Source organism: Nesoenas mayeri, assembly GCF_963082525.1.
Source record: "Nesoenas mayeri genome assembly, chromosome: Z".
In the NCBI taxonomy this organism is placed as follows: domain Eukaryota; kingdom Metazoa; phylum Chordata; class Aves; order Columbiformes; family Columbidae; genus Nesoenas; species Nesoenas mayeri.
In genome coordinates this window covers 38,915,537-39,059,715 of record NC_137542.1, presented here as the reverse complement: position 1 = coordinate 39,059,715, position 144,179 = coordinate 38,915,537, and the positions used below count along the sequence as shown (strand labels likewise).

Here is a 144,179-nt window from a genome sequence, read left to right as displayed (position 1 = left end):
GTCTTTTAATAGATAAATCTCTGATTACTGGGTATTTTTAACTCCTCGGAGAACATCCTCTGGCCTAAATCTTGGCACACAGACAGCATTCCCAAAGTCAATTATCCCAAAAAAAAGAAACCCAACAAATGTTTTGCTAATGAAAATATGTTGTACTCACATTGTCAATACTCTTCAAGGCGTTGCCCCCTGCTCTGAATTCGTATCTGATAGAATGAGAATTTCAGACTCTTATGGTCAAAGATGTATTGATAGCACCAGCAAATTCTATGAAATTGTACCTCGTTGATAACAATAACACATTTTCAGACAATCTTGCAACTGAACATCTCCTTTGAGCACCCACCTTTTGCAGATAATAAGCAGACACTTTAGCACAGATTAGCCTCCAACAGCAAAGCCCCTCAGTGAGGGGCACAAATAGCACAAAAGGTTAGTAGGCTCCAAGATATGGAAAAGAAAGAATTCTCAAGGGCCCTTGTAAGCTGACAGAGACTGAAGGTGCCCCTAAGAGCATTCTCAGCAATCTTTGTCTAAACCACAATTTATGTAAAGCCGTTTGAGCAAGGAAATCCAATCAATTCTTTAAATTGCTAAAATATGCAAGCACCTAAGCTTGTAAAGTTAGGTCACAAAAATTGTTTTAACAAGTGTTTTGAGATAGCTGGTTCCATTACTAGTCCTCAACAAAAAATTAGTTTAATTTCTGTTAGAGGGCAAATTTTGCTTGATTTAATTCACCATTTCTGAGGCTGCTTTGCTCATTGCTCCCTCTAGAAGCTACATTAGGAGGCGAAGGGCAAGAACACTGCCTTCCTGCTCCATACTGTGTAGGAGTATTAAAAAATATCTACAGACTGGATTAATTTTAACCTATGTTTTCACATTCTTCATGTAATATTTTAGGTTCTGATATCCTGACTATGGTGGTGGGATCAGATATCAGCCGTTACCCTAACACCCCCAGACCTACCTGCCGAGGATATTTGCACAAACGAACACAGTCAGCAATATTGAAGGGCTGGAGAAAGAGGTGGTTTGTGCTGAAACATAATGGCTACCTACACTATTACAAACACAAGAAGGTAAGGAAAGAGGGTGGTGAGGAAGTGAGCTATGTTCTGAACTACAAAGTGCAGCAGTATTTTGCTCAGATTTACAGATCGTTATCTTGCTGTGTAGTATTTACATAACAGCACCAGCACTAAAGATGTTTTTATATGTGGTGTATAGAGGACACTTGTTGAGCAGTTACAGAATCACAGAATCACAGAATCACGGAATCACAGAATGTTAGGGATTGGAAGGGACCTCGAAAGATCAATCCCCCTATAGGAGCAGAAACACCTAGATGAGTTTACACAAGAAGGCGTCCAGGCAGGTCTTGAATGCCTCCAGAGTAGGAGACTCCACAACCTCTCTGGGCAGCCTGTTCCAGTGTTCTGTCACCCCCACTGAGAAGAAGTTTCTTCTCAAATTTAAGTGGAACCTTTTGTGTTCCAGTTTGTACCCATTACCCCTTGTCCTATCATTGATTGTCACCGAGAAGATCCTGGCTCCATCCTCGTGACACTCACCCTTTATATATCTGTAAACATTTATAAGGTCACTCCTCAGCCTCCTCTTCTCCAAGCTAAAGAGACCCAGCTCCCTCAGCCTTTCTTCATAAGGGAGATGCTCCACTCCCTTAATCATCTTTGTTGTCCTACGCTGGACTCTCTCCACCAGTTCCCTGTCTTTCTTGAACTGAGGGGCCCAGAACTGGACACAATATTCCAGATGCAGTCTCACCAGGGTGGAGTAGAGGGGAAGGAGAACCTCTCTGGACCTACTAACCACCTCCCTTCTAATACACCCCTGGAGGCCATTGACCTTCTTGGCCACAAGGGCACAGTGCTGGCTCATGGTCATCCTGCTGTCCACCAGGACCCCCAGGTCCCTTTCCCCTGCACTGCTCTCTAATAGGTCATTCCCCAACTTATACTGGAACCTTGGGTTGTTTCTACCCAGACGCAAGACTCTACACTTTCCCTTGTTATATTTCATTAAATTTTCCCTTGCCCAACTCTCCAGCCTGTCCAGGTCACACTGGATGGCAGCACAGCCTTCTGGCATATCAGCCACTCCTCCCAGCTTCATGTCATCAGCAAACTTGATGATAGTACACTCTATTCCCTCATCATATAGGCCCCAGTACTGACTCCTGAGGCACTCCACTAGATACTGGCCTCCAACTGGACTCCACCCCATTGACCACTACTCTCTGGCTTCTTCCCTTCAGCCAGTCCACAGTCCACCTTACTATCCGGTCATCCAGACCACACTCCCTCAGTTTAGCTTTGGGGATGCTGTGGGAGACTGTGTCAAATGCCTTACTCAAGTCAAGGTAGACCACATCCACCACTCTGCCATCATCCACCCATCTTGTTATGTCCTCATAAAAGTCAATGAGGTTGGTCAAGCATGCCTTCCCTTTGGTGAAGCCATGTTGACTGCCCCTAATGACCCTCTTATCCCTGCTATGCCTTGAGATGGCTCCAAGGATAAGTTGTTCCATCAGTTTCCCAGAGATGGAGGTGAAGCTGCCTGGTCTATAGTTAACTGGGTCCTCCTTCTTGCCCTTTTTGAAGACTGGAGTGACATTTGCTTTCCTCCAGTCCTCAGGCACCTCTCCCGTTTCCCAAGACTTGGCAAAGATGATGGAGAGTGGTCCAGCAATGACCTCAGCCAGCTCCCTCAGCACCGACAGGTGCATCCCATCCGGCCCCATGGATTTATGATGTCCAGATTGCCTAACTGCTCCCTAACCCAGTCCTCATCAACTGAGGCAAACTCCTCCATTGTCCTGCCTTCTTCTGGGGCCTCAGTAGTACGGGGGTACTTTGTGAAGAGAAATATTTTACTTGGCTTTAAACTGATGGTTCCATTTCAATATGGCATAATTTACAACCTTTATGTTCTATAGTGAGTCTTACTGGCCCATAATCAATAAAGACATCGCATGTATAAAGAAAAGGGAAAAACAACAACAACAACACACAAACAAACACCAAAAACAAAAAACAGAGTTTCTCCTTGAAGCAGCTGCCTGTGGGACTGACTGTCCACCAGGTTCAGGTACAGCTCTGGGAGGTAGAAGCACGTGCTGGCCATCCCCACTCCACACCCAGTGTGGGGAATCCGCAGGCAGCAGTCAGTGAGTGGTGGGCATGGCTCACTGTCCTGGCCATTGCAGAGCTGGTGAACTCAACTGCCCTACAGTATCATTTTACTATAGTCTGTGAGGCAGTTCAGGGAGTGCTACATGTTTTTACAAGTTACTAATCCCTCCCCCTGTGTGGCTTAGTGATTAAGTTATGTCTGTAAAACTAAATGGATTTCAAAGCCTGTGATGTGTTCAGGGCTTTTTTTGTGGTAAAACATTTTACAGCTTGTAAAAAAGATTCAAGCTTATCCACTTAGCATTCATTTTAACCTGATATCAAGAAAACTTAGTGAACCCGATTTATCATTAGATGAAGTCCATGTAACTTCCAGGGAATCTCCTAGGTAGCCTAAGATGACACCAAGCTGGGAGGAGTGGCTGACACGCCAGAAGGTTGTGCGGTCATCCAGTGTGACCTGGACAGGCTGGAGAGTTGGGCAGGGGAAAATTTAATGAACTATAAAAGGGGTAAGTGTAGAGTCTTGCATCTGGGCAGGAACAACCTCGGGTTCCAGTATAAGTTGGGAAACAACCTGTTAGAGAGCAGCATAGGGGAAAGGGACCTGGGGGTCCTGGTGAACAGCAGGATGACCATGGGCCAGCACTGTGCCCTTGTGGCCAAGAAGGCCGATGGCATCCTGCGGTGTATTAGAAGGGGGGTGGTTAGTAGGTCCAGAGATGTTCTCCTTCCCCTCTACTCTGCCCTGATGAGACTGCATCTGGAATATTGTGTCCAGTTCTGGGCCCCTCAGTTCAAGAAGGACAGGGAACTGGTGGAGAGAGTCCAGCGTAGGACAACAAAGATGATTAAGGGAGTGGAGCATCTCCCTTATGAAGAAAGGCTGAGGGAGCTGGGTCTCTTTAGCTTGGAGAAGAGGAGACTGATGTTTAATGTTTATAAATATGTAAAGGGTGAGTGTCATGAGGATGAAGCCAGGCTCTTCTTGGTGACAACCGACAAGGGGCAATGGGTATAAACTGGAACACAGAAGGTTCCATTTAAAGTTGAGAAGAGAGGGTGAGAGAACACTGGAACAGGCTGCCCAGGGAGGCTGTGGAGTCTACTTCTCTGGAGACATTCAGACCCTGCCTGCACTCATTCCTGTTTAACCTCACCTAAGTGTTCCTGCTCTGGCAGGGGGATTGGACTAGATGATCTTTCAAGGTCCCTTCCAACCCCTAACATTCTGTGATTCTGTGATTCTATGAAGGGTATCTGTGAAAATATGAGCTGGTTAGAAACAGGTAGAAATGGGTTTGTCTACAACACACAATTGGAACACATACCAATGAAATACACCCATGTCCACCCTTAATCAAAACTACATGATAACCTGACCATGACACCAAATCCTTGCCCTGTAAATAGTTCTTATCTTTGCTAACATAGTCACACAGCTGCTGGTCAACTCAGCCTATGAAGGACGTAGACACACATGTACACACATACATACGTAGACATACCAGCACAATTTTGTCATATAATCTAGACAACAAGATACTGTAAAGGAAGTTCAACCAACAGAAGATAATATGGAAGTTAACACTACAGAGTTCACTCCTGATCATGAATCTAACTTTATATTGTTTTTTTGAAACTATGTAATCTCTCTTATTTCATACAGCAATCTACCATCTACGTATTTCAATTTTGATGCTCACACATATTAGCCTGTATGGTCATTTTTTTTTCAATAAATAGTAGAGCCACTCCAGTAAAATCCTCAGTTGAAAATTTCCCTTTTTAGTAAAAACTAGAAAACAAATTATTTTTACATCAGAGATGCTGATGCTATGATTACCAAGGACTGTAATTTGAAGATTGAAAGGGTTCATCTTTCTCTATAGTTCAAGATCTCTGATACCCCCCACAGTGCATTCTGGTCTCTCCTGATGATTCTAAGGACAGTTTTTCAGGGAAAATACTGTAAAGATGAAGAAAATAATTTGCATGAGGCACTGAAGCTTCACATCCACACTGAAATTAATCAAGCTTTCAATGTTTAGGTTTCTTGTTCAATACCAAAAACCTCTGTGGGAAAAATAATTTTTTAAGAATTAGAATTCTAGAAAAAGCTCTCTTTTCCACAGTTCTCTGTCAACCGGACATTTCCAGCAGAAAATGTGATGGGCTTATTTCTATGCATATGCCATGACAGACACACTACCCATCTAATCAGGATTATGCTGTAAAACCATTCAGTATACAACACAGCAGTCTGACTTTTGACCATAATCATTTAAACACTACTTATTCTGGACTCAAAACAAAAACAGATAAACAAACAAATCACACACTAAAAAGAATACAAACATATAGGCACATTTGCTTGGAGACAATTTATCCTTGTCAGGCCCTTCATCAAACTCCTGAAATGTAAAAAAAAACCCTGTAGTTATGTCTTTTAAACACTCTCCACTTTCCAATCAATTAAGTACCTCTGAAGACAAAGAGCGTTAGATAAATAGGATTGAGGATTAGAAGGTTCTCCATAATCTTACATTCAATATTTAAATAAATATTATTTCTTTCAACTAGCAGGTTTCCTTTTAACTATATCTTTTCTTCCTCAGCCTTATTTACTGCACTGAAAAAATAACTATTTCAATCATAACAACCTTTTGTTTTGAAAGTAGTTCTTTAGTCACTGAAAGCATGTGTTTGGTTTTGCTTAAAAAGAGAAAATAAATTTAAAGCACCGCACAAACATCTTATAGCAATAACTACTGCTAATTTTCTTGCATTATCCAAGACTAGTCCCATTCAACCACTTTTCGAATTATTTCATGCAATTTTTTGCCAGTTTCTCTCTGCTTCTGAACTCCAAATAATGCACTGAAATGTTGCAATACTATTTTAACAACTGAAAGCACAGGGACCTTCTTTACTGCCTCATGTCCTTACAGAGTAGTATGAAGAGTCGTTTAGTAAGACGTAAGACAGACGCTTATATACAAATACATTTCTTCAATACTGAGAGATCCGATGCCCAAATGAAGTCAGAGGGAGCTCAACTGGACTTGTTGGCACTTCTCTCAGTATAGTTTCTATCAGGGCATAAGAAGAACAATGCACACAGATGCTGCTCATCCCACTTTATTTTCTAAGAGAATTACCAATAATGTGCTTAGTTTAACACAGCATTAATGTAACAATTCAACTGCATGATTAAGTTGGAAACATTATGTTCCAGACCTTGCTTCACTCAGGAGAAAGAATTTTTCCACTTAGTGGATATAAGATGGTCTTTGAAACAGTTCATTGAAGGCAAGAATAATTCAGGGAGACAAAAATATTTCAGGATAATCTCATGCCAGTATCCAACAAACTAACCAGAGTCATCAATTTTCAGGTCTTGATTTTGGTGTTAAGAACAGCAACTTACATTGCTGTAATTCCAATTACTCCAGCAAGGTCATGCCCGATTTTCCTGTGTAAGAGACAACCAGGTGTTTTATTTATGCCTGAAGGCGTGCATATAATGTTTTGTTATGGAGAAAGGAAAAGGTATTTCATCTTCTGATTTAGCCCATATTAACAAACACAGAGAGCTACATTTCCTCATCATTGCTATTTACATGCAGAAATTATCCATCCTGAGCTTTCCTTTTCTAACCTACCTTAAGAGAGATTGATGTTTTTAGAGCTTTTTACATATTGACTGGCCCACGTAATTGCTACTTGTTTTAGACTCATCTCTGTTCAATCACATGCTGATGAACTGATAGCTGTTGCAACAGATTCAGTCAGTTTACATACAATGTCATTTTGTTTTCCCTCAAAGAGATGCTGCTACTGACTTCGACACTACAATCCATATAAGTAAATAGAACATGTTTTTCATCTCAGTGGACATAGCTAGATTTGCAACCTCATAGCAGAAATATTGGATACATTGGGTGAGAACCTTGTTTTTTTGTAAATTAGTGAGATCTGTGGAAATATAATGATTTCTCATATTTTTGCCGACACTTAGCAGCAGTGGAGTTCCACTAGACACTCTACAGTTCTGACTTCCCATTGTCCAGATCACTGTATCTTCTCAAACATTGCTATTTCCTTATTTGCCAATGTGCCCAGTTTTTCTGCCAAAGGAAAGATATCTGTACATTGTGAGGAGATAGACAATGACGTACACTTAGGTCCTACCCTGAAGAGAGTATAAGCAACCGAGTTTCTTGCGCCTGAACTTACACATATTTTTTTTCAGGGAAAGCTGAAAGTATGTCAGCATAGTCAAGCATTGATCCTTTCTTTACAGATAGCAGTGCCTGCTGCTCTAAAACTAGCATTTGCTGCTCAGCACAGTAAACATAAAATCACCACAAAAAAAGCCTGTGGTCAAAACTTCAGTGTTGGACAGAGAAATGTTATTCAGTTTTACATGAGATCAGTTAGATAACAAAGTCAATTTAGCTGCAGCAGTAGAGCAGCACCTCAACAAGTCAAGTAAGTTCACACAGATCTCTGAGCTGCCATCATCAAGTAGCTTTGAGAACCTGTCGGCTAACTTGGAAACTTTACACCATGCTGCAGCCTTCAGGGTAAAAAAAATAATGATCTTGCAAAACCATTGAAAAGAAGGAACATAATTCCTGGGACCCAGGAACAAATGAGCCAGCAATGGGTTTAAAATCCGTGGAGCATGCATTCTTCTATCATGAAGACATGCCTGCTAGAGAGCTAACAGTGTTCTAGGCTCATTAGGAAAGCACCAGGATAAAGCAAACGTTATAGCCAAAAACATGTTTCCCAAAATTCCTCATTAAAAATACCCATCATGGAAGGAGCTCAGCTAATTAAATGCTGAGATTTATACAAATCCACTAAAAATGTCAGTCAATTCATTGTTACTTTCTTGCTATGTAAGACTGGATTAAAATATGTATAATAAGTGATTTGTGGAGGTCAAAAATAAAAAAAAAAAACAACTTTAAAAAACGAGAGAAAATAAGTAGATTTGATAAATTTAAAAGAATTAACAAAATATCGTGTTTGTAACAATTCCTTAGTTACTCTCTGCTTCGTGTCTTGCTATGTTCCTAGGAATTATTTCCAGTTCCTTTTCCACAGATAGACCCTGCGAAAGCAGATAGTGAGACAGATAACTGATCTAGTACCTGAAAAGGAAAATATTAAATAAATATCACTGAGGTTATGGTGTAGAAGATGCTGTAAAAGTGATTGGGTCCAAACAGGAAAGTGTTATCAATGTATCTCCTTTGGAGACTTCATTTCCAGAAAAAAAGAAACTGATGTATTTTTGTCAAATCAGCTTTGTCTGTAAGGTCCTTATGTTACTTTTGTCATTTATTCTGTTTGTCTCTCCAATTGCATCAGCTTAGAACTATGTGGAACAATAGTATTTAGAAATAAATATCTAAACAGCTTGACTTTACTGCCAGCATTTTGTCTGGACTTGAAGAAAAGTCAAAAGAAGAAACTGACAGGAACAAAGTAGAAGCAGTTAAGTGACAAGGAGTAGTTAGGGTGTAAATCACTATGCTGACAGTAGAAAAGAGCATGCGTGCTTTAGAGATTCAGATGTAGCAGGAGTTGAAACTGTGAATAAAGAGAAAACTCACCTTCTTGTCTAGCCCAGGCCTCACAGAAATGACCTTCATTTTAGTTCAGTGTTGTAATGCTCTGAAATATGCTGTAACGAAACTGCAACACATACTCTTGAGAAGTGCTCTCACTGAACACAGTGGAAGCAGCAAAGGGGAGAGATGTGCTTTGTTCAGTCTTCATTATGATTATATATAAGAATGTCCATTTAAAAAAGAATTATGATTTCTTAGGCTTACCAGTTTAATGCCTTTAGGAATCCCTTAGGCACCATGTGAGTGTCTAAGGCAAAGTTTCTCAAAGCTGAGGCACAGGCAGCGGGAACAAATGTGCATTTCTTAACATTCAAAAGCAATTAGACCCCAGCTTGGTAAACAGCTGTTACGTCACCTAAATGATGTTTCAGTTATGAAGCCAGTCCATTTCAATAGCTCAAAGGAATCTTGCCTTCTCAGCTTATTGCAGTTTAATGCAGCCAGCACACTGACAATTAAGTATCGCTCAGATAATTATACAGTGTTATTTACATTCAAAGGGGTCCATAACCTTCACTTTTGCTCCACAGCAGAATGCTTTACTAATTTATAATTCTTTAGTGCTGTCTGATTGAAAGTAATTACTGTTCCTTAATTGTCTCTATTAGGATAAATTTGTGTTCATAAATTGTTCTTTTCTAACCCTCTGCCTTATTCAGAACACTGGGAAAATGTATAACAATTTGCTATTTCTTATTCACATGAAGACATATCATTTCGCACCCAGAACACATGTCACAGAACACATGTCGCAGAACACATGAAAGCTCTCCCTAAACACAGAGAGGAAATTTACATATAGACCACAATGTTCCCTTGTCTTTTTACAATTGTCTTCTCTGTACATGGGAACAGGGCATTTTACAGAAAGTACATTTATATCAATTTTGTAACTCAGATACTACAGTGCATGCTTCTGGTTGCTTGTCTGCACCCTTAGGACTGTTAATTAGAACAGAACAGAACGAACTGAACAGAACAGAACAGAACAGAATAGAATAGAATAGAACAGAACAGAACAGAACAGAATAGCCATTAAATTATTTTAATTTCCGTGGTATATACAGAGTCCGGTTATTATAGCAAAAAAGCAATCCCCTGCCTGCCATATGTGGATACTTCACACTATTTCAATATATAACAAACAGTCCTTGTTGCCTTGAGCAGGCCTGTGTATTCATCGTTAAGCCTAAGCACTTTATATAAATGGCTTTGCTATAAATAGATTTAGGTCTGAGCCACTGCTCAAAAAGATACTGCTTCTATTTGTTCTTCATTCTTGCCTGGAGCTTTATCATCATGATCTGGGAGCTGCCACATAATTTAGAGCTGATATACAATCTGATTTCTTCTCGACATTTTCTATTATTTCCATGGCTCTGAGATACACTTTTTAATTTACATTTAAGAAGCTGCTGAATCCAAGGTTTCCAATACGTCCACTGTATTATTTCTATTAATAAATTGTAAATAAAACTGGCTGATATGATGCACAAATTAAGTTTGGACTACTAACAGATTGCATACCCTGACCCAGAGTCAGATACATTATTTGACTGGATTCAAGTTGTTCAAAATTTTAATCCAATCAGTAGTTCTTCCTGCAAGGCTAAGGCCTATAAACTGTTCATTACCTTTTGTGCAATTAATCGCATCAAATGACTCAACGTCAACAAAAGAACCAACCCGAATTTGAAGATTAACCATGTTACAAAACCACCTGATTGTACTTTGTCTGGCAGCCAGTACAGTTAGGTGTAGGATAATTCTTCAAATCAGATGATTTTTACATATGTTTTCCCTGTTGTCTTGCTCTTCAGCATGTTTCTACTCTCTCTAGTCTAGATGTAAATTGTTTAAAGCAAAACAAAATTAAAAACTACATAAATGTAGCTCTACTGGCAAAAAAATGACATACAGACAGTTGTGAAATCTAGAGCTCTCTGTTCACTGACCTATGCAAGTCCTTTCCTCACAGGGGAAGGAAAGATATGTAGTGGGAAAAGACATGAAAGCCGTAATTTCTCCTCTGCACCAATGTGCTCAGCTCAAAGAAGAAATGTAAACAGGCACTAGCTATAATTTCCTAAATATCTGAACAATGAGGCTACCACAAAACACAGCAATTAAAATTTAAAAAAAAAAAAAAAAAGAGAGGGGAAGATTTTAGAGATACTACCAAGCCTTGATGGAGAAAGGCAAATGAGAAATAACATGTAAAAAGAAAAAATAGTTCATTTTCCTATCCTATTTAACAGATCAATAGTTTAAGGACAGAGGGCCACATCCAGGAAGACATTTTTGAAATACAGTCAAAAATGTCATCATGCCCCTACTGACCTGAAACCGATATAGAACCAGTGACCTAGGGGCAACTGCTTTACACTTTCCACTGCCAGTCTCCTGAGAGAGCCAGTTTTTCATTTCTGCTTTCTAGCACTGCTCAGTTTTCACAATGTGTTTTAGATATTTTTCTGTTATATCTTCTAGGATTTGATCCTGTTTTTTGTAGTTACTTTTATTCCATTCTTCCCATACTTGTAGTCTCCTGTGTAGCTAAATTTTAATCTCTTTACATAGTTATTCCTGTTGTTAATTTTTATTTCTTTCACTGCAAATAACACAAAATGTTCATATATCTTTTCAGCTTCTCCTTTCTAATAGACAAAGAAGCTTAACTAGAAAAACAAATATAACTCTACTCAAATAAAATTCTTTGAACACAGGGAATCATTCAGGAAATACTATGAATGTCCTCTGTTTTCTGGAAGTATTTATACCAAATTAAATAGGACTGATTTGTGATTTGCCAGTGTTTAGAAAAGAAGTTTGTAAGGATGTGTTATAATAGTGTATCTGCAGTGACTGTTGCCTTCAGGCTAAGACAGTCAGCAGAACCCAGACCATAGACAGAATCCTATCCCACACTTCATCAACCTAGCACTTACTATTCTTTCCACTAGGAATGCGATTTGGAGTCTCAATACATATTTTGGCCATACTGTCTTCGCAATTTACACACAACACTGATGGCTTTCTGGATAGCCTTTATCTTCTCTACTGACTTCAGTTTTGCACTTGAAAAAAAAAAAGGCAGAAGAATCTAGGAAATGCATTAATGAATGTTTATTTACACTGTTTTTCAATATTAGGTATTTCCTTCCTACAGAAAATTCATGCATAACAAAGTGATAATTACATGTATCAATGAGCATACAAGCAACTATTTAACAATCTAATATGCACAGGTGCGTATTTTATTAATGGAAAGATATGTATGCTTATTTTTAGGCTAATTAAAAAACTACATGTGGCATTTACAATTGAGCTCCAACTGACAACATTTAATTAACTCCCAGTAAATGACTGACTTTATTCTATGAGACTTCATCATCTGTGTATTTTGCAGAAGGCACTAGCGTTCTTCATATGTTCCAGCATTAACTCACCTTTTCCATTTTATTGCTGCCAAATTTGATGCAACTGTTGGAGCTCCAGTCATAGCTTTTCAAAGCAAGTGGGCTAAGAATATTGTAGAAAACACAGCTAGAGTTCACTGTCCAGATAGGTGCACCTTCATTTTGAGTTAAAAAATGTACTTTGGAGCTGGAGTGGAAAAGTGACAGGAGGAATTGCTTTACCTACCTAACTGCATTAAGGAGCCAAATGGCTTCTTATAACTAACCACAGAGATGGACATTGGCAATAGCCTTCAGTCTCAAAGAGCTTTAACTTAATCGGGAACAATATGGTGCAAAAGTTTTGAAATGCTTTCCATTTAAAGTCAACTGAAATGAGTAGGAAAGCTTATGAACATACCAATATTTATGGCAACTTTGCAAAGGAACTGAAATCCAGCCTTTTAAATTATGCTGTTTACTGAATGTAAGCCTTTGTTCCCTCGATCTGCACATACAAAGTGAAGTTTTCAACACAAATCCAGACTGCAAGCAGCATTGCTTAGTAAAGCAACTCATGCTCCTAAGTTCTTTGGTACACACTGAAAATCCCATTCTCACTCAGATGCACCCTCAAAAGTTGAAATATTTACAAAAACCTAGTTAGGCTTCCACATTCACATGTGACTTCTGATGAACCATAAACAATTAAGAAAGCAAAAGTAGAGATGCAAATTTGGAGTGTGTTTGACTAGTTTATCTTCACTGTATTTTCTGGAGCTGCTGATCATTAAACCATAAGATGATCGGCATCATTTCAAAAGTGTAAGAGTTTATCACCACCTTCTACACCTTTGAATATTCCCTGAGTTTATCCCCATCTCAGAGGAATCAGTTTCATTTTAGTTACAAACTTTGGCACTCTTTCACTCTAATTGCAGAATGAAGGGAAATGCAAACCTCTGGAAGTAACAAAGCTGGAAGGAGCAGAAATTAGTGTTGACACCAGTCTGGGTAAACCATTTGTTTTTAAATGCATACCTCAAAGTGGAAACAGGATTTTCTACTTCTGTGCAACTTCCAACCAAGAAATGAAGAGGTAAGTGATCTTTCAGTTTTACGGGGTCAGTTTTGTTATTCTGGTTTGGGGAGAGGGATTATGAATTTTTGGAGGTTGTTCATAATGCCTGCCTTAATCAGTAGGAAAAAGAAACTTGTCTGCTATTGTGGGAAGATGTTGTTTCTAATTTTCATTTGCTGAAGTTTCAAAAAGTATTTTTCAATTTCTTAGATTTTTCAATGAGATATTTTTTTCATAAAACCTTTAATATCCATGCTTTTCTCAATATTGCCCTGAATTCTTGATTTATCGCCATCTGGTGGTTTAACCCCAGCTCGCAACTAATACCACAACAGATGCTCACTCACTGCCCCCACAGCAGGATGGGGGAGAGAATTGGAGGAGTAAAAGTGAGAGAACTCGTGCATTGAGATGTAAGCACTTCAATAGGTAAAGCAAAAGCCACACACACAAGCAGAGCAAAATGAGGGATTAATTCACCACTTCCCATCAGCAGGCAGGTGTTCAGCCATCTGCATGAAAGCCAGGCTCCATCACATCTAACAGTTACTTGGGAAGACAAACACCATAACCTTGAATATGCCCTGCTTCCTTCTTGCGATAGCTTTGTACACCAAGTATGACATACGGTGCAGAATATCTCTTCAGTCAGTTGGGGTCAGCTGTCTCGGCTGTGTCCCCTCTCAACTTCTTGTGTGCCCCCAGGCTGTTCACTGGAGGAGTGGTGTGAGAAGCAGAAAGGGCCTTGACTCTGTGTAAACCTTGCTCAGCAATAGCTAAAACATCCCAGTATTATCAGCACTGATTCCAGAACAAATCCAAAACAGAGCTCTGTACTAGATACTACGAAGAAAATTAGCTCTATCCCAGTCAAAACCAGTACAGTCCAGCAAAAAATCTTCACCCATATTCTTATGCCTTCTCCCCCACTGCTGTGCTCAAATGGATCTTCCTGTGGATGTAAACTTGCTTATTGGTCATTCCATATGAATGATCCCATCTTCTGCTAAAAAAGAACAATGCTAGTAATAAATACAAACCCATCTTCCATTTCCATCATTCTGTCATATTATTTAGTATTTTAAATGCAAGTATGCCACAAAAGCATATTGTTTCTGACAAGAGGCAATAATTTTGGGCTTGACTCAGACTTAAAAAATATTATTTTTGCATTTTCCAAAGACTATAGTGGACAAAACAAAGAGACTAAAATTACCCAAAACACAAGTAACAACATTTTAGGCTTTCATTTCAAAATATACTGAAATCTAATCTAATTTTCCTCTTTGTTTTATTGTGAATTATCAAAAATATAAAACTATGAATTGGGATGACATTTAGAATTCATCCACCCATCTTTTCTAACATCTTATTACTTAACATAGCACCCACCATTGTAATATCAGAGCATTTTCCACTTTCAAATTCTATACTATGCATAGTGCAAAAACAATAACTTTGCCAACAAATAGCTTGGTTTATTCTGTAGTCTTGATTTTGGGGATTCTTTACATTTCCCACAAATTCCTTACCTACATTACAACAAAGACACAAGAAGAGTGATCATTTAGTCTGACATGTTGAACTATATTCAAAATATATAGATTCCCTTGTCTGCAATACTGCCTTAATCTATTATATCAGTTACACAGCAAGCTTTTAGACTTACTTTTCTGTGAGTTAGCAATATTTATTTAGATTTAATCTACTACTTTTCTATCTTGAAGCCTTGAATGTGTCCTGAAAATTGCACATCTGTTTAGATGCTGTCTGTGTCAACAACACTTAAAAGAGGCAGTGAAGCATATTTATTCTGCTCTACCAAACTAAGCTATTCTCATTTTCTGTCATATTATAGGTGGCTGGAGGCTATGGATAAAGCAGTGCATCCTGTCCATCAGGTAATGCTTTTTTTAGATGAGAAACATATATATAGCAGATTGTGCAAAAGACTCAAAGACAGTAGGTGTATTTGTACATGGCCAGGTGCAGACAGCAACATGGAAGCTGCATACTTTTGTTCAGGGCTGCTGAATCAGATCCAATCTAAAAGCCATATACAGACATTACTGTGACTCAAAAAATATGCTTTGCTGTCTTATGGTGGAATGAATCAAAATGCTTCCTTTCCAGATATCAGCAGTTTTAAGCTGGTTCAGAAGCATAACCTAAAATGAAGGCAGTGGAAAGGGAGGAAGGAGAGAGACAACTCTCATAACCACACATTCTGCTGTAGGTAATAATGTTCAGAGTAAGGGGAGAGAAGGACTATGTCTTCTGAGGTATTACGTGCAAGTCTGCCTTGGTTGCAAGCTACTTGCTTTCTCCAACAGGGTATTAGTAGTTGAGCTGAGGGGGAAAAGGGGTTGCTGAGTTCTTATTTTCTGTATTTTCAGAGATGAAGACAGATAAGTTAACTGATAAACTTTGACTGACCTGTTTCTTTATACAGCTATACCCTCTGCTGGGCCCTGTGGCTGGGAGAAACATAGCCACAGTTGATCTTGAGCTGCTAGAGAGATCTTTTTCAGGCCGATGTAATTTAGCACGAGTAGTCCCTGACTGTTCCCTGAACTGGAAAATGCAAAGCTAATTTTTTGTACTTCAAGGATTGGAAGCATAGGGGTCAAAGCCACTTTAGCCTGCCCTTTTTTGACCCCATGGTTCCTGTTCTTTCCCTCTATAGGCCGACCACCTATATATGCTGTTGATCTATAAAATCTTTCTAAAAAAGGTTTAGCTCCTGAACCAGCTTTATTTTTAGCAGAAAGAATGTGAGGCTCCAATGCAGAGTAAGTATCAAAGTTTATGTTTTTTTGAAGATGAAATAACATCATCAATGAAAAAATAAGGAAGCTGCAAGGTACAAATTATAACCTGCATTAATGCAATTACAAAAAGAAAAAAAAAAAGATACAGTACTTTCCTCCTTCTCTCAACCCATGGCACGTGAGTGACTCCTTCAGCAGTGTGCTTTACTGATGGGTATCCAAACAGTGAAGTTACTTTAATTCCTTTTCCATTGAAATAAAGATGATCAAACATATACTTCTTTTGGCTTCAGCTTTTAGATGAGACTGTAAGTGCAAAATCAAATTTGTTTCCAAGCATAGTCTCCCTGACAGTGTTTCTTAGAGAAATAAACGGGTATGCCAGAATCACAGAATCACAGAATGGTCAGGGCTGGAAGGGACCTCTGGAGATCACCTAGTCCAACCCACCTGTTAAAGCAGTTTTACCTAGAGCAGATCGCACAGGAATGTGTCCAGGCGGGTTTTGAATGTCTTCAGGGAAGGAGACTCCACAACCTCTCTGGGCAGCCTGTTCCAGTGCTCTGACACCCTCAAAGTAAAGAAGCTTCTTCTCATGTTTAGATGGAACCTCCTGTGCTTCAGTCTGTGCCTGTTGCCCCTCATCCTGTCACTGGGCACCACTGAAAAGAGTCTGGTCCCATTTTCTTTTGATATCCACCCTTGAGGTATTTAAAAACATTGATAAGATCCTCTCTCAGCCTTCTCTTCTCCAGGCTGAACAGACCCAGCTCTCTCAGTCTCTCCTCATAAGAAAGACGCTCCAGACCCCTAATCATCTTCACAGACAGCTGCTGGACTCCCTTCAGTAGTTCCTTGTCCTTCTTAAACTGGAAATCCCACAGCTAGACATAGTACTCCAGATCCAGGCTCACCAGGGCAGAGTAGAGGCAAAGGATAACCTCCCTTTATCTTCTGGTCACACTTCTCCTAATGCACCGCAGGATACAGTTGGGCTTCTTGGCCACATGGGCACATTGCTGACTCATGGTCAACCTGTTGTCAACCAGAACTCTGAGGTCCCTCTCTGCAGTGCTGCTTTCCAGCAGGTCAACCTCTAACCTGTACTGGTGCCTGGGGTTTTTCCTCCTCAGGTGCAGGACCCTACATTTGCCTTTGTTGAATTCCATCATGTTCTTCTCTGCTCAGCCTGTACTGGTCTCACTGAATGGCAGCACAGCCTTCTACTGTATCAACCCTTCCTCCCATTTTGGTATTATCAGCAAACTCACTGAGGGTACACACAGTCTCATCATCCAGGTCATTGATGAACAGGTTAAAAAGGACTGGACCTAATACTGACCCCTGTGGTAACCCTCTAACTATAGGTCTTCAGCCAGACTATGCACCATTGATCACAACTCTCTGAGCTGTGCCATCCAACCAGTTCATAATCCACCTCACTGTGCACTCATCCAACCTCCACTTCCTGATGGCTGTCATGGGAGACAGTGTCAAAAACCTTGCTGCAGTCCAGCTAGACAACATCAACTGCTCTCCCCTCATCTACCCAGCCAGCCATAACTTGAGAGAAGGTTATCAGGTTGGTTAAACATGATTTCCCCTTGGTTAATCCATACTGACTACTCCTAACAACCTTTTTGCCTTCACATGCTTGCAGATGAGGTCCAGAATGAGCTGTTCCATCACCTTTCCAGAGGTGGAGGTGAGGCTGACTGGACTGTAGCTTGCTGGGTCATCCCTCTTGTCTTTTTTGAAGACAGGAGTTACACTGGCTTTCTTCCAGTCCTCAGGCACTTCTCCTGTTCTCTAGGGTCCTGGATTCCTGAGGGCTGGTCTTAGCAGTAAAGATGGAAGTTAAGAAGACATTCAGTAACTCTGCCTTCTCCATGTCATCCATCACCAGGGCACCCACTCCATTCAACAGTGGACCTACGGTTTCCCTAAACTTCTTTTTGCTGCTGATGTACTTGAAGAAGCCCTTATTGTTGCCCTTGACATCCCTGGCCAGATTTAATTCCAAGTGAAGCTTGGCCTTTCTCACCTCATCCCTGCATATTCTAGCAGCCACCTTATATTCCTCCCAGGTGGTCTGTCCCTTTTTCCACATTACATAAACATCCTTCTTCTACCTGAGTTTTGACAGAAGCTCCTTACTCATCCTTGCTGGCCTCTTACTCCCTTTACTTGATTTCTTGCTCATAGGGATGCACCAGTCTTGAGCTTGGAGGAAGTGATGTCTGAATATTAGGTAGCTCTCTTGGACCCTCCTACCTTCTAGAGCCCTGAACCATGGAATTCTTCCAAGTAGGACCTTGAAGAGGCTAAAGTTCATCCTACTGAAGTCCATGGGTTCAGTCCTACTTATTATCCTGCTTCCTTCACACAGGATCCTGAACTCCACCATCTTATGGTCACTGTATCCAAGGCTGCCCCCAACCTTCACATCTCCAAACAGTTCTTCTTGTTTTGTTAAGGCAAGGCCCAGCAACACATCACCATCTGTGTCAAGAAGTTATCATCAATGATCTGTAGGAATCTCCTGGAATGCGTACACTTATCTGTGTTGCCCACCCTGCAGATGTCAGCATGATTGAAGTCTCTCATGAGAACCAGAGTATGTGATCATTAAGTTACTTCTAGTTGTCTGTAGAAGGCCTCATCAACTTCCTCTTCCTGATCAGGTGGGCTGTAGTAAACACCCACAACAGTGTCCCACATGTTAGCTTGTCTATTAATTTTTACCCATAAGGACTCAACTTGTTCTTCATCTGCCCTACCACATATCCATAATAGCAATGAGATCATGGCCCTGTGACCACACATAGATCTATAATTCTTCTTGCTTATTCCTCATGCTACGTGTGTTGGTGTATAGATGCTTCAGAGAAGTACTCATGCATGTGGGTTTCTTCTGAGGGATACAGAAGGATCCACTGCAGCTGTATGTATCCTTGAGGTGGTTGGCCTTCTGGTTCTTATCTTGGGAGGCAATTAAGGAGTATTTGTTGTTGCTCTGGTTGCCCTGCTTTGTTCCCCAGTTGAACGTGATGACATGACCATGGCCACTTGGGACCCCACTCCCTGAGCTCATCAGTTTAAAGCCTGCTTCATCTCACTCATCTATGCTTGGTGTCTCATCCTACAGCATGTCACAGGTGAGCCCAATATCATCCCCCTCCCACATCATGTCTAGTTTAAAGCCCTATCAATGAGCCCAGCTATCTGATGTGCAAAGACTCTCTTCCACCTGTGAGGAAGGAGAACTCCATCTGATGCCAGCAAATCCTGTGCCATGTAGGCCACCTTGTTATCAAAAAAGCCAAAATTGTGGCGATTACACCAATCACAGAGCCATGTATTAATGGACTGTACTTGTCTGCTTCTAATGTCACTGCCCGTAACTGAAAGGAGAGAGGAGGAAACTGTGCTCCTGATTCCTTCAACAACTATCCTAAGGCCCTGAAGGTCTTTTAATCTCCCTTGGACTACAGGTTGCAACTTCATCACCACGCACATGGAAGAATAGTAACGAGGGCTGTAACAGCCTGGGAAGTTTCCTGGTGATGACCTTAACCCTGGCCCTAGGAAGGCAACAGACCTCTCTAAGAGGAGGGTCCGTCCGGTATATTGGACCCTCTGTACCCTCCAAAAGGGAGACACCTACAACTATATCACTTCTTTTCTTCCTTGTGGAGGTGGTCATAATATGGGGGGTAGGCCTTTCTGATCATGTGAGCACCTGCGGTGTAGATGGACCTTTCTTTTCATCAGTCACTGGCTGGCCTTCTACATCCAGACCCTCGTACCTGTTATACAGAGGCACCTGGGGTGGTGGGGTGGGCAAGGGGGGCTTCACCTGCCACCTCAGGTGTGGACTTGTTTCCATTCACCCCTTTTACTTGATCTACTACCCTTGATAAGGCAGCGGTAGGGTACAGGACTCTCTTGGTCTTGGTTTCTTCGTGATGGCATTTCATGTTCCAGGGAAGCCACAGCTTAACCCCACCAGTCTATTTCCTTCTCTGACTCCCTAATACTTCTCAACCTTTCTACTTCCTCCTTCAGCCCTACCGGCAGGCTGAGCAGGTCATCCACTTGTTCACACCTCACGCAGCTGTTATCTCTCCTGCCATCCCATACCAGTGAGACGCCTTAGCATTCCCTGCAGCCTGAGGTCTGGATGGCTGCATGTTTCCATGACAGCTCAGTCTGGGTTGCTGCCTCTTTCACAGCAAGAGCAGGGGACTTACCTTTACTTTTACCCTGGGTGGATACCATACTCAGGATCCTCCTGCAAGGGTAATAACCACTAACTGAACTAATCTCTTGAGCTGGCAGGTCTTCCTTGCTCTTCTTGCTCACCCTTCCCTGCAAACTGCTTCACTAACCCTGTTTGCTGGGCCTGTTCGCTGCGGTCCTGGATGCCTGTGCTATCAAGGGGCTTTTACACGTTCTTGACAACAGCAAAACAAAACCAAATCAAGCTATTTAAAATGTGCACCCTAGCCAAAACAAACAAAAAATAACCTGAGCCAAAAAGGAGGATAAAGGCACACATACACAAAGGAAAACACATTGAAGGTTCATTCTTCAGTGTAACAAACAAAAATGATGTTGTATAAAAGTTCCAACATTACATATGCAGAAAGATCTCTCATGCATTCACCCATTAAGAAGAGAGTAAGTTGGCTTCTTTTTGTGCTACTACTTTATCTTTTCCAGTTTTGTCTTGGAGCAAACAATGTCCTTTTCTGAAAGAAATGTTGGATTTAATATGTTGCTTTCATTGCCTAACCTCTGTTCTTAATGAACACTATATTTGTTCCTTCCTTCTAACTAGACTTTCCATTCAGTTGAACAGAAAAAAACTTGTATTTTCCTTCTTTTTTGTTTGCTACTCTGTCTTTTTGCATATATTGACACTATATTGTCTTAATGAATATACAAGGATAACTACTTCATGAATACACCTGGTTAGTATTACTGAAGTCCTCCTCTGCACTTTGCTTCAACAAAGCTCAGCAAGTTTCCCATTCATAACAAAGAATACTGTTAGCTGCATTGTACCAGGTCTTTTTTCCATCTCTGCCTTGTCAAAAGAAATGCAAAAGGGAACCCCTGTGGAAAAAAGCAGGATGCTATGGATATTGCACACATTGTCCACATGGATTTCAATAACCATGAGACTGGCTGATGTAGAATTTGAAAAATTTATTGCAGATAAGCAAAGCTCACTAGTAGAGGCTAAGTCCCTAACGCCTCTCAGATTTAAAGGAAAAGAATAAATGCTTTAATCTTCCATCAGACAACTTGGTCTTATCAAGCAACAGTTTATTTTTTCCTTATTTACTTTTTGGTTTCTTTTATCATACAAATAGCCTATATAATGGCAGTCTGTCATGGCTTGAGGTTTTTCTTCACCTATAAATGGCAACAGGATAATTTTAGTAATGAAAAAGGCTCCACTTTCCTGAAAGGGGTGGGAAGGCATCCATAAACATTTTGTGTGTGGTAATGCTTCCATGCAGGTCTGAGTGCTGTATTCTGGCCTCAGACATCACCACATTTTTTCTGGAACTCAGAAACTAGACGGCGAACCTTCTTTTGCCAGATTACATGCAGTAAAGAATGCTGAAGTTAGGCAATCAGAAAGATAACTTTAAAAAAAAAAAAAATATTCATACAGCTGTTACTACCAGCAAAGCTTATACTGAAAAAACAAAACTGATGCAGAAAACATAAGTTATTATTGTAAGAAGAAAGTAGAAGATGGTCACTATTTGCCATCAAATATAGGTTTTTCTATTTGCATTTTCAGTGTTGATTTTCCGAATTATTTTCACAACAAAACCTGATTTTCTAGCAGGGGACTAGAGCCTGTGTATTTTAATATTAGCAGGTCCTGTTTAATTTCTTACCAGAACTTTTCATTATATGCTTACTTTACAGAACCATGTGTGGGTAGATGTCACACTGCATAACACTACACTTCCACCCTTGGCTATCAAAAACCCAGAGTGCTTGGGGCTTCTCCATCAGCTGGACAGAAACAAAGACATCTGGATGCAGCACTACTGCATTCTAAAAGATGCCTGTTTGTACTTTTATGCCACTCTTCGCTCAACACCTGCCCAAGGTAAGGATGGCTGTTTGATTTTAATTTTAAGCAGAAATGGTTCACAATAGTTTCCAAATAGAACTGGTATCATTAATTAGAGCTTCTTATCAGCAAACTCATTCTGTTCTGTGAAGGTGAGTGAAAGAAGACATCACTCAGTCTCTGTTCATAAAATAGCCACCTGATTCCCCTTCATCTTCTCTCCTTTTCCTCCCATGGTCTGAATTTTTCCTTCTGGAATGGAGCTGTCCAGGATCTCTGCACACTACCTCAAGAGCAAATATCAGTGACAAGAGCCACCCTTCCAAAGCACTTCACAGTGGCTTGAGCCAGTCCCACTGTTTGCAATGTGTTGAAAGCTGTCAACTCCTCCATTTTAGGTAGCATCCTTGGAGGGAGGAACATCATAAACTTGGACTAGTTTCTCTACCACTACTAGGCATTCACATGGCCTTGGCAAAGCTAGTCCACCAAACAACAGGCAGAACTTCCCTAATCCAGCAGAGACTGATGCTCCAGCATGTGTCCATGGTCATTTGCAGCTAAAGCTGCCACCTAGCAGCTTTTCCCACACCAGAGTGGATGTCTGGCCACTCTCTGAAGACAGACACATGAGGCTACTGGGGTCAATTACAAGTAGAGGAGCTGAGTTTGAGGCAGTGAGGAAAGCCTGCAAGCACAAAGTCAGTATTTAAAAACAAACAAACAAACAAACAAACAAACAAACAAACGGGTGCACCAGAAACAGGGGATGGGCCAGGACCTGCAAATGTGCTCGCCCTGTGCTAAGGAAGTTCGCAGTCAGAAGAATCAGAAAGAAAATGCTATTGTACTTTTGCTTACTAGCTAGCATTCGGATCAAAAGGGAAAACTTTTCTTAGAGTTTATGCTTTTTTGCCACATAATCAGGCAACAGGTGTTCCGCTTTATAGTCTATACAATTTACATAGCACTTTTCATCTGCCGAGGGTCATACACAGGAAATGATCAGTGGTTTCCTCTCTACACAGAACTGAAGCTAAGGCTTGCCCAGAACTAAGCATTGAATTAGTGGAAAGGCAAAAATGAAGTATTATGTGTTTATGACATCTAAGCCTATGCTCCTACCGCTAAATATGTGACTTTGTTGTTTAAATATTCTACTACATAAAAATTCTTGTGTACAGTAGTGCTTTCTTTCATGTTATTGCAACTATTTCTTTTTTCTAATTTTGGTACAGATTCTCATTCCCCCATATCATTCTCAATGCTATAACATTAATTTGATGCTCTTGTCACTAAATGTGAGAACCAAACAAAAATGCAGATCCAAAGACAATAACAGGAACATGCAGCTGCCATTAATAAGCTCTGCAGGTCTTTTTGGCTGTTTACCGGTATGAACTGATGTCTAGGAAAAAAACAAACAAACATTCAAACAAAAGCTAAAATGAAAATGTCATGAAGACCAAATTCTGTCTAAGGCCTTTCCTTCACAGCTGATTAGTGTGGCCAGAAAATGACAGTCCAGTTACTAATGGCAGCAACGGAGACCAATGATGACTCTAGGAATTTTTTTAATGTTGTTATTCCTAACCATTTAGATTTCAAAGGAAAGAAAAAAATAATAATTAAAAAAAAAAAAACAACTGGGAAAAAATATTTTGCTGCTTCTTATTTAATGAAAAGCTAAATAAAACTATACTGCTGATCATTTGCTGCACAGAAATAATGTTTTATACTACTTTCTAATCAATTTTCAGAATGAAACCAAATATTTCACATTTTGAAGTATTTTATATGTAAATTCTGTACAACTTCCTCAAAACTCCCAGCACAAGGCATCTGAAAATCCAACCTGCAAGAATTGTTGATATGCTTGTAATTGGCAATAATTTAATAAATAGTATCTACACTGTACACTATGCATGCTATCTTATTCTGTCCAGGTGGCCTTTACCTACAGGGATATACTGTGAGTGAACAGTCTCTGGGCTCCAAGAGATCTGTAATTGAACTCAAACCTCCGTCTGAAGAATTTAAAACTTTTTACTTATGTGCAGAGAATGTAAACGAAAACAAAAGGTAAACCAAACTTTTTTCTTTTTTAAATTTTATTTGCTAGATTTAGGAAATCGGGAACACTGTTCCCCCAGATTTCCTTTTAATTGCAGCTTTAGTCAAACTGTAGTAGAACATGCTGGAACGTGAGTCATCCGTTCTTCTATTGTCATGCATGACATGGCTTGCAGCAGTTCACAAAGAAACCTTGATAAGGTGCTTATCACAATGATGTGTAGGTGATTAGGCTAAACAGCAAAGCTATGGTACCTCTTATTAGAGATAATTGAAATAATATCCTCCTCATTCCCAAGAATGGTTTACTTCCAGAAATTACCATTAGAATAAATATTTTTTTAAAATAAAATTTTAAAAAAGCCTGTGAAATCATGTTCTAAAGGTGAATTCCCTCATCATAATCTAGCCTAATTCTATGTCTGTCAGTGGGAGTTCTAAAGCCTATTAATTACAGGATTTGAGTTTCAATTTAACGAACAAAGGAGAAAGGTTTTCAGTATGTTTGAAACTGGTCTTAAGATATGTTGCAGCTATAGTCAACTCCTCCATCTCCTGCCTCTCTCCAATCCAATTACCATCAGCATGCATAGGAACACTGATGTACAAACACTGTTTATAAAAGGCATGTTTCAAAGAATAAAAAAATGTATGCATAACACTAGATCAGAGTCAGTTGTTGGTCTTTCATTTCTTCTAGGTGGATTACAGCTTTGAAAGCTTCAATTAATAAATGGTTACCCTTACACCAGGCAATCCAAGATTTCATGAACAGACCACTTGAGGAGACAAGGATGTGAGAAGAAAACTCACTTTTTTCCCCTCAGTTTCTGTTTTCTATTAAAAACTCCATGGTATATCTTATGGTTCATCTCAAAAGATGCTCTAGCAGCAAGTAATTTTTAGTGTTGTTATGTATTCACAACTTTTGTAAGCATTAGTAAATAAAAGTAAATCAATGTTTCCTTCTTTGTGGTAGTCTTTAATTTGTGTTTCTACTTAGACCAGGCATAAGGTCTGTTTTACAACAGTGAACTGACATCGATATTTATCTGATCAGACAAAAAAGAAAACACTGTATTTCAACATATATTTTGTCTTCACTGATGTTTCATATCTGCACCCCTTTTTTTTTTTTTTGCAAATGCATCATTTGCAAGGATTTCTGCTTTTCCATCCAGAAGTTTCATATGTGGGTTTGTCTTTAAACTTCTAGATGGTGGGTGGCTTAAATTTGGGACAGCCTGGGCTAACTTAAAGGCTAGCAGCTACATACCCTTACAGCACACCTGAGGGAATGGAATAAGTTTGTAAGATTTGGGTGAATACTTTTGTTCTTGTATGTTCTATTTCAACGTGAATTTTAATTTTACAGTGGTTTTGGTTTCACCATTTGCCATTACAGCACAGCACATTTGTGGAAAGAATCAATTCAAGAATCAAAGACACTGTTTCCTCCCAAGTTAGCAGTAAGAAACAGCACCACAGATCTTCAGCAGGGATACCAGGGTCAGACATCTGTGTTTATTACAAGCAGTCATATACACAGTGTTTGACATTATTCTCTAACATTAAAATAATTCCTGTCATGAACAGAGCTGATTTTTCAGTTTCCAAGATTCCCAAAGTACTAATTCAAGTAAAAGAACAAAGGTTAGTTCCATTTATTATTGAAGCAACATGCTAAATAAATATCTCATCCTACAAAATTTACAATTTAATGCTGCAGCAAAGTACAGAAAGGAAAAGAATATGCCACAATACAGACAAAAATTTGCCAGCTTGTGGGGTTATATTATAAAGCCTGTGATACTTTGTCATCTTATCACAGTCCTCAGACCTTGAGATCATCTGAACACACCAGAACCTCAACTACTTGCTTGCTTTTATTATTAGCCTGGAGAATAAGAATTTCAATGCCATAAAAAGCTAAAAAGCAAATGTTACTCCCCTAACCACCATAAATGTATTTTTTTAAGACAGATTCATTAGTTTTAGGTGCTTGAAGCAATAGTATTTCAAATAAAGACATTTAAAAGTCCAAATGGTTTGCTACCACTTGCATTGTATATATTAATATCTGTGCTCTGAAGTAAAACATATAACTGTTTGGAAACAAGCAGCCATTACAGTTATATTCTGCATATGCTGCTAGTATTTTGAAATTTTCATGTTCAGAAATACAATTCGCATTTGTGCTACAGCAAGTAATGAAGTAGGTATAAATTACTTTTTTTTTTCTTACTTTTTTACACATTGGAGAAAACATGTATGGGTCAAGTACAAATGCTGTTTACTTGGGACTAATAACTGTTAACATTTCCTAAGGAACAGTTATCCAATTCAGGGTGACAGTTCACAGCTAGGAACAAATTCAAACAAAATGAAAGAGAACAAATGTGCTTCACATTTTAAAAATAAATAAATATATAGATAAATAAATAAATGAAATTAAATTAAATAATAAAATGGGAAGATGAATTGTTATTACTATGCATCAAGTGCAGAAGGAAGAGATGAAGATGTTTTGGGTAAGGCTTTTGTGGAAGAAAATAAAAAACAACATGGATCTCTTAGGCAGGGAAAGGGTAAGGCACTGGATAAGGTGTTTAAACGAAGAAATTGCAGTTGTTTAACAGAAAACAAAACAAAAACAAAATTTCACTTATCACAGGGCACACTTGGCACCTATAATATGTGCTAAAGTTACTAGATGGCAGGTAGAGTTAAATATGGAAGTAACTGCTAATTCTTTTCAAAGGTAGGCATTTTATTACATAAGTAACCTTACAACACGCATTATTTTAGTACCATGCAGTTTATGCATACCTAGTTGTGATCTTTAGAGCCACAAAGATCATTAAGGGAGTGGAGCATCTCCCATATGAGGAAAGGCTGAGGGAGCTGGGTCTCTTTAGCTTGGAGGAGACTGAGGGGTGACCTCATTAATGTTATAAATATGTAAAGGATGAGTGTTACGAGGATGGAGCCAGGATCTTCTTGGTGACAACCAATGATAGGACAAGGGGCAACAGGTACAAACTGGAACACAAGAGGTTCCACTTAAATTTGAGAAGAAACTTCTCAGTAAGGGTAACAGAACACTGGAACAGGCTGCCCAGAGGGGTTGTGGAGTCTCCTACTCTGGAGGCATTCAAGACCTGCCTGGACACCTTCTTGTGTAACCTCATCTAGGTGTTTCTGCTCCAGTGGGGGGATTGGACTAGATGATCTTTCAAGGTCCCTTCCAATCCCTAACATTCTGTGACCCTGTGGTCTTTAAACAGGAATGCTTTATGGCTAAATAAATAAACTAAATGCCTTTCTTGACAAGGTAGGACAAAGCCACAAGCAGAATTGCTGCATCCATGCTCTTCCTGGGTAAGAGCAAAAATCTCAGCAAAAATCACACTGAAATGTCAGCATCTTACTGAAGAACTACTTTTTCTTCCACTTTTCTTAACATAATGCATACAGTCTCAGGGCTCAGATGTGAAGTCTGCGGAATACTCCAAATCCAGTCCCACCAGTCAAACAGATGGTCTCATTCTTCTCTCTCTCTTTTTTTTTCTTTTTTTTTTTTTTTAGGGTAAACATACAATTAGAAATTAGGATCATGCCTATGGTGCTTAGCACTTTGCAGAATCATGTCTGCAACAGCAATTTGCGTCCTGTTGATTACACTTGTGACTTTGAGACAAAAAACAAGAGCATGCCTTTCAAGCTAGACTAGAACATACCTAGCTAGCTGTTGAAACAAAAAGTAGAAAGTCATGGGTTCAAAATGTGCTAGAAGTGAGTCTGGATGCACACTAAAGAAACAGTTTTCCCAGTACTATTTTGATATTTTAAGAAAATTTCTTGGTTAGTAATCTTTCAGCATGAGAATTCTCATATTTCTCAGACATATTACAGTTAACCTGTAACATATCTTACAGATCATGTCTACAACACTAAAAGAATAAATAGAGGTGTTTGGTTGTTTAAATAAAAAAAAATAATAATAATAATTTAAAAAAATGAAACCCTGAGCATCAACACAAAATGTGTGAACTTGTTAATCAGTGTTAACTTTATTAAACAAAAATGTCCAAGGATGTACTGGTCTTGCATCACAACGTTGTAATTTGCTGTTGATCTCCGGTTGAAGCAATAAACTGCAAAAACTGTGGCAGCTTACCTGTTTTTACCCCCAGGTGCTTGTTGTCATCCTCACTTGAGGAATAAATATACAGTAAAATGCCACATTTTATGAACCAGAAGAACTGTGTGATAATTCCTCATTTCCTCTTGTGCAAAATCATTTGGCACATTTTAAATGGCCACTAAATCTTTAACTTTATCTTCATATGAAAAAAATGTTGTGAAAATAGTGAGAAAAATGTGACCAAAGGGAAAACTGTACCTCCATCCTGAGAAATGCAAGCGTTTCTTGGCCTTCTTGGCCTTCCCATGGGACTAAGAAAGAGACTCTTTGCTTGAAAGAACATGAAGTAGAATATTACTTTTTTCAGTCCTCAAGTTATTCCAGTAATGTCGACTGAATGCTATTATCTTTATACTTACAACACTTCCAACAGGAACTCAAGAAGGTAGGTCGGAAATATTCCTGAAGAATCAAGAAAATAAATCCCTTCAGAAATTAGATACATCTTGGATAATATAATTTTTAAAAGAAAAAACATATGTACATAGTTAGCTTTGAAAAGGTACAGAATTTTGATTTAGCTACCAAAAAAGTAGTAGTCAGCCACAACGTCTCAAAATCCAGATTTCTCCAAAGGCCACAGGAGTTTAGATTTAAAACTTTAAACAAAGTTCCCCTTTGGAATCTAAGTTTTCATTGTTGTTGCAATTCCTTCAAAATAAAACATGGGAGGCAGAACTGAGGCATGCTGCTTCACTGCTATCTCCTGTTAACAAGGGGTCAGCATGCCCGTGCAATCGCTCTATTGCCAGTATCTCACCATGGCTCGCTCATTTGTTTGCATTGGAAGACTTCATTGCTAGATACACCTGCATTCAAGGTTTTTCTTTCACTGCCAGGAAAAAAGATAACTATATTGAAACCAGAACACTTTCGTTAGTAGACTATGCTATTCCACTGAGAAGAAATTGGGTCATGTAATTGAAGTATGATTTATTCAGATGGTTTGCTGCACTCCCATTGGAGCTCGTTTTCTTCTCTGTTCAGCAGAAAACACCTACAAGATTCTGCAGAGGGAAAGGTGCAGAAGGTCACAAAGGAATTTTCCACGAAGGGCTGAGTTATTTAGCAGGAAACACTTAGAGGCCACAAAAATATTTTTGTGAAGTACGTCATTCCCTTTTGTAGTATGTTTCTGAAGGACAGAGGTGTTTGGGTTAGTTTTTCCCTTTTTCCCACACCCTGGAATCTCATTGATCAGAAACAGAAAGTCATTTTAGTGGAAAATATTTTTGAATTTTCCAGACTTAATCCACCTTTCAACTACAATGATAAGAAATGCATTAGCCGAAGTTGAAACATTGCAGCATTCTAGAAGAGAAATCTGACTGCCTAATAACCAGACTTTGCTGACATGTGAACACTCATGGCCATTGCTTCCATTGGTACTGTGCACATTCACAAGATGACATACTAATTTTATGAGTGAAGGGGAAGGATTTTAGCAGTATGTAAAATTTGATGTCTCTTATTCAAGATGATCTCAAAGGCAATGTATGCCAGCCAAATCAGATACTACTACAGATTAGTGCAGTGGTGTGCTTGGGCCTCTAGGTGACAAGCTCACTCCAGTGTATCTCACTAGTGATGTGTTGTGCATGCAGGCTTAGCACCAAGTCCACTGGTGCAAGGCTGAGCTGAGGCATAATGGTCTGGGACCTCCAAGCCCTTGTTGATACAAAATGAAAGTTTGCAAAATGTATTTTCCCTGTGCAGTGGATTATAGCCCACTATAAACAGGTGCAAACCCTATTTCCTATTAACAGAAAGTTGGTTTCCTTTAAAATAGTTTGAGATGCTGCATCTAGAAATCTTAAGATGAGATTCTTTCATAAGAAAGATTGGACACAGCACAGTTAGTAAACCTGTCACAGAGCATTGCAGTGACAACAGACAGACAGTATAAAGAAAATTTGTTAGTAAAAATGAATGGTACAGTAATCAAGGCACATTAACAAAAGGCCAGTGGGAAAAAGCAAGAGGGAGATTTGCTTGAACTGTAGATACTAAAGCAGCATAGGCAAAACTCTACCATTTTTTGCTCACAAGAGGAAGGAGAGATGAAGAACAACAGGAAGTCTAAATCTGGAATTTAATTATCAATATATAAAGCTATCTCATCACATTCATCATTACAACATTATGGAGTGTCTACATACAAGGAGAGAACAGGTGAAAAGAGTAAATGTTATATAACCTCGGAAGGACTGATAAGGACATACCATGACCCATTTGTAACCAAATTATTTAGTTGTTCAGACAAAAGTAAACTGCTACCAAAAACATCCTTTGTTTCAGAGTGTCATGAGTTGCTTTGCTCATGGTTTGACCAAGGTAATTTAAAATATTCACAGTCAACATTATACATGCACATGTGCACTCTGGAAGGATTGTACTCCTATCAGTACCTTTAGTTTGAACTTTATTCAGGTCACCCTAGATCCTGTGTGACTGTGCTGTTGCCTACTCTCTAGTAGCTCAGACATTATTTTCTCTGGAGGTAGCTGTCCAGAAAGAGCGTTTCAACAGAATGGAAACTCTCCACTAAGAAACCCCCAAGGGAATAGTTTGAAGATCTCAATACTAGCTGTTGAGAGGACAAAAGTGTATAATAATAGAACATCAGACCTCTCCTAATTGAAAACATGAATTTGTTTGGTTTCAGTTTATGTGCTCATTTGTTTGCTTAGAGTGCAAAAAAAAACATTCGTACAAAAGCAGTGAACCAGAAATTTCAATTCAGAGATGTGCAGCTTGATTGAGGGAATTACACAAGGAAAGCTTTTTTTTCCTGCTCCTTTGCAGCTTCAATCGAATTGCTGTCTCAGTGGAAGAAAAAAAGTTCACCAGAAATACCCACACATATACGTAGTGTGCTGCTGCTTGCCCTGAACATCTTGTAAATAGCAATGCAATTAAAAATAAAGCTCTCACCTTGCAGGAGGTAAGATTGCAGTGTAAAACAAGGAGGGTAATTATTTGGGTTAGTCACTGAAGGTGACAAGTGATGTACTGTGATTTGTGAAGATCAGGGGAAAATAAATTTTAAAGCATTTCACATCATGAAGGACCTGCTAGGGATGCTGCAATTTTTTATATACATGTGAGTGCTCTCCTCACCCAATCATAAAAGGTGTCCTAAAACACTAAAAGGGCTTTTAAACTGCACTTACAGCCTGATGAGTAATTTCTTTCCTAAAGTGATTTATTGTTGCTATTCATGACCAATAAAATTTATAATAATTTAAGTATTTATTTAAGATTTGAAAGCTTTCAAAAATCTTTTGTGCTAAACAAATTCAGAGTGGGAGCACTGAGTGTGATTTTATTTATCAGTTGTGAAACAACCTTACTGAAGGCCCATGCCTCCAGGGGGCTTTTTCTCGGGGTCACTATTCACAATAGTGGTCATACAGTATCTGATCCCATGATATTCACCAAAATCACACTTTTTGCCTGCACTAGCATCTGAGATAGTTTTTTTTGTTTTAATTATACAAAAAGATTCATTACTTTTGCTGGTTCTTTTCCTGCCACATGACTTTCCCTCTTATTAATTACTCTTTCTCCTGCAAGGGAAAATTAGAAAGCATTAAGTCACACATTAAAACGATTCATTCTTATACAAATAAAAGTACGCATGAGCATCTCCACAGGATTTTTTTCCAGTGGTTCTAACCAGCAGCAATTTAAACTCTTTTCTCTTAAGCATGCCAGAAAAGGATTCACCTCAGAGGTGAAAAAGCTTTCAAGTCAAATGTGGGGCACATACAATGAACAGCAGAGAGCAAGCAGTTCATGAAAATGCTAATGAATTAGTAATGTAAAGGCATTCAGACCATAGCACAAGAACAAACAACTTCATACAGGAAAAGAAGCTAAACCCACCTACATTTTAAAAACAAAAAGCATGACAGTTTCCACAGATTGAACAATTCTAGAGTGCCAGTCTCAAAGGGATTATATGCTGTCTGAACATATACTGTGTACATAGAACCTCATATACAGCTTTGAGAGTGAAATCTAAGCATAGGCTTTATCACCATTAGGGCAAACAATGGTAACTCAGCTTCAAAGAGTACAAAGGATTTGCTAGGGGGTATGTAAAAAGGTAAAGGCAGTAAGAAGTCTTTCAACAAGTCAGCTTCAAGCTTGCAGCCTTCTGGCCCCAGCAGCACCTCCACCACCTCTGCCCTTGGTGTCCCAGTATGGGAACAATAAACTGTTCTGGCCCTGTGTGCTGTGAGAGCCAGCAAGAAAGTGTGAGGAGGATGCAATCATTAGTGGACTCTATTTAACAAATTAATTGGTTTGACCAAGATATCCCTCTCTGATCTCTTTTAAATCAAATGGCCACTGGTGACAACGAAAGGAGTGATACAAATATATGTGCATCAGCAGCTGCGTTGGCCAGCTGACTGTCAGAATTAAATGCATGAAATATCAAGTAGAGCTATAATAGCTTTGTATCTTTGGTGGATCAAGGGCATAAAATGCACCATGATACTGCCACCACCTTCAGCAACATGCAGATTATTCACAAACACAGATTAATGTGTTCTCTGTGCCATAGGTTGTCTCAGCATACAACAAATATCAAAGGGAAATGGGAGAGGACAGGCACCCAAACAAACGAAGACTACAGGTGAGGCAAATGGACCAGAAGAGTGCCTTGGAAATAGCTGTAAGGGTTTTGGTGATGATTAGGACATGTGACAGATACAGGGACCTATCCAGGGCAAAGAGACTGCATAAGAGAAAGTATCAGCCAGAGACTACAGGGTGACAAGGGTAGGCAGAAAAAGGGAAGAAGCAACAGGAGCTGAAACAGACCAGGGAAGAGAAGCAACACAAAAGTAAATGGAGAATTTGTGGAGTACAGGGAAACACAGTACAGGTGAAGTACAAAGCCAGTGAAATGTTGTCTCAAAAATAGGTTGTTCATGCAGTGAACACTCTCTACACAGAAAGTTGAGAAATTTGTTTAGTTACAATTCTGTGGAGAAAGAGGTGCTAGGCAGTATTTCGCTAAAATAGCACACCTTAGTTTCCAAGACTTCGGTTATTTATACATTGGTCTGTACATAATCGCTCCTTTCTAACATATATGCATTCCTACTTATGTGTTAATTGGCTAAGTCTTCTCACCTTCATTTAAAGATACAGAGTCTTAAAAATTCATTCTGCATGTTCAGTGGGCAGGGGGCTTCTTTGGGTGGTGGGTGACTTCCAGAGTAGAGGTCTGGAAGAGGTCATCTTATAATCTTATAATTAGTTCATTCACTTTCAGGACACCAATTTGTGGAACTTTGCTGACTTATCAAATTAGTTTAGATAAGGATGCTGACATTCAAAGATATATGTTTTACATCCTTTTGACCTTCTAATCCTTGTTATAGATATCCTGTTACTCATTATCTTCAGTACGTTTCTGGTTAGAATAAATAACGTCACCATAACTTCTAACAATTAGTCATCAAAGACACCCAAGAAAGTGGTGCGGTATGCCAAGCTGCAGAATCTAAGTCCTTTAGCAAAGCTGCTGTTCCATGTGGAATGGGGGAGCAAGACTGACAGGAATATAAAGTGAGCAAATAAGAGATTGCAATTATTGCATGAATAGCGAAGACATGTTTAATTGTTCCAAGCAATGATGGGTGAGAGCAACATTCTCTTTTGACAGATTCTCCTTGCTTGAGACACACTGTCATCTCTGTATAATGGTGGATACCACTAAAACCTGAAGAAATTGGTAACCTAGAAAGTGTCTTCAAACTTTCCTCTGTACAGCAACTCTGGAAAGATAGCCATTAAACCTGTAACCTATTTAACTTAAATAGGTTAACTCACTTAAATAGTGTCTCACTGAATAAATGTTTGAATTCTTATTTTAGCTTCTAGATGACCCTGGAGTGTCAGTATGAATACATGAAGATGACAGCAGGTTACATGCTGTAGAATGAACCATTTTTTTAGCAAGCCATTATCAATAAGCCTGGTAAAAGCATATGACCTTCCCTTCAGAGCAGTATTATTCCAGTCATTCGTATCTTTAAACATGCCTGTGTACACTCAGACTTCATTTTTTTGTGGTCTACATTTCCAATAGTGATCATCAAGAAACACTTAACCGCAATACCTCACATCTACAGATTATCTCTGGTGCTACCTCATTCCCTTGAGTCCTTCTCAAAATAAGGAGTTTGTGTTTTGTGTCTCTCTCCTTGAGGGTGAAACACAAGATTAATCCCTTATAAACAAGTAAACAGAAAGGGAGCTGAAATGTTAAAGGGTTTCTACATCTGTCATGTCACCAGAAAGCTTTTCTTGCCCCCTGTAGAATTTTATATTAAATGCACTTAGGTAAAGAGCCAACGCAGTTGCTGTACATATTCCTATACCTATATACTTGTACAGGCATCTTACTATGCAGACAGCTATTCTTAAAGGTGGCAGAAAACAGCAGATCTGAGCTTCATCTTCGAGTCAAAACCAATCTAGTGAAATTCAACAAGAAAGTAATGCTATATGCTCTAGTATTAGACATCATTTTACTTTCCATTTTGTAACCAGAAAAACTAGACCTCAATTAGGAAACACTCCCTAGTCAACCTTCTTCAAAAGAAATCAGCACTATAATTCCAATTGTCAAACCATGAAGGCTTGGATGTTGTCCTAAAGGGGTAACATCAGTGGCAGGAGAAGTTGCAAGTAAAACTAGGCCAAAACCATGTATCATTCATGTACAATTCAAAATGCAGACAGCATTCCCTAGCTACTGAAAAAGTTTATTGAGTTTATCCAGGGAGCTGACATCATACTATATGGCTATGCTGTCCCAATACACTTTCCAGCGGAAAGCTTGAGTACAGATTTCATTTACCCGACTGGCAGCCACAGAAGAGAATGATGGGAAACATTGAAAAAAATCTCTGTAATAACAGCCCAGACATGCAAGGCAATGAACCTCTTCCAGAGTGTGTTGCAATCATCCCTGTTTTCCACGTGTTTTTAAAAGTTCACCCTACTGCCCTGCAAATGTAATGAGTTATAATTAGCTTAGCTGTAATGTCTCACCTTAGGTTTGGATTTATAGCCATTAGTGGAGATATGTGAGACTAAAGGTTTTCCCCTGTCAGTGTTCTTCTAATAGGAAATCCAAAATTTCCTTTCCAATGAAGCAAGGGTAACATAACCTAGTTCAAGGCAGTATACCTTGTATATGTGACCCAGAAATATGTGACAGATTTTAGTGGTCGTCAAATGAGAAACAACAAATACTTACATTGACATCAACTTAATATGTTCTGATCAAAGGTTTCAGACAGTTTATCTTAATTTTCATGTCCATATTTTTAATTGGATTAGGCCAGTAGCATGGAAGGAAACAAAATTGAGACTGAGAGAAACTAAATACCTCTTGTTTCAGAAGAGGTCTTCAATTTACACAGCTCCTTATCATACCAAAACGCATTTGTGCAACAGCATCATCAGTAATAACAACAGAGGTCTTGAAGAAGTAGTGTTTGTTCATTAACAGTTCCTGCAGAATCATAGGATGACAATACATAACGAATACCTAGCGTTCTGTGATTCTGCGAACAAAGCCAAACTCACTGTTTTGAAAATATAGCTCTTGGTCCCATAGGTATAAATTCTGAATAGTGACTGAGATGTGTTACTGTTAGTCATCATAGTCTGTTCATCACAACTCTTACAACTGTAAATGTTGCTCTGTATGGAAAGATATCAGTTAAAAATCTCATGAACAAATTCATTCAAATGCTGCCTCACTCATGATTGAGGGATCAGAGACTTGAAAATTCAATGTGACTTTTTCAGAAATATTGCCAAGCCTTAATGCAGTAGATGGGTGTCAGCTGCCTGCGCAGACAACAAGCAGCAGAATCGCAGGATCACAGAATGTTAGGGATTGGGAGGGACCTGCTGAGAGAACTGCGGCTGTTCAGCCTTGAGAGAAGGAGGCTTTCAGTTACCTGAAAGGTTGTAGAATAGAGGATGTTGGTGTCTTCACAGTATCACAGTATCACAGTATGTTTGGGATTGGAAGGGACCTCAAAAGATCATCTAGTCCAATCCCCCTGCTGGAGCAGGAACGCCTAGGTGAGGTCGCACAGGAACATGTTCAGGCGGGTTTCGAATGTCTCCAGAGAAGGAGACTCCACAACCCCCCTGGGCAGCCTGTTCCAGTGCTCTGTTTCCCTTACTGAGAAGAAGTTTTTTCTCAAATTTAAGTGGAACCTCTTGTGTTCCAGCTTGATCCCATTACCCCTTGTCCTATCATTGTTTGCCACCGAGAAGAGCCTGGCTCCATCTTCGTGGCACTCACCCTTTATATATTTATAAACATTTATAAGGTCACCCCTCAGTCTCCTCTTCTCCAAGCTAAAGAGACCCAGCTCCCTCAGCCTTTCCTCCACTCACTTGATCATCTTTGTTGCCCTGCGCTGGGCTCTCTCCAGCAGTTCCCTGTCCTTCTTGACCTGAGGGGCCCAGAACTGGACACAATATTCCAGATGTGGTCTCACCAGGGCAGAGTAGAGGGGAAGGAGGACCTCTCTCGATCTACTAACCACCTCCCTTCTAATACACCCCAGGATGCCATTGGCCTTCCTGGCCACAAGGGAATAGTGCTGGCTCATGGTCATCCTGCTGTCCACCAGGACCCTCAGGTCCCTTTCCCCTACACTGCTCTCTAGTAGGTCATTACCCCACTTATACTGGAACCTTGGGTTGTTCCTGCCCAGATGCAATACTCTACACTTTCCCTTGTTATATTTCATTAAATTTTCCCCTGTCCAGCTCTCCAGTCTGCCCAGGTCTCGCGGGATGGCAGCACAGCCTTCTGGTGTGTCAGCCACTCCTCCCAGGTTGGTGTCATCAGCAGACTTGAATTGAAGCCAAGACTCTGAAGGTAGAACAAGATATTAAGTTAAATGGTAAATCTTCCATTTTTGACCAACAGAGAAAATACTTCATTTATGAAGACCACAATTCTGCACCTATTGGCACCTGACACCTGGATGTCATGTACTTTAAGACCAGAGTTACATAATGTCGGTCAGATGAAGCCTTCCATTCCTGTCTGCAAAACTTCTTTTTCTATTTATTGTTATCATTAAAGGAGGAAAAATCCTAGTATATGCAAAAGCATATGTCTGGGTAAAATCTATCTAATTATCTGCTTGCATAGCTGTAGGCAGACTTGATGAGCACTAACAGAATAGACAGGAATTAAATCTGGAGACGAAGGGATTGTGTTCTGAGAAAATCGATGTTTCATATAGATTTATCTTTAGGCTTTGCAGCTATGATTTGTGAAATGCATTTAAAATACATCATTCACAATGTGTTCACATTTAATTCTCAAATACTTTATGAGAAGATTCAACTGAAGAGACTGGGCAGGTTGTATATTACACCCAGATAGACAATGACCTTTACCAAATCCTTCAATATTGCTAGCTCTTCTGAGATAAAAGTGAAGTGAAATCAGTTTTTCACAAATGTTGTTATTTTCCTTCATGGCTGCTGTTGATGGTGCTCATGGAATGATGTGTGAAAAGACAGGCTGAACAATCCTGACCCCAAAGAGCTAGCCTCTCTAGAATAAGGTGTTTTGAAATGCAGCATCACTTTTCCTGAAGATGGGTGGAGAAGAGATTATCGCAGCATGTTGCTGGCCCATCCTAGTAACAAACTAAACTTGTTTCTGCTCAGCTGTACTGGTCAGCAAGTGTGAAATGGAGCCCAGAGTCTTCTTGTTGCCAAAGCACAGACTGCAGAGGTCATGGTATGCCTGGCAATCCACAAAGATAGACAAAGACGATTCCTCTGCCCCTTTACTTTGGCAACATAAAGTACTAGAACATACTTCTAGTATGCAAAGACTGAGTACCAGTGTACTAGTTTCACGTAGAGAATGCAACTTTTTCCTGATGAACAGTGTTTTTCTTCCAAGTCCTTTATCTTACTGATCTGAACACATTCTGTTATAGGCAAATTTAGCAAAATCCTTCGTGATTTTAACATCCATCTTTTAGAAACACACTTTTCAGAACACAAAATATTTGACATGTCTGAAATCTTATATCTGTCTCTGATGTTTTATGGATTTCCTATTAAAATTGGCAACTAAGCATCTCTTGCTATGTTCTGAAATAGAGGGAGAATACTACAGGTATTTTAGTAAACACTCTGTGTTGAATGTCGTGATTGAGACAGACAAATGACATAGACCAAGTTCTTCCAGGTTGAAAGTAGTAGATGCCATTTATTGCCACAAGTGCATTTTTATACAGTTTTACCAGTGTCTCTTCTCTATTGGTTACAAGTTACAGCAGTAACATCTCATTGGCTATTTTTGCTATCATCAATATTACTCTTCTACTCCCTTCTCTCTCACAAGTACATCCTTAACATCTCTGGATACTCCTTTACTCCCATCTTTCTCACGGGTAGGCCTTCGTATCTTCAAGGCTAATTTCTGTTCCCATGCCCTCCATCAGGGAATCCACGGACCCACCGTAGTCCCCCACAATTCCGCCTTTTTGTTTTTGTGCTAAAAAAATTGCCTTCATTGTCCGCTGCATGGCCCTTTGCAGCAGAGAAATCATGTATGGCAACATTAGCAACACAACCACAACAATCATCAAAACAATCAGTCCTGTTTTCGCTACTGATAACAACCATCCTTAAAACCCCCAACCACTAAGCAATTTATTTAACAAATCACATCAAAATCTTCACACCCATGTCCTTGAGCTAATAACAAAAAGTCTATCACGGCTCTACTCTGCAGTGTGGCATGTCTTACAGAATCTACGTCTATCAGAAGTCCACTTAAAGCCTTAGGAGTTCTGTTAGTTTGCTCAAGTAGCCAGCATCCTAATTTTTCTAAAATATTTAAAGCCTTTAGCTATGCCAACACCAGATACAAGAGATCCTAAAACCCTTAACCCTGATCCCCAAATCTACATTATCATCACATTTTGACTTATATGCATGCAAAAAACGTTTTTCCCATGTTGCTTTTCTTTGATCTACTATCATGGATACATTGGGCACTAAGAGAGTTAATTGTCCCAAACTACATGGTCCTCCAACAGCGTTAGAAGGAATTCCTGGCTAGGCTCTGTCTCCACAGATCAAGAATACACCATACAGGAGGTTTTGTGGTCACTCTTCCACATTATCAATGACACCCCTTGGATCCTTCTGCGAGGCATTACACCATTGAGTTTCATTTCTATAGTCACCAAGGGTAGCATTAATATTTTGCAGTTTATCCATTCATGTTCTCGTATATTGTTCTGACACTTTTCACAAACCAGGTTGATACAAGTGTCCATGGGCATAGATGCCAGCAATTCCAGTTCCTGTGGTTCAATATCTGCTTCCAGGAGGCAATTAATCCAAAGTGCCATGTTGGTATTATTACAGTTCGTTGCAATGCCTCTGCACCGACCACTATTTTGAAACAGTCATGTGATGCTGCTGTAGTCATCAAGGAAGACACCAACCAAGCATGTGTGGAACGGGTTTTCCAGAGACATCGTAGTTAGGCATATAGAGTCCTGGTCAGTCATGTTGGCTAAAGTAGCTCACATGTTAGTCTTTGTCTGTGTGGGCATCCAAAACACAGCAGCTGCAACAATCGTTGTCAGGAAGATAACACAGGTTTCACGTTTCGTGCCAGTAACCATTGCAGCCCTTAATCTGTAAAGACACAAGCATAGCCTCTCCCCCAGGTTATCAATTGATGTGGCCTTTTCCATTGACCATTAACTAGTGATTTGGCCATAACTAATGTAGGTTCTTTCTGATTTAGCATGTTTTTGGGTCACACTTGCAAAGTGTTTCATCACAGGACAAATCTGGGCTGCACCACTTATATATAAGTGATTCATCACATACAATGCTTTTGACAATTGGTTTTGTGGTGTTTTCCCTACTTCTCCCCCTTTTTAAAACAAAACAAAACAAAACAAAACAAAACAAAACAAAAACACAGTTCAGAATCAGATATGTGTGTTGGACCTTCACTACATACTCAGAATCACAAATCAAATTTACAGGTTCCTCCTTAAAAGCTCTAAGTAATTTAAAGCTGCACCAAGTTCTGCTAATTGGATTGGATCTTCAATAATTTTTACAGAATGATACCAATTGTTATCTTCACACCAAACCACTACAGCTTTATGAGACTTCCCAGAACCATCAACAAAAAACGTGCAAGTATATAGGATCAGAGCAGATACATGTATGGTCTGTGACCTGATGTTAAAGACTTGCAGGTTCTGCAGCAATTTACATTTTACATTTATGCATGCCAAAAGCTGTGCTGTTAAGAAAATCAGCTAGTGCAATTTACAAGCATGTAGATTGCAAATAAAAAATAAAAATTAAATTTCACAAATGGTACATGTATGACAAAAAGGATCATAGCCTATTAAGACTTAAATTCATTCCCTGCATTTCTTGATCAGAGTAACAATCAGTATACCAGTCTGTTAGCAATCTCATCCTACTGTCCCACAATAGCCACAGGTTTTTTCTATGTTGTAGCTATAAATAGACAAATCTGCAAGTCCAATCGAATGCAGTACCTGTAAGGTTTTCATAAATTTATTCCTCAAAGTTTCTAACTCCATTTTGGCTGCCATATTTATTGGATTTTTTTTCTTTACCGGATTGAAGTCTTGTTTCAGATCTATTAGTGTAGTATTTGCTTTACAGAAACATTGGCTGTTAATACTAGTGGAAATACAGCATTTGAAATTTCCTCGGAGATTTCTCACTTGCAGCAAGCAGATCTGCACCATCCAAGCAGCTTCTTGTAGGACATGCAACTAAACAGAATTCTCAGAAAACGTTAATTAAGCTTACAATTTACTTAACAAATCTTAACCTAAGAGAGGTATAGGACTTTCTGTCAACTACAAGAATTCATGTATTAAAACTTTGTTCCAAATTTGGCATTCTATTGGTCTCAAAATACGGCCTTTCTTTTGTTCTCTCCCATGACCTCAAAAACTAGCATGGTGAATTTACTAAGAAGTCACTTACAACTAGTTACCACAGAATAGGTCTATTAACAAATTTTTGGTTTAATTTTCCAGTTTCACTAGAACTACAGGTCTCCTAAGGATGTCTTTAAACTTCACCCTCAGACTGCTCCATTCAGTATTACATTGCTGCAGTGGGGAGGGGAGATAAAACCCCCCTTTCACCGCTTTAAAAGCGGGCAGCTAGGTTTTTCCATTTTTTTTTTCTTTCTCTTCTTACTGCAGTTCAGATATAACCAAGGCCACGCAGCTGGTATAATCACTGGTACAAAGTAGGAGGCTCTGGTAAACTCCTCAGTTACAATGAGCTGCACACAGGCCTGGGATATTTTGCTCTTTTGTTTTCCCATTTCATTCCAACCATAATACACTTTATATGCAATTCCAAGTAGCTCAGCAATAGTTACATTCCTTAGCTCCATTTACCTTTTACAATTTACAGATGTCAAGACCCAGTCTAATAAACATAAATCCATTATTCTATTTTCCTAGATCCAAATCAGTTAATATTCTAGCAAGTTTTAAATACAACCTCTTCCAAATTCACATCTATCATAGCATTTAGGTGTTTGTTTTGTTTCTGTTTTTTGTTGGTTTGATTTTTTTGGGGTTTTTTTTGTTTTTTTCAATGCGAATCAGATTTTAACAATTTAAATTCTTTTCTGGTCTCAAAATTGGCAAATTAACTTACAGTACCACACTTCACCAATTTTTTCCAAAGTTCTGCAAAACAACATTAATTGCAATACAGCACTAAAACCCAGAATTCCACATTTAGGCCACATTTGAGTACAGCATCATTTCACATTTTCTTTTTTCAGAATATTTCCCTGAAAGTTACTCTAACGTGTAAGGATGCATCCTAAGGGGGAGCAAGGTGGAATTTTAGCAGTGGAACCAGTTCCCATTTTGTAATTATCTCCCCAAACAAAATTCTTTAGGTACTAAATATATATATACACTAACTAAAATACTGAGCTCAGGTATGAAAACCAAATACCAAGTTCAAATATGCAGATGGATCACAGTTACGCTTATTCAAGATAATATCTCAATTTTTGCATTGCACCTTCGAACTGCTTACTGCTCAGCCAGGTAGTGGTGCTGCTGGGTCTCCCTGGCAAAACAGGTCAGTGCGTGCTGGAACCCAACCGGCACCTGCCCCCCCGCTGCTGCAGCAAGCTGGACTGGGCAAGGCCTTCTTTTTTTTTTTTTTTTTTTTTTTTATTTAGTGTCTCATCTGGTGCGCTACAGCTGTTATTCCAAAACCAGGATTCTTTCAAATCCAACACATCGAGATGAAACACAGCCTGTCACAGTTTTGCGCAAGTCCGAATGCTGGAATAAAGGTAACATGCTAGAAAGAAAAATAACAGCTACTACAAACAAAATTTTACCATCACATTCACGCAGTAAAGAATTAAATTACTCATGATCTTCTGAACTATCACAAAACACACATTTTGAGTCAACGGATTCTCATGATTTAACAGACTGTGAACTTATTGTACCATATAACAAAGACCTTCCAAAATTGCAACATGCTTAAACCGATACCCACAAAGAAAACAGGTTAATGAGGAAAGCATCTTGCAGACTTCAGCAAGTTTACTGTGACCTGTGTGTTATCAGTTAATTCTCTCTCAGCTTGTTGAAGTTCAAACTGTTCCAGCTGTAAAACTGTCTGTAATGATCTGATGATCTCTTGTAGAGATTTATTTTGTCCTGCTCTTCTCACCTTAAAAACAACATTAATTGCAACAAAGCATTATACTTCAAGGTTCTATCCTCTGGCCACTTTTCCCATTCATCTGACTTAAACAGCAGCCATCATTGACCATAATATTTCACAAGATCTTCTTTCCTCCTATTTCCAAGTGCTTTCCTATGTTTTAAAACACCTCCCAATACCGCTTAGGAACACAATTGAAAACAGTAGTTTCTGACCTTATCTGGTAAGTAAAAACCATGAGAAGAGGGAGGGAGGGGTGGAAAACACCGGGCTGCTTGCAGCATGACTGGGAAAAGTGGGGAGAAAGTTTTACGGCACACTTATACCACAAAGAAACAATTCTAACAGCAACCAGTAAAACAATTAACTCACATTCCTTACAAGATGTTTGATTTTCAGAGAGGCAATACACAGAAACACCTAATATGTACTGTAAAACTTGTAGATAACATGTTGATAGCAAACATTAGCATTCTCTACTGCTAATTTCAACACCAGTGCTTCCTTAGCTTCTAAGTTTTCAACCTGCTTATTGATGGCCTCTTCAAGATGGTCAATAAATTGCATGTAATTCTCACTGGGACCCTGATTAATAGTTGCAAATGATTTGGCTGCTTTGTTGGTTTCAGGCACCTTTATCATAGCTTGATATGCGAGGTCTCTTGACTGCCTCAGGATTTCAGAAACTTATCGTGCCTGTCGTTGTGTGTCAATTAGTGTCTCTTCCAAAAGTGATGGGATACCTGCCACTGTCAACAAATCCCCATCATTCTGTCCTAAATGATCTATAGCTGTTACATTGCGTAGGTCTAATTTCGCTTGAGTCTTTCATAGTTTTTATCTGATCTCAAGGCAACATGTACACATACTCTTTTTCCTGTTAACTTAAAAAAAAAAAAAAAAAAAAAAGCTGCAGACCCTCATCCTCATCTGAGTCATCAGATAACGTGGACTTGAATGGTGCTGGAGAATCATTAGTAACAGGGGGGTTTGGAGCAGTGTTTTTTTGTTTTTTTGTTTTTCAAATCTAGCCCAGAGAAGCCACCCCCTCCGCTGCCTCTGCATGTTTCCGTTGCTCTTTTAATCCTCTCAAAGTCTCTAGCAACAAGTGCCATGTTGTTAACCGTTCAATTGTTTCTTTAGATCTTTCAGTAGTGCTTTGCCCCCTAGTAACATAGTCCTTTGTAAAGTCAATTCCAGAGGGTTAATACCCTGCTTCTTCAGAAGCAACTTCCATGCAGATAATACAATACCCTCTTCTTTAGAGAAGTTCCACCCCCCCGTTTCTAGTAGCTCACCAACTCTTGGTGTGGTATCTTTTCAAGGATCCGGATCTTCGGCAGCTCCCCCCTGCTGCTCTATCAGCTGTACCAGGCTCGGTCTCCACAGCTCGTCTTCGGCTGTCACAGCTTCCCCGCTGTCTCTTCTTCATGCGAGATCCTCTTCATGCAGGATCACGTCGGGGTCACCATATGTCGTGATTGAGACGGACAATCGACATAGACCAAGTTCTTCCAGGTTGAAAGTAGTAGATGCCATTTATTGCCACAAGTGCATTTTTATACAGTTTTACTAATTCATGTGTCTCTTCACTATTGGTTACAAGTTACAGCAGTAACATCTCATTGGCTATTTTTGCTATCATCAGTGTAACTCTTCTACTCCCTTCTCTCTCACGGGTACATCCTTAACATCTCTGGATACTCCTTTACTCCCATCTTTCTCATGGGTAGGCCTTCATACCCATGTGCCCCACCGTAGTGCCCCACAGTTGAGTAATACATTTTTGAGTATTAAGGAGAATATTTTAAAACAGACATCACAACTGCTGTACTCGGTTCTCTAGGAGAGGCCATATCTGCAAATAAGTTCTCAGCTACGGAAATGAAAAAAATCTTTACAAATGTTCGTAGTTAATTCTGTGTTTGTTACAACTAGGTTCAGGATGAATTCTGCAGTGAAATAATCTATAAAACTGTTAGAGCTAAATGGACAATAATTTATTATTTAATGTCAGGTATCCTGAGACAAATAGCAAAAGTAACAGGCAAATAAAGAACTCTGAAATGCAAAGAAACATAATAGAAAAGGAAAGTGTCTAGAGGAAGAGAAGAAATAAACTCCCAGGGAAGAGACATCTCTTCCTCCATTTGCATTTTAATTCTGAGAGTTCAAAAGTGAAGAATGCTAGTTTAATACAGAATCTTCATTCCTCTTAATAATAACAACAAAAGGCAGTTAGAGATGTAGCAGAAAGAAAATGAAAGAAAGAAGGGGGAAAGAGAGATGGAGAGGGAAAGGGGAGAAGAAACGGGGAGAGGGACAAGGGAGAGGAAAAGGAAATGAGAAAAGAGAAAAGAGAAAAAGAGGAGACTTCTATAAGGTAAGAACTCCTAGGACTGTTGAGAGCTAAACTGAGAGTCCTGCAGGCTGGCTAAATCAATTGAGCAACTGAGGATGATTTTTTTTCTTAAATCATACCTACATCTCTGTTCTGTAAATCAAGAACTCAATCCTTCTTGCTTTTTGTCAGAAGAAACTGGTTGACATTTTAAGCTAATGTTTAACTTAAATTCAAAAGGGTCAAACAGACACAACTTTTAAAAGACTGTTACAGAAAAACATTGTGAGGAAGAGAGGACAGCTCCCATTAAATGCCACAATAGGTAGCATCTCACTGAAGGTTAAATACAATTTGTTGTCACCATGCATTTGAAGGTTCTTGGACATGTCTTCAAAACTTTGAAAATAAAACTTATCCAAAGGGAAAAAATGAATCAATTTCTTCAAAAGTATCAACGACACCAGTTTTCTTTGATATCATTGTTTCTTGCCTCAATAGAGAATTAAACATCTCCTGATCATATACATATTTTTCAAAAGATCAGATTTTAGCCACTTGATTCAGTTGTGAAATTTTAGCCATAAGTTTCCAACATATAAAACATAAGGAGTCTTCAGAATATCTCTGAATTTTGCACCACAGAAGTTTCAGATTACCATATCTATGTTGTAAAAATTAGGGGAGGAAACATGATACCTCCATGCTTGTTTTATTTATGCTCTTCTTTGGAAAATACTATAATTTGTCCATCCAACATCAATAAGATCAAAATTTAGAAAATCATAAAGACAGCAGGTAAGCTGAATGCAAAACTGTTACCAAATCGCACAAATCTCAAATATTCCTAGTGAAACTGGGAGGTCAGTTTAAAAACTTAAGGAAGAAAGTAGATTGTTTGGGTTTTGGTTTTTACGAGAGTTTTTTGTTGTGGTTGTTGTTGTTGTTTGTTTAGTTGTTTTTTTCTATTGGGATTTTTTGTTTTGGTTTGGTTTCTTTTTGTTTGGGTTGGGTTTTTTTTTGTTTGTTTTTGTTTTTGTTTTGTTTTGTTTTACACAGGGGTAGAGTATGTGGAATTTGCAGATAGTCAGGGAGGTAGACAGTGTCAGCCATTTCAAAGAGGGAGAATGCATATGTATGGACCATGGGTTCATTAAGAGATGCTGGTGGAAGAGGCGGGAATGTTTCTTCTAATACTCTTAATATGGTGACTATGGATGTTGAGACAGCGCCAAGGGCACGGACTGCAGGTAGAAATCATAGCTTGCATTCATTCACCTTAAAATACATGTCCTACTGTCTCCAGAAACAGACTGCATGTCCAAATGGATCATTTGTATAACCCAGCAAGACTTTCTCATCAGGCCTTTGATAAACCTTCCTCAGCAAGCTTTATTCTTACTTTTTAGACCCTCAAAACTTCCATATAATAACCAGTAATAAAAACGCAGTTTGTTGTCAGATTTTTTTGCTTCAAAGTATGGAATTGACAAAAATCACTCTGCTGAATGACGTGAAACAGTGACATATTTTCTAAGAATGAAAAAAATGCAATAGCCTTGAAGTCAGCTGTTCTACATCTTTGCAATAGTGGAAGGCAGCACCTTATACAGTAACACTGGAAAAAGAGAACAGAAGACTGCTGCCTCCAAGTGAAGCTCGACATTTTATTCTTTAGCAAAGGCAAAAGTAAAACAACAAGCCTTATATTTAAAACACAGACTTATTAAAACTACTAAAGGTATGATCATCAAAATTATTGTTTTAATATCACAAACAACATAAAGAATAAGTACACATGGCCATTCATAAACATTGAAAGATTACCATTCCAGACCTACTGATAAAATTTTATAACTGTATTTCATTTTGCTGTATACGCAAATACAATATAGCAGGTCTAATGCCTATCCACTTTCTTTACATTTTGCTCTTTTACCTAGTAGAAACTATTAAATTAGCAGCACCAACTAGCAGACTTCTGATAACCTGACAGCACATCCCAGATAAAACAGCAGAAATCAGCTGTCAGGAAGTGGCTCATTAAATCACACTTAAAGGGAAACTCAAATAAGGGCAATATAATCTGAAAAATAATCTTAAAATCACTTCAAGATATTTTACAATTGTACTTATCCCATTATTTTTGTCAATGTCACTGTCAATCTACATCAAGGAGATATTTTCATGAATATTCACGTGAATATATGCAACATGTAATGCATTTTATCAGTCTGATGGAGAAATCTATGAGCGGCATGACTTATTTCTTATGTATGCTCTTATCTCAATGCTAATTAAAAACCTAATCTAAATCAATTTAATACCAAACAAAAAAAATAATTATTTCAATATAGTGAGGGAAATACACTTTCAAATGGTTGTATAACCAATAATCTTCTATTATGCTTTACAGTTTTTCCTGTTACTTACCCAATTGCAAAGTTCTTCATTATTGCAAGATATCAACAGTAGCTTTATTTATTAGTATAGTATTTGTTCAATTTTATAAGATGTTTCTCTGTGGACCTAAGTTACAGAAAAACATGGTAACTATGCCCCTGTTTATATTGTCATGCTAGTCCTTCCCAGGTAGGATGCTTTGAAGTATTTTGTACTTTTAAGAGCTATATTCCATTACATTTACTCTTATAATCTGAAATATATTATTTTTATGGTCACTATGTTTACACACAATGTAGACACTAGCCAAACATTTCTACATATTGTCTCAAAACGGATACAGCCCCACTAGTGAAGGCCTCCTACATATCCACCAAATAGATAAGTTTAAGAGTTGCCTAAATGTACACAAGAGCTTTTTTTCTTCCAGCCTCATTTAAACCTCTATGTGTATCTTGAGTCTTTCCATTACACATTTTATATTAACCATTCAGATCTTTTTCCTGATAAGATTACCTGCCCAGTGGGAATAAATTCAGATCATAAGTACATGAATTCCTATTTATGTGCCTGAATTCTTGCCTCTCAGCGGTCAGGGCAGGTCTGTTTACATGCCAAATCTACATTTGCTGGTGATAATGTTGCTGTGCTCCAGACCTCAGGCCCTAGAGTAGGTGACCACATGGGTGATAATAAATCATCTCAGGGATGACCCAAATTGTTAGGCCAGGAAGGCACCACATCTCCATTTAGTGACAGCACAACAATAAATTTCACATCCATTCAGGATTAAAAAAATCCTAGGCACTAAGACTACAGTCCTAGCCCTCAATCATGTTGTGTGAGCACAAGAGTGATAAAAGGATAGATACAACCTTCTGAGGGCTCCACAATCTTCTAGGCTCCTCAGATAGACATAACCCAGTCATTTCAACCTAGCCAGAAAGTTTTGAGTACATATCTGCATCAACAGGAAAAACACTTTCAAAAACCATTGTCCCCCACTTCTTGATGCTTTCTCCCACGCCATGGACTCTGTAAGTTTCATCTTTCTTTTAAGCATTACTTAATCATGCCATGCCCACTTTTTCTCCTGTTGCTAGGATAGTATTTTTCCCCCTTCTTCTAACTGTTCTATATTCTAGTCACATGTAAGTTCTCTGTGTGCTTGTATTACGTATTTGGTCCCATGCCAAAGGTCCCATGCCTCCTCTCTCACTGTTGCCGCCGGCTTGGCTCTCACCTAAGCGAGGGCTCCCTGTGCACAGGACAACCCTCTTCCTTCCCTGTGACAGATTTCTTACTTCCTATTTTATACCTGATTTTTCTACTCAGGCAAAATCAACAAAATCTTTCACAGTGCCAACCTTTCAGCATGGCATCAATGCTCTTCTGTGTCACAGAAGACAACCAGGACGGGCAGTAGGTGGGCTGATCAGGCACAGTTCATCAATCCAGTTTTGTTTTCTAATTCCTGCCAAAATTCCTGCCATCCAGTCCACCAGCATGTGATATGCATAGTCAAAAGACTGACGGCATCGTAGGTCGTCAGCCTTGACCATGAAGCAGAACATGGCAGCTGATATCCCATGCATTAGCAGATATTCTTAGCTAGTAGGGCACACCATTTTATGCAATGTACCCATAAAGGCATTGATGGTAAATAGTTACACACCAGTCGTACGCAGTAATTGATCAGGGAAATAATTAAAAACTCAGTGTGAGTTACAGGAGATTTGGGAGAAAGAGGGCATCAGTTACAAGACTAAATAACTCCTTTTGGCTATTTTTATTTTAGCTTACTTACTGTTTACCATGCTGTCATCATTTAATTGCAAGGCGACAATAAACCACAGCAGATGCTCTCTGTTAACCCCTTCCTCCAACACTGAGAGCCCTCCCCACTGAGGAAAGGCAACAGAAAGAGAAGAGAGAAGGACTTGCAAGTTGGAAAATGTTTAAAATGCTTTACTAATGCTAATAATAACACAGAGAAAATAATACAAAATTTAGAAAACCATTCTCAAATTTCCCGGCACAGTTCAGCACTGCCTGACAGCAGAGCTGGCTCCAGCAGCTGCAGGGCAGGCACCCAGAAGTCCTAGGCTGGACCCCACAGCAAACCAGAACCGGATTCAGGATTCACTGGAACAATGCTTCGGATTGCAGGGACAACAGACAGGGTCCTCTTCAGATGCTGACCATGGTCAAAGAGAGCAGGACTCTCATGACCTCCCTCTTTTATAGGGTCTATGATGTGGATAGGATGGAATACTTGGTCAATTTTAGTCACCTGTTCGCCCCTTCTTGCAAATACGCCTCTCTCACTTATGGGACATGGAAAATTTATCAGCAACCCCGCATGCCATTGCTTCTGTTTACAAAAATATGCAGCCAAATTCAGAAAAGTTCAGTTACTTAGAAGAACTTAGCTGAAAGGAAAATTACTTAAAAGAGAAACTGGTCTTGCTTTTAACAAAACCAGGACACATACCAAGGACTTTAATTCTGTTAATGAATGTATCTTCTGTTCATTACAAAAGAGATCAAAAAAGAGTGCCACAACTGAGATGAGAAACCATTACTAGGAAACTCTTGAAAACACAAATTCTCATTTCTAATATCCATGCCAAAATACTTTAGGGTCTCCTAGGGAAACAACTTTTATTCACAATTAATCAGTCAAAATAAGCTTGATCTCACTTCTGTGTTTCTTTAATGCTCCAGATTTCTATATTGAACAAGTGGAAGAGAGAGCTGAGAATCCACCACTGACACTTGAACTGGAGAGTCAACTTCCTACTGCCCATCCAGGCCACAGCACCCTGGTTCCCCATCCATCTGTAGTTTTGAGAAAGAAAATTGAGGAATATGAGGAATTCTCCAGTCTTCTCTAAATATGCTGTATTCAGCCCCCAGTTCCCAGGAAAAACATTTCAGCTGGTGACCAGTAGTCTAAGAATCCCTCCGCATTTTCTTGTTCACAAGTCCTAATTGAATTTTCACTGTATTTTAGATATTTTCAGGTCACAAGTGATGCAATTTTAAAATGCCTCATATTTAAGAGATAGAAACTTTTAAAGAGAGAGGAATAGCCGGATTCTGTAGTGAGGTTCATGCTGGAGTAACACAAGCACAAAACACTACTGCAATATATAATCAATTTAAACTGCCTTCAGCTGCATTATCAGAGCATTATCAAATGCTCTGGGGCACCAAACTGTTCAGCTGTGTGCACATGCACAGAAATTGTGCAACTAAATCAACATCAGTGTGGTTTCATGCCGTGTAACACCTCTGAAAAGAGGGTTTAGACTCTTGAAGTGAAGAAAGGAAAGTGTTGGACTGGAGTATCTGAACTCATTTCGCCTGAGAGGGCCTGAAAACTTCTACTCTGTAAAGATACATCGCAGCTTCTGGTCCCAAACACAGACAAAAATAAACATTCAAGGACAGAAACATCGATCTTTTACGACCATTGTTTATTTCGAGTTATTTTTTTAAAAATTCTTAGTGATCTTGAAATTAATTAGCTATACATGTGAATACACATGCCAGCCACAGAAAACTCATATTTGGTTATTAAAAATTAATACATAACACTATATCACTTCCTTCCTTAGCTTTCTCTTCTTACTAATCAACTTACAATAATACTTAGCATATAGTTTATGCTAATGCACAGATAACATTAAATAACTTATCTACATTACAGACTCATTTCCAGTTAACATGGTTATCAAATCATGGTGCTCATTTTGATGAGGCAAATGACAACTTGTATCAGTTTATTTCGCTAAAATGCCAAAAGAAAAACATACTACTCATTGCCATTATATTGGGCGATTTCCTAAGTGACAGGTTCTTGTACCATTATACGGTGCCAGGTACTTATTACACAGTACTGTTTATATTACCATAGTACTTTGAAACAGTAGTTATGCATCGGGAATATACTGTGCCTCTACACTAATTCATAAGCTAACTAAACATACCATGCCTCTATAATCTTTCTTCATACGTAAACAGTTCAATAATTCAATATTTTTTTCCTTAGAATTCTAATAATTCTTCATTGCCCTATATACAGAAGTTGAATGAATGCTACATCCAAGACTGTTTTAGTTTCATGATTATAACACATTGCTTTAACCAAACTTGATTCTGTTGTGAAATAATTATATTTTTCTGTTAGCAGTCATAAATTTGAAAGTACGATTTTGATGTGTAGCTTTTTCTTTCAAAGCATAAATCCTATGAAGGTCATTCCAAAAACAGAGCTGACATGGATTGTTCATAAAGCTAAAGATGACTACAAGAGACATCTCTAACTGAGCTGTTTTACAAAATAGATTCCCATCATTGCATTTTATTTTGACATGTAGGTGTTGGCTATTTAGAGCAAAATGCAGAAACCAAAATCCCTTTCATTCAGTGAGTGCAGATGTGGATTAGTATACCTTATGTCACTTAATGCCTCTTCATTTCTTTTGTAAAGTGCTATCCTGCCTAAATCTGTTAAGATTTACTCAATTAGAAATTCATAGTACAGAAAAAACAGAAGTTTACTTTGAAAAACTAAAATTCACTTTCTAGAGGAAATGAGAATTCTTATAAAGTTCTCTAAATCTTCTTAAAAATAATTGATACCAGCATTAAACCAATGCAATTTCAGAGTCCTCCTCTTCTCCTCAACTGGTATTTCTTTCAGGCTAATGTCACCATTTCATACCTCCTGTCTGTAGTTATTCTGCACTTTATCTTCAGAAAAACATCTACCCTAGAGTTTAAGAAGAAAAAATAGTTTTCCATATTAGCACTAGTAACAGATGAAAGAATGTCAAGGTGGAACACAGGATGCATCTGGAAAAACCTAGAACCAGCACTACATGTGAAAGGATCCTATGATTTTAGCCAAATGAGTATAAAACAAGTAACACAGATTAACTTTTGGGAAAGTGGACTTGCTGAAACAAACTTCTGACTTAATGCTGTTACCAAGGAAGAGTTCATTTTGTAAGGAAAACTGAGTCTTGCATAAAGCAAAGTAGAAAAGATACCAAAAGAACTCTCTCCTTTTGAATTGTCAAGATTTTTCCTTCTTACTCACCACCCGTAGCAATATCATCGGATACCCAGAAAATATAGGGTGTAATTAATATTAAATAGTTGGGAAAAAAAAAAAAACAAAAAACAATTACACTCTTTTTTTCAGCTGCTTCCTGTTCCCTGCCCTCCAGACAGAAAGCTTATTTTCATCCAAGAACAACAACAACAAATTTTTAACTTTTCATTCTGAGTTCATTTTTGCTAGAAATTCTAAGGAAGAGACAATTTTCCTCAATCTGTGAGGCACAGTTCCGTTTTGCTATTCTAGGAAGATTTCATCCTGTCCTTAGAAGTATCCTCACCATCAAAAATGGGAATGCTCTTGTTCTGACATAGAAAGAATGTCAAATATTTCCATGCAGATGGCAGGGAAGGCCACTTATTACTTATTGCTAGTTAGCTCCAGAAATTCAAACAATAACATTCATGCTCAGACCACAATTTTACAGAAGTACCAAAAAACCCTTATGATTACCTTTCTTCATTGTGAGACTCTGAATCTGTTGTGCTGACCCCAGTTTAAAAATCATCTCATTTGCCTCTCACAGATTTAGGATACACAAGTAAACAATTTGAGATTAAGTTAGTGCTGTGTTGATGCAGAGAAAAAAATAGCACTAATTGAAACCATTACAGTAATGGGAAAGCAAGAATTCCAAATAAACTATGGGTATAATATGTACAGGGCTATTCCAGAGTGCAAGTATATGAGCGTGCCACTTGGTTCAAAACAATTTATATATAAATCTGTTTTTCCTCAGATAGTTCAATTTAATTACTGTGAGTTATAAAGACTTTATGGCATAAAATCAGTAACAGGCTTTCAATTAACTTTTAAATTCACTCCTTATTATTTACTATTGTGCTGTTTTAAATGTACTGTATGATATTCTTCAATTATATGTCAACAGCTAAGACTAAACAGACATAACTTTACATCTGTCTCCTCTACTCCTGTCCAACAAAGCAAAACTTTTAAGATATGTCACCAGATTAGGCAACACGACTTTGAAGAAAATGCTTTTACTGTTTTTCTTTCATCCTTTTCTGCATTGTTTTTATTTTTCATTTGATACAGATACACTGAAAGTACTTTGAAGTTGTTAACATACATTAGCTCATGTTCCAAAGATCCACTCAACAACTTCTTGTAGCACATATATTGCTGATAGAGAGTACGAAGTATCAGTCCCTCCCTTCATCTAGATATAACCTAATTGCAAAAGCTAATGAAACCAAAACCAGAGCAACTGATGAACCTGTAAAATTAATTTACAGTTGACACTAAACTATACATATTCATTAAAACTGCTAACAGTTTAATGGGGTACATTTGAATTTGAGGTTTCTGACAATAACTACTGTTGCAATCAGGTATAAAGCTGAGCCAACCTGAAAGCTTGCTGCTGCTGAAAGCCCCAGCTCCTTCACAGCTCCCAGTAATCTTTGCCTTTTTGCACTAACTCTTGTTTCCAGATGGACTCTACTGTTAGCTGATTCTAGCCACCAAAATCGCAGAAAACATGATGGCTTTATCCCTGGATCTATTTTGTGTAATTCTAGCAAGATAAGGGAGCTCATAAGTGATCGAGCAGTGCGACAGCTAACACAAAGGGAGTAGTGGGAAGATAATACAACGGGCAGCGCATTCGAATTTTAATTCATGAGAAATACTCAAAACAAAGAGCAAAACTCTCAGTTTTCATTGTTTTGGTAGAACACCACAACTCTTGAGTTCTAACAAATATTTTTTTAAGCATATGTATGTTTTGAATTATTACAGTCAGCAAATAAGGTGCTGGCTTTCATTTATAGGTATTCAGTCCAAATTTGAATTAGCATGGAATACACTATGAAACACTATTTCACACAAGAAAGGTGTGAAACACCATATGGTTCAACACTTGCATGGGCTTCCTTCAAATCAAGAAGGCTCCTCTGTCATATCTGTTACCAAAAGGATGCTGGAGTTAACTCAGACAAGCAACAGTCAGAGGTCAGTATGTAAGATAGACTGTAATATAAATGTGCTGGCTGCAGATAGATATTTCTGCACCATCTAGCTGTGCTTTAACAGCTCCTGCTTGATCTGCATGCTTCTTAAATACATTCCCAATCAAGAGGTCAAAGGGACATTGCAAGACAACACAGCCTGGCACCACCTCAGTTATGACAGGCAGCCACCCATACCTCTGCTCTTGAGCACAGTAGCTTCTATATGGCTGGAACATGTGTTTTCAGAAGACCTTCTACCCCCATCTGAAAATGGAATGAATCCCTTAGAAATCAGTTTTTGAAACCAATCGATAATGAGAAGAGGGAAGGAGGGGAGGATTTTCAGTCAAATTTCCTCAAGCTGAGCTTTCATTCAGTTTTTTTCTCCCATTTCTAAATTGAAAAGCCTTCTAAATACCCTCTTTTAAAAATTATTTATAAACAAATCATTCTTCATTTTTTTGATAACTTGTTTTTTGACCCCTCTGGTACAAAGTATTTGTTATGTGCACTTTCCCCAGCACCTTCAGCAGTAAAAACTGACACAGGAATTCACTTAATTTCCCTGCCATGGTTTCACCATCCAAGCAGCCCTTCAAAACCTTTTACTCATGTGGTGTCATCAGTTCCCTAGATGACTTTCTGCTTTCAATGCATTTAGAGTTTTTTTCATTACCACCTTTGGTTTCTTTAGCAAACTGATTTTTCAAAACATCTTATACTCCTGCTTGCAATTGACCAGTCCAACGTATATTGGCTGCCTTGCCAATATATGCCAAGCGCGTTTTGCATTTCTTAACGTGAACTTTTCCCCTATGATAGCTACCCAAAATCTTCTAATGAGCCCAACATGGTTTTATTGGATCACTTCATAGGCTTCTTGCTTTTTTGAACTTCCTGATTATTAAGTTATAAGAAGTGCTGGATTTATGTGGATAAAAACCACACATGTGATTTTTCTGACCTGTTCTTTCTTATTACAATTATAATCCTAACTATATTGTTATCATTACTACTGACGTCTTTCAGTAACACGTCTTGAGGTAAGTCTTTAGTGTTGCCTGGGACCTAGCACAGAAGAGCATCTTCCCATAAATTGTCCAAAAATAGTTCTTCCAGAAAGCCGTTATTTACTACATCTAAATAATTACCTCTTTATTTAGCACACATTCTAATACAGATTTTTTTTTCAGCTGTGGCATTTAATTACTGTTCATGTTAACTAGTGGTAACCACAGAACTAAAAAAGGCAGCCTTCTGGTTTTCCAACTTCGGGATTATGTTTGCATTTCACAGAGGGCATTTAATCTTTCAGACAGTTTATAGCATCCTGGTGATGTCATTTTATCTGGATGATTAAGGACAGATTTAGACTTCCAATCAGAGAGAAGATTCAGTCTCAACAGAAGCTTTAATCATAACAATTGCTTGCTGTTTGAAGTTGGCCCAGTGAACAGCATTGCTGACCTTCCCTCTGCAGAAAATTTAAGCTTCTGTCAATTGATCAGTCAGCACTACTACCATTTCACCACAGAATAGGATTAAACACAAACTTCCCAGATCAAACATACAAGAAAACTTCTCATTTGTGCAAGCAGAATACCACAAATACCTATTCTTTGTGGTTTGTTTTCCAAAATTGTTTTTTAAAAGATACCTTGTGTATGTCCTGTGGTTCCAATTAACTTCTCAAGTAATTGCTATCTCTCCTCTGGTTATTCTCATATACACTTATTACTTTTTTTTTTTTCCTGGCAGGATTTTTATAATTTTGTATTAGGCATTAACTGCTGTCATTCTAAGATTTCTGCCTTCTTCCCACAGCTGTCAAATAAAAATAGAAAAGCCACCAGTCCCCACAAAATCATTTCCCTTCAGACAGTCAAGTTTCAGCTGAGAAGATTTTTCAAATATATAACCCAAGTAAGATTTTTCCTCTTTAAAACTCACTATTTGAGACAATCTTTTAATTCCAAAAATGTCTTGCCTTCTGGCCATTGGTTTTTATGACAGAGGATCTGGACTTGTGAAAAATGAAGCTGTAACAAACATCCTATTGATGTCAAACCTTCAATCAGCTGCCTGCTTCTTGATCTCCTATTTTGTGGATTAATCAATGAAACTTCCACATAGCCTTTATAAATATTTTAGAGGGCTATTTTGAGTTCATGCTTATGGCTGCTGAAACACCCCAGGTACCATCAGACTATGTTGAGATGCAAGTACATGGAAACTGACCTAGTTTATGATTGTACTCTTCAAGAAGGAAATCTTGAAGGTGCAGGAGCAGCTGTCCCTAAGTGCCGAAAGACAAGCCAGCAGGGAATAAGACTGGCCTGGCTGAACAGAGAGCTTCAGCTGGTACTCAGGAATAAAAAAGAGAGTTTATGACCTTTGGAAGAAAAACCCATGGAAGACTACAGAGATGTGAAGTTATGCAGGGAGAAAATTAGAAGGGCTAAAACCCAGCTAGAACTTTGTCAGGCTACTGCCATAAAAATACAATTTAAAATGTTTCTATTAATACATTAACAAAAAAAGAAGGGCTAAGGAGAATCTCCACCATTTTTTGGATGCAGGGAGAAACATAATAACAAAGGCCTAGGAAGCGGCTGAAGAAAAGGCTAATGTACTTAATGCTGCCTTTATTTCAGTCTTTAATGGTACCAGTTGATCTCTGGCCATTCAGGTCCTGGAGCTGGAAGACAGGAAGCAAAATGAATCCCGCACAATCCAAAGGGAAATGGTTAGTGACCTGCTACACCCCTTAGTAAGCCTATGGGGCCAGATGGGATCCATCCAAGGGTTCCGAGGGAGCTGGTGGAGGTGCTCATCAAGCCACTTTAAATTATTTACCCGCAGTCTTGGCCGACCGGGGAGGTCCCAGTTAACTGGAAGTTGGCAAACGTGACACCCATCTACAGGAAGGGCCAGAAGGAGGACCCAGAGAACTACAGAACTACAGTATGACCTCAGTGCCAGGGAAGGTCATGGAACAGATGATCCTGAGTGCCATCACACAGCACATAAAGGACAACCAAGTGATTGGGTCCATTCAGCATGGGTTTACAAAAGGTAGGTCCCACTTTACTAACCTCATCTCCTTCTATGACAAGGTGAACCACTTAGCAGATGAGGAAAAGGCAGTGGATCTTGTCTACCTAGACTTCAGTAAAGCCTTTGACACTGTTTCCCACAGCATTGTCCTGGAGAAAGTGGCTCTGCGTGGCTTGGATAGGTGTACCTTTGTTGGGTAAAAAACTGGCTGAGTGACTGGGTCCAAAGAGTTGTGGCAAACAGAGCCAAACCCAGTTTGCAGCCAGTCACAAGTGGTGTTCCCCAGGGCTCAGTATTGGGGCCAGTTCTGTTCAATATCTTTATCAGTGATCTAGATGAGGAGATCAAGTGCACTCCCAGTTAGTTTGCAGTTGACACCAAGTTCCAGCTGGGAGTGTTGAGGGTAGGAAGGCTCTACAGAGGGATCTGGACTGTCTGGATCTTTGGGCTGAGGCCAGTTGCATGAGGTTTAACAAGGCCAAGCAGTGGGTCCTGCAGTTGGGTCACAACAATCCCAGGCACCTCTACAGGCTTGGGGAAAAGTGTCTGGAAAGCTGCCTGGCAGAAAAGAACCTTGGGGTGTTGGTGGACAGCCGGCTGAAAATGAGCCAGAAGTGTGCCCAGGTGGCTGAGGAGGCCAACAGCATCCTGGCCTATATCAAGAATAGTGTGGCCAGCAGGACTACAGAAGTAGTCCTTTGTACTTGGCACTGGTGAGGTTGCACTTCAAACACTGTGTTCAGTTTTGGGCCCCTCACTACAAGAAAGACATTGAGGTGTTGAAGTGTGTCCAAAGAAGAGCAACAAAGCTGGTGAAGGGTCTGGAGCACAAGTCCTGTGAGAAGCAGCTGAGAGAACTGCGGCTGTTCAGCCTTGAGAGAAGGAGGCTTTCAGTTACCTGAAAGGTTGTAGAATAGAGGATGTTGGTGTCTTCACAGTATCACAGTATCACAGTATGTTTGGGATTGGAAGGGACCTCAAAAGATCATCTAGTCCAATCCCCCTGCTGGAGCAGGAACGCCTAGGTGAGGTCGCACAGGAACATGTTCAGGCGGGTTTCGAATGTCTCCAGAGAAGGAGACTCCACAACCCCCCTGGGCAGCCTGTTCCAGTGCTCTGTTTCCCTTACTGAGAAGAAGTTTTTTCTCAAATTTAAGTGGAACCTCTTGTGTTCCAGCTTGATCCCATTACCCCTTGTCCTATCATTGTTTGCCACCGAGAAGAGCCTGGCTCCATCTTCGTGGCACTCACCCTTTATATATTTATAAACATTTATAAGGTCACCCCTCAGTCTCCTCTTCTCCAAGCTAAAGAGACCCAGCTCCCTCAGCCTTTCCTCCACTCACTTGATCATCTTTGTTGCCCTGCGCTGGGCTCTCTCCAGCAGTTCCCTGTCCTTCTTGACCTGAGGGGCCCAGAACTGGACACAATATTCCAGATGTGGTCTCACCAGGGCAGAGTAGAGGGGAAGGAGGACCTCTCTCGATCTACTAACCACCTCCCTTCTAATACACCCCAGGATGCCATTGGCCTTCCTGGCCACAAGGGCACAGTGCTGGCTCATGGTCATCCTGTTGTCCACCAGGACCCCCAGGTCCCTTTCCCCTACACTGCTCTCCAATATGTTATTTCCCAACCTATACTGGAACCTGGTGTTGGTCCTGCCCAGATGCAGGACTCTACACTTTCCCTTGTTAAATTTCATTAGGTTATTCCCCGCCCAGCTCTCCAGTTTGTCCAGGTCTCGCTGGATGACAGCACAGCCTTCTGGCGTGTCAGCCACTCTTCCCAGCTTAGTGTCATCAGCAAACTTGCTGATAGTACACTCTATTCCCTCGTCTAAATCGTTAATAAATATAATGAATAATACTGGCCCCAGTACTGACTCCTGAGGCACTCCACTAGATACTGGCCTCCAACTAGACTCCGCACCATTGACTACCACACTCTGGCTTCTCTCCTTAAGCCAGTTTGCAACCCACCTCACTACTCTATTGTCTAGACCACACCTCCTCAACTTAGCTGTGAGGATGCTGTGGGAGACTGTGTCAAAGGCTTTACTGAAGTCAAGGTAAACCACATCCACCGCTCTGCCATCATCCATCCACCTTGTTACATTCTCATAAAAGGCTATGAGGTTGGTCAAGCATGACTTACCCTTGGTAAAGCCATGCTGACTGCCCTTAATAACCCTCTTATCCTTGATATGCCTTGAGATGGCACCAAGGATAAGCTGTTCCATTACTTTCCCAGGGACAGAGGTGAGGCTGACAGGTCCATAATTACCTGGGTCCTCCTTCTTGCCCTTTCTTAAGACTGGAGTGACATTTGCTTTCCTCCAATCCTCAGGCACCTCTCCCATTTCCCAAGACTTGGCAAAGATGATGGAGAGCAGTCTAGGAATGACTTCACCCAGCTCCCTCAGCACCCGCGGATGCATCCCATCTGGACCCATGGATTTATGGATGTCCAGACTATTTAATTGCTCCCTAACCCAGTCCTCATTGACTAAAGCAAACTCCTCCATTGACCTGGCTTCATCCGGGGTCTCAGGGGTACAGGGCTTCCCAGGACAGCCTCCGTCAGAGTAGACAGAGACAAAGAAGGCATTCAGTAATTCTGCCTTCTCTGTATCTTCTGCCACCAGGGCACCCACCTCATTCATCAGTGAGCCTACATTGCCTCTGGTATTAGTTTTATCCGCTATGTATTTGAAAAAGTTCTTTTTGTTGTCCTTGACCCCTCTCGCCAGCTGTAATTCTAAGGAGGCCTTGGTTATCCTAGCTGCCTTCCTACATCCTCTAACAGCAGCCTTATATTCTTCCCAAGTGGCCAGCCCCTGCTTCCATGACCTGTAAACTCTCCTCTTCTGCTTGAGCGTACCCAACAGATCCCTATTCAACCACGCAGGCCTCCTGGCTCCCTTCCTTGACTTCCTACGTGTGGGGATGCTCTGATCCTGAGCAAGGATGAGAGCATATGGCCTCAAGTTGTACCACGGGAGGTTTAGACTGAATATTAGGAGAAACTTCTTCATGGAAAGGGTTGTCAGGCATTGGAACAGGCTACCTGGGGAAGTGGTCCACTAACCATCCTTGAAGGCTTTTTTAAAGGTGCATAGATGTGGCAGTTATGGACTTGGTGTAGTGCTGGACTTGACAGTGTTATGTCTGGACCTGATGATCTCTTAAGGGTCTTTTCCAACATAAATGGTCCTATGTTTCTATGAGAACTGGGTAATCCAGCCTTCTAAAAACCCTTCTGAAATGTTAAGATTAATTTCTGTGAAACATGTGATCACCTCTGACCACATTTCACAGAATTTGCAGATTGGAGCAGTCTTTACAGATCATCTTGTTCCACCTCTGCTCCCTAAAGTGATATTTTCTGTGCTTGCAGTTCTGCTTCAAAATTATTAAATCAATAGGACTGCTGCCATTTACATGAAAGTTTATCTGCCATTTTAACTGATACACCCATGAGCATTTCTTCCTCCAATACTGTTTTTTTTTCCAATCATCTCTTTACCAAAACTAATATGAGCTGAGCATTGAAACACTGACAAAAATTAAAAACAATTGAATTCTGTAGAAAGCATTGATAGGTAGAAATCTTGCATACAGTCAGTTACTTGGAGCTATAGGTTTTCTAGATATCTTTCACTTTTCTTTCATAAAAATTGGAAGAAGTTTACCCCAGTTAAAATAAATAAAAAAAACCCAACATTAAATCATTGAGCTAAGGCAGAAAACAAATGAATCTTACATTTACTGTACTGTTCTCCCCACTCATCTAGTTTAAAATGTTGATGGTTTGCCACGTGATATTCCAGGGCACTATGACATTATCTGTTCCTCTGCACTTTTACCCATTTGCAGACTACAGTTCACACTGTGACACTCCATGCTGCGGTATTCTTGGTCTGAAATAGACTTCTAAAAGCATCTCAGTACCTAACACTTTTCTTCAATATTTTATTTTCTGCAATATAGGTTAATGTAAAGCACTACAGCAAATTGTGGCTTGCTCCACTTAACCTGTTAATGTTGTTCTCAAAGTTCTTGCATATTTTAGCACTTTTGTCTCCTTCACTTTCCCAGAAAGGTCATGAGGAGCGTCAGCTCCTGGCATTTATATTGGAATATACGAAGAATCTTGAAGATTTTTTTTTTCTTTTAGCTGAAAGTAATAATACGCAACATGACAAAAGATTTCTTCTTGCTCAGGGATCATTTTACACTTTGCTTTGTCAAAGAACTATGAAATTGCACGAGCCACCTATTGTCACTGTATAAAGCTTCAGAACACCAAAGAAACACCACAGAATTTTAATTCAGACCATATTCAAATGACATAAGGATTATTAGTTTATTCCCTCAGAACTCTCTTCCAAATTTCACCCAAGCTTAGGACTATGAAAATGCACATACACACCCTCACGTTCCTCCCTTCTACCTTCACTGCAGCCCAGCTTTGATCACAGCATCTTGCCAAAATGTCCCATCATCCTCCTCAGTCATCCAAAAATACAGACAATTGCTTTCTAGAGAGAACTGAGACCAGCACACCATCTCCTTCCACGGCTTCACTTGTTTTGACACTGAAACTACACTACTTCACTCTTCCTACTCTTGCACCACTGCCTGAGGTTTTCCATTTATTTCTCTGGCCTTTCCCCTGATACACTCTGGTGAATTCTTTCTGCATTCACAGAAATAAAAGCACTATGCAAAGCTCTCCTTCTTTGTCCTCTCCCTCTTCTCTCTCCAAACCAATCTTCAATGGGTAAAAGCAAGCACATGCAAGTTTAGACAACTATCTCCTAAAAATGGATGGAATGTGGTCAGTTACCATGCTTACCTTCCTTTTGTTTTCAGGGCAAGTCAGCTGATTCTGGATTTTTCCTCACAGGCTGACAGTCTTATTTCCTCGGGTCTTCTAATGTGGCCTAGATAGTTCCTCTGTAAGTTTGTCTCAGTGCCATTCTCTACCACTAAACGACTAAACGACTAAGAGTTAAGGAGGATATAAGACACACCTTGAGCCATCCCACAAAAATGCACAACACCACAAATGGAGTGGCAGCACTGAATCTTAACTACTGCCATACAGATGCAGCCAGCAACCAAAGGCAACTTCTGAGGGAGCAGCATCATCAAGAAAGATCCTTGCATTATGGAGGAGGAAAGTAGTGTAGTTGTTGATTGATGTAAGCCACGAAAGGAAAAAATGTGGAAGAATTGCTTGATAATCATTCCTGAGACATGAGACATTTTTTTTTTCTTTTTAATGAATCTGTAATGCTTTGTAGGTCAGTTATCAGCATCTCGTAATGGCCTACACTCTCCCACCATGGTTAAGAGAAGAAAATGCCTACAAAAATAGCTCTATGCTTAAGTACCATGTACTTAACAACAATACCTAGCTTTTACAAGACAAGAAGCCAATACTGCAGATAACTAGGTATCCCCCTTGCTACCTCAAAAAAAGGAAGTTTTCTATATTCCATAGACCTGAAAGACAGAGCTCAATCTTCCTTGAGTGCTTTTATGATGGAATTATGAGGAAAGAGGAATATAAAACATCATTAGTAATATCATTGGAACAAAAAACAACCAATCCATCTGAAGGTTCTCAGGGACTTGGAAAGTTGGAATTAGCCTCTGGCTAAAAAATATGATGTGATATAGACACAAAAAAAAAGAAAAAAAAAAAAAAATCCAAACATTATCAAGGGTGTTCTTCTGAAGATCTGTTTATCAGACACATGATTTTGTCACTCTTACAGTGTTTAGTGTAATAACTCATCATGGATGTCCCAGTTAACAGACCAAATCACTGAGAACCACTGATGGGAACAGTCAGTCCCCAGAAAGAATCATCAATTAAAACTGTATTTGCCAAATGCTCAGACAATATGCAAAGAAATGTGCACTTCTACTATTGGCTGTCAAACATTGCGTTGTCTTTAAAGTTATTTGCATTGTAATAAACATGTATTTTTCAATAGCAATTTTGCAATAGCTTAATGCCAGTTAGTTTCTGTAATGTAGCACCACTTTAAGAGTAACCTTCCTCTTAAATAATTTTTTCTGCTTATTCGCACTGAAGATATTTTTTCCCATTATTTCTTTTTAGCACACCTTCCCCTTTAAGATGAAGTTCAACATTAATGATTGACTTTGGCCAGACCACCCTTCCAAACATCCAGAAAATCACAATTTGATTATGTTAGATAATTTGTTTCAGATTTTTTTGTACCATTGAAAGCGTTAGAAACAGTTGTCTATTAACAACTCTTTGCTCAGTATACAGGTAATATTTCCCTTCTTACTACTACAAGCATGCATTTGATCCATTAAACTTGATATTAGTTTAGTATTGACCTTAAGACATTTTTTTTTTCCTTTTTAACTGATTCTTGTGTTTTACCAAATAAAAATATACTTTGAAAACCACTTAAGATTTTTTCAGACTGTTATAGTTGAATGAGTTTTTACATCTTATAGAGGTTGAATTAGTTTTTACATCTTATAGTTGAAATAAGTTTTGCATCTTATAGTTGAAATTAGTTTTCTTATGGTTGAATTAGTTTTCTGTTTTGCAAACCGTATCTAAGATTCTTAGTTTTGTAAACTATATAACTGTATCTAAGATTCTTGGTTTAGTAAACTGTATCTAAGATGCTGTATCCAAGATTTTTACCTTATTTTGAAGTTTTCGGACTGTGTCCAGGGAGATGTGCATTCAAGCATGGTCTTATATAACCGTACCCTATTCTTCAAATTGACATAGATTTATGACATATTCTCTTAAAACAGGTAACTTAGAAATAACTGATAAACATGCAAATGTTACTTAGCATCGCTTAGATAGACAGTTTGTGTTAGAATAGGTTTAGAATATGCTAATGGTTGTTAAGAGTTGTGATGAATATGTATGTAACTAAGTTGTATAAACATAGTGAGTTTTGAATCGGTGGTCGAAGCCAGCTTTGGATGTAAACCCCTGGTTTCCCAGTGCTGGAATAAAAGCACCGCATATAATTACGTCTGTGGTTATGTGTCCTTTTTGCTAACATTTTTGGCGACCCAGATGGGACCTCGCGAGCACTGCTGAGGCGGATCGCGTCTTGATCCTGCTCCAGCTAGCACCAAGGTATTCTTGGGGAGCGCATCGGACGCGACTGACCCTCCGCTGCTCTCGACGGACCTCTGATTGGTAAGAAGGTGCTTTTATTTTTGGATTTGGGGTACCCCATTTGGTTTGGTAGCCTGCTGGTCAGATGCGGCGAAAGTCACGCTCGGTTGGGCAGGGAGCTCCCGTTTGGTAAAGCCTATAGGCGCCGTCCGTCAGACAGAGGGAAACCTCTGCAGGTTCGGCATTTGGTTAGATGCCTGTGGATGGGTTTTGATAGATTAAGACCTGTTGCTGAATTAGTCAGGCTCAAAGGTATCTCAAGGCCACTTCGAGAACAGAGTCTGCTGTGAGAAAGAGGGGCATTCCTCAATCACCGGGGTCCTGGCGTGGCATGAATCATCGGACGTATCATCAGTGAGACTCCAGCGCACGGACAGCCCACGATACTCATTTAACGAATCCATGCTTGGAGCGTGGACGCGTGATTAGAATATAGTTACGTATATAAGGAGACTTGTTTCTGTAATAAATGGCTTAGCGTGATTCACATTGAATCGACTTGTTTTGCTTGGTCCTTATCTCGCTCTACATCTGGTGACTTCGACGTGATACTCTGATCGGCGTACCACTGAAGTTGGGGAAAAGCCTAGAGCGGCCCAGCCGGAGGCGGATCAGCTGGACTGAGAACCGGGCGGAGGCGTACGGACGTTCCGCGTTGTTGAAGACGTCACCGTAAAAGGGTGAGCGGCTGGGAGCGGGAGGAGGGAAGAGTGAAGTTATGGGGCAAAATAAACCCTTTGAGGAAGAAGCTGTAGTTAAACTCCTCCTGCCTATTCTCTCTATGAGAGGACTTAAATAAGAAGAAAGTAACATATGTGGACTATTAATTCGGTATAGAACTAAAGGCTACCCAGGAGAAAACGAGAAGGCTTTTAAACGTTAACTTTGGGACGATAAAAGGCAGAAATTATGGAATAAGGTCAGCAATGGAGATGATAAAGAAACTAAATCACTAGCGACTAAATGGAAGCTTAAAATTTCCACCTTAAAAGACTTTAAGGCTGAGCGGGCTACTATTGCCAGAATTTTTCCAGCGTTGCAGCCTGATAACAAACCTAAAAATGACTGTGAAGTTTACCCGGATCGTGTCTTTTGACCCCCTCCCCACTCCATCCCCTGTTGTGCCGGCAGCACTGGTGCAGCGTTCTGGGGCGGGGGGAGGAAAATTACGGAGTGGATGGCCTCCCATACCATCACACGACCCTAAGGAGACCAAGCAGTCCAAGGAACTGGAGTCAGATAATTTGTCAAAAGAACTGTGTGAAATGTAACAGCTATAGATCATTTAGGACAGAACAATGGGGATTCGTCGAGGGGGGGCAGGTGTCCCACAACTCCTGGAAGAGACACTAATCGACACACCGCAACTACAGACACGATAACTTTCTGAAATCCTGAGGCAGTCAACAGATCTTGCATATCAAGTTATGAGAGAGGTGCCAAATCATTTGCAACTATTAATCAGGGTCCCAATGAGAATTACATGCAGTTTATTGACCATCTTCAAGACGCCATCAGTAAGCAGGCCGAAAACTTAGAAGCTAAGGAAGCACTAGTGTTGACATTAGCAGTAGAGAATGCTAATGTTTGCTATCAATGTGTTATTTGCAAGTTTTCCAGTACATATTATGTGCTCTTGTGTATTGCCTCTCTGAAAATCAAGCAGCTTGTCAGGAATGTGAGTTAATTGTTTTACTAGTTGTTTTTAAGTGCACTGTAAAACCTTCTTCCACTTTTCCCATTCTCGCTGCAAGCAGCCCTGTGCCTTCCTCCTCCTCCCTCCCCCCCCTTCTCAAGGTTTTTACTTGCAAGATGGGGTCAGGAATAATTGTTTTCAGTTGTGTTCCTAAAAAATCAGTATTGGGAGGTGTTTTAACACTTAGGAAAGCACTCGGAATTATAAGGAAGGAAGATCTTGTAAAATATTGTAATTAATGGTGGCTGCAGTATAACTTAAATGATTGAGAAAAGTGTCCGGAAAATAGAATCTTGTTGCAATTAATGTTGTTTTTGAGGCCAGAAGATCAGGACAAAATAAATCCCTACAAGAGATCATTAAATCATTTCAGACAGTTTTACAGGCGGGGTGCTTTGAACGTCAACAAGCTGAGAGAGAGTTAACTGATAACACACAGGTCACAGAAAACTTGTTAAAGTCTGCAAGATGCTTTCCTCATTAACCTGTTTTCTTTGTGGGTATCTGTTTAAGTATGTTGCAATTTTGGTAGGTCTGTGCTATATGGTACGATAAGTTCACAGTCTGTTAAATCATGAGAATCCGTTGACTCAAAATGTGCATTTTGCGATAATTCAGAAGATCATGAGTAATTTAGTTCTTTACTGCGTGAATGTGATCGTAAAATTTTGCGTGTAGTAGCTGTTATTTTTTTTTTCTCTAGCATGCTAGCTTTATTCCAGCATTCAGACTTGCGCAACTCTGTGACAGGCTGTGTCTCATCTCGGTGTGCTGGATTTGGTTTTTCTGTATGCACATCATGTAAAGAATCCTGGTTTTGGAATAACAGCTGTAGTGCACCAGACGAGACACTAAAACAAAAACAAAACAAAACAAAACAAAAGAAGGCCTTGCTCAGTCCGGGTCGGCGGGTGTGGATGGGTTTCAGCGCGCAACTGACCTTTTTTGTCAGGGAGACCCAGAGGTACCTCCACCTGGCTGAGCAGTGAGTGGCCCAAAGGTGCAATATAAAAAATTGAGATATTGTCTTAAATTGGTGTAACTGTGATCCATCTGCATATTTGAACTTGGTATATGGTTTTCATATCTGAGCTCAGTATTTTAGTTTGTATATTCGTATTTGGTACCAAAAGAATCTTGTTTGGGGAGATAATTACAAAATGGGAACCGGTTCCACTGCTAAAATTCCACCTTGCTCCCCCTTAGGATGCATCCTTACACATTAGAGTAATGGCTTATATTGTTAGAAAAGCATTTAAATTGTTAAAATGCTATGATAGATGTGCATTTAGAAGAGGTTGTATTTAAAAGTTGCTAGAGTATTAACTGATTTAGATTTAGGAAAATAGAATAATGGATTTATGTTTATTATACTGGTTTATACTGTTTTTTGACATCTCTAAATTGTAAAAAGTAAATGGAGCTAAGGAATGTAACTATTGCTGAGCTACTTGAAATTGCATATAAAGTGTATTATGGTTGGAATGAAATGGGAAAACAAAACAGCAAAATATTCCAGGCCTATGTGCAGCTCATTGTAACTGAGGAGTTTACCAGAGCCTCCCACCTTGTACCAGCTGCGTGACCTTGACTATATCTGAACTGCAGGAAGAAGAGAACAAAAAAAAAAAAAATGGAGAAACCTGTTTTCCCGCTGCTAAGTGGAGAAAGGGGGGCTTTACTCCCCCCGCTCTGTCCTTTTTTTTTTTCCCTGAAGTATTGTCATCCATTTTTGTTGTGGCACTGTGTTGTTTTTCAGCTTTGAATCAGGGGTTGTTGGTGTTGTTTATTTTTGCTTCTGTCTTGTTTCCTAGGTTTTGGCACATTTGGGAAAAAGAGCTCATAATTTTACCTCCTTGCTGAAGTCAGTCTTTTCACTCTGGTCAGCTTTGGGGGGTCACAGTGTTCAGTGCTTCTCTGGGTCAGACTGGTACTGATTTGGGTGTGGAGTGGAGCCAGATTGGTTTGATGTGGAGTTCAAACTGACGTGTTTTCATGCTGGGCTGTACGTCTTGTTATCTCAGATGGGGGCGAGAGGGAAGTTTTATTCCCCCCCACGCCCCTCCCCCAAGCAATGTTACTGCTAGAGAGCTGTAATATTGCATGAAGGAGTCTGAGGGTGAAATTTAAAGGCATCACCAGTGGATGCATAGTTCTAATGAAACTGGAAAATTAAACCAAAAATTTTTTAATAGACTTATTCTGTGGTAATTAGTTGTAAGTGACTTCTTAGTAAATTCACCATGCTAGTTGTTGAGGTCATGGGAGAGAACGAAAGAAAGGCCATTTTTTGAGACCAATGGAATGCCAAATTTGGAACAAAGTTTTAATACATGAATTCTTATAGCTGCCAGAAAGTCCTATACCTCTCTTAAGTTGAGATTTGCTAAGTAAATTGTAAGCTCAAATAACGTTTTCTGAGAATTCTGTTTAGTTGCATGTCCTACAAGAAGCTGCTGGGATGCTGCAGATCTGCTTGCTGCAAGTGAGAAACCTCCAAGGAAATTTCAAATGCTGTATTTCCACTAGTATTAACAGCCAATGTTTCGATAAAGCAAATACTACACTGATAGATCTGAAACAGGACTTCGATCTAGTAAGGGAAAACAATATCCAATAAATATGACAGCCAAAATGGAGTTAGAAACTTTGAGGAATGAATTTATGACAACCTTACAGGCTGGCTGCATTCGATTGGACTTGCAGATTTGTCTGTTTATAGCTACAACATAGAAACAACCTGTGGCTATTGTGGGACAGTATGATGAGATTGCTAGCAAACTGATATACTGACTGTTACATACCAATTGTTACTCTACTCAAGAAAATGCAGGGAATTAATTTAAGTTTCAATAGGCCATGATCCTTTTGTCACATATGTACCATTTGTGAAATTTAATTCTGATTTTTTTTATTTATAATCTATGTCTTTATAAATTGCACTAGCTGGTTTTCTTAACAGCACAGATTTTGACACGCCTAAATGTAAATTGCTGCAGAACCTGCAATCCTTTAACATCAGGTCATAGGCCATACTTGTATTTGGTCTGATCCTACATACTTGCAAAGTTTTTGTGGATAGTTCTGGGAAGTCTCATAAAGCTGTAGTGGTTTGGTGTGAAGATAACAATTGGCGTCATTCTGTAAAAATTATTGAAGGTTCAACCCAATTAGCAGAACTTGGCACAGCTTTAAATTACTTAGAGCTTTTTAAGGAGGAACCTCTAAATTTGATTTGTGATTCTGAGTACGTAGTCAAGGTCCAATGCACATATCTGGTTCTGAATTTGTTTGTCTGTTTGTTTGTTTGTTTTACAACAACAACAACAACAACAACAACAAAAGGGGGGGAAGTAGGGGAAGCACCACAAAACCAATTGTCAAAAGCATTGTATGTGATGAAATACTTTGCAAGTATGACCCAAAACCATGCTAAATCAGAAAGAACCTACATTAGTTATGGTCAAATTACTAGTCAATTAAAAAGGCCACATCAATTGATAACCTGGGAAAAAGGTTATGTTTGTGTCATTACAGGCCAAGGATTGAAGTGGATTCAACAAAGATTCAACGGATGCAGATGGACAGGAGGGAGATAAGTTGTGAGGACTGTTTCAGATGTAAACCATGGATCCTAATTCAGTGTTACAGATGCTCGCAGACCTGGTGGTCTAGAAGCCTATTAGCAAGCAGGTGGTGTACCTTCTGTGGAGAATGGCAATTTGAACAATCAGCAGGAGATCCAAAAGGGTGATATTATGATTAGATAGTCAATGCACAGATAAGGTAAAATTATGAGATATCTCTATCATAGTAATCTAAGTTCAGCAACTGATAAAGTTTTAGAAGGGATATTAAGGTTAAGCTATTGATCTTTTAAATAGGTTAAGATAGCTTTTAAGATATTAATTCAATTATTAATATATGCTGATGATATTAAGTATGTTACCCTATAAACTGCGCAGTTATAAATCTTTTAGGAATTTAAGAGAATATATTGTATTAACTTGTCTGGTTATTTTGAATCTATTAAAATAGTGTGATAATAAGGTTGTCATGATAGAATTAAGGTTTTAAGAATAGGCAGGTAGTTGTTTGATCTTATTAAGTAAGGTTTAACTGCATTATATGTAATTGTAATTATGTTGTTAATCACGTGTTCTGTGTTGCAATATATTTCAAAAATGATGCACCGTGTGGTTTAAGGGGCCTGACTAATTCAGGAAAAGAAAGGGTGAAGTGTGGATGGGTTTTGATAGATTAAGACCTGTTGCTGAATTAGTCAGGCTCAAAGGTATCTCAAGGCCACTTCGAGAACAGAGTCTGCTGTGAGAAAGAGGGGCATTCCTCAATCACCGGGGTCCTGGCGTGGCATGAATCATCGGACGTATCATCAGTGAGACTCCAGCGCACGGACAGCCCACGATACTCATTTAACGAATCCATGCTTGGAGCGTGGACGCGTGATTAGAATATAGTTACGTATATAAGGAGACTTGTTTCTGTAATAAATGGCTTAGCATGATTCACATTGAATCGACTTGTTTTGCTTGGTCCCTATCTCGCTCTACAGACGCCAATTAGTTTGTGTAGCTGAAAGGTTCAGCACTTGGTTAGGCGCCATTTGGTTTGGTTTGTGTATTTGCTGCAGGTTCGGCATCCTGAATCTTGGTCTCTGAATTTGTTCTGGTCTGGTTCCTGTATTTGTTCCTGTATTTGGTGTGGTTCTTGTATTTATTTCTGTACTTGTTCTGGTTTGGTTCGGTTCCTGTATTTGTGTTTGTTTGTTTTAATATGTCTAACTCAAACGTATCGCCGTTAAATTGTGATCTGTTTGCATATTTGAACTTGGTATTTGGTTTGTGTGTCTGAGCTCAGTATTTTAGTTTGTATGTTTACATTTGGTACCAAAAGAATTTGTTTGGGGAAATAATTACAAAATAAGAACCGGTTCTGTTACTAAAGTACCACCTTGCTCCCCCTTCAGATGCATCTGTACACATGAAAGTAAATTGAGTTAGCTGTATTGCAGTTAGTGTTTTTCTGAGGATAGACTGATCTGGATCTAAAATTAATGTCAGGGATTGATGCTTAATGTGCTGTTGATTGATATTTGTAAGAAGTTACAAAAGGTAGCAGCTGAGGAATGTAACTATTGTTCAGCTAATTGGAATTACATATAAAGTTTATAATCACAGGAATTAAATGAAGAGAGAAAAAGGGCAAAAGGAGCCCAAACCTGTGCCCGGCAGCTTCTCCTTGATAAACTGTGAAGAAAAAAAAAAAAGGGGGTAAAAAGCTGACTGCCTGCTAAAGCGGTGGAAAAACGGGGGGGAGCGGCGGCTGCTAGAGCTGGAGCTGCAGCTCCTCTCCTCCGGGCTCGCCGCCTGCGGGGATGAAAAGGGAGGGGAACCAGTCTATGTAGAAGTTCCGTTTTCACCAGGGGATTTAGTAACCTGGAAGCAATCAGCTGGTCCTTATCGGGAAAATCCAGATAAGGTTGCAATAATTAAGATGATAATTAAAATGCAGAATCCTCATTGGGATTATTTACAAGTGATTTTGGATACATTAATGGACTCTACAGAAAATATATGGTTATACAGGTTGCGAGGGATAAAGTGAGAGAAGGTATTTGGAATGGGAAAGTAGAGGGTAACATTGATGAGAACTTTCCAAAAGAAGATCCCCAACGGAATTATAATACAGGAGGAGGGTTATGCCGTCCCTGGAGATATACGGATTGGTTATTGATTGGCATTCAAACTGCTATGCTGAAGCAAATGAATTGGTCAAAACTGTATAATGTGAGGCAGGAAAAGAATGAGTCTCCCTCGGCCTTTTTAGAAAGATTAAAAGAAGCTGCCAAAACCAGGATGTAAAATTTTTAGTAGACACAGGGGCTACTTACTCTGTACTGAATTCCTTACAAGGGGCGGTAGGTCACAGAGCTACAATCATTGGTGCCACAGGGAAGGAGGAAGTACGGCCATTCCTGTAACCCTTGGATTTGTGTTTCGGAGAAAAGGAACTAACCCATGAGTTCTTGTATGTTCCAGATTGTCCAGTTTCTCTTTTAGGACGAGATTTGCTGACTAAATTGGATGCCACAATAACATTTGAGGATGGAGAGTTGGTAATGAAAATTCCAGAGTCAAAGGTAGGACAGATTTTACTATTAAAAGAAAAACCGTTTGTAAAAATACCACAGGCAACAGAAGATGCAGTAATTCCCGCAGTATGGGAAACTGACATACCTAGGAAGTCAAAAGCAGCTAGACCTGTGAAAGTGGAGCTGAAGGAGGATGCTAAACCAGTACGGTTGAGACAGTATCCATTGAAATTAGAAGCCAAATTAGGAATAGTATCTTTAATTAAGAAATTTTTGAAATATGGAATTCTAGAAGAATGCGAATCAGAATATAATACCTCAATTTTTCAGTAAAGAAACCTGATGGTAGCTATCGACTAGTCCAGGGCTTACGAGCAATAAACCAGATTACTAAGGACATACATCCGGTAATTGCAAAGCCATATACCTTGTTAACATCTATGAAAGAGAAATATAAATGGTTTACAGTACTTGATTTAAAAGATGCCTTCTTCTGCATACCCCTTGACCAGGAAAGCAAAAAGCTATTCGCTTTCGAATGGGAAAATCCTCACAACGGAAGAAAGACCCAATTGACCTGGACGCGCCTTCCACAAGGATTTAAGAATAGTCCGACTATCTTTGGAAATCAACTAGCCAAAGAGCTTGAGGAGTGGACTACAAGAGGCCGTATCAGAATTCCCCAACAATGGTATTTGTTGCTGCAATATGTGGATGATATTCTGATTGCTGCTGAGACCCAAGAACTTTGCATCCAGGTAACAATTGAAATATTGAATCAATTAGGAATGAATGGATATAAAGTGTCGAAAAATAAGGCTCAGATTGCATCCACGACTGTGATCTATCTAGGATGTGAGCTTTCTCAAGGACAACGAAGGCTAGGTATAAACCGCGTGCATGCTATCTGTGCTATCTCTGAACCACGTAACTTGCATAAATCAAGATCTTTTCTAGGAATGGCAGGATGGTGCAGGCTCTGGATTATGGACTATGGACTTATTGCCAAACCTTTACACGAGGCACAGAAGAATAAGGTTTCGGTGTGGGAAAAACCGCAACAAGAAGCTTTCCAAAAACTGAAACAAGCTTTAATGCAAGCGCCCGCTTTGGGCCTACCTGATCTGAGTAAAGACTTTCAGTTATTCGTGCATGAGCGACAGAGGCTTGCCCTAGGGGTATTAACCCAACGGCTGGGATCTTGGAAACGGCCCATAGGTTATTTCTCTAAACAACTTGACCTGGTAAGTGCTGGATGGCCGGCGTGCCGGGTGGTGGCTGCTACCGCGATATTAATCCAGGAAGTTCGGAAACTGACCATGGGGAAAAGGATCAAAGTATTTGTATCCCACATGGTCACTACTGTATTGGAACAAAAGGGGGGGCCACTGGCTTTCCCCAAGTAGAATGATGAAATATCGAGCGATTTTGACAGAACAAGATGATGTTATCTTAAAAACAACTAACCTAATGAATCCAGCTGTGTTTTTAAATGCAGAAACAGAAGAAGGGGATTTGGAATATGATTGTGTAGAGGTCATCGAATACACCCACGCAAGTTGTCCTGACCTGAAGGATACCTCATTGGAGGAGACGGATTGGGAACTTTTTACTGATGGCAGTAGTTTCGTGGAAAGTGGAGTGCGGTATGCAGGATATGCGATTACTACTGTCAAAACAGTGATTGAAGCCAAATCCCTACCACCAAACACATCAGCACAGAAAGCTGAGTTGATTGCCCTAACTAGGGCATTAGAGCTCAGCAAGGACAAAAGGGTCAATATTTGGACTGACTCAAAGTATGTATTTGGAGTTGTTCATGTGCACGGAGCTCTTTGGAAAGAGCGTGGACTACTTTCCTCCCAAGGAACAAACATCAAATACCAGAGGGAAATATTAAACTTGATTAATGCTGTTCAGAAACCATAACGAGTTGCCATCATGCACTGCAAAGCTCATCAGAGTGGAACATCAAAAATTGTTGAAGAAAATCGACTTGCTGATCAAACAGCTCGATCAGTGGCACGACAAGTCTGGACAATGGTGGGTCTTATCTCCCAGAAGGTAAGAGCAATTAATTTATTACCTACACCTTTAGAGGCACCTAAATATTCTACAGAAGATGAGAAATTGTCAAAATTAGTAAAAGCTGTCAATGATAATTCTGGATGGTGTGTGACCACCAACGGACAAGTTGTGGTGCCAACCACGACTATGAGAGGAATACTTCAAGTGGAGCATCAGAAGTGTCATTGGGGTGCAGAAGCATTGGTAAAATACCTGAGAAAATGGATTATCTCAGTCCAGATGTTAACAATGGCAAATTCTATTATGGCTAAGTGTGAAATTTGTTTGAAAAATAATCCTTTAGTAAAAAGAAAAGTAGATATGGGAAAAATTAAGACAGGCATACAACCAGGAGATTATTGGCAAATAGATTATGTGGAACTCCCCAAAACTCGAGGATACAGGTATCTATTAGTTGGGGTATGCACTTTTTCAGGATGGCCAGAAGCCTTTCCTTGTCGCACCAACCAGGCACAAGAAACTGTAAAATGGCTATTGAAGGAAATAATTCCAAGATTTGGGGTACCATCGGGAATATCATCCGACAGGGGACCACACTTTGTTGCTCAAGTGGTGAAGGAAGTCAGTAGATGTTTAGGAATTAAATGGGAATTACATACCCCATGGAGACCCCAATCTAGTGGACAGGTGGAGAAAATGAATCAGACATTAAAACGACAACTTAGCAAAATTTGCCAGGAAGCAAAAATTCAATGGCCTCAGGCCTTACCAATAGCGTTATTGCGAATTAGGATTAAACCCAGGAGCGGAATGTCAGTAAGTCCACACGAAATTCTGTATGGCAAACCATATGAAGCACCTGATCCAAATCCAAGTGTACATGTAAAAGGTAATCAGGATGTATACAATTACGTGTTGTCTTTTGGCAGGACATTGAATCGACTCAGATCTGCGCTAGTGTGGAATCGCCCACCAGCACTTGAGAATCCGGTACATGATATAGAGCCTGGAGAAACGGTATATATAAAGACCTGGAGAGAGGATCCTTTAAAAGAATGTTGGGACGGACCATATCAAGTACTTTTAACTACATTTATCGCAATCAAGGTTGCTGAAGTAGATTCCTGGATACACTCACTACACCCGAGTAAAGAAAGTCCCAAAACTGTGGCAATCGCAATTAGTGGGTCCTAACACACTTAAAATTACGATGCAGGATGTCTAGTTTTTGTTACCGTATTGTGTTTATAGTAGTAAATGTACCCAGACTGTTTGCTTTTGTGGGAACACTTCTTGAAGAAGGAACAGAGAATGCCACTCTGATTTGCAAAGTCACTGGAGAACAATTATGTAGGATATGAAGGGCTATAGGAGATAGTGACGACACTCAAATGCCACAAGTAGTGCAGAGTGTACAGAATCAGGCAGAGAAATGATTGACAAATTAATTGGGCAGATGGATCGATTGGCAAGGATAACCAAAAAGGGTTTTCGAGATTTCAATATACAATTGCAAGCTACAACCAGAATGACCTTGCAGAACAGAATGGCACTTGACATAATGTTGCTGAAAGAAAATGGCGTTTGCGGATATTTAAAAGATAGGGTTGATCATTGCTGCATTCATATCCCAAATGTAACTTCTGAAGTGGAGAAGGATACTTCCCAATTAACCCAAACGGAAAAGGAACTACAAAAGGAAAAGCAAGATGCAGAGCAGAGCTGGATTGGGGCCTTACTAGGTAAATCGAACCTGAATTTGGGAGGATGGGTACATTCATTACTGGAAAGCTTATTTTTGCTTGCAGTTATAGTTGCTCTTCTCTTTTTGCTGTATGCTTGTGTTAAGCGTCAAGTAAGTAAATCAAACGCCAGGAACGATCGCATCTTTACTGTTCTTAGCAGAAATACTAACCCACCTTTTGACAACCCTCCGGCTTATAAAGAAACATAGTGTATCCAACTATAATTAAAACAATGGAGTGAAAATGCATTGTCTAGGAATAGAAAAGCATTTTCAAAGGGGGGAAATGTTATAGTTGAATGAGTTTTTACATCTTATAGTTGAAATAAGTTTTGCATCTTATAGTTGAAATTAGTTTTCTTATGGTTGAATTAGTTTTCTGTTTTGCAAACCGTACCTAAGATTCTTAGTTTTGTAAACTATATAACTGTATCTAAGATTCTTGGTTTAGTAAACTGTATCTAAGATGCTGTATCCAAGATTTTTACCTTATTTTGAAGTTTTCGGACTGTGTCCAGGGAGATGTGCATTCAAGCATGGTCTTATATAACCGTACCCTATTCTTCAAATTGACATAGATTTATGACATATTCTCTTAAAACAGGTAACTTAGAAATAACTGATAAACATGCAAATGTTACTTAGCATCGCTTAGATAGACAGTTTGTGTTAGAATAGGTGTGGAATATGCTAATGGTTGTTAAGAGTTGTGATGAATATGTATGTAAATAAGTTGTATAAATGTAGTGAGTTTTGAATCGGTGGTCGAAGCCAGCTTTGGATGTGAACCCCTGGTTTCCCAGTGCTGGAATAAAAGCACCGCATATAACTACGTCTGTGGTTACATGTCCTTTTTGCTAACAAGACCACAGTTCCATGCTCTGGATAGACTTTTCATTTCTTCAAAAGCAAATTATACAGCCTGACACCACCTAGCTTTACTGAAACTAGTTAGCTAGTATTTCTGCACATATTGTAGATTTTGGAAGTCTTTTATGCAGCTTATAGCCTTTTTGCTGGTCTCTGGTAATTCTTAAAAATTGTGCTTGCTTCCTCTTTTATTTGCCCAATAATCATTTATGCTCCAAGCCCTGAACTACTGGGAAACTTTTTCCATGTAAGGACAGTAACATCTGCATTTTCAGCAGTTTAAAAATATCCGTTCTCCATTCCTCTGTTCTTCCCAGCAGGGAGAAAAAAAAAAAAAAGGCGCCAGGAGAGCAGTTTTAGAAAATTCTAAAAGCTTTTTTGTCACCTATTTTGCAATATAGTCTAGTGACTCTAGTCTGCAATTAACAATTTCCACTACAACAAGCATGCTCAACAAGAGAAATCACCACCCGAGAGATCGGAGTAGGAGTCAGAATACAATAGATGGACAGAGAGAAGATAAAGGAAACCACAAGGTCAGTGAGGTACTGTGTACAGCTGTAAATACAAACTATAACACAGCAGGGCAGGAGTAGTTTATACCTGACATCATATAATAGTTTTGTTTGGAAGAGATCCTCTACATCATTGAGTCCAACCTTTAACCTAACTCTAGCACTAAACCATGTCCCTAAGAACCTCATCTACATGTCTTCTAAACACCTCCAGGGGTGGTGGCTCAACCACTTCCCTGGGCAGCCTGTTCCAACATCTGACAACCCTTCCTGTGAAGAAATTTTTCCTAATATCCAATCTGAATCTCCCCTGGCACAGCTTGAGACAATTTCCCCTTGTCCTATCACTTGCTACTTGGGAGAAAAGACCAACACCCACCTCACTACAACCTCCTTTCACGTAGTTATAGACAGTGATAAGATCTCCCCTCAGCCTCCTTTTCTCCAGGCTAAACAGCACCAGATCCCTCAACTGCTCCTCGTAAGACTTGTGCTGCAGACCCCTCACCAGCTGGGATCACAGCTTAATGAAATTAAGGAAAAAAAACCACTGAAATAAAGAATGGATTTCATACCAATCCTTTTTTGGTATATTTAAAAAAAAAAAGTCAGTAATGTGCCTGAATTTAAGATCTGCCTTGATATCCCAGCTTACAGATTTGTACTTGATTCCAGATCTCCCTTGGTGTTAATGATCTGTTAAATGGAAGATTTGTGTTACCAAGCTGTATAATTTCTACCTTCATTATTTTAATCCTCTGGAAGATACCTATAGCCAACAAGAAACTTTTTTTTTTAGGCTTTTTTTTTCTTTTAATTTATTACAGGAACCATCTCATCTTTGATTTTATCAGATTAGTGCAAGACATCATTAGTAGCAAAAATAAGACAAGATCAAAAGCTTCCAATTTTCTGAGACTTTGCTTATTTTAAAGGTAAAACCAGGAATTTCTCATGGATATAAGAGTTTTGATAAAGAACATTACAAACCAAACTTGCAAAACATGGGGCTCCTGAATGAGGATATGAGAGCTGCAAGTGCGTATGAACTAAACAAAGAACATTACCCCATGTAAGCACCTTCACAAGCAAATCACCAAGCAGATAAAAGTACTAACACATTTTTAATGTTTGAACTCAGCTGGATAGCCGTCAACCCCTCTATTAGTGTAGCTGTACAATTACGGCACAGGATGACATTAAACTCATGCACAAAACATTAATAATCGCATGGCCCATTAACTGAAACAAAGTAAGAAACCTAAGCATCTATTTCACAGAAGTCCAAGATCCCTGATTTAAGGTTGTTTTTAAATGAAAAAAGCTGTATTTTTAAGTGTTCTCTTTCTCCTACACAGCAGAAGACTCCACAACAATAGGTGTTTATATCACCCTTAAAATTTTTAAGCTAGAAATACCATTTCATAGGGTATTTCAACAAACAGTGGTGTTTATTCCTTAAACAAAATTTCCATCTCTTTGGCATCTGACTACATTCTGTTTTTCAAACTAAAGACTATATAGGAAGATTTCACTTTCAAGATCATTGTTCAAAACATTAAATTTACACAGGTGTAGTTAACTTTTAAAAACACATTCTGCTGCAAAGAATTCTAACAAACCTAAAAAAAAATAACCAAACCAGAAAGATGAAGACTGCTGGGCTGCCTTCATTTACAATTGAGAAGTGACAGAACAATTCCTCGTTTTCCACAGAGCATGCACTAGCTAGTGCTTTCTATTAATTCTGAACAATAACAAACAGACAAACAAAAAAAATCTTAATTCTACCAGGAAAAACTGATCTAATAATTTATGTTGCAAAACAATGTGATCTTATTTTAAACTTCTGCAGAATTCATCAGTCAAAACCAAGCTGCATACTGCTTCAGTAGAAGATTGCAGCTAAAAAATGAAGCCTGAAAACTATTTTTCATTTTTAAGCATAAGTTAACAAAATGTTTTAAATACAGCTAGGAATGCAGCTGCCAAAACTGCATTTCCTATTGCGTTTGGATAAAAAAAAATACTAAAATAACAAAGTTAGCCACTGTATTCAGTTCACTCTGTTGAATGATCCAGGGTCATCTCTTCAAGGCTAATACAGAAATACCTCCACTGCACTGCATCAAAAAAAAACCAAACAAAAGAGCCCTTCCAGATCTCAAGTGTGCAGTGCTTCAAATCAACTGAATTTCCAAGGCAATGCTGAAGTTGACACCTTCCGTTACTACACCTGACATAGAAATCATGAATTAAATTCAAAAACATTGACACACCAATGCAGACATTCTAGTGCATTTACTGGAATCTGAAATTAACCCTTGTTTGTGTGTCAAGACAATGTAAAAAATAAATTCCACTAACAAAAAAAAATATCTCTCCCCAAAATATTTCTTTTTAATAACCCAAATATTTCTCTTGAACAAGTTTTATAGAACAGAGGAAAGAAATTACTTCCATGCAGAAACTAGAAAATAATTTAACAGGATTCAAGTAGCAAAGGTTTGTTTTACAAGTGAATCTCACTCTCATCATCAGTGCACGTGCAGTTTGAAAATGTTTCAACTGGATTGTTTAAACAACACATCAGCCAATTTAGCCAAGCTCACTTTCCTCTCCATTAATTAAAAAATAATACATACATTTTACTGTAGAATACAGGAATAAAAGTAAAACCAAAAGACCTCCTAAACTTACTTATCAAAGTTCAGTTTCTAACATCAAGCCAAAATTAGAAACAACCAAGCAGGCATCATCAATCTTTCAGTGTTAAATTACTGTAAATACTACATCTAACTGTACCAAAAAACCATAATCAACCATCCAACCAAACAAAAACCCCCAAAAACCTCAAACATCAAAAGCTTTCTCAATTTGTTAAAAGGTGTCCGAAGAAATATCCACCAGTTGCAGTCAAATTTGCATCAGAATTTGCTTGCTTAGGAAAGATTTCTCCCTGTGAGTATTTTTAGTACATTGCATTGCCAAGTTCCTATTCAAATAAATTACTTTCTAATAACATTTAGCTGATAAAACCACCTACGATGTGGACAATATGGATTTTTGCAGCAGAGAAATAATCAGGAATTGATTCTAAATTCAAGATTATGTGTTATTTCTTGCAAACACGAGGTCCCCTCTAATGGTAAGGTGTTGGAGCTGGTATTGTAGCACATCTGTGTCAGCAGGTTCCTTAATGCTCATTTTGTCTAAATTGAGGTAGTCCAGGGATTTTGAATGAGACCTTTTACCTTTTAAAAGGCAAAGTGGCAGGGGACCATGAAGTGCCTTGTAAGGTTCATATGGTAAAGCCTTAGTGCATTTATCCCCTGAGCTGGGCATCCGTCTCCTCCTCCTTCCATTTACTGCTGGGATCTCATATGGCTGATAGTACCTACTTCTAGTTTTGTACAAACGGGAAGAACGTGTGAGTCCTGAATCAAGCTGTTTGGAGAGCAAGTTTGGCCCAGATTCTTCTTTATTCTCATCACTTCCTGTACACTTCTGGGCTAATTTTAGCAGCTCCTCTCCAGTTGTGAAGCCAACCAGGTAGTTAGAATCCATGTGAAGGATGTGATATCCCGCAACAGTTCGTCGCATTGGTGAGCAGGGGGTACTGGAACAGCGGGGCTTCTCTGCTTCCATCCTGCCCGGAGGAGTCACTGCTGCAACAGGCACAGAGAGGGTGGATAGGGTAGTTCTGGACTCTCCATTTATGTCAACTTCCATTTTAAACACAATGCTATCCTCCTAAAAACAAAACAGAGATTAATTAGATCCTTTATGCAAAGAGAATCTGAGAGAGGACAGCAGAAATGAGATTTTGTCCCCCTTAGAAGTCACAACCAGTACCTCTCTCTATTAAGTCTTGTCTTATCCTCTACAGAGTGTTGCAAAACAAAACCATCACTGGCATCCACCTTTTGAAATTATCTTGGGTGTTTTTTTAGTAGAAGGTACCATACATATATTCCTGATATTCTTAAACATTAAACACATTCTTGAGTAGAACTGTACACAAAAAACCAGCATCCTTCCAGCCCAGTTTTTCATTCTTTTAGTCCATTTGATTTCTTACACTGCCTCACCTCTACATCCACTAGCACATACACAGAAATTTCTCCCATATTCAGCCATGAATTTTTTCTATTGTTAATTATATCAGTAAACAAAGGTTTTAAAAATGTGTTTAACAGCTACTACCTCAGTCAGGCACAACTACAGACCAGACCTCACCTAATGAGGGTACTGCAATGCTTCACTTTTCCAGATGTGAAGACAGCTTGCTTTAGATTCAAAGAATGGCATCTTGGCCATTCAAGAGCTGTCTTCATAGGTCTTCAACAACCCTTCCCCCAAAAAAACCCATCATTCACAATCAATCAAACTCACACTATTTTTTTCTAAAGTATTTCTAACAAAGGAAACAGTATACTAGCAATTAATGAATATAGCATAAGATTCTTATAAGCATCTTAAGAATAACCAATATACTGAATTCTATGGTGTTTGTTTTTCTGTTTCTTCTGGAAACAGACTAATTTTCCCGACCTTTTTTTTTTCCTCACAACCTCTCCAAATATACAGTTTGATGCCTTTACAGATACAATTGTCTGCCACAAGCCATTACTATCTCTAACATGGAAAGGCAGGGTCAAGGTCACATCAAGTATACATTAGTGGATGCAAGAACAAAGGAGGCTTGATTATTTTCACTTCTTTGTTTTCAGCATTATCTACACCATTTTGATGACACAGCTACTTCACAAAATAAAAAGGTCATATTTGTTTCCAGATCCATGCTTCCTTCATTGTCAGCTTCCCCTTTGCTCTAAACAGTAGCAAGTGAATCTCTAGACAATATATTTCACAAAACATATCAGCATAGCTTTGTAATGTTTAAAAGAGACTCAAGAAAGGAAAGTTGGTTGCAAGTGCAGAAACACAATTCTGAATTTCATTATAGGTGACTGCAAATCACATTCAAAAGCTAAGCTTCACAAATGAGACTGACTTAAAACATACTATTATCAGTTTGCAAACTTTAAAAACTGGTACTTTCTGCCATTCTGAGGCTTAGGAGGTCACAGGCTGAGTAGCAAAGATGCAACAAGCAAAGAAATATTTTATTCAAACTTCTGCAACTAGACACCCTCAGCATCCCCATCGAGATCAATCTCTATTTGTCTCAAAATAAGAGAGGAAGCTGTGTGCAAATCTCACTTGCAAAAGAAAATAAACTAGCCTCATGCAAAATTTAAACCTACCTTGTTTCTGTTCAGGGATTGGGAAGGAGCAGTTTAAGTAATGTTTCCACTTCTGCTTCCCTGAGTAGTATCAAATCAAGCTGCTCTTCCCATCCTATGCTAATAAACTAGAAGTAAACAAAATCCCCATAGTTTTGCTGAAGCGGATTTTATCTGCCATGGACAAACTTCTATTATGAAGAGACTATTACTAATGTTCCTTTAGTATTAAATATCCTCTTTTCAGTTCTCATAATCATAGTCTACTTAGCGTTCTTCATTACCAGTTTTATGTAGCATCACTTTTACAGATACACAAATGCACTTAATCCAGTGAGCTTTTAAACATTTTGAATTTAACAATACAGGTAACACAGCAAAACTTAAATAAAAAATTAAAACACTGAGGCAAAACAAACACTAACATTTTTCACTCAAATAAACATTCACATGAAACTCAAGAATGTTGCCCATTATATTTAATTGACTTTGGAATATATTTATGGACTAAATTAAAACTTTCTAAATAGCAGAAGCAGTTCTGTTTCTTACTTATGTACCATATCTTGCAGTGAGACAGTAAAGATGGTGAGGTTTCAGCCAATGAGTTGAAGGTATTAATGGCAATTCCTTAAGTAGAAATTACAGTTCCTGTACCATCAGGAACAAGGCTATTGGAGGCATGGCACAGAAAAAAAATGCATTAAAACTTTTGGCTGCCTTGTGCTTTTGCCAAGAAACCTAAATATTTAACTGTTCCTGTTTTTTTCATTCCCAACTTTTACCCTGCAGCTCAGAAATCACTCCAGTAATCTTCTATAAAGACTAGACCTGTTCTGCAGAAAAGCTGAAATGCTAGAAAAAGTATAAATAAAACAGTCATACAGCAAGGTTAGAAATAAATCATATTATGTAGCCACATGCAAACAGCAACAACAAAAAAACCCACAAAACCCAACATTATGTGTGCTAAAGAACAAGAGGGAGGAAGAGATGTGTCCATGCACTTTTTGAGTTAAAAAAGCCTCAAAGACTGGAAAGCAACTCAGGATCTTTGCAGAACAGAGTGTTTTAAATTAATTTACTTTTATTTGAAACATAGGTGTGTGCCCTGGTAACAAAAAACAATCAACTTTGAAGAATAACTATAAGCAGAAGGAAAGGAGGCACGAGTTCACTTCCAAATAACTACTTCTCCCAGGCCAAAAACATTACAACGGAAAATCAGAGAAGAAAAGCCTTCAAGTCAGCAAGCTCCAACCTAGTACTTCAGCCTGAAACCGCAGAATTTCCTTTTCTATGCTTCAGGGCAATGAACAGCCCTAAAAACAAAAGGTCTGTCAGACACTCCAGACGCCAAGTCTGCAGGTAGTACAATTTCTTAAGAATCACAAAGACCTGTCTCATTGATAAAATGCTCATAATTGCAATAAGCAGATGGCAGAATGGAAAGATGGCCAAGTCTTTTACAGAGTCAAACATACTGCACAGAGGTATCAACAGAGTTTCGACACTTTCCAGTCTCTGTGCTGTCATTACATAATATATACAATGCACATAAAAGATACATTGTCTATCAAACATCAGGAGTAAGTAAAGTCATCCAGCACAAGTAAAACACATACGAAGCCAGAATACATCTTTAATTATTTCAATTGTCTCTGTTTATGAAGGTGGAGAACAAGGTCTATATCTTTTCCCTTGCAGTTGGACAAGAAAAATTCACATACATGTGGTATGTGCTCTTGGAAATCCCATCTCGTTTCTCTGTCACTGAAATACGCTTATGGAATTACACACTTGTAGAGAAAAGTTTTCTGGAAATAAGTATTTCCAATCTGCAACTAAAACAAATGAAATATTTAGTTGAAAGGGGAAAAAAATGAGCTAAAATTCAGCTATGTAAGAGTATCCACAAAGGTGACATATTTCTTTTTCTAGAGTTGGGGAAGCTAGGCCATAGACTTCGAGATGTATGCAGCCTGTAGGTTCTTGTTGATGATACTGCTGCACATGCTGCCAGAGACAATGGTTGTTTTTAGCTATGCTTGTTATCTTCAGCTGAAGGGACCTAGGCTAATGTTGGTTCACCGTGCTCTTGACATGGGAATGGGGTAAACCAAAATGAATCACAGAGAAAAAGCTCACGAAAGGTATCAATAAACTATATGTTTTCTTCACCAACTCTTGCTGTTCTTAGGAGAAATTCCAAACTAAACTAAAGAAAAAGCAAATGGAGGTAATATTAAATAGTTGTACACACATTCACATTCACACAACATTCAGATGAAGAACGAAGTTTAGCACACATTTTTTCCTCAAAATTAAATGCAAGAAATGAAATTATGTATAAAGCATATGTTATGATCATGCAGGCCTTAAGAAAACAGATGAACTGATACTACTGAATTAATAAAGCCAGTGCATTAACTATAGGATGTGATAGAAAACAATAGTCCACAAAACAATCCATGAAAAAGGTAACTACATAATAACGTGTTTGCATGTGAGGTTCCTGTCAATAGTATTAAGCCCTTCAGCAATCCAGTACAATGGACAATAAATACCACCGAGTTTGTACAGAACAAGGAATCATTAAATGTTTTGCAAAAGATAAAATTAATTTCTAGTAATATGTTCCAACTGCAAGAAGCAAGAACTATTTAACCAGTTTTTAAATTATTATTACTAATGCAGCCTTGAACAGAAAACAATGATGATCCAGGAAACTACCTTTTAAATATGAAGAGGGTTACCAATTAATTAGAGTAACTACAACAGGTAACTGCAGTAACTAGCTCATCCCACAGACAATTTACACAGAAAAGAGACAGATGGAATTTCAAGAGTCAGTCCAGGCTAATGAATTGTGTATGAGCAGACTTATCAAGCAGGGAAAGTAAAAGAAAATAGTGGGAAAGAAAGCCATTTAACTTGTAATATCTCTTGACCAAGTAATATTAGATGGAAGTATTTGACAGAGGGTAACTTTTCTTAAATATTTAGAGACCTTCAGATAATTAAAACAACTTCCTTGCTGGATGAAATAACAGGCGAAGACTTCCCCCCGACTCCATCAGTAAACTGATGCTTCTGGCCAGTATAAAGATGGCTGTGTACTATCATCACTCATCAAAAGATAAAATGGTGCAACATGTGTAAAAATCCCGATGCATACTGTAACACAAACAGCTTTTATTTTTTAGTTGGTTAGTAAGTTTAAAAAATGTTTATAACTGTATTTTATTTTACTGTATTTTTGATTTTCATCTTCTCACCAACCAAAATTTAAGTTTCACTTTCAAAGTTATCCTCTTTGCAGTTTCAGGTTAGCTTACTTGGAAAAAACAAAACAAACAAACAAACGAAGACCCCAAACCTGATTTGCAAACAACAATTAAATTGCCTTTTTAAAATAATAAAGACAGATTGGTTAAAAAAAAAAAAAAGTATTGCAGACTTCACTGGAAAAATGCTGATTTTTGTCTTTAAAAACCAACATGCTAAGGGTCTCCATTGGTTTTATGTCAGATAAGAAATACCTGTTTGGTAGTTTCCTATGTTGCCATACCTGAAAATACAGCTCTGCAGGTCTTATTTTGAAAGTATCAAGCTAAACAAAAAACAATATTATATTCAGCCTTTGACTAGGAACAGCTATTCAAAGAAAGCTACTGGTTAAATTAAGACATAATCAATGATACCAGGAAAAATATGTTTAATCAATGCAATTTAGTTTGTTTTGTTTTAATTAAAGCACTTTGAAGACTAGTTCTTTGTCTTAGCTTGATGCAACCTGCAGCAGATATTCACGTGCTTGTTGGAAAGGTTTCTCATTCACTTACACCACTCACATTGCTAAAGGTCACCTCCTCAAGCTTACTAGAGTTATGTATATAACATCTTTAAGTTTTGTTCTCTGCCTTCTTCTCAAATGGTCCTTTCCATACTAAAATGCTACCTAAAAATAAATTTTTAAGTGTAATGCAAGTATGAAATAAAAATTAATAAAAGCACAACAGCACATGCAGGTACAGTAAATTTGTATTCAGCTTACAACTAGTGTGAACAGAAAACTCTGATGCAGAATACTCAGTTCATCTGACTTGATCATAATGTACTGCATTTGCACATGATTATGCAAGCCTGGTGGCCAAGCCAGCAGCATGAGGCTGATCAAAGAATATGAGATTATAAAGAAAGCCACATTACTATGTCAGTACTGTTATGCAAGAACTTAATTTCAGCAATCACACTGCCATTGCCTTCTTTCTGTTTCAAAGTCACTGTGAACACCACTGTCCTCCGTTTTAATTACTTTAAAAAACACTGTCCCTCAAGGGAAAAAAGAATAAAGCAACCATACCATGTAAGACAGGATATGGTTCAAAGTACACCAACAGCATGAAGGCGGTGGGTGTAGAAGTTTTCAGTATGAGAGACAATTAGGAAAAAAACTGCATCATTCTATTCCTTGTGGCAAAACAAACCATCAGTTCCCCAGTCCTCACTACATCCATCCTGGAAAATGGTCCGAGGACTCTTAGTGTATTCAGGAAGAGACGTGTCAGAAGTCAGCCAGCTACTGGTACAGCAGCAAGACCTCTCCATCACTCTCACTATGATCTGTGTAACTGCAGCCTTCTGTCATCAGCTCGTTTCCACAGGCAGCTATGCCAGCATGTATTGAAGTATGTACAGTGACATACTGCACCACTCTAGAGAGCACACTAGCAAGCAAAGATATGTCCACAGAAAACATCTACTAATGCGTATGAGTTGCTACTTTCTTTATGCCAGCTAAACCACCTACGTAAAATAGCAGATAACTAACTTACATATGAAGAAATTAAGATCTAAGACTATTTTTCTACATATCTGTAGAATACTCAAAACAGTGCCTCAAATGTTCAGACACAGTCCTCCAATATCTTACTATGGAGAAGCAGAACTGGCAAAACATGCCTGCCAATAAACCAAAGCAGCTTAGCAAGCTTCATACTCTGTAAAGTAACACTTTAATGCATGTTAGAGTGCATAAATGCGGGAAATAAGTATCATGGACAGTACAATCAACATGTAAACAGAGCTTTGACCCTCTGTTTACCGTTCACTAAGCAAGATTTATTGCAGGAAAATAGAAAGTTACCCACACAAAGCTGGGCACTAGTGCACTTTGTTACTATCAACTGAACGGTAAGGCCATATTCAGGTTTAGCACTTTCCTAAGAGTATTAAGAATGGTATGGGGACTACTGGTGGTGACAATGAAGAGAGCTATAAATAGTTATGGACTGAGGTGCTGACAGGTGAATTCTGGCTTTTCCACCGCTTATACTGTTAGTAGCAGCTGGCATGGAAAGCGCACTTGAGCCACCCCACCGCCGGCTTCGGGTCCTGCACGACAACTCCCCGGGTGTCCTCACGCACGCGGGCCCTGCCACCGGCACCCTGGTGCGCTGGAGACGCGCTGGGACAGCGATGAACACGCTGCTCACTGCCCGCGCACTGCACTGCGCTCATCGGCTGCTGCTGGGGAGGCGAAGCAGCCGCGGGCTTGGACCGCAGGGCACACAGACCGGCAGAAGCCCCTCGAGCGGGGAGCGCCGCCCGGCTGGCGGAAGAGGCGGGCGGGACATATGCGCCACGACCTCCGCGCTGTTGGAGGTCAAGCCCACCGTAGGACCCCGCGGGCCCCGGGAACCGTCCGCCGCGAAGCTCCCAAGGCGGCAACGGCCCCACCGCGGCGCCCAGCACCGCTGCGAGGGGACAGAGGGGCCACCGCCCGCGGGAGGGCCACGCCACGCCTCCTGCCTCGGCCCGCGCCCGGCGCCCACAGCTAGTGCCGTCTGCCACACACCGAACCCAGGCCCCACCGCCCGGCACCGCTTCCGCCGGGGCGCCAGGACTCGCACCTCCCCGAGGCCTCCCTGCACCCACTCGCCAAGCCGGCTCCGGCACCCGCTCCGTGAGGCGTGTGCAGGCCCCGAGACCGCGGAGGCCGAAGTGCCGCCCGGCCGGCCGAGTGGAGCGGTGCCCTCTCCGCCTCCTACCTGCGATCCAGGGCGGCGGGGCCGTGCGCCGGACACGGAAGGAACAGTGAAGCGCCCAGTACGGCGCGCCCCGCTGCACTCGGCCCGGCCCGGCCCGCCTCGCAAGCTGGGTCTGAGGGCGGGGCGGCGGCGGGCAGGGCGCCAGCTAGTGGCGGCGGGCGGTTGTGAGCGCTGTTGGGTCGGTCCGCTGCGAGCTGGCTGGGCCGGCTGGCAGCCGGCAGCTCGTCGCAGCGCGGCGGGCCCGCCTGGCGCCCTGAGCCCCTCTCGCCTCGTACCCTTCCGCTCCGGGCTCCCCTCTCTCTGTGAAACCGGCCGTCTCGGTGATGCCTGCGAGGAGGGGGCTGAGGCCTCGGTGGCGGCCCGAGGCCGGGCTGCGGCACCCTGGAGCGGGCAGGGGTCTGCTGGGTACACGCAGATCTCTGTGGTTGGGGCCAGGGTGCTGTACTGGAGGACGTAGTAGACGCCAGGTCAGCTGGACTATAACGCTGTCTTGATTCATAAAAATCTTGGCATACAGTTTGTGCTTTAAGGATTTGTATTGTGTAGGAATACTTGCTCTGCATCCATGAGTAAAGTGTAACTTCCCGTAGGAAGAGAACAGGAAGACAAATGGGAAACTTGACGTTCTAATGACCAATAAATCCTACAAGGAGGACCACAAAGACTGGTAAGAGAGGACTGTCCTACCCCAGAAATAATTAAAAACCAGGATGATTGCCAAGAAGCATGAAGTCAGAAGAAATCGGCAGTAACTAGGGGAAAGGTAAAGATGGTAGGGGGAGATCGCACTCCCCGACTGAAAAAATGCCCCCTGCTCAGAAAAGCCCACTACTCACTGAATGTGCATAGAATAATAAAAGCAGGCTGTATCTTTAAATCAAAATGAGTAAAGTTTAGACCAATGAACTTCGAGTATGCAGAAATATGTATAAGATGTTGGCAGTGGCTGAAAGTTGAAAGGTATTGTAAATATGTTATGCAGCTTGCTTCAGGTGTGATAGCTTTGTTAACAATCACCTAGCACCCATTTCTGTGCAGAACTGTAAATAAAGCAAATATCTGGACCCTCTGTGTGAATTGGTGTCTGCACGATGGGTAAATATCCCACCTTTAGGGACAACAGTTGGAGTTGAAGTGTCTTTCAGGACCCCCTCTGTGGAGGCACCTCTGGAATGCTAAGCAGTGAGCCTTGCTGGTACAAGCCTTACCTTACCCTCATTCCACCTATTCTGGTAGTTTCTGGCTTAATCAGCTTTAGTCCCATGTATCTTTTCACTTTGTACACAACTATATGAAGGGATCAAGTAACCAGTGTCTTCACTGAAGTACTTCTGATCTCCATCTGTTACCTCTGTGATATTTCCACATCTACAAAGTTTGGACACTCACTAGATACAAAACTTTAGTAATGGTTTTGCCAACATCCAGTTAGATCATCTCCCTATTTTATTTCGCTATGCAAATACTGAGCAAAGAGGCTACTAATGCACTGAACCTTGCAAACAATTGCCTAACTTCCCTCCTGTAGAGTAAAAAGAAAAGAGAAGGGGAAGAGAAGGTGTTAACATCATAGTCCCTGTTTTTCTTTCCTGTCTCAGTAATAGTTTGTCAGGAGCTGAATCACACTGCTGCTGTTTCTAATCCCTCTAGGGTGGAGCTGAGCCAGCTTTTGTTCCTAAAACTATGTCTTTAAAGGCACCTAAATACATATTTAATGTTTTCTACAGTCCCTGGGAATGCATAGATGTCCTCTGTACGACAGCCATGCTGGTTCCAGCAGTTAAGAAGGCTGCAAGTCATCTGGTCTTGAATTGCAAAGAAGGGTGTTAGCACTAGGTATGAACCAGACTAGCTGGAATTTGCATTTCTTGGAAATTCTCGGCTAGACCGAACAACAGAGACACAAACAACATGGGCTTTATAAGGAATTTTAACTACAGTCTTTAGGTATGCAAGCCCTTAAGAGTCATTGGTTTTGCAAGTTCGTAAAAGTGTTTTTAAGAACTACCTTAGTAGATTTAGTACAGGACACAGAGAATGTATCTGATTCACACTTTTTAGTGCTGCCTCAACACAGAGAAACACACAGACCATTACAGACCATGCTGTCTGCATCATCACCCTGACCAGAACATGAAGTACTGTACATCTTATGATGGCTATGCTCATCAGTAGGTTCCTGCATCAATGAGTCAATTATTATGACAATATAAGTCAAGAAAAAACCTCATAATATTAAAGGTAAAACACACAGAAAAAGGCCTCAATTTCTTTTCTTTTTTTAGTTCTTCCATATTTATTATCCTTAGAGAACTTTTATCAAAATACTTTTTTTTCCTTGCTTTTGTACATTTCAGGTTTGTACATGGGAAAAAGATATGGTGAGTTAAGCATTAATGAAGTTATTAAATCACCATGACTGAAATCTGAGCAACTGAAAGAATATTCACTCAGTCTGTTTAATTTGTTGGTCTTGTGCATATGGATTTAATTCCAAAGCCTGATGAGACAAACATTTTTTATTAAATATTCAGTCTTTTCCCTTGATAAGGATTGTGGCCATTATTCTGAAAGTCTGGATTTTGCTGGAAATGCATAATCACATTAAGGATAACATACAAAATTTGGGGGGAGAGTGGAGGGAGAGAAAAATAATTCTGAGCAGGGTATGGCTGAAGTAGTATGATAACTTTTACACAGGAAAAAGAAAAATTAAAACTGGACTATTTTTATATTAAAAGATAAAAAATATTATCCATCACCATACAATTTAGCAAATTTTGCCATCCAAAACCAAAAGCTTAATATTTTTTAAAAATACCTTAAAAGGCTATTTGGCTAAGTTAAAAGAAACTATAATGAAAATTTACATAATAGGTAGACAAAATGTCTTTCCTACAGTGTGTAATAAAATCTCACTTTTATTTTTTATATAGCAAGTAAAAAATAATTCTAGTACATGTGAAAAACATCCCTTGATTTTCTTATTGGGCCAAATTCACCTTTTTGCCTAATTAACCTGATTTCAGTAGGAATTACAGCTACCTAAGAAGGGCTGAATTTGTGTCCAGATGGAGGTGGTAAGCACAGAAAGAATGTAAGAAAGGTAGTGCTTTTGTGTGTTTTGCAGATGTTACGTTAGTACCAACTAGACCATCTCAAAGCAATAAATAGAATCAATCAACACGAAAATATGCAGTCTATTCTACACTGTAAGAATTAGAAGTTACTGGGAAAGGGAAGTTTTGGACCAGTCTTAGACAAAATGATGGATTTAGTCTTCACATGTACAGGAGAAGGCAACAAAAAGTACTTGCCAACATTGGTCTAGGTCTGTTAAGTGAACCCAAGTTAATAAACATAAAAATGTAAATCTATTAAATAAGCAAGAGTAGTGATTAAGACATGTTCATGATCAGACCAGGTTGCTCAGAGAAGTGGTGCAGTCTCTATCCTGCAACGTTTTTCAAGCCCAAACTGGAAGAAGTCCTAGGTCACCTGGTCTGGTCTCACAGATGATGCAGAACTGGGCAACAGGTTTGGACTAGTGACCTCCTGAGACCCTTTCCTGCCTGAATTATTCTGTACTTCTATGATCCTTGGTTAAGCTTATTGTTTGTGGATTGAATGCATAGCATATGTTGAGGTCAAAATGTATGGGATTTTAGAATAGGAATAGGAATAGGAATAGGAATAGGAATAGAATAGAATAGAATAGAATAGAATAGAATAGAATAGAATAGAATAGAATAGAATAGAATAGAATAGAATAGAATAGAATAGGAGAGGGAGAGGAGAGGGAGAAGAGAGGGGAGGGAGAGGGGAGGAGAAGGAGAGGGAGAGAAGAGGAAGAGGAGAGGGGGAAGAGAGGGGAAGGAGAGGGGGAGGAAAGGAGAGGGAGAGAAGAGAAGAAAGGAAGGGAGAAAGAATATTTCAGTTGAGAGGGACATGACCACACACAGTTAAAATTCATAAATGGTTCAAAATATTTCTCAGTGTAGTAATTTAAAATAATTTATGGAGGTTTTAGAAAGGATACTTTAAGTCTAAATATATTCCCAGCGCTCAAGCAAAAGAGGGATTAAAAAGTTGTAAAGAATCCGAAGACAAATAAGACAGGAGGTCCAAGTAGATTTATACTCAGATTCACAAGAGTTTTAGTATTTATATTAGTATATACGGATATATAACGGACGTTTGGTGAGGACTGTAAACATGCTCAAGTGACTGAGCTCTGCAGTGCCTGCATTCCTGCTTGTGTACTTCTGCCCAGATGCTGCTTCAGAGACCCCTTGGTTCATGAGGTAATGAAAATTAACTTATCCTGCATTTCATCTGTGGTTTTACATTTGTTCCTGCATATGTCAGCTCACACAGTATACAATAAATAATATTAATCTTATGAAAGGAGCAGTTATTCTCTCCTTTGGAGTGGTGTATTAAAATAGGAGATTTAGTGAGATGTGCACCCAGACAAAATAGGCTTTGCTGGAAACAAAGATATTGCAATTGTATTAGGAGAATTGTTGATCTGGCAAAAAATGTCCATCACCCAAGTACCTTGTTTTCCCTTGTTGGTGATTTTTGTTCCTTTTACTGAACAGAATAAAGATCTTATTCTTTGACCTTTGTCAAATCTGATTGGAATAGGATGTACAGTTGCAAAAATTTAATGTGAGAAAGTCAAATTGCATAAAGAAATTGGACTAAAAATACATAAATATGAGCTCAGTACAGTCCACATTCTGCCATACCACTACGGTACTAATAGAAAATAGAAGAGCACTCACAGTGGTCTTTAATGTTACCATTCTTGTTGAGGAAACACTGCAGAATGTGTGACTATCTTTTTGACAAGTGAATTTAGTATACAATTATAAAGCCTCATAAGTCATGTCCTTCACCACCAAGATTTTGGCTTATTTGTATATTAATGGCTTATTTGTAAATTTTTTTCCACCAAGACTACTGAGTCAACTATTCACTTTACATATGTTCTTAAAAGAAAACAAAATGAAGAAAATTTGCCAGTGACCTTGTTTTTATTTAGGCACACATAAAAAACATTCTGCCACAGCTTTGGTTGACTGGAATGATACGCATACTTAAATTTTAACAGTTGGGTTTTTTTAAACAGTAAACAAGTGTACATTCAGTTGTGTACAAGAACCAACACTGACAATAACACGATTACACTACAGAAAATGAAATGTTTTAAGTATATACCTGTGAAACCCTTTGTATTTTTGGTATTTAACCAGCATTTTTAGAATTAGTCTGCTGAAGCGATTTCATGTGTGGTAAACACTGAAAATAGATCTGTGGCAAAGTGAATGTAATTATAGTTGCACTGGCTCTGGAGATGAGTAAGAGCCCCACTTAAAAATATTAGTTGGAAGCTATGTCTTCTGCAACTTAAATGTGAAAGGAATTACCTAACTTGTAATTTATGAAGTCCAATATTAATAATTAGCCACTTGAACTTACAGAGGTAGACAATATTTTCATATATTTGGGATGATTATAATAATACAGTAATTTTTCATGCCACAGATAAGAATCACAAGAACTGCTCTGAGACTGGCTGATTACATGATGCAGTAACTCAAAGTTTATTGACTTACTAATGCTCCTCACAGCTTTTTTTTTTTTAAATTTATTTTTTAATTTTTATTGTTTTTAATAAAAGTTGTCAACCACCTAAATTGTAAAGAGAGATGTATGAAAATCCCCAGTCCACAATGAATCCTGAGTATTCTGGAACAGTAAGCACTGAGTTCTGGTAGACCACAGTTTCTCTCAACTCCGAAGGGATGATAATAGAGCATAGATGGAATATTTACAATTTTTAGGATAAAGTTACTAGCAGACCAGCTGTCACCATTTCTCTTTTTACAAAACCCAATTTTTAATATCACCTTTTTGTAGAAGCATAATGGCGAAGCAAATAAAACTGTCTTTTAAATAAATGAAATAGGTTTTGGATAAAAACATACAAAAGACAATTTTATCTGCTGGATGATAAACAGGTACCCATATGCAAGCATGTATACTAAACAATAAAAGAGAAGGTGCATTTGAATGTCACAAGTCTGATGTAAACACACAGTAAAAATAAGGAGAGTCAAAAGTGATAATACATTAACTCATTCCATCATGCCTAATTATTGCAGCATATATGAAATAATTCAAATGCAGAAATCATTTGCTTATCTTCAAAACCAGGCAAAAAGAGATCTCTTTGGAAATGCAGTTAAATTAAAAAAGCTTCTAGCCAAGATGTGCGTTACATTTCAGCCCACAGAAGAAATTCACAAGGAAACTGTAAACTCCAGAAAATAGAAGTTTATAATGACAACAGACAATGCCATCATTACTGTGACATGAACAGAGCCACCGCAACACATACCACTGCATTGGTGTTTTCTTTTTGTACAAGTTTATAGTAAATATTTGAAGACACTGTAAAGGTTCATGTGCAGCTTTTCCATTAAAGGAGTGCAGTTCCTGAAACTGATAAATAAATGTATTTCCTGAAATGTTTTAGAAAATGAGGAAAGACATTTGACCTAAATATGTAGCGTGCACACTACACGTATAAACTAAAGATTCTTAAGTGCATTATGAACTGCAGACATAAACGGCTTTTGAAAACTCAGTAATTTAGTTGAATGAATGCCAAACAAATGTTTAAGAAGTTGCCTCCAGTTTTGTCTGATCAACTTCATTTCTTGTCAGGAAGAGTTTCATCACTGAGTTCTACATCTAGTGAGGACTCTCCAAGAGACAACTTAACATTAGATGCATAAACAGAAGATCCAGTAGTAGCTGTACAAATAAAGAAAGAGAAAGTATTAGGTTTTACACTTAAGAATATCCAAGCTAAAAAGCATCAAAACCAAGAAAAACACATTACCTAGCACAGAAATACACACAAAGCCACACTGTATCTAACGAAACCAGAAATGCAATGTGATTTTGTTCTAGAGTCCCTCTAAACAGCACAACCATCCAAAAGCAAACAGCATAGCTGGCCAACAGTTCAAACTGAATATACTAATGAGCAAATGCATCATCATATTATTGGCAGCTTTAGTCAGAACCTGATCACAGAAGTCTATCACAAATGTTCAGAAAAGATCTTAGAAATTCTGCCATTTAAATAAATAAACTTCCTTTGCTTGTCTTACTTGGAGATAGCTGGAAATACTGCTATACTTGAAAACAATACAAAACCCCATGAATTTTCAGGCTATAGAAATTCTTTCAGATACGTCAGAAGATAAGAGAAAGTAACTATTAACACAGTTTTACTGCTAAAACTATTTGTGCAATGCTGTTCAGTTCTTGTTGACCTGGGTATATAGAAAGGGAAAGTTAAGTATTAGCTGACTGAGAAATTATCACAGAATCATAGAATAGTTTGGATTGGAAGGGACCTTAAAGGTCATCTAGTCCAACCCCTCTGCAATGAGCAGGGACATCTTCCACTATATCAAGTTGCTCGGAGCCCTATCCAGTGTGGCCTTGAATGTTTCCAGCGATGGGGCATCTACCACCTCTCTGGGCAACTGTTCCAGTGTTTCACCACCCTCACTGTAAAAAAATTTATTCCTTGTATCTAGTCTGAATCAACTCTCTGTTAGTTGAAAACCATTATCCCTTGTCCTGTCACAACAGGCCCTGCTAAAAAGTCTGTCCCCATGTTTCTTATAGGCCCCTTTTCAGTACTGACAGGTCACAATAAGGTCTCCCCAGAGCCTTCCTTCTCCAGGCTGATCAACCCCAGCTCCCTCAACTTGTCATCATAGGAGAGGTGTTCCAGCCCTCTGATAATTTCTGTGGCCTCCTCTGGACCCTCTCCAACAGGTCCTTGTCTTTCCTGTGCTGAGGGCTCCAGAGCTGGATGCAGAACTCCAGGTGGGGTCTCACCAGAGCAGAGCAGAGGGGCAGAATCACCTCCCTCTACCTGCTGGCCATGCTGCTTTTGATGCAGCCCAAGATACGATTGCTTTCTGGGCTGCAAGTGCACACTGCCAGCTCATGTCCAGTCTTTCATCCATCAGTACTCTGAAGTCTTTTTGCACAGGGCTGCTCTCAATCGTGTCATCCCGCAGCTTGTATTGATCACCTAACATACAAGAAAGAATCCTACTGCTGGAAATAACATACTTAAGTTAGCTGTTCTGCCACTGGCACAAGTTACTTACATGAGGTTGGTTTCTCTATTGCTAGCCTTTCAGGCAAAGTTTCAAGTGGCGTTGGTTGAATTTTTGCAGGGGTATATGTATTTAAAGCAATTTTTCTTCCTGATAGTGGTATCATGTATGTTGGAGAAGCTGAAATGGGGAAAAAAGGAAAATGTACACATCATTAATAATAAAAATACTCTCACCTGAGCAAAATGTCAGAAATACTACCCACAAAACCATGTATCTGTCCAGTAATGTAGATGCCTCAGTTATACAACCTGCAACTCAGCTATTGATTTTTGACTCTAATGGAAAAACTTTAAAGCATGAAAGACAAATCTAAAAATCTCCATTTTACCACAGAAAGTGACATTGATAACTTCATGTTGCTAATGCAGCTAAGCTGAATTTCAGTAACAGCTTCCTTGCCAGAAGACTGGCAAAAGCATTGGTGCTACTTCTCAGAGGTTATGAAAATTGCACTAGAATAGGCATTTAGGCTAAAATGCCTATAAAAAGTGCACACAGTAGATTATTCCCTAGACAATTTTCAAATGTTATAAGAAAGCAGAAAAACAAAGCACCTATAGCCTCATTTCTATCAGGTCTGATTTCCAACCACTGCTTTTTAAAAGTCGACAACCAGACCACCAGTATGACAGGTTTTAAAAAATATTTTTTAATCTTGTGTACTCTAAATTCTGAATTGTTTTTTAAGAGACGCAAACTTCCAAATCAGTGTAACAAAGCATTTTAAATCGCTGAGATCTTCAAAACACCTGTAAGCCTCGCTGAGTTCTTTTAAAATAGTATCAGTTTTCTTAAATTCCTTATGTTCCTTCTCAGATACAGGATACCTACTATATCAAGTTAGCTGCTAAACTCTATAAACTAAAATAACAGAAAAAAAAAAAGGAAAAATCCTAGCACCTATGTAACCTTTGTATCAGTACAAATTTTCTGATTAAAGTATGAGTCTTTAGACATTTCTTCAAGAAGATAAGGTTTCAATCACCTGACACATTAATTACAAGCAACTCAATATGTGGTAATCTGACCTAACTGAAACCATTTCAAAATACACAGCAGCAGAATCACAATGGGGAGTCATCTTCCCAGACACATGCACAGGGATAGAACTCAGTTTGTATTTCATTTCAGGATCACTTAAACATCAAACATGCAGCACAAACTATGAGAAAACTATGTAAGGCAATCCACAGGTGAAACTCCAAGTAATACAGTAATATTGAAAGGAACAGGAAATAACACAGTTTTAAGATACAGAAGGCTTGTGCAAGGCAAAACTGCTGAGGTTACTGCCAGTACAAAAGTATAGTATAAAGCTGGAAATACTGCATGCTCAATAAAAAGCATTCCTTGTGATTCAGCTAAGAGTGTGGACAGCAGAGAGAGGTAACGTGAGGAAATAAACAAATTACGATTTCATTAAATCCTTAATTTACAATCCCAGTCACAGACATTACTTCAGTGAATTATGACAGTGTCCGTACTGCAAAAACTAAAATTACAGTTAATGTACATATTTCATTTTTAAAGCAGTATTCTTAGTTTACTTATTTAATTTAACAATTAAAAATGAGCATAATTACAAACTAAAATCAGTACATGTTTCCTGTAGACTTTCCCTTGATGGAGCAGCAACTGAGGCAAGGAATTCATCCACCTGCTTCAGAGACAAAGAGTTGTGCAGAGTTTCCAAAGGGCAAATAGAAGGCACCATGGAATATAGTTCAAAACCTGTAAAAAAATAATAATAAAAAAAGAGAGATTTCCAAACATAAGCCAGGTTTTGAGCTATTGGGCAAATATTAATGCACAATAATAAGTACTTATTTTAAACCAGCACATGCAGACGCAGTACTCTTGAAATCATGGACATTAAATACTATACGACTTGAAACAAGATGTGCCGATTTCCAGAGTGTACTTAAGGTACCATGTCATATACCATGGGATACAAATCCTGTGTACACATAAGGTGGTCTTCAAATATTACAGGTGTGCTCTACTCCCAAAGCAGTTCACGGAAGATAACTTTCCTCTAAGACAAACTTAGTACATTACGAAAAAAAAAATAGTCAGGAAATGGTAGAATTTCTCTACCCATTCTCATACCTGGCACAACACTAACCAGGTAACGCAGTCATACAAGTAATATAGGATAGCTATATTGTGAACTGCTAGCAGATGAGATAAAATGCTAAAATTTGCAGAATTCACGTTCTATCATCTTCAGTATTCTGTGAAAACAAACTGTTCCCTTCAATATAAAAGGAAAACCACTGTTAGCACTTTTGTACCTTGAGGTTACATGTTTTAACTTTGTAACACAGATTTACACCTACCTTTATGCATTTAAAAAGAGTGCTCAAAAGACTAGAATTTTCATATATTAGAGCAGGTATTATAGCAACCCAAAATCTAAAAATTTATTGAACTTTGCTTTTCTACATTAGTATTGATGATATACCAACCATGCATATCCATATTACTAACATACTAAAAAACATTTTAAAATATTGAAAAAAAAAAAGCAGTTGTCTAAAGTGATGCAAGTTTGATAACTCAATGCACAGCTCTCCATCCAACTGCGTTTCAGAAGAGGAAAATATGCCCATTAGTGTTTTCAACATACAGCTGTAACATTACAACTTTGCAATTCAATATTGTAAATTTACAGTTGGTACATCTCTTTTAAGTTATTTAAATGAAGAAACAATAGTGAATGAAATAATGTTTAGAATTTCAGTTCAAGGCACATATATTAGAGACAGCATTATGACTGTGAATGTTCCATGCCCTAAAATAATAAGTATCAATATTTCTATGATATCCAGTGTTCCCCATTCACTCCCCATTTAGTGCTTTGCATAGAGAAGTAACTCAACAAAATTTCATTCCCAATGGCCACCTTGTCCACCTTGTCCCCAAATTTGAGGGACAGTGACTTCAAATATACAATCAACTGAAGTGTACTTATGTCAGCTTCACTTATATTACAAATAAAATGTTGCAATTCATAGGAACTTGTTTTCATGTACAAAAGAAACACCACTACATATTTAATTTCTGTTTTCCTATAGCAGCAGTATCTAAGCTTCAGTGTAAGCACTAAGATGTTTGGCAAACACTTTAATATCCTAAATAACTATGCATGCATGCAAAGCGCAAACCCTTTCTTTGCATTACAGTAAAATACAAGAATTTTCTTTTTACTCTGACAGAAAAGTCACTATCATTTGGATGAGATTTTTTTTTTTATGATGCAAAGGACATAGTGGGACAATGTCAGGTTAACTTTTTAGTAACTATTAATGTTATAGTGCAGTGTTACAGAAAACCAGAAAGGAACTTAAAAATACACCCATGCCCTCTTAAAAAAGAAAACAAAAAAAGCTTTCTTCTTTCAGGAATTCCCCCTCTATAGGTTTTTGTTCAGTTTTGACAGTTCTGCTACCAGATAGCCATATCCCAGCATCTTGTTGTAGTATCTTTGCATCTAAGGGATATGACTTAAAAGATACCCTGGAAATTTATCTACAGTGTTTTATTTGAATATTTTATAATAAATATTTTATGATGTTCTGAGAAATAAATATGAATTTTAATGATGAAAAGCCTGACAGTATCCCTTTTAAAAAGCACTTTCCAGTAAACTAGCAGCCTTTGAGCTTTGGCTATATTTATTCTTAAAGCGCTGTCCCCATCAAAAGGCAAGACAATGAAAGGGTTAACGCAGAATCTCAAAAAGCCACCCTGCTGTCTTACATTTAAAACTATAGAGACATACCACTGGAGCCTAGAAATTCCACAGAGGAAATGGACCAGCACCTAAAGAGGTGTTCTGCACAGAGGCCCAGAAAATAAGGTAAAGCACTGCCAGAAGATAGTTGTTTCACCATGTTCCTTGAACTAAAGATGGGGGGGTAGTCTGAAATGAGTTAAGAGGGTGTGATAATAACATAAAAATAAGAAAAAACAGAGTGAAAGGGAAAAGGAGAATCACAATGATAGTCCAGAGGACAGACAAAACAACATCAATATGTTCTTATGTTAGTAGAGAACCCTTGGAAACCTGCAATATACTTAGGTTTCATAGGAGCTCATACAGCATGCATAATCTTGTTCAAGATATGTTGTAAAACTGCTCTATTAAATTAATCAGAACAATCAATGCATTCATTAAAAGCAATTTAGATCCCTTTTTAAAGAATGAAGTCACAAAAAGATAGTGCTAAAGGGAACAGAAAATAATCATATTATTAGACACTGAGACTCAAATGCAGTTCTGATTTTCTGACCTTGTACGTTTTGGAAATATTATTTGTTTTGAGCCTAAAGACAGAAAATTGGACTCTTAACTTCCCTATTTGAAATAGGACACCTAAGTTGGCCTTTTAGATCAAACATAGTCTTAATGGTATTAATTCAGCCTCCCTTCAGTTTCCCTTCAGAAATAACTGCAGTGCAAAAAGTCACTATTGATCCCAAATAAATATAATAAAGGACTACTTTGCTTCTCACCAAAGCCAAACAAAATCTCAGTTTTTTAAAAAATTCTTGTTTCTAAGCAAATACATTTTGAATCTAACATGAAAATGCTGATGATTTCCACTGCAGTTTCAATAATATCACTATCAGCCAACACTCATGCACATTTTAAAACTGCAATTAAGAAATCTGGAAAAGCTACATTAAGATCCAGTGGATGCTGAAGACTGAGTCTGGTTTTCATGAACAGGATATATTTTGGGCTTATTTAGTCAAGTTAGGTAGGTAGGCATGAAAAATTTTGCTGAGGAAGAGAAAGACATACCTCTGTCCTGTGTGTTAAACCAGAATTTTTTTGTAACTATGGTAGACTGGAGACAAGTTAACTCTCACTCTTGAAGGTCAAGAGGTCAATGTAAGCAACAGGCAGCTCTCTTGCTGTGTTTTTAGTGCAATATTTAAGTAATTTGCACATCTGATGAACAGAGAAGTATGATAAGGTAAAATAAATTTTTGTCCGATGACAAATATAGCAATTTCGCAGGAATAGAACCAAAGCTTCTGCTTTAGTTTTTTAATTTAGCATCACTTCAAGACGATAGTAATAAATTCCAGTTGTCAATTCAGTGATTTATTTTAGAATCAGGAGGCTCAGGGAAACAGCTCAGCAGAAGAAAGACAAAGAAGCAGCAGCAGCTATTAAGAAGTGCATGCCCAATAAAGATCAGATTTAATTCTATTTTTATCTTGTACCTTATAGTCTGATCACACAAGAAATTGGGGAGAATATTTGATTACAGAGATCATAATTAACAGTAGCACTTCAATTTTTTCAAGGATTTTTCTAAGGAATGATTTTTGATGTTGTATTTATCCTAATGAATGGTACAGAAGGGATTTAGGATATCTAATGATTACAAATATATTTGGAGTTGTGCTTGAAGTTAGGAACGACAGACGGCTGGATGATACTGTACACTCCATATTTGCAATAAAAATAAAAGGGATGAAGCAAGGAACCTTTTGTTTTTGTTTTTGTTTTTAAAATAAAAGCAAAACGTACCATTGGTTGGGTGTCGAGCAAATGAGATAGAAAACCTTTTAACAGCAGAACCACGTGTGGTGTCTGAGAAAGAGAAAAACAGGTACCTGAAATTTGTAACAGCTACCAAAAGAGGGACATTTTTAAAAAGGAAAGTAAGAAGAAAAAAAGAAAAGATGAGAAAGTATTAGAACTGAGTGGCATGCAGAAGGCACCAAGGAAAATGGCTAAAATCCAAATAGAGGTTAAAAAGAAGAAAATTTGGATTGTTGGTAACTACAAGATGTGTGATGAAGTATATGAAAACAAGCAGAATAAGCTGGTGATTCTGGCATACAAAGTTATATCAGGTTAGAGTTGAACACTGAGTAATGAATTGAGAGAAAAACAGCATGAATACTGTTTCACAACAGAGTTATAAAGGTGTGCTTTGGCATCTTTACATTCTGAAATCTAGTGAGAAAGTTTCTTCTCTACCCCAGATTATCCAAAACTGAAAATCTCCTGCTCCTTTGTAATCTAAACCCCACCAAAAAAAGGTCAGGAATCCTAAAATTTTCACCATCAGTATTTAAGTTATTAGTTTATAATTTCTTTCATTCCTTGTATATGCTCCCAGTTATTTATTTAATCTCAAGATTGATAAATAATGATAAAACCTGAAGTTTAAAATGAGAATTTAAAACCCAAAATTTTAGTTTACTTAAAAGATGCACTTGCTGAAATCCCCTGGCAAGTATTACAAGTCTGTGACCTAGTGTTCAATTCAAGATAGAAACAAGAATTAACTAGGCTATTCAGTTAAACATAAGCAAACTATGGGCAATAAAGAAGTAACAGAAACTCATAGTATTAATACTAAGGCAAAGGATTCTAGGATTCCATTAAAATCAGTAACCTAGGATTTATCTTTAGAAGTTTAATGTGGCACATGGGTTTGTGCGTGCATGTGCGATAGTGTGCACATACCATCTATGAAGCCAGAAGAAGTCAGCTTTTTACGATGAGTACGAGCATAATCCTGTAGGTTAGGTGCACTTGAAGAACCCCCGAGCACTGAGGTGCTAAACAGGCCCGCACAGTGAGACCCTGATGGGATTTAGAGAAAATACATACAACAACCAGGTGTTCGTCCATTCACATTAGGGATGCATGCAGCATGCAAGCACATGGCTCTTACCACACAAAAGGCAGCTTTTGGCAGTGCCTTGGACAGGTTCACAATATGCTTGTAATGTCAGAGTAGTACTTGTAGGCTGAAACTATCATAATTTATTGTGCTTCTACTCATGACACAGCACCCTCTGCTATATGTGCAAAGAGAGGACTGGCTTTAACAAAGTGAGTTCTTGTCCTGTTTTCACTTTTGGTAAAGAAAAGTTACCAGTTAGCATCAATGTAAACATAACCAACACAACAAAACAAAACCAAGATGATGATGATGATGATGACGTGAAAGTTGTGTGTTTTAAAACCTGCAGTTCTGCAATGAATACAAACTGGAAGAATACTGCTCATTGCTTTCATCCAAATCAACCTTTGAGATGACAAGCTGCAATGAAGTATCCATGCATTTCCACAGTCTTAATCTGGAAATACTTCCCTTTTAAGACCAAAGGAAGTTAACCAAATCAGAAATACTGTATGCATATTTCAGCTACCATTATTGACAATGTTACAAACTGAAAATACCTAAAAGTTCCACCAAGTTTATCTTGAATTCCGTTCCTGAGAAGACTTTTCTATATCTCTGTGCAAGTAAGAGTACTTTTGTTACAACTCATACATTCCTGCTACTAGGATGGGAGTTTTAACAAATCACTTGAAGCCACAGACAGAAATATAAAAATAATTTTTAAAATCATCAACCACAAATGAAATTTACATACAACAATGAACAAAATGGAAAAAAAGCTGCATTTTTTTTTCCTTTAGTTTTTACTCCTAGTTGAAAGGAGAAGTGGCTTTTCACTCAGAACTTATCTTTTACATTTTAGATAAGTAGTAGCAGATTTTTTTTGAAAACCAGCTATCCATCCAGTGATACTTCCTTTCATTACTTTCAATGACCCAGTGAGGGGAAACATTACTAGCACATGTGACCAATCACAGCCAAAATAAACAGATGCCTGGTCTGTGGCAAAAGCCTTTCATAACGAATGTAATATCTTAATCTATGCACAGAAATACATCAAGTTCCACAAGCCATATTGTGTGGCACATTGGCAAAATAAAAGTTGTTTAACTTTAGCAAACACACAATAAAAACCATGACTTTGATAAACAAGAGCACCTGATGTATGCATTTTACTAAGGAAAAAAATAATAGGGAGAAAAGTACCACAAAAAGATTAGAGCATTTAAAAAATACAGACTTTACGAAGAAAGGAAAAGCTACTTCTGAGTTTATGCATATAGCTTATGCATTTTCCTCATTTTTCCCATGGAAAGACACACAGAATAAAATGCAATATTGATTTACAGTAGTGAAAGATTTCATATGTTTGCATATCAGTCATATGGATGCCTGTTTCAAAGAAACAACAGAGAAGGCCCACTTGTATTAAAATAATTTGAAACAACTCATTGAATTATAGCATGACTCATTCTAATGTTGAAAGGAAGAAATTGATTTTAGGAGAGGGAATGTGTGCAAAACCCCTGATATTATCAAGAAACTTGAGGTTCATTACCCATCCACCTCCTTGCAGCAAAACACCTTCAATTCCATCAAAAGCCAACAGTAGGAAATGCTAATTTTCAAGAAAAGTGTTTTAACAGTTTCCAGTGCAGGCCATTTCAATCAAAAATTTTGCAAAACCCCAAAACACAGTCATGAGCTACGTTATCCTAAAAATCTACTTTATGTTAAAAATAATCCTGTGTACCTGTTGTGAGCAGTATAGAGTTAATAATGTGAACAGTCTCAAACAATTTGCTCTTTTCAGTTATAATTTATTTTAAAACTTTTGCTGCAGAAAAATTGTTCGGTTCATAGGCAGACACTCAGAATGTATTACTGAGAACAAGTACTATTGGGTCCTGTAAACAAAAAAGCTATTCAAAGAATGTACAACTGTACAGAACAACGGGCAGGTGAAAAGCTGCTAACATCAAGCAAAATTTCAATTGTAGGCACATACCTAGACCACTCTGCTTTTGTTCCAGAATAGTTCTCGGTGTTCGTAAGTTACTATTGCTTTCTGATAGGACCTGGATATAAAAAACAGAAGAATAAGGGCAAGTAGAACAGCAGCATGAAATGGCCATTTAACTTGATACAGCAGCCTGTTTCAGACAGACAAGTGTTAATAAGCTGTATGGTAAGTGTTAGTAAAAATAGGTAAAGAAACATGAAAGATCATGCAATATTCCCCTTCTGAAGGGAGTCCACTTCACATATGAGTTCCTTGCAATGAAGTGGTGCAAAGCAAGCATTCAGAATGAGAAAGGACACAGAACAAGACAGATATGAGAACAGACATTTGAGACATTTTATTTCATTTTACCAAATGCACTCTCCTAAACTGCGCCTGTATTGAAAAAAGGAGGGGAGGGAAGGAAAGACAGACAAGCTATTGAGGACACCATACAATCACTGATCCATGCATGGGCTCAATCAGAATAATCTTCAGATGCTCACAGCCTTTACTGATATAAACTTTTCCTATGTAAATAATTTTAGAATTTTCCACAATAAAAAGAAATTATGAAAATTTTCAAAGAAATGGTTAACAGAACACCATCCATTGTCATACATGTAAACAATACCTCAACATAAAAAACAATCTTCACTGGTACTTCAAAAAAATTTACCACTTCTTTTTTCCTGCCTTTCCCCTACCAACATTTAGAAGGCTTCAAAATGTCATACAAGTCAATGGATGATGTACTGTGTTGGGAGTTTCAGATACCTCCAGATACAGAAGGCAAGAATTATTAGTGCTAGAGTTTGTTCCCTGCAATAGTTAATACCAGGCCACTGAAAATATGATATATGCAAAACAAGTTTTGAATAGCAAGATGAACTATCAAATAAATTATTTTAAATGGTATTGGTTGCAATTATTAAAAAAAATGTTTTTCAATTTACCTACCACCACTTTAAGCGATGCTGGTTTTAAAGTCTTAAAGGACAACTAAACCAAAGCAGTAATCTCTTTCATTAGGCAGCAAACTAAGTCTTTTTTACTTTGGTAACATTTGCAATTCCTATAAACAAACCAAATTCTTAGTAAAAGGTGTAACACATTCAATGGAAAAACATGCAGTTGCTCTTTTTCCCCCAAACATTCTCGGGAAGTCATTTTAAGAAGTGGAAGAATTTGCTTCAAACATAATCCATAACAAGGGATTAGATGTCCTTAAAGACAGTTGGTTGTTGCTTGGAATGCATAATAATGTTTAATGAAGTAAAGTTTAAAAACCTGTTGCCATGAGCCAAAAATACTGGATGTGAAAGCCAATGATTTAGGGGAGACAGGGGAAGAAGTGATTTGTTCCCCTGATCTGCGTCTTCGACGCCCAGTACCCACACCACTGGTGTAATGCAGCCAGGTACCAATACACTCTGGGCTAGACACACTCAGGGGGCTCTCTTCCTGGAAGTGAGAAAGGGGGCAAAAAACAGCAAAGCATGCAAAGTTAGATTCAACAGAGCCAAATTAACAGAAAAGAAAAAAAAAATCAACGAAAAAACCCAAAAAAACAAAAAAAAACAAAAACCCCAAACAAACAAAACCCCCCCCCCCACACACAAAAAAAAAAAAACCACAAAAAATCCCACAATCTCCTTGCACCCTTTTATATACTGCTTTTAAAACTATTAAACAGTGAATAGGGAAGAGTGATATTACAATATTAGGAAGTTATCAGTTCTACTTACATCTTTTCATCCAATTATCTCTTTCAATAGAACACTTTAATAAAATTTCTGCTAGACTAATTATTAGATATGAGAGAAGAGTAGTTGTTATCAATAATTGATTCATAATTTTAAGAATTTCCCATATGCTGGAAACAGAACATCTGTTATCCTTGACATACATCCTCTCTAAGTACATTAAACTTTCCTATTTATTACATAAGAGTTTTCATTTCTAGTCTATAACCTTTTCTAAAAGATTCTCGTTTTTAGAATTGCCTTTGAGACTTTACAGCTGATCACTGGTAGTGGCACCAACCCAACAGGTAGTAGTTTTCCAACCTTAAAAAAGCCCTAAAAATTATCTGATGCTGCATACCTATTAAGACACCAAGGGAGGAGGACAGTGTCATGGTAAGAGTACTCCACGTCCTACATCATTACGTATCATTAGCGATCAACATGTTTAGAATACAGAAATTTATTTCCAATGCCAACTTGTTTTACTGTTAGAACTATATTTTTTTTTTAATTTTCATGACTCAATCACAGTTGCAAGCCTTCTGTAAATATTGCTGACTATACCCCAGATCAAAACTTCCACATAATCTCACACCTGACAGTTTCCTTTCAAATTAATGGATGTAAGTGAAGAGAGAATTGCCTTATAGGGGAAAAAAAAATGTTCAAGGCAGTTGCAGTTTATATTGCAATTACTTTTTTTAAACATTACAAAACACCATTTGGTTTAAATATTCCAAATACTGGCTTTGCAGATTTCAGTAGGCCAGATGAAACTTCCAATTTTACTTAAAAAAAAAAAAAAATTCATAGTAATGTTTTCTTTAAATCTGCTGTTTTCTTCCAGCAAATAAACAAGCACTGAATGCTGAAACACATTCCATCTGAATATATATCGTCTGCAAAGCCAAAATTTAGCAATTTATGTTAGTGATACCATTTGAAAGTAACTTTTACATCATTTATGAAAATGAAAATGCTTAAAAGTTTGAAGTAATAGGCTATTAAGTTGTGTGTATGTGAACTCATAACTAGGAGGGGAGTTTGCATGATCATAGTGAAAACAGCTTTTAAAAATCCAAAATATTATTGTTGTGAGCATTTGTTTATGAGAAAACTTAGAAATAGAAAATGTAAGATATTCACATTTATTATGTCTGTTAATTTATGGAAGTAATGTGAAGTTATACAGATATCCTTACAGAAGGGAACCATGCATCTTTTTCTCTCCACACTACCAATAATCAAGTTACTTGTAAATCTGTATACTTTCTTTACATACAAACAGCCCATTCCAAAGACAAACATAAAAGGAAAAGCTTTTGGTGTGAATCTTCATTTCTGATGGTTTTAAGCAACTGAAAATGAGGCATTAAGAAGCTGTTAGTCTGCTTCTGGCATTAATATCACAGAAGTGCCACTATGCCCCATCTGAACCTTTGCCAGATAACCATACAAATGGTATCAATGATACTGCTGTGCATCCCCCCACCTCTGTGACATTAAAACCGTAACTGTGAAGCACATCTAGATGTCATGGCCTTCAAGACAGGAGACTGGACTGTTCAAGATGTTATCTAAAGAATTAATGTATCATAAACCCCATCCAGTGAAAAAAAAAGCTTCCAGCTTATTCTCTTACCTTCAAATGCTTGATAAATGGAGTCACTTTCACCCCACATGAAAGCAAATACAGCAGAAGACATCTCTCACCTCCTGCACCTCCCCTACTACCCCCAATCCCTCCATTCCCTCTCTGCATGGTCACTTTGAAGGTTTGCTTATTTCCCAATAGCAGCTCTCTTGTAAGGATGAATATGAAAGCAATGTATGTTAGTTTGAAGATGTAGGTTTAGACTGAAAAAGTCTTCATTTTCAAATATCAGCTTTTCTAAAATGGCTTAGAAAGAAAAAAGGAAATAAGTCTTATTGCAAAATAATAATTAATGAAAAATAAATCCTTCAGACAAATTACTGACATAGAATATTTCCCATAGAATAAGAACTATCCTTTGTGAGATATAACATCATACTGATTCTGTTTAATCAAAAGCAGAATTATTATTTTAAGTAAACAAAAATTAATTTATTTGAAAGACATTATCTGGAACATAAACACTTACTTCAACAGAACCAATCTTCCTGGATCTTGGAAGGGGTGACTTTCTGTGTATATGAATTGGGTCTGATACCATTGGCTTGAACATCACTACTGACCGATCCGTTTCATCTCTTTTAGGAGCATGTGTCTCCTCATCACTATCATTTCTATGAGATGTTTTCTTTGAGCCTTCATTCTACAAACAATACATAATTCATTTTCAATAGCTTCATACCTTACAACATGTAGACAGAGGCGGCTGCTCAATAACTCTTCAGCGCAAACATAAAGCAAGCCAATTTTAAAAATACAAGATGTAAATCACATCTTGTTGAACAAATTGCTTTACTTGAATAATGTCTGTGTATTTGCTTCTAACCAGCCATTGCATATGCTAGTGTAACCCTAACTAACCATATTGTTCAGCCAATGTATCTTCTCCAATTTTCTGTTGACATAGTAATAAAATCCTGGCCCCACAAGTCAATAAATTCCAGCCAAGCTTTGCTTTCATTTATTTCTCAAAAAGCAGACGGTAACTCCACGGACCTGCCCATACATAAACTTGCCAAACTACCTTACTTTCATAAATAATTATTTCAGTTGCCAGAACATCATTGATGTGACACTGATGTTGATATAACTTTTCTTACAATCAGTATTTCATATTTCTAGGAAAAATTCTGGCAAAGCCATAGAAGTCCAAATTATCTGTGTCCATTATGTTAGTGTCCATTAAAAATGGAATAATACATTGGGACTGCCTATATTTTACCAGATATTTTTCTACCAAAATACAAATATTTGTACTGTTTCCCTAACAATTTCCCAGTGGAAAGGAAAGGTGTAACCCTTACCTCTCTGGAAGCAGGTCTGTATCCATATCCAGCTGGTAAATTTTTATCTTCCTCACAGCCTTTGGCTCCTGGACTGAAGTGCAGTTCTACATGAAAACGTTCTTCCGAAGAAAGTTCCTGAAGGAAAGTGATTGAATAGGTTTATGCATTAATACATAGCTTAGTATTAGTTGTTTCTGAAGATATTTATCCATTTTAAATACCTTGTTTGGATCCTCATAAAGCATGATAACAATCTGCGTCATGTAATTGAGTTCATTTACAACATTTAAATAATCCATAGCTCGTTTCCATTGTTCATCTTTTGATTCCTTATGAAGGGAAAAAAAAATCAACAAATAAAACCCAGCTATTTTATTTTAAAAAGACTATTTATTTTTTTTCCTCATTTACATGGATTTTACATTCACAGCAGAAGTATGAAGCTTTTCACAGATAAGGAAAAAAAACAAAGAGACACAACCAGAAAAAAAACCTCACTTAAAATACTCATCAAATGAAAGAAAAGTGGAGATCAGAAGGTTTTGTATTTTATTTCATTTTATCTTTTGTGTTCTTTTTCCGATTATGATATATGTCTTGTAGACAGACGCGCTGCTTTAAACTCTTCTGATGGGAATTGATAATTTTGGAATAAACTGTTTTCAACTAGTATATTATGGAAAATGTTTCTAGACCTCACTCTACAAGTCAAACAGACACTTGAGGCTTCTAGTACATAAAGGAAAATCAACCATCACATCCCAAGCTACTTAAAAATGAATATTCACCTTTTTTAACCCTCTGGAAAAAAATATCTTTAGTAATCCACCAAGGAATCCAATCCACCAAGGAAACGTAAAAGTTTATCAGCCTAGAACTAGGTGTATCTGCTGTTGCACATGTCTCAGAGCTCCAGGATTAAAAATGCCTTTGCCATCAGTGAGTTTAGTTATCCACTACCAGAAGCCAGTTATGTCAATACAACCATTCCAAGAGTTAGTATATTAATCAATGTCTATCTTACAAGCAGCCATGTAGGCTTTGTGGTGCAGCATTTATGCTCTCCAAGACTTCAATTAAGTCATTTCTGAATCCAGAGACCTTGTATTTTTTTGTCTTTGGTTTCAAAGCCAATCAGACGGAGAATAATGCATCACCTTCAAGGTATTCTACAACAGTATAGGAAAGTAAGACCATGCACCAAACAGGAGAAACTTTGCACTACGTGAGGATTCCTTAAGTCAGGTAGGGAGATCTTGGCAATATGCTAATGGTGAAAAATAATAATTCAGTCCAAAAGGGAATTCAAGAGAACCCTGAATAGTAACTTAAACAAAAAGAGTTGGAAGAATTACAGGTAATAATGTAAGACAAAAAAAATGGATTATCTGCCCATTTCAAAACTCTTTGAGACTGTAAAATACACAGCTGAGCATATCATAGAAACATTTTGGTTGAAAGAGACCCTCAAGATCATCAAGTCTACCATAACCTAACTCTGGCACTAAACTGTGTCCCTAAGAAGCTCATCTACACGTCTTTTAAACACCTCCAGGGATGGTGACTCCACCACTTCCCTGGTCAGCCTGTTCCAGTGACTGACAACACTTTCCATAAAGAATTTTTTTCCTAATATCCAATCTAAACCTCCCCTGACACAACTTGAGGCCATTTCCTCTTGTCCTATTGCTTCCTACTTGGGAAAAGAGACCAACACCCTCCACGCTACAACCTCCTGTCAGATAGTTGTAGACAGCAATAAGGTTTCCTCTCAGTCTCTTTTCTCCAGGCTAAACAAACCCAGCTCCCTCAGATGCTCCTCATAAGACTTGTGCTCCAGACCCTTCACCAGCTTCATTGCCCTTCTCTGAACTCTCTCCAGTACCTCAATGTCTTTCTTGCAGAGAGGCACCCAAAACTGAGCAGACTATTCAAGGTGGTGTCTTGAAAGCACTGAGTACAGGGTGACAATCACTTGCCTAGTCTTGGTGGTGACACTATTCCTAGAGAAGCCAGAATGCTGTTGGCCTTCTTGGGCACCTCAGCACACTGCTGGCTCATGTGCAGCCTGCTGTCCACCAATACCCACTAAGTTCTTTTCTGCCAGGCAGCTTTCCAGCCAGTCTTTGCCAAGCCTGTAGCACTGCCTAGGGTTGTTGTGACCCAAGTATAGGACCCAACAATTGGCCTTGTTGAACCTCATAAAACTGCTTCAGCCTAATGATCCAGGCAGGCCAGATTCCTCTGTATGGCCTTCCTACTCTCCAGCAGATCAACACTCTCATTCAGCTCGGTGTCAACTGCAAACTTACTGAGGGTGCGCTCAGTCCCCTCATCCAGATTAAAGAGATTAAACAGAACTGGCCCCAATACTGAGCTTTGGAGAACACCACTTGTGACTGGCTGCAAACTCAATTTGAATCCATTCACCACAACTATTTGGACCCAGCCATCCAGACAGTTCTTTAGCCAGCAAAGAGTATGCCAGTCTAATCCATGATCTGCCAGCTTCTGCAGAAGAATGCTGTGGGATATGGTTTCACAGGCTTTGCTAAAGTCTAAGTACACAACATCCACAGCCTTTCCCTCATCCGCTAAGCAGTTCACCTTGTCATAGAAAGAGATGAGGCTGGTCAAGCAGAACATGCCTTTCATAAGCCCATGCTGACTGGGCCTGATTGCTTGGTTGTCTTGTGCCACGTGATGGCACTCAGGATCATCTGTTCCATGACCTTCCTCAGTACTGAGTTCAGACTGACAGGCCTGGAATCACACAGATACTTCTTCCAACCCTTCTTGTAGATGGGCATCACATTTGCCAGCTTCCAGTCAACTGAGAAGTTGGTAAGGCAATACTGCTGATAAGTAATTGAAAGTGGCTTGGTGAGCACCTCCGCCAGCTTCCTCAAGTACCCTTGCATGGATCCCAACTGGCCCCATAGACCCATGGGTGTCTAAGTGGTGTAGCAGGTCACTACTACAGGCCCCTGGGATTACTGGGTCTTCATTCTGCTCTCTGTCCCTGTCTTCTGGCTCAAAGGGCTGTGTACCTGAGGCAAACCTGGTCTTACTGTTAAAGACTGAGGCAAAGAAGGCATTTAGCACCTCAGCCTAACAATCATCCTCTGTCACTACCTTTACCCCAACATCCATCGGAGAACAGGGATTATCCTTAGCCCTCCTTTTGTTGTGGATGTATTTATAGAAACATTTTTTGTTCTCTTTCACATGGAACTCAGCATTACTTCAAAGGGCATGCTGATTTCCACCGGTGTGCACAACAGTAATTTGAAATATGTCTTTACATATATAATAGGAAATCTAATGTTTGAAAAGGTGCAATAAATTTCAAAGCCACTTAAGAGAGTTAAGCTTTCAATTGTTATAAATTTAGTAAGAAAGAAGCCTTTTGGTTCCTCAAAATATCAGAACTTCAATAGAAAAAGTGTTCAACTTACATCACATAAGGCACCATAACGAAGTGTGGATAACAGGGAGTGGACATGACTCTCGCTGGTGAAATACAGCCGTGTACGAACATGGCGTTCAGGGGACATAACACCCCTGGAGTAACTTGAAATAAAAGAACCTTATTAGATCATAATGAGTTGTGTCCCTATTTTAGAAATAGCAGTCAGCAAATAAATAAATCGTACTTCTTAAAGTACTACGAGCTAGTAAGATATCTTCAATATGAAAGCTACGGAATATCTCCATTAGGAAAGTAATGTAACAATGTAAAAAACTTACAGAGGGTGAAGCTTATTTACAGTATCATCATCTTGAGTTCTCTGAAGGTCAGAACGGATTTTTCTAACTAGAGGAGTGCAGTAACCTTTGGCAATCTCTAGTTTCTCAGCCTTAGAAATACCATATTCCTGTGTAAGAAGAAAATGACTTTTAAAATTCAGTTAAAGATTAAAAGGCCTTCTAATTGAAAGCTTGTCTATTAAAACCAATTAGTAATCTATTAGTTTACTCTGGCTGCAAACTGTTTTGTGTAACGTTTTTATTATGTATGATTACTGGTATCCCTTCAAGTAACAAGGGTATGCCTTTTTGCTGTTTAATTTGACAGAGTTTTTAATTCACTAGTTAAACCACAAAAGTGGATTCACCCTCTGGTATGATGCTCTTTTTCTTAAGCAAAACATGTGGGAATTATTCCTCATCCCTGCCCTGGATTTAGACATCTATGATGCATTTCATGTCAACTGATTTCAAGTAACTTAAAAAAAAAAAAACCCACACAAAAAACCCCAAACCAGTAAACCAGTCAATAAAGAGACACAGGCATATTATATATTTAATACGTCTATCTTAGGTTGGGGTAAACAGAAGATATCCTATTCACCTCAAATAATATTGAAATGGTAGTTAAATACAACTGGAAAGTACTATATCTGTTACAGCATTTACAATATTTAAAAATCTGCTCTTCCAAAAGCTTCATACTCTGTGCTGCACAATATGAAAGTGCTCGCATCATTATGATGCGTCTTCCAGTCACACCAGAAATGAACATAAGCACTTTTTCCTTGCAGTATGTAGGCTTATCACATTTTTAAAAATTTTTCTTCCTCCTCCATGTGTCCTAATTTTTACTTACTCTTATGTAACACTATTAAAAATTTAAGCTTAAGAGGCCCACATAACACAACACATACTTAGTATTACTGCTCTTTTTGTACAAGGGAGTTAGAGAGATGGGGAGAGGAAGAAGTTTCTCACTGCATATGATACAGATAATATCTCTCCTACAACAATGCTCTGTAACTGCAGGGACACTTGGAGAAACATTTAGTCTGTTCCGTCGTGTTATCACAAAGCAATTTAATGTTCTGTAGCCTACAACATTTTAAAGCTAACAGGAGTATAACTCCTCTTGTATGGAAGTTTAACTTGTCTGCTGGCCTGAAATTCTATGAAACTTGGCAGAAAGGTCTTTTTAAATTTAAATTGCTTAAAACAACTGAAATTAGACAAATTAGGATTAAAAATGTCATTTGCAAAGAGTCTGAAAATCAAATCTCTAAAAGCAGGAAGACTGAAATTAAATGCAATTTCAGAATACACAGTTGTTCACAGAGGCTCCACTTAAATCTATGATGAATAACTGAGATGAACCATTTTAATACACTGCAGTAAGGGAAGCAGATATGTTCACATCTTAAATTGCTAGAGAAATTAACTTTGAACACAGCTTAATGAATTATGAAACAAGTTTTTCTTATAAAAAATAATCGGCTTGAAACCAAAACACAGGAGGTAACATTAAAGGCTTCTATTACTGCAAAATACAGGAACCCTCAATAGAAAAGACAGGAGTAGACATTTTCACAAAATGTGAAAAGCATTTCTTCTACAATTTATCCTATTTAATAACTCAAAATGCTTACCTGAGGGATCACTATGTCAGCTAAAGCCTTTGAAAGCCTGTATAATTCCATTGTGTTTTCTAATTTTAAGGAGCCATTGTGCTGCACATCATATTTTATACAGTCGTAAATATCAGGAATTTTGCTAATATCATATCTTCCATTTTTTGTTTTAAAGTCCTTTTCCAGTTTGGCCCACCTGCGCAGCATCAGTTCTAATGTTTCACTGTGGTACAGCTGAATATCTGGATGGACACATACATCATATAAGTAACCAAGATCACACAAGGAACAAAAGGGAAATTTTAATGACACAGTAGTAACAGTTGAATACAGAGGGATAAAATGAATGAAATAAGTAAACTGCATTACTTCTAAGAGGGAACAGACATGCCTATGGCTAATTTTACTGCTGAAAGCATCACAATTACATGATTACATCAAGATAGTAGAAAGCTTTGCTGCAGAAATGCACCGCTGGCCCTTTAAGCAAAACTACGGCACCAAGAATAAAGTATCCTACATCAAAGTTCATATATTAAAAAAAAAAAGCAACCAAAAAAAGCTGTAAGAAAATTCTAGGAGGGAGGAAGAGAAGTAGGTCAACATGTATGTTTTAGAACAGACCACATATCCCATTTGTCTCTCTCTCTTGCATGTGTTAACAGCAAGAGGCAAGAGATCTGCAGAAAGGATGGATTATCCCCATTGCATGACAGGAGATTAGAGCAAATAGACAAAACCCCCTGCTACTATATGCAGGTGACAATTGCACTGCTAACCTCAGAACAGAAGCTATTTGTATACTATACACAGCAGAGAACACTGACAGCAATTATTCCAGTATTCAGCTAGTACCAAAAATTCCCTGTGGTCATTTACAGATCTAGTTTTCCTGGGTCATTGGTTCACCAGCATTAATATGGAGCAGTATTCTATGAAGTACTAATACATATCATACAGCAAGCAACAGATCTTCAACAAAGACACATAAGTAATAAAAATGTACCTATGTAACTTAGCTTTAGTACCATCCGCTTTTCCCGTTACTTTTGTGGACTGTTGACTTTGAAATAATTAAGACAAGAATTTCTGCAAACATTTGAGGACTAGCCTGAACTTCCGAACACCACAAAAAGCCCTTAGCTGAAATATGGCCATGTGTTCCTCCCGCTTTTTACTCTAAAATTATGCATATGGAATCAGCCTGTGAAATCCCCTAAATGATTGTTGATTCAAGTTCTGCTAAAAACAAGTTTAATGAAGAAAAGTTATGCTACGATTCTCTCTCAGAGGTAAACAACAGAAACCAAATATAACTACAAAAATGGTTAAGTACCTGCAGACTTTGGATCTTCCATTCTTTGCCTGATCTGAGAAGTCAAACTCTGGATTAAGGAATAGACCTTGTCACATGTCTTCACAGGATTCTTAATAACCTGCATTGATTTTATCAGTGAGATGCTTCCAGATGGAGTAAGCTGCCATTTAAGATAAACACAGAATTATCTAAACAAACTGACTTCATTCGAAAAAAACCAGGAAGATGGAACATATGAAAGATTCCAAGTATTGGAGAAAAAGCATTCTAGTAGGTTGCTATTAATTCTTGAAATAATTTTTCAATTGTCTACTTCCTTTGAGGCATTAAGAAGATAAAATACACTAAAAGGCAGTAAGATTTACTAGAGATTCTAAGGCGTCGAGAAAGTAATAGGCCAACTAATTCTATACAGTAAATGCATGCAGTTTCAGGAGTTCCTGAAACTTTTGTTCTAAGACAGGAAAATAGGAAAGATGTTTAAGACTTTGTATGTATGTAGCAAAAAAATTTATGTATGCAGCAGCTTTCCATAACTTCCTTCAATAACCATTGTATTCAAAAGTTTACAAAAAATTCTGTAAGAAATGTTATTGTTAGGCTACATGCCTCACAGAATACTTTTTCTTCTAGAAAGTACCCTCCTTGGAAGGGTAACTGGAGGGAAGAACCAGATTTGCAATAGTAACTGATATATTAAAAAAAGTTTGTCTTTTCTTGGTTTAGGTTTTGTTTCTATAGGACTACAGTGGACAAAGAAGCCAAATATCAAGAATATACAAGATGTCCTTGAGGGCTGACTTAATTACAGAAACTATAGAAGCTACAAATTATCACCAAGTTGAGTGTCACTAAAGCAATTCAGCCAATATCCATGTAAGATAGGCTTAGCCTAATTTTTTCAGAAATTTCTGCATACAAAATTAAGCAACAAATGATATTAAGTAATAATTTATGTACACAAGACACATGCATATTTGCACTTTTCCCAGCTTCTTCAAATGCATAGGATAATTTGGATATGGAAAACTGCCCTCTACCTAGTAGTAAGCAGTTCCTACCTCCCTATTAAGACCAAGTAAATCAGTAGGAAAGGTCCTCTGGCACACATGCAAAAACTCTTATATTGTTTTCCCAAATCACAAGTTAAAAAGAAAAAAACAAACCAAATCAAGAAAGTTATTATCACTTTATAATCTCAAAGATTAGTCACTTGCAGTGACTGTCTTAGAACAGTGTGCTCTATATAGTTCCAGCCACCTTCCAAATCCCATTATATAAATATTGCAAAAAGAAAAGGAAAAAAAATCCTTGTACCCTTTCACTTTTTCCAAGTACTGCTGAGTCCACTGCTGTCAGTGGTTTGGATGATACTTTTGATCTATGTGTTTACAAAAATCCACATAGAGTATACATGTAGGGTAATAAAATTATTTTGCAATAATTTGCTCCTAATAACTTTTAGAAAACAGCAGTTTAAGCTTAAATCTCATTTGAGGACTTATATTTAGTTGTTACACCAGGCAGTGTAAGGGTAATTGGAAGAGCAAGAAGTTTCTTAACAATAACAAACATTACTTACATTTAAAACCAGGAGCAATCATGTCTGTTCTGTACTCAGCATAAACTATATAAACATGCACTAAATTAATGTGTTAATGAGACACTTCACTGATTGGAAAGTATTCTACTGGGTTTCAGCATCTTAGTATTCTTAGAGTTTAAAAATGGCCTTGTAGCAGATTAAATATTGAAACAACAGCATTAGGCAGGAAATACATTTTGTAATACCACACACTGTCAAAGTAACGATTACAGAAAGTTTAAGCAATATAGTTTCATTTCTTGAATAATTAAAATATTTTTAATGCAACAGTGAAAAATATTTACAAATGAGGTACCTATCTACTCCTGTTTTAAAGTATGTAGCTATTCTGACTACTCAAATTGCATGACAGCTCAAAATATCTAATATTGCAATTGGTACACCTTAATTTGTAGTTCAAACTCCTTGAAAGCACACAATAAATTTTCAAAATAGACAGATAAAATCACTGCTCACTACTTTCACTAAAGAATTTGCATGGGTATTTATTTCATTTCATAGGAAACAAATCGTATGCTAACCTTATCGTAATCATCAGCAGTAAATTCTCTGTCTCTCTGGAGAATTTCATGAAGTCTTGCTTTAACACGATGCTGACAGCTGCTTAAAGAATCACTGTCACTGTCCAACAGACCATTCATGTTAGCGCTTTTTACCATCTGGACAAGAATAGGAGTTAGCTCTCCTTCTAAGGCCAGTAGTCCCTGAAGCAAATAATACAATTATTCAGGCAAACAGATGAACATGAGAATATAAGAGTAACTTAAAAAACAAACAAACAAACCCACAAAGAACACCCCACACACTAATTTAAGTTCAAGATTTGCAGGCAATGCACATGTTTGCATAGCAGTGGCCTCCAAAATACCTCATTGGTGTGCAGGATTGCTAGAGCTGGTGGAACACTGACGGTGACATGTTATAGAGTACGCTCCCCAGCACGAGCTGAAGTGACCCTAGCATCTCAGTGGTGCCAACAATGCTCCTGGGAGGCCACAGCTGTTCAGGTCTTGGGTTGCAGGGAGTGCATGGTACTTTCTCTCTGAGCCTGAGAATAATAGCAGCCTGGCTTGCAGGGGTCATGCTCTGCTCAAGGCATTGAGTCAGCAGATAGTAGCTATGGGAAAAGTCAGCAAACTGAGTAGCATTTGGGAGGACAAATGGGAGAGAGCATCTTTGCAGAGACTCTGTAGAGGCAAAAGCCCAAACCCTGTGTGGCACAGAAGGACAATCAAAGTCTGCAGTTGAACAACAGGCAAATGGAGACTTCTAAAATGGAGAACAGTGGAAACTTTTGTGACTTCTCTGGCAACAGAAGGGTTCTGGGATAAGAAATTAAATTGGGTGGTATCTCCTCAAGCCTGCTGTCCAAGGAGAAAGCAGGACAGATGGCTGAAAAACTTCTACACCAACATGCAGCATGGAAACAAACAGGAGAAATAAGAAGTTTGAACACCTCCAGAGCTTTACGTTTATTGAGATTACAAAGAAGTGGTAGAATAGTTCACACAAGTGGAGTTTTGTTATAGCTAGATACAAGGTCTTTTGGAAGCCAGAAATACAAGGAGGCAGAGTTGGGCTCTATAAGAAGGAGTAGCTTGAACATCAGGACCTTTGCTTTCAAACCAGTGATGAGCAAGTTGAGATCATATTTGTAAGGATCAGAGGACAAGGACAGGGCAACATCATAGTGGGCCTCTGCTACAGACCACCTGATTTAAAAAGGGAAATATATGAAGCCTTCTTAACACAACTGGAGAAAGCCTCCTGATTGCAGGCCCTGTTTTCCACAGGCCCTAGGTACCTCATGCATGGGCAATATTGCAGGGGACAAGCAATCCAGATTCCTGAAAAACACCCAGGACAATTCTTTGATACAGGTTACTGATGAGCTATCAAGCAGGAGCATTCCCCTGGACCTGCTACTCAAAAGTGTCAGGAATGTAGAGGTTATTGGCAGTCTTGGTAGCTGAAACCTGATATTATGACAAAACCTCGGAGAAGTGAACAAGACAAATAATTGCATTAGATCCCCAAGCAGACTTTAGCTTGTTCAAGAAATCCTATGGAGGAATGTCCTGAAGGACAAAGGTGCCTCAGACACCTGGATTATCTCCAAAGACAACTTCCTCAAAGTACAAGAGTGGTCCACTCTGACACATGCAAAGTCATGCAGAAGGTCAGCATGAACAAAAAAGGAACATATAAAAGGTGGAAGCAGGGCTGGGCTACTTGGGAAGAACAGAGACATGACCTGAAGATGATGGGTGGAATTAAAAACCCGGAGACGCTGTGGAGTCTCCATTCCTAGAGATACTCAGAACTTGATCAGATAATGATTCTGAGCAACCTCATCCAAACTGGCTCTGTACTCTGTGGAGCTGGAGCAGATGACCTATGGAGGCTCCTTGACAGCTAAACCTCTCTATCACTCTGTATTATTACTGAGACTCATTCACCTAAGAAGTATTTATGTAACATTTGCACTGTCTGTGTCCTCTTACACAATTAAAAGATCTGTATCACTGAAATGAGGAAATAAGTGAATATATTATTAACAAGTGGAAGATTGATGCATGCCAAGGGATGTTTGGGAACAGGAGCTGAAGTAGAATTTGTCTAGGATGAAGAGCGGTAAGAATACTTTGGCAAGCATTATAGATGTAGGAAGTTCCAAATTATGTGTTTTACATTAATGTATCCTATAAATTCATGTTTGTAATGAAAAAAAAAAAGTTCATGCTTTTTAAACATCACCACAAAAATTTTATACTTTCACACCAAAGATACATGTAAAAAGGTATTTCTATAAAGTGCCAAGATGCAGTATAGCTACTACATCTTACTAGGTATCTATTTTGATGGGCCCAAAGTAAAAAGTCTCCTGTAATAATTTTAAGAAACTCCTTCTACTACTTCAGAAAAAGCATGAATGTACAGTCTGTCCAAATTCCCACTAAAATATATGCAAAGTAATTTAAGTCCACACTTGTAATAGCTTCAAACTCTCTAATTTCCTCTATATAGTTACAAATCAATGAAATATACTTTCAATGAAAAGCGTTGCCTTTCGAACTCCAAATTTTCTAGTCCAAATCACTGAGGTGACTGAAAATTGCAATTTTTGCTCATGTAAAATGAATACATTATCTTAAATCAGTTCTAATGTCTGTGCTTCAGCCAACACACACACTGTCTGTCACAGAAATCTGACAAAATTTGAGGAAAGTAAGCCCTAAACAAAAAAGCAATGTGCAAATTCAAAATGTTGCCAAACACATTCTGATCTACATCAAAAGAAGCATGACCAGAAGGTCAAGGGAGGTGATTCTTCTCCTTACCTCACACCCGTGAGGCCTGGAGGCATCCAGCTCTGAGGTTCCCAGCATAAGAAAAACATCGACCTGCTTGAGCAGGTCCAGAGGAGGGTCACAACGATGATCAACGGGCTGGAGCACCTCTCCTATGGGGAAAGGCTCAGCCTGGAGAAAGTTCCAGGGAGACCTTATAGCAGCCTTACAGTACTTAAAAGGGGCTTATAACAAAGATGGGGACAAACATTTTAGCAGGGCCTTTTGTGATACGGCAAGGGGTAACATTTTTAAACTAAAAGAAGGTAGATTCAGATTAGATATTCTTTACGGTGAGGGTGGTGAGACACTGGAACAGGCTACCCAGAGAAGTAGAGGATGTTGCCTCCCCGGAAGTGTTCAAGGCCAGGCTGGATGAAGCTTGAGCAATCTGATCTAGTGGAAGATGCCCCTGCCTATGGCAGAAGGATTGGAACTAGATCATCTTTAGAGTCTGTTCAAACCCAAACCATTCTATGATTTTGGTGGTTATCACTGGAATGGACTAAGGTATATTGCCAGGGCTGTATAATTAAAATCTGTCTGCATCTGCTCAAAGAATTCCAAACGCTTGGCACATTGCATTCTTTTTCACATTGAACTAAATGCTTTTTGAAAATATGTTTATTTTAAAACACAGCCAAATTATACACTGTGGACTCCAATAAACCATAAATCTCCCCGAGTCTGCAAAAGAAAAAGCAAACTTGAGAACATCAGTATTTTTTAAATTGAAAATATAGTTTTGCATTTTACCTTTGCAAAAGCTGCTGCAGTCATCTGAACACGTCCCTCATCAGAAGCGTAGATTTTGAGATCATGTCGGTACGTGCTATGTAATCTAAGTAAACCACATCCAGGAAATCCAGCATAATCTCCTACCAAACAAACATTCATTTTTACACTGGATTATCTTCAAGGGGGATTTATGCCATTCAACACATTTTTAAAATTGTTATTATTTTTTTTACCTTGTCCACCTGGATACATACACCTGAAAGCCCTTCCAAGCTCTTCTGCTTGAACCCTGCCTGCAGGGGTTAATTCTCCTCCCCATTTTAGAACCAGCAGCAGTGATGGCTCATTTCTTCTACTATCTAATTGTACATAGAGAGAGGAATTTAATTGTGAAGCATATTATAAATCTTTTGTGTTTTTATGCATATGAACAAAAATATCTGGACTATGCAGGGCTTCAGTAAAGGATCTCTTCAACATTATGAATCTTTAATAGCATTCTAACATTAAGAAAACATTGAACGGGAGAACGAATTGGACACTTAAACAGGGAAACCTGAAGTAGCTAAATTACATAGAAAACATTGAGTGAAGAATATTTAGCATGAAATTTGAAGCAAAAAGTAGACTGAGAAAGAAATATTAAAACAAATTGGTTTCTAAATACCCTAGAGTTACTTCAGTCAACAACCACAGGTCAAAGATCAAGAAAGCTTATAAAAGTTTTAAAGATAACAGCAAATGTTGCACAGGATTCTCTTATCCTGGCCCCAAAACACCATTTTGGGTGAATCACTGAAGCTTCTTTTTACCCTAATTTTCTGTTACAAAAAAAGCAGTGTTAGAACACAAATCTACTACATAATCTTAGGTGTACAATTCAGCAGATTGAGAGACTGTATATCTTCCAACAACACAAATATTCATTCAAAACAATATAATTCTTCTTCTTAACGTCAAGACGTTATACTGCTAGTCCATGACTGTTTAAACACACATGACATTCAGTGATTAGTTGCAAAAGTAATACAATACCTTCCTCTTCACTGGAAGTCTTTGGGCAACCATGAGGAAGATACGTTAACTGAACTTTGCGATTTATGCCTGAAAAATGCCCATACCTGAAGTAGGAACCAGAGAAGGTGAGAGAGGAACAGAGAGAGAAACATTTTAAATATTTTCGACCAAATCTGCCATGTTCCTCTAACAGCAAATAATAAATCTATGCTGGTCATTGATTTGTGCATTTGACCACTATTTATTCAAGCAGTGCTTAGAACAAACCTAATTCAGCAAGCACAGAATGACTACAGAAGCATCGACCATTCCATAATAAAACACCGGAAAATACTATATCTTTTTTTGACAACACTAAACAGAAAACTGATTTATAAAAAGCATTTGCAGACTGCACAAGTAATTTATCTGTTCAGATCCACAACAAAAGTGCCTATCAGTATCCAGAATCTGATCTGGCAGTGTAGATCTAATACCACTTAGAGTCCTGAGATCGCAGATCTCTAAGAAACCTTGAAGATTTAGGCTGTGGGTTTTTAAATTTTCTTTTCTTTTTTTTTTTTTAATTTTTAATTCTTTAATTCTTAGTAAATTATTAAATATTTCAGGCTTAATATACAAAGCATTATTTATTTGGAATCCTGCAAGTTTGCTGTAAGTAGACAGTACATGTGGTGAAAGATCTTACTGGGTCCATCAGATTTCAAGATGTCATACACTGCAAGACACAGACCCTACACTCTAGGTTGAAAAGCATGCAAGATAAAACTTGAGATCAAAGAAAGTAACTTTTTCATGTAGAAAGACATGAAAGAAAGACATTAGATGAAGCAATAAGTTCAACTGAAAAGATAAGGAAAAAAAACCGAGAGATGGCCCAGGTCTCCTCCATGAAGTCAAACACGTCATCCTTTCTTTTGATAACCGCTGTGCTTGAGTTAATTTATCATTACATAATTGATAACCATTGCAATCCAAGCAGCAACTGGTCAAACAGTCAAAATAGCTGACAGAACTTTGTTGCTGCGAAGCCTGAGAATTAGACACTTACATTTCTAACACAGTCTTCAGCTGTTCAAGTTTTGCTTTACTTTCTTCAATTTCAGAATCATTGTTTTGCCCAAGTTCTACAAGGAGTTGCCTTGCTATATCAAGTACTTCCTAAAGAAAGGAAACAGAGGATGTACTTAAATAATTTTCTACTTGTAAAACACCACAGCAAGAAAATAAAGACAAACTTGCCTGCAATTGTTTTGGCTTTTTCAGTTTTAGTTTTCCAGATTTATATCCATCACATTTTTCAAAGAGATCAAAAAACCTTTAAAAGAATAGTGATTAAAAAACACAGTTAATAAGTAAAAATACAAGTGGCTCTAAAACTTAAAGTGGTTTGACATAAGCACCTTTACACTATTCGAAAAGCATGTTAAAACCTGCACTACGGAGGTCAAACCTACCTTTATTCAAATCCTATTTCCTGAGAAAAGTCTTCAACACATTAGGTAAATAAGGGCACTAAAAATGTTCTCCTACTGACTTGTCAAGTGTTAAAAATAAAGGTGAAGATATTCTATAAATCAAATGACATAATATTCGAACATACAGCTATGTCAATCTTCAAGAATGATACTGAACAGAAGTAGAGACCAAAAATACCAAATAAGCAGTGCTACAGATTTATAGCACATATGTTTGAATGCAAGAATCTTGTCTCAAAACAAATACTTACTTTTTACTGAAATTGCACCTAATTTCAGGCCAATCATGTAAGGCCCTTTATTAATGTTAACATAAAAGCATCTACCAGAAATTCAGAGTCACCAAACTCTGCTAAATCTAAAAGACAAAAAGCTGGTGTAGTATGATGACAGCACACACAAAAACAGTTATGATAAAAAGAGGAAAAAAAGAAGTCATGGTGAAATGGTGAACCACAAATATTCTCTGCTGCTTTACTTTGAATAAAGACTTCTATAGAGAAAAATGCTTTTTCATTAAGATCAAGCAGGACTGTTCACAAGGCATAGCATAGGATGAAAGAAATCTGCACAAGTAATTTGCAAGTCTTGTTAGAAAGAGAGGTGCGTGCTTGTTAAGTAGCTTTGACATAACTTAGATTTCAAACAAAACAAAACAAAAACCAACTTGTATGATGCATTTCCTGCTCTGTTCATTGCTTGCACACCCCCAAGAAGTGAGCTCTGCTCTAAGGCATCCAAATTAATTTTTACCAGGATTCTACTTACCTCTGATGTTTTACTTCCATTTTCATTTTTTGTTTTGGTGTTCGGTCCCCATGGCGTATTACAGCTATAACACATCTAAGCTCCATCCTGAAATTTCAAGAGAGTTATATTTCACCATTTGATATATAACAGCATCTTTTATTTAATATTAAGACCATCACGAATCAAGATGATTGACAAAGCCGTAGTTATCTGACATAACTACAGAAGTGATGGAAGGATATGCAAGAGTATAAGGTTAACTGAAAATTATGTAAGGTAAAAATATAAATATTGGTTTTGAGACTTGGGTAACTACAGAACATCTATTTTAAGTAGTTCTTAAAACAATGACTTGGGTTTCATTAAATGAGAGAGCATGTTTATTAGAAGCGTGTATTAAGTTGGTGCTAGAACAATGATTAGCAGGAAAGGAAGCTATGCATAAGAGATGCTACACTTGAAAATCTGCTGTTCTATACTCAGCTTGACTAAGGGTCAGAAACTCTGATTGCTGGCATAGCAATTGTGATTCCTTCCTTGTTTTCACCACAAAAAACAAGCGTTCATAGGGCACACCTTGTGAAGAGAAAAAAAAATTCACACAAAAGTTACATTAGGAGTTTGCACAATTCAGGTGTAACTACAATCTTCTTACATTGTTCCAGAGGTGGTTGGCACAATAGGGATGTCCTCGGCTTCCAAAGGAATCGACCATGGTATCTGAAACTGGGGAGCAAGTTCTCTCATGATGATATTTCTAAAAAATAGGGTTAAAAAGAAAAAAAACAACACACTAAGTTTAAAGCACATCTTATACAACACATACCAACTCCAAAGCAAACAGATAATAGATACATGCATTCTATCAATGTGCTTTTAGAGTAGTAGTGGTTATGAGTCTCTAGATGCATATTTTTTCTTTAAATTGTATAATAAAAACCTACTTAAATGACATTTAAAGCTACTACAACTGCTACAGAGACAACATCAGACTAATGGCACTGGATTTTTAAGAAATCTCAGTTTTTGAACTCCAGTTCCTAAAAAAGTTCCTTGCATATGATTTAGTCTTGTTCATTTAAATATTCAGATATCTGACTCCACAGCCTAACTGAAAGCCATTCTCATCAGAGTAACTTTAGTGATAATTTCTCAAAAGTTTCCATGATAGAACTGGAAAAACAGGTGAAGTCTCTTGTCATAACTACAACATAACACTGCCTCCACCTTCAGAGGTTGTTAAATCTCTGTTTCTAAATGTTCCATTTCCCAAGTATTTCATCAAACTATACTGAGCTTCAGATTAATATCCACATAAGAAACAGTAATACTGAGGAAAAAAGTTGTGCATCTTAAAGTCGGATAAGCCAAAATTTAATTTCTCAAAAGCTCAAAAAAAAAAATCTGCTCTTACTTAGCACCGCAGTGTATTACCTTAAGGAATAAAGCATAAGGAAAAATCATGAGATAACTTTTCACAGAGAATTCAACAGTGACAACAATTTGAATAAAGAGAAATCAAAATTAATCTGAGAATTGCAATTCTAATTCAAAAAGTGACTTAAAACAATAGGATTATAGTTGTTATCTAGGACTTCAGCTTAGCTCTTCCTCCTTTAAATAAGATCCCAGAGCATTTGTTAATGCAGAAAGTCATGCCGTATCTCATCAGTACAATCCAATCAGTTTGGTTTTACCAGTATGAAATCCACAAGTATACAAGTATACACCAATGTACATTAATTTGGGCACATATAAAAAGCAGCAAGCATAACCATCCAGTGCTGCTTCTTTACTTCAAACAAAATTTCAACTGCCTTGAAGAACTTAATCTGTCTTTCAAAATATGTATTCAGTTAGCTTTAAGTGTTCACAAAACACTCAGACTCAGATGTTTTGGATTACTTTAGGAATAGGGAATTTCTTTAGGATTTATTTATTGATTAAGGACTCTTTTTAATATCTTATTTTTTAATTTAATGACTTATGTGATCTATCATTTTAAATAATTAATTTAGGAATAAGGGATAGGTAGTACATAAACTATAGTCACATAAAACACAGTGTATAGGCAAAACTCCTGAAATAAATCAGTAAACTCTTACCCCAGTATCTTAGCACAATCATCATAGTATTTCATGGAGTTTTTCACAAAACTGAAGCCATTCACATCACAGACATAAGACTGTCCATTAGCACGCAGCAAATCAAAGCCACAAACTGTTTGCTGTTTTTAAGAATAAAAGTTCAAGTCATTGATCACCTTCCTTACGATTGCTTTTTCTAAATAAACCATATTGTAACATGTTATTCATCTGAAAACATGACAAAAATACAACAGACTTTATACTTAGTACCTTTTGCCAGTTTCATGTTAGGTTTGCCCATGTCATGCAAAAATCTTCCTGTTTTTAACTTTATACCCCCAACTTGATATTACCCTTCCTATATATACCTAGCAGTATCAGCATCAAAGGTCAAGTTCACATGTGCACATTCTGACAGTGTTTCCTCCCTACACATAGTTTTTAAGGGTGGCAGGCAAGTAATGACAAAATAAAAACATTTTTTGTCAAAAATTAAATTTGACAGGATAGTTTTGACATTGACATAAGGTTGACATTAGTAGTACAAGACACTGGATGTTATTTCAACATATTACTTTTTTAGATGTCAAAGCCCCATTTGCTAGGTAAGAGAGATTCACACCCTATAGGCTCTAGAATGTCACCATAGTTACACACGGGTAACACGACAGACTGAAAGACAGTCTTTTAATGAGACAGGTGAAAGGAGGGTAAGAGATTGTATGAAATTTTGAAAAAAGGAATCTTAAAATTATACAAAAATGGGAACTATGAAACACTTCAAATAAGGACCTAGTCATGTCAGTACCAAATTAATATTTACTTGGGTTCACTGTAAACACTAAGTAACAAAAGTTACAAAAACTTAACTACTGAAATTGTGTTTTGCTAATCTAGAAACCATTAACAAAAATATGCGAACATGTAATGCATAGAACAGATACACTGTGGACTAGCAAAGCGCAACAACAACATGTGAATTCAGGAAACTTTGCAACATAAAGAACCCATCCAGAACTTTTCAATGAATTAAAGGAAGTTTAAAATAATACGTGGATGCGGAAGTTCAACTTTCAACCTTCCTATGAGTTCTGCAGCCATTACCACTGCTGGCTCTGTGCACTAAAACCCTACAGAAGTTTCATGTAATAAACAATTAATTGACACAATGTTTGATCGGACAGGAAAGTAATCAGCTTACTTTAAAGGCAAGGCATACTTTCCAAGCAATTAACTTCTCTCTTGCATTCAGGATGACGGGATACCTCACTTCTTTTCCTTCACTATCTCGTTCTACCTTGCCATCCAGAGCTGGAGACTTCCGGGCTTCAGCATGAGCATAGTCTGGACCTACTGTGTACACCTTTATTGAAAAACAGGAACTCCTGATTCACTGTAATTAAATTACATTACATATATGCATAGGTTTTGCTAAATCTATCTCCAATGTGATAATGAATTCAAAAGATACTAACTGCTTTCATAACTGAAAAGGTCACTCTTAAGTACCTTCCTCAATGGCATTCTCTGCCTTCGATAAACACCCGTCATTTACTGACAACCTAGGATAAAGTAAGAGCAGAAGACAGCTGGAGGACAGGTAAGGAAAAATAATATTTATAAAACTTGATAAATAAAAATGAATTTCCCAATTATGGTGGTAGAGAGGTAAAGAATAGTGGTGTTCTCTCCACAGCATCTGTAGAAATTGGACAGCACATTAATTTGAGAATTATTTCAGTTTACTTGATTATGGAAATCTGGCTGCAGCACTATATGATTTTCTTCACTAAAAAATATCTTATTTTAGGCAGGCCTAAACAAAGCAAACATCTGCCCAGCTTCGGCACAACAAGCCAGGAACTTGAGAGAATGGTTGTGCTATCTCCTCTGCCGCAGTCAGACAATGTGTTGGGTAATAAGCCTCCAGTACTTGATTCCAACAATACAAGCAAAAGTGCTCTATATCACAAGTTCTGTGTTTAGCTAGAATAAGAAATAAATTATTTACTTACAAACTGTATCAAAACTTCATTAAAATTAATTCTTGCCACAAAGATATACTTTAATCTTTAAGACTGAAAATGTCTTGGAGCACTTGATTGTTCTAAATATAAATAAGAGTGCACAGTTTTCATACCTTCACATCAGTGCCATCTGTAGGCATGAATTCCTCATAAATATAGGAGCCTGTTTTTCTCACACTGCTTTCAGGGGAATAAACGCTGCTTCTGCTACCAATCTGAAATGAATATTTTTCTATTAATAAACTCACAGCCTACTGCCTGAGAAACTTTAAAATTTTTTAAAATAACACACTTGTAATAAGAAAACACTTCCTGTACCAAATGAAGCAAGTAGATTTTGGTCATTCCCAGAATATTTTTATAAGATTCTGAATGTGCATGGATGGTGTATGCTTCTTTTACCTACAAGAATTTGCAGTAGCTGACAATCTCCTGCAAGGAACAAGGTTCTTCATTCAATCTACATGTTCTACTGAAATGAATTTCTGTGATCTGCAACTACTCCTACACAAGCAGGACATGACAACACAGGTACCAGCTAACACATGGATAGGACAGAATTACCCTGAAATTCTGTTAGACATCTACAACTTTAGTAGATATCTTCAGTACAATTTCCCCACCTTTCGAAAGAGCCTCTGGCTTCCACCTCCAGCAGATGTTGGATAATAAATGTAAACATTGTGGTCCTCAGCACTAACTGGCTTTTCTACAAAAGGCTTTTGGAAAATTTCTCCATTCACTTCCACATGATCTTCTCCTTCAATCAAGTTGCATTCTAAAGAAACATCATGAACAACAGAGATGTAACAATACATTCATGGAATGAAATTATTAGAGATTTGGGGTAAATTTGTAGGTTGAAATAAAAAAGATTATATTACATAGAACAGAATAATTTCAGTTGGAAGAGACCCTCAGGATCATCAAGTTCAACTATAACCTAATCTAACTCTAGCACTAAACCATGTCCCTAAAAACCTCATCTAAACACCTTTCAAACACCTCTAGGAATGGTGACTCCACCACTTCCCTGGGCAGCCTGTTCTAACACCTAACAACCCTTTCTGTGAAGAACTCTTTCCTAATATCCAATCTAAACTTCCCCTGATGCAACTTGAGGCCATTTCCTCTTGTCACAGAATCACAGAATCAACTGGGTTGGAAAAGACCTCAGAGATCATCAAGTCCAACTCTTGGTCCAACTCCAGTCCATTTACTAGATCATGGCACTAAGTGCCATGTCCAATCTCAGTTTAAAAACCTCCAGGGATGGTGAGTCCACTACCTCCCTGGGCAGGCCATTCCAATGCCTGAATACTCTTTCTGGAAAGAATTTCTTTCTAATATCCAGCCTAAATTTCCCCTGGCAGAGTTTAAGCCCATGCCCCCTTGTCCTATTGCTAACTGCCTGGGAAAAGAGACTCATCCCCACCTGACTCTAACTTCCCTTCAGGTAGTTATAGAGAGTGATGAGGTCACCTCTAAGCCTCCTCTTTTCCAGACTAAACAACCCCAGCTCCCTCAGCGTCTCTCCACAGGTCTTGTGTTCAAGTCCCTTCACCAGTGTTGTTGCTCTTCTCTGGACCTGCTTTAGCACTTCAATATCTTTCCTGAACTGAGGGGCCCAGAACTGAACACAATACTCCAGGTGTGGCCTCACCAGTGCAGAGTATAGGGGAAGGATCACTTCCCTTGTCCTGCTGACCATGCTATTTTTGATACAGGACAGGATACCATTGGCCTTCTTGGCCACCTGGGCACACTGTTGGCTCATGTTGAGCTTCCTGTCAATTAGTACCCTCAGGGTACTAACTGACTGTCACTTGCTACTTGGGAGAAGAGAGCAACACTCTCCATGATACAACCTCTTTTCAGATAGTTGTAGACAGCAATAAGGTCTCCCTTCAGCCTCTTTTCTCAAGGCTAAACAGCCCCAGCTCCCTCAACCGCTCCTCATAAGACTTGTGCTCCAGGCTCACCAGCCTCCTCTGAACTCTCTCCAGTATTTCAATGTTCTTCCTGCGATGAGGGGCCCAAAAATGAACACAGTATTCAAGGTGGGGCCTCAGCAGTGATGAGTACAGTCACACAATCACTTCCCTAGTCCTGCTGGCCACACTGTTCCTGAGAGAAGTCAGGATGCTGTTGGCCTTTTTGGCCACGTAGGCACACTGCTGGCTCATATTCAGCCGACTGTAAATCAACACCCCCAGATCCCGCTCTGCCAGACAGCTTTCCAGCCACTCTTCCCCGAGCCTGTAGTGTTGGATGGAGTTGTTGTGACCCAAGTGCAGGACCCAGCACTAGGCTTTGTTAAACCTCATACAACCTCAGCCCAATGATCCAGCCTTTCTAATCATCAGCAGATCAACTCTCCCACCCAATTTGGTGTCATCTACAAACTTACTGAAGGTGCAGTCAATCCCCTCATCCAGATCACTGACAGATTAAACAGAACTGGCCCCAATACTGAGCCCTGGAAAACACCACTCGTGGCTGGCCACCAACTGGATTTGGCTCCATTCACCACAACTCTTTTCTTTATCCATCGCAGAGCACACAGTGACAAAGACTTTACGAAAGTCTAAGTACACAACATCGATAGCCTTTCTCTCATCTACTAGGTGGGTCATCTTGACAAAGAAGGAGATTAGGTTGGTCAAACAGGACCTGTCTTTCATAAACCCATAGTGACTGGGCCTGATCACATGGTTCTCTTGTACATGTGGTGTGATGTTACTCAAGATCATCTGCTTCATGACCTTCCCTGGCACCAAGGTCAAACTGACAGGCCTGTAGTTCCCTGGATCCTGCTTCCAGCCCTTCTGTAAATGGGCATCACGTTAGTCAGCTTCCAGTCAACAGTTAGCAAGGATTGCTGTAGATAATGTAAGGTGGCTTAGTGATCATCTCCACCAGCTCTCTCAAGTATCCTTGGATGGATCCCAGCTGGCCCCATAGGCTTGTGGGTGTCTAACTAGTGTAGGAGGTCACAAACCATTTCCCCTGGGATTATTGGGGCTTCGCTTCTGTCTCTGTCTTCTGGCTCAGGGGGCTGGGTACCTGGAGCACAACTGTTCTGACTACTAAAGACTGAGGCAAAGGCAGCATTTAGTACCTCAGCCTTTCCTTCATTTTCTGTCATGATGTTTCCCTCAGCATCAATCAGGGGATGGAGATTCTACTTAGTACTCCTTTTGTTGCTGATAAATTTATAGAAACATTTCCTGTTTCTTTTTCCAGTGGTGGCCAGGCTCAGCTCTAGTTGGGCTTCTGCCCTTCTAATTTTCTCCCTGCACAACCTCATAAAATTCTTGTATTCCTCTTGAGTAGCCTGCCCATCCTTCCAAAGGTTACAAATTCTCTTTTTATTCCTAAGTTCAAGCCAAAGCTCTCTATTCAGCCAGACCGGCCTTCTTCCCTGCTGGCTCGCCTTTTGGCACACGGGGACAACCTGCTCCTGCACGTCTAAGATTTCATTCTTGAAGAAAGACCAGCCTTCCTGGACTCCTTTGGCCTTTAGAAATGCCTCCAAAGGGACTCTGGCAACCAGCCTCCTAAACAAATCAAAGCCTGCCCTTCAGAAGTCCAAAGTAGCAGCTCTGCTGACCACCCTTCTAACTTCTCCAAGGATAGTAAACTCAGTCATTTAATGATCACTATTACCAAGGCAACCTCCAGCTGACACACTGCCCACAAGCCTTTCTCTATTTACAAAAAACAGATCCAGTGGGGCTCCTTCCCTAGTTGTCTCACTAACCAGCTGTGTCAGGAAGTTGTCTTCCATGCACTGCAGGAGCCTCCCTAGACTGCTTCCTCTCTGCTGTGTTGTACTTCCAGCAGACATCTGGTAGGTCGAAGTCCCCCATAAGAACAAGGGCTGGGAATCAGGAGACTTCTCCCAGTTGCCTGCAAAATATTTTATTTGCCTCTTCATCCTGGTTGGGTGGTCTGTAACACACCTCCAACAGGATGTCTGCCTTGTTTCCCTTCCCCTTGATTCTCACCCATAAACACTCAACCCAGTCATCACCCTCATCAAGCTCCAGACAATCAAAATGCTCCCTAACATACATGCCTCCCCCACCTATCCCTTCTGAAGAGTTTATAGCCATCCACTGCAGTGGTCCAGTTGTGAGAGTCATCCCAGCATTTTTCTGAGATGGTAATTAGTGTTTCTGCCTCATAATGGCTTACAGTTCTTCCTGTTTGTTGCCCGTACTGCATGCATTTGAACACACACACTTCATCTGGGTCATTGATTCCGCCACCTCTTTCTGGTGAGAAGCCCTGATTCCTTTGTGGCCGACATCAAGTGCTTCTGCGGTTTCTGACACAACAATAACCCTTGTGTTTCTCTTACTGCGTGGTTCTCCAGCCCCTACCTCCACTGGGAAGGCAGACCAAAGGGCCTCGTTAGCACTACGCTCAGGTGCTGCATGTCACCATTCGGTTTGCATCTGCCACACCTGGTTTCCTCCCCCTCTACCAGCAAATCTAAAAAGCCCTCTCAATGAGTCCTCCTAACTCCTGCCCCAGGATCCTTTTCCCCTTTTGAGACAGCTGCATCTCATTTGTCACTAGCAGGCCAGCTGCCATGTAAGCCAATGCGTGATCAAAAAACCCAAAATCCTGCCAGCGACACCAGTCCTGCAGCCAGGTACTGATCTGGTGGGTCTTCCTGTGTCTTTCCTTGTTATATCCTGCAATTGTGGGGAGAGAGGAGAACACTATGTGTCTCAAGGTTCTGAAGTCTCTCTTGATTTTCTTTAGTTTTCTCTTTTCAGTTTCATTACTACCTAATATTTTTGGTTCACTGATTTGTTCTTGATTGCACAAAGACTTGATGATCATGGGCTGAACATGTCTGCTGTACCATGTCTACATGATGCCACTTTAATACTGTGTTCCAGGATTTCTATTGATTCACTCAGCATCAGACAGGAAATAATTTCCTAAAGATGCACAAGCTTGCATGGGTGGTATTATTTTTGAAAATGTTTTGAAGATGGGAGTTGGGCAGCTTATCTCTTTCTACAGTGCCTTTCTCTGAAATATCGGGGGAATGGCAGATGGACAGGGCTCATGGTGTGGTGCCGGATTCAATAGTACCTTTAATAGGCTGTGAACTGTCTCATACTGTGTGATTGATGCACCTTGCACAGAGGATTAGGTCCTCTGGAATCAGGGATAAAGAATCTCTTCACTACTGGTTGGCTACGTGCAGCAGCTTTTATTTGAGTGTTGTAGCATGAGTCCTTTTCTCCCTAGATTTCACAGACATTTTAACCTAGAATACCTCTTAAGAGCTATACCACAGCAATACTTCAGTTTACTTTTTCTTGTCTCTTACTCTTTACCTGTCATTGCAATCTCGTATTATTGCTGTAAGTTTTCATTTTAGTAGAAAAAGCTGTTTAATTTGTTTTCAAGTAAACAAAAAACACAAACTCCAATTTATATTCAGAATATGTCATCTGCAGGTCTGTCTGGCCTAGATTTCCCTTACATAGTTGATTGTACTTAGACAGAAAAGCATTTAGTAGCCTGACAGGTTTCTGTCAATATTACTTTCTTAAGTAAAATTACAAATCATTGTGGATAATGTAACATCATTAATGCTGCTCTATGGTGACAAATTACAATCTCAGTTTGTGTTCGGAGGCCCTTATATTCTATTTGTTCTGATGCCCTTAAGAGGATTGTCAGCCCAGGCTTCAAAATCACGCTTTTCAGACGCATACTTGTACTGCCTTTGGCTGGGATGGAGTTAATTTTTCTTCACAGCAGCTGGTATGGTGCTGTTCTGAATTTGTGACCAAAACAGTCTGATGTTTTAGTAATTGCCCGACAATGCTCACAAACCATCAATGCCTTTTAGGTTTCACACACTGCCACTACAGCCAGTAGAGACTGATCCAGAGGAATACTTTAAATATTGGAGAAGAAATCAACATCTGCAACAATAAATTAATTGCTTAGCAAGTGAGATTTAGCTTTCTACTAGGTATGTACTGTTCTCCAGTGGAAATAAAGAGATGCTAATGGTTGATACTTTAGTCGTCAGTTTTTACCTTGAGGGTTGTTTGGATCACGGTTCAGAACTGCATAGCGAGGAAGTAAAATGCCTTCAGCTTTAAGAATACTATACACTTCCCTCCTGGAAGAAAAGAACAAAAGTTGCACAGCAAGACAACAAATCCTGACAATATTTGTATTCTACAGTCCATGAGTAAGAGAGGAGAAAAATACATACAAATGTTATTTTTTTTTAGGTCACACAGGATAAGATTAAATATACACAGGGCAGAAGCAATTCAAGACGTTCTTAGAATGCACTGATGGTAGCTTCTCCAAGTGATAGAAGAGCAAACAAGGAGAGATGCTATACTGGACTTCGTTCTTACTGACAAGGAGGGGCTGGTAGGGTATGTAAGGCTCAAGAGCAGCCTTGGCTGCAGTGGCCATGAAATGGTGGCGTTTAAGATCCTTAGGGCAGTGAGGAGGGTGCACAGCAAGCTCACTGCCCTGGACTTCAGGAGAGCAGACTTTGGCTTCTTCATGAATCTGCTTGGTAGAGCACCAGGGGGTAAAGCCCTGGAGGAAAGAGGGGCCCAAGAAAGCTGGTTTATATTCAGGGACCAGCTCCTCCAAGCTCAGGATCAATACATCCCAACAAAGTCAGGCAAACGGGCCAGGAGGCCTGCATGGATGCAAAAGGAGCTCCTGGACAAACTCAAACAACAAAAAGGAAGACTACAGGCAGCTGAAACAAGGACAGGCAGCCTGGGAGGAATACAGAGAAACTGTCTGAGCTGATAGGGATCAAGTTAGGAAAGCTAAAGCCCTGATAGAATTAAATATAGCCAGGGATGTCAACTGCAACAAGTAAAGCTTTTACAGGTATGTTGTTGGTAAAAGAAAGACTAGGGAAAATGTGTTCTCTCTCTGGAAGGAAATGGGAGACCTGGTTACCCAGGATATGGAGGAGGCTGAGGTTTTCAATGACTTTTCTACCTTGGTCTTCACCAGCAAGCACTCTAGCCACACAATCCATGTCACAGAAAGCAGAGACTGGAAGAATTAATATAACTGCTCACTGTAAGAAAAGATCAGGTTCAAAACCATCTAAGGAAACCGAAGGTGCACAAGTCCATGGAACCTGATGAGACGCATCCATGGGTCCTGAGGAACTGGCAGATGAAGTTGCTAAGCCACTGTCCGTCGTATTTCATAAGTAGTGGCAGTGCAGTGAATTTCCCACTGTCAGGAAAAGGGGAAACACAGCCCCCATTTTTAAAAAGGTAAAAAAAAAAATAAAGAGCTAGGGAACTACAGGCCAATCAGTCTCACCTCAGAGCCTGGCAATATCATAGAGCAGGTCCTGTTGGACACTATGCTAAGGCACATGGAAAACAAGGAGGCGACTGGTGACAGTCATCATGGCTTCACTAAGAGCAAATCATGCCTGACAAATTTGCTGGCGTTTACAATGGGGTTACAGCGTTGGTGGATAAGGAAGAGCAACTGATGTCCCTTCCCCATACTTATACAAATCATTTGACGCTGTCCCACATGACATCTTGTCTCTAAACTGGAGAGACATAGACTTGATGGATGGACCACTTGATGGATAAGGAAGTGGTTGAATGGTCACACTCAAAGGGTTGTGGTCAACAGATCAATGTCCAACTGGAGACCAGTGACAAGTTGTATTCCTCAGGGGTTGTTATTGGGATGGGCACTGTTTAACATCTCTTTCAGCAACATGGACAGTGGGATTGAGTGCACCCTCAGCAAGTTTGCTGATGGCACCAAGCTGTGTAGTGCAGTCAACTTGCTGGAGGGAAGGGATGCCATCCAGAGGGACCTTAACAGGCTTGAGGTGGGCCCATGTGAATCCCATTAAGTTCAACAATGCCAAGTGCAAGGTCCTGCAGCTGGATTGTGGCAATCCCAAGCACAAATATAGGTTTGGTGGAGAACGGATTGAAAGCAGCTTGGAAAAGAAAGCCTTGAGAGAGTGTTGGTCGATCACAAACTCAACATGACGCAGCAATATGAACTTGCAGCCCAGAAAGCCAACCATATCCTAGGCTGCATCAAAAGAAGCGTGAGCAGCAGGAGATGATATTCCGCCTCTACTCTGCTCTGCTGAGATCCTGCCTGGAGTACTGCATTCAATTCTGGGGTCCCCAAGAAAAGAAGAACATGAACATGTTGCAGAGTGTCCAGTGGAGGGCCACAAAGATGATCAGGGGCTAGAGAACCTGTCCTATAAAGAGAGGCTAAGAGAGTTGAGGTTGCTCAGCCTGGAGAAGAAAAGGCTCTTGGGAAACCTTACAGCAGCATTTCAGTACCTAAAGGGGACCTATAAGAAAGTTGGAGAGAGACTTTTTAAAAGGGCATGTAGTAATAGGACAAGAGGTAATGGCTTTGAACTGAAAGAGGGTAGATTTACATTAGATATTGGGAAGAAATTCTTCACTATGAGGGTGGTGAGGCACTGAAAAGAGCTGCCGAGAGAAGCTGTGGTTGCCCCATCCCTGGAAGTGTTCAAGGCCAGGCTGGATGTGGCTCATGGAAGTTGTCTGTACCCATGGCAGGGAGGTTGGAACTAGATGTTCTTTAAGGTCCCTTGCAACCCAAACCATTCTACAGTTCTATGATAACACTCTACTTATTAACATAAGGATTTAAAGGTTGCTGACACAGCTGTACCTTTGCAGTGATCTCATCAATATCAATAAAAAGTAATTTGCTATGCCAGTCCTGCCATCTTCACTCTATCACTGCAACAGCAATTCAGGTAGAACAATTATCTTGTTAAAGGAGATTATTAATGTGAAGCATTGAAAAGGTTTACACAGGACAGCAACTGAAGGTATCCAAACCAGCAAGTCTGCTCACTGTTCAGAGGGCTCCAATATTTATGTATTTTTCTCACTATTGTTTTAATATTTGCTATGCATGATTGCAGCCCCAAAAGCAAATTCACTTTGAATAACCACATGATATTTGAACATCAACAACTTATGTTAAGTATCCACTTAACAGAAAAACAGACCTTTAGTAAGTCACATTAATTCTAAAATTATAGGATGTTGTACAGTTGCTATACATATCTGTGCTATACATGTTTTCATAGTTTAAACTTTTTTATTTGCTAAGCTTTAGACAAATGCATCACCCAATTTCTACCTTGGTAAATATGCAGATGTATCAATATAAAAGCAGTAAAACAAAAAACACACCTAAAGACAAAACCCAAAAAACTATACATACATTAATAGAACACAGCATTCACTGTAATTTCATTTAGACTGTTCTACAACACACTTGAACTGTTGCTATGCAACACCAACAGATTCTCACAGTCTCAGACATAAAAGTAGTTTACTGTTGACAGGTAATTAGTGTCACTTACCTGTCTTGTATGTGATACTGCATATTCAAGTCATTGATTATGAATGGATTCCTGAGTTTTGCATAGGCAACTGCTTTGTCCAGTGGAAATCCTAAAACAGTTATTAAAGCAAATAAATTAAAACTGCAAGACACAATACAAGTAAATAGTTTGGAACCTTCATATTCAAGCTTTAGAGCAAAACCAGTGATACAGCTTAATGGGGAAGATGCTCTCTCTATATAAACACACGTAACACCAGCCTGAGATGACCATTAAACTAGGGCCTAATTTCAGCATAGGCTGAAAAGTTGTGGTCCTGTTTCCGATTCTCCATATGCCCTCCACTTTCATAGGGCCAGAACTAAGGCTTTTATTGTCTTAGCCTGAAAATATGAACTTCAGTCTACTCATTTTTGGTTCACTGCCCAATTTGGCAAAACCCCTAGATACTAGCAGAGATACACAAACAAGTGTCCAGACAACCAACACTCCCATTGAGAAAGCAGCATGCCTTCACAGTTATTGGACCAAGTAGATCACCATTTCCACTGGCTCAAAAAACATTTACCAATGGAGTAACTATTTTAAATAACATTTCAGACAGGACTTCTTCAAGCAATGAGAACAGTATAATTTTAAAAGCTTGTATTTTAAAAGTCAGTTGTATTATATTAAACAAGACAAATGATTCGTTTCATAGGAAAAATCAAATAAAGCAAGCAGACAAAGAAAAAAAATCCTCAAACTGGTTAAAGTATTTAGCTAACAACATTATTTATGGTATTATTAGAAGATTTACCTTTAGAATGAAAAGAAATGAGACAGTCACATAAAGGCCAGTTTTCTACTGGCTCATTCAAAATAACATCCTCTTCAAATATTACCACAGTTATGTACTTAAACATGGAGAGGCGTTCAAGAATTTCTTTCATTGGTTTGGATTTAGATTTCTTAGCCATTGAACAAATCCCAACTGCGATTTGTCTTTCTGGTGGCTAAAGAAGTGGGGGGGAAAAAGCAATTATTATTTTAAAGTTTTGTCAGAATACAACAGGGTTTTAGCAGCACTAGAACAGATATTTTCTGTTAAAATTCACATACTAACATTAATTTTGTGTTTAATCAGGTAATTTGCTAGCAGCTAACAAAATGTAGCACAACAGCATGCCACACTGTATCCTTGTTAAAAATGCCTCAAAAAAATTAAACTGTTTAATAGCTTTACATTATTTTTTGTGAGTATCATATCAGGAACAAATACATGGAACCAAATTTAAGTCAGAAATGTCAAATCTGAATGAAATCATACTTATGGCTTGCTTACTCTGAAATTAACTAGCAATTAATTTCTATTTAATTTTTCTACATATACTCAGTAGTCACAAGTTTTCTCATCTTATTACCTAATATTAAGACTAAATTATGAAAACTAGTAAACTATAAAATACTATTCTAGATTGCTAAGCTATTTTGTACATAGACAGGTTCACTTTTCTTCAGTGCATTTTTTTCATGTTATAAGCCTTTAAAATTTCCACCAGTGGTTTTCCTAAGTGAGACAGCCAACCTATTCCTGTGTTTAGAAAGAAAACAATCAAAACCCCAGAAGAATCCTTTATTTCAACTTACTGTTCTTTTAAAGCATAGCCAACTAACTTCCTTTACTAAAATACATTGACTGAATTGAGCTGTCTGAGCTTCTAATTTTGCCCTTCTCTGCATTTCCAAGTTACTTTTAATCACAGTGTTTTATTAACACTTCCTTGCATTTGAATTTTTTAGATATGCTTGCAATCAGTGAAAATTTAATTTGACTATTCCCTAAAGTGAAATGTTACAGACTATAAGAACAGCAAAATACAGCTAAAAAAAATTACATAACATAATGACTTATGCATAGTAAAATTAAGAATTTGTCTAAAACAAACTAAAAATTGGTAAGCATAGTGCTAAAATACAATTCAGAACACTCTGAAAGGATGATAAACTAAGGTATAAATTAATATTAATTTAGCATGCACTTTCTATACATAAGGACAAGGAAGATTGAAAACATGTTGGATCTCAAAACAAAAAGACAAAAAAAAGAAATGTTGAGTCGGTTAAAACTGAAAAAACAAAACCCTGCAGCAGTTAACAACACACACACACACACAAAACTCATAGTAATTTTTTGCTACTAATTATCCAAACAAATAAACTGAAGGCTTTTGCCATCAAGTTAACTGCCAGAATCCAAATTAAGTTGCAAAGCTGGCACATCAATCTCAGCTACCATGAAACACTGTAAGAAGGACAAATACATCTACTTCAAAGTTCAAGGTCTACGTAATTTTCAAGTATGCTAAATTTCCAAATATAACTGACAGATCATTACTGAATATGAACAATTTCCCAATTCAGAACACCCTTTCAGTATTAGACTTCTGTGATCTGATGTCATTTCCAAGTAAAATAATGCCAGAGAACACACAGAATAGTACACACATGCCCCTACAGTACATACGGAGTCATACTCTTCCTCCTCCTCATCCCCATGGTCATAGAAGTGTTCGTATTCTGTAGATCTGGCTGAATCCAATAATTCTTCTCCATCTTCTCCACCAACAAAGAACCTAGGAGAATCACTCTCTGTTGTGCTGACAGACATGGTTACAAGACCTAGAGAGATCTATGTAGAAACTGCATCTACTTTGCCAGCTGAGATACTGCGCATGTTTCCCGCTGACTTGGGAACAGAAAAGTCCCCTGCTCTTTGATGTTGCTTGTGTGGTGTTGCCAATGTGATGACGCTGTCTGCCAGGCGCTGTTTAATTAGTATCATCTGCTCATTATTGGTTGAGTTGCTGCTCCAAGAAACCCACAATAGGCTACTGCATCCCTGAGATGATACAACTTTTTAACCTAGAAGAAATATCCAAACAAACAACAAAAAGTAAAAATACACATCAGGAATAAAACCACACATACTATGCACAGTCTACACTCTCACATGTATGTTTAGAGCAGGGAGAATAATTTCAAGATATTTTCAAACTACTGATGCAGACATTTTAAAAACGGACAATACAACTCACAAAAGTAAAGACTGTCAGATGCACTTTTTGCCTAACTTAAGAAGGGTTAAGTGCAGAGTAGATCTTCTATACAAAAAATAAAACAACAAAAGCCTCCAATATTTGTGATACTTAATTCACCATTCCTGTCACCAGCTGCTTTGTCTCCAAAAGTTTCCTGATCAAATGGCAATTGTAAATAGACAAAAATGCTAATGAAATCTATAAAGACTCCAGCAGGAACTATTCTTAAATAGAAACCTATTCTTTCAAGAACTGAGTGAATCTTCAGTGTGTAAGCAGAAGGTATGTGCCAGTTTGATATTTGTTTATTTGTTTCCAACAAAGCATTGCTTTATTTCACCCTGAAAAATTAATATTTACAGAGATATACACTAGCACTGCCTTGTGTCAAAAGTACTTGTAAGCACTAATGTAGAGTGAAGCAAACACATACTGTACCCTTTTAACCAGTCATGTGAAACTAAAATCTCGGCCAAATAACTTGTATGCAGAATCAGAGATAGATGGCAAGCTCAGACTTCTGTTGTTTTAACTAGGTAACTGTTCTTGCTGTAAGCTGCTCATGGCTTTACACCATTAATTCATTATTACTACACAGAAAATTAATAAGCAGTTACTTATTTAGAAGCTAGTCTGATCAAATGCTTTAGGTTGTTTATTAGTCAGATTACTATGTAAGTAGCATATAACAATGACATCTCAGCAGAACCGAATTTGTCTTCAAATA

The 144,179-nt window shown here is 38.6% G+C and overlaps 2 protein-coding genes across 3 annotated transcripts; both read right to left on the bottom strand.

Annotated features, from left to right (window-relative positions):
- Window positions 1-80,775: 80,775 nt before the first annotated feature.
- On the bottom strand, window positions 80,776-89,727 carry MACIR (macrophage immunometabolism regulator). The gene is made up of 2 exons (XM_080363091.1): window positions 89,635-89,727; window positions 80,776-82,085 (listed from the first exon to the last, which is right to left on the bottom strand). Exon 2 carries the CDS (start codon window positions 82,062-82,064, stop codon window positions 81,441-81,443), a length of 624 nt encoding a protein of 207 aa, XP_080219217.1. The 5' UTR covers window positions 82,065-82,085; window positions 89,635-89,727; the 3' UTR covers window positions 80,776-81,440.
- Window positions 89,728-96,358: 6,631 nt separating this feature from the next.
- On the bottom strand, window positions 96,359-143,145 carry PPIP5K2 (diphosphoinositol pentakisphosphate kinase 2; the record flags this gene model as incomplete). Of its 2 annotated transcripts, none has more annotated exons than XM_080362878.1 (30): window positions 142,870-143,145; window positions 141,172-141,367; window positions 140,391-140,481; window positions 137,038-137,123; window positions 131,584-131,738; window positions 131,074-131,175; window positions 130,135-130,296; window positions 128,952-129,073; window positions 127,502-127,603; window positions 126,865-126,951; window positions 125,861-125,936; window positions 125,670-125,779; window positions 124,637-124,722; window positions 123,835-123,960; window positions 123,620-123,741; window positions 120,035-120,217; window positions 117,926-118,067; window positions 116,608-116,831; window positions 114,959-115,086; window positions 114,667-114,781; window positions 111,430-111,537; window positions 111,227-111,343; window positions 110,392-110,565; window positions 107,811-107,984; window positions 106,527-106,596; window positions 104,353-104,472; window positions 103,405-103,467; window positions 99,456-99,587; window positions 97,845-97,973; window positions 96,359-96,462 (listed from the first exon to the last, which is right to left on the bottom strand). In XM_080362878.1, the coding sequence occupies exons 1-30, from the start codon at window positions 143,020-143,022 to the stop codon at window positions 96,359-96,361; spliced, it is 3,759 nt and encodes a 1,252-aa protein (XP_080219004.1). In that variant the 5' UTR covers window positions 143,023-143,145. The 2 variants fall into 2 exon arrangements, with proteins under 2 accessions (XP_080219004.1, XP_080219003.1); XM_080362877.1 differs by having other exon boundaries at window positions 142,879-143,145.
- Between the last annotated feature and the right edge of the window lie 1,034 nt (window positions 143,146-144,179).

What these genes read in the sequence shown, in the direction of transcription:
- MACIR (XM_080363091.1), bottom strand. Translation starts at nt 82,064, where the DNA reads ATGGAAGTTGACATAAATGGAGAGTCCAGAACTACCCTATCCACCCTC.